Source organism: Mus caroli, unplaced genomic scaffold (assembly GCF_978045245.1).
Source record: "Mus caroli unplaced genomic scaffold, Mus_caroli_1 scaffold_15, whole genome shotgun sequence".
Taxonomy (NCBI): domain Eukaryota; kingdom Metazoa; phylum Chordata; class Mammalia; order Rodentia; family Muridae; genus Mus; species Mus caroli.
Window position 1 is genome coordinate 17,464,073 of NW_028227270.1, and position 144,179 is coordinate 17,608,251.

General features: G+C 38.7%; 1 protein-coding gene across 6 annotated transcripts; it reads left to right on the forward strand.

Annotated features, from left to right (window-relative positions):
• Positions 1–16,335: 16,335 nt before the first annotated feature.
• Erbin (erbb2 interacting protein) lies at positions 16,336–119,005 on the forward strand. 6 transcript variants are annotated; one of them, XM_029468538.2, is made up of 28 exons: positions 16,336–16,804; positions 33,443–33,592; positions 42,167–42,214; positions 45,190–45,387; positions 47,104–47,221; positions 60,880–60,958; positions 62,799–62,888; positions 64,232–64,288; positions 69,136–69,199; positions 71,343–71,417; positions 71,971–72,115; positions 73,413–73,485; positions 73,797–73,926; positions 74,227–74,342; positions 76,449–76,518; positions 81,826–81,925; positions 89,706–89,827; positions 90,476–90,649; positions 91,798–91,974; positions 94,160–94,274; positions 95,974–96,157; positions 101,130–102,660; positions 105,856–105,999; positions 108,213–108,329; positions 111,329–111,535; positions 112,837–112,929; positions 113,365–113,439; positions 116,716–119,005. In XM_029468538.2, the coding sequence occupies exons 4-28, from the start codon at positions 45,199–45,201 to the stop codon at positions 116,821–116,823; spliced, it is 4,353 nt and encodes a 1,450-aa protein (XP_029324398.1). In that variant the 5' UTR covers positions 16,336–16,804; positions 33,443–33,592; positions 42,167–42,214; positions 45,190–45,198; the 3' UTR covers positions 116,824–119,005. The 6 variants fall into 6 exon arrangements, with proteins under 6 accessions (XP_029324398.1, XP_029324399.1, XP_021035534.1 ...); XM_029468539.2 differs by having other exon boundaries at positions 33,443–33,544; XM_021179875.3 differs by lacking the exon at positions 33,443–33,592.
• Positions 119,006–144,179: the final 25,174 nt, after the last annotated feature.

Sequence of the window (144,179 nt, forward strand, 5' to 3'; positions counted from 1 at the left end):
GGTGGAACAACATTATGAACTAACCAGTACCCCGGAGCTCTTGACTCTAGCTGCATATGTATCAAAAGATGGCCTAGTCGGCCATCACTGGAAAGAGAGGCCCATTGGACATGCAAACTTTATATGCCCCAGTACAGAGGAATGCCAGGGCCAAAAAAATTGGGAATGGGTGGGTAGGGAAGTGGGGGGTAGGATATGGGGGACTTTTGGGATAGCATTGGAAATGTAATTGAGGAAAAGATGTAATAAAAAAAAATTTAAAAAAAAGAACCTAAGCAATTAGCATCAATATCTTAGTATATAGTTGTGACTAACTATCCCCTTATAAATGCATATGTACATATAATGATAAATCTAGTAAAAATGTATGTTCTCCATGTACATGTGCGTCGTTATTAATTTTCTTTACTAACCATTAAAAGTTCTCTATTGGGTGAGCACACTTCAGTAAAGTTGATAAAAGGCCATGGAGAACAATCAGAAAACAGCTGCTCGGGTTTAAGATGGCTTTGCCTGGGAAGCCCTGAGGAGAGAAAAAACATCAACACTGGTTTTTACTTAGACCATCTTATCTGAATGCTCATTCTTCCTCCACCTGCAACTGTCAAGCGCCCAGCCCCACCCATTGCCTGAAGTGTCTCCCTAGCTCCTAGGCTGCTGTTTTAAAAGCTACAGCATTCCCTTATATAAAGTGCGAATAAATCATGCCAAAGCTTTTTCGAGAAAACTAATGAAGCTTGAAATCCAATCTGTTTAAAAATATTTCTGAAGATTAAGCAAAACACACCAGATTTTTTTGAGTCTGGAGTGTGTTCTTGGCCTCAAAGAAACTTTGGATGTTCTTTTGAAATCTTAAAGATCCTTAAACACGTTGTTTGACACTGTAATTCCTTTGTAGTAAAAATTATGTGTACTTCCTCCTCTTCATAAAGTGAATTAGATAACACCTATACCTATTCAAAGAAATAAAGTCTATATATCAAACTACAGGTCTATGTACCGGTGAGAAAGCTCAGCGGGTAAAGACGCTAACCACTGACAGTCACTACCTACCTTCTGTCCCAGAACTCTCATGGTGGAAGGAGAGAAAGGACTGATCCAGTGAGTGCACATGTGCCCTGCTCATAAATAAAAAACATTTAAAAAATTAAAACATGTCACATAAACAGGGAGTTCAATATAGATTATAATTACCTTATTAAATAATTAATTTTCCTTGGCGTTATGATATAACTTAACTACAAAGCTACATTATAGCATTTTAGGCCCTTCCAGAACTTAGATTCAGTGCTTTTGCTTTTTCTATGGAGCAAACTTTAATTACCTAGAGATCTTTGTGGAACTGAAATTAAAAGCCAGATATTTTGGTTTAATTGGCTTAAGGATCCTATGTTACAAATTAGCCAATTGTGATATAGTTTAGGGCAAAACATTTAGAGGTTCAAAGGCTGCTGGCTAAATGCAATTGCACTTTTTATGTCACGGGTAAAATAATGAAAACTGGCTTCGTGTGGTGGTACAGTCCTTTAATCCCAGCTCCGGAGGCAGAGGCAGGTGGGTCTCTATGAGTTCAAGGCCAGCCTTGTCTACAGAGTGAGTTCCAGGGTGGCCAGAGTTGTTACACAAAGAAAACCCTATCTCAAAAAACCAAATCATAAATAAATAAATAAATAAATACCCTAAAAATTGCAAACAGATGAATCTGGCATGATACTAAAGCTTCCTTCCTCTTTACAGTTGCTACAACATGGCTTAGAAATCATGTCTGGTAAGAAAAACACTTTTCTGTAGATGGCATTTTGTGGAACTCAAGAATAGGCTGCTTCTTCTTCTTCTTCTCCTTCTCCTTTTCTCCTTCTCCTTCTCTTTCTCCTTCTCCTTCTTCTTCTTCTAGATGAATATTGCACCTGTTTTCTTTATTACTTTCTTTGTGGATACTCTTTGGCAAAATAGAAGTCCTTCCAGAAATTATGGAACCGAGTGAGAAATCCTGTTCTGCCCAGGAGTCCCATTGATGCCCCTGGGAATTCTGAGAATGGAACAAACGCTGGACTTGACCCTGTAGTGTTTAAACTGCAACTCTGACTGCTCTCAGCAGCACACGTGGAAAGGGTCCGTGGTCTGTGCAGGGATTAGGCTGCAGGATAACAGGCTAGTTTTTCCGCTTCTTTTTGAGCAACAGCTGAGACACTCAATGCCTTCTTTCAGGGCTATTTTGTATCTTTAAGCACACAGACCTTAAATGGAGTGATGCAAGAAAGTAAAAAGTAGAGGCAATGAGTGGAGGTTGACTTTAGTGATGATTTTCAACCATCTTCTCCTCCAGTGGCTGTGAACCAGCCTAAATATGCGGAAGGAAAGATGGCGGACAAAGACATCAGTTTTGAAAATAACTATCATCCGAGCCTCGCTCATGATACATTGCACGAGTGTGGGAAATGGTTGCTAGGGACATTCCAGCACAGTGATAGTGGGTTTAATAAGGTGAAATTATTAAATAAAGTTGAGATGAAAAAAAATCTTAAAAAAAAAAAAAAAAAGCTGGCTGGCATGGCTCAGTGGCTAAAGGAACCTGCTCCACAAGCCCAATGTCCCGTGTTTGCTCCATGGAATCCACGATAAAGGTGGATGAAGAGCACTGACTCCACAAAGCTGTCCTTTGACCGCCACATGTGCACTGTGGCCCCTGCATCTCTCCTCCTCTGTGTATCAGGCACACACAACATTAACAAGAGGAAACGCAAGTCTTTATTTCAAGATGAGCATGGCGGCTGAGCATGGCGTCTGTGTGTGCAATCCCATGACTTCCGAGACTGCGGTGGGAAGAGTGTCATGAATTTGAAACTAGACTTTTTCTGTCACAGTTCCAGGCTGGTCTGGGCTGTGTTGAGCCACTACCACAAAAGAACAAAAGCAAAACCAGACAAACACAATAAATAGGTAAACAACAGCAAAAGCAAGTTGGCATGAGAGTGTGTTGAGGGCGGAGGATCTAGTCTTAGCTATGAACTACTACACTTAGCAATTGCTACAGTTCAAGACAAACATTATGTTCAGAGGGAAGACCATGAATCACCGACTACACAGGTTCACTGGGATACTTGAATAACACTGTTATTAAGGTCGTAGCTTTAGCTGTTTTGGGTGGAATGTTTCTGTATACATCCTTTTGTATACTTCATAAACTGCCTATTTACTGCAATGCATAAATAAATATTGCCTTTATATGAGAAAGAGAGAAAGAAAGAAAGAAAGAAAGAAAGAAAGAAAGAAAGAAAGAAAGAAAGAAAGAGAGGAAGGAAGAAAGGAAGGAAGGAAGGAAGGAAGGAAGGAAGGAAGGAAGGAAGGAAGGAAGGAAGGGTGGACGGGGCCAGTTTTTGTTTTGAGGAGACATAAGAGAAAGATAAAGATATAGGATATATTTGAAAATAAAATTGAAACTCCTTTGCTTTAATTTAATAGATTATTAATTGTGCCAACAAACAAACAAACAAACAAACAAACAAAACAAAAACAAAAACACTAAAACCAATGCTTTAGAAGTGAGGTGCTTGCTTATTTGTGGTATAGAAAACATACTGGTACCAGAACTAAAAGTAGTTAAAAGGTTAAGTGTAGTTTAATAGCTGGAGCTTCAGGGCTGATCCCTGGTGGCTGGGTCTACATCCTTTTGTATACTTCATAAACTCTGTAGTTTCCTAGCTACAGAAGCATTTGCAGGCAAGTTATCTATTAACTGGCGTCATAACTTACTGCTCTAACAAGGATGAATTGAAGAGGAGAAGAGAGTAAAGGGCCTTGGAGGGCTGTGTAAAGGGCAGGATGTTCTGCTGTGTCAGCTGCAGACGTAGGTTAGACACTTCCTGAGAGTGCAGAGAACATCGGGAGCTATGAACCTGAGAGCCCAAGGACATGTCAAAAAGGTCTCCTGGTGAAACTAGACAACTTAGGGACTTAATGGTCTCTTTCAGGTTTCTTTCTTTCTAATGGATTCAGAACTGTATGAATGTGGGAATGTATTCTGCTGGGGATGGAACCCAGGGCTTGCTGCGTGCCGGTCAAGTGTTCAACCAGTGAACTAGGTCTGCAGCTTTGTTATGTTTTATATTATAGATGAAAAATTACCACGTTTAATGCCAAGCCAGTCATGTAAAATTTATTTTTGTTGTTTTGAGACAGGGTCTCATGTACTCCAGGGGTTACCTCACACAGCTACATAGCTAAAGACAACCTTGAATTTCTGACCTTCCTGCCTCCACCTCCTTTGTAATGCTGGAATTACAAGCTTGCATCACAAGGAGTGGGTTCCTTTTTTAAAGTTTTATATTCTTCTATACTTAGCAATTGTTACAGTTCAAGATGAGCATTCTGTTTAGAGAGAAGAGGGCCTTGAATCACTAAATCACTATCTATCTATCTATCTATCTATCTATCTATCTATCTATCTATCTATCTATATACACACACACACATACATACATATATATGTGTGTGTATGGGAAATATACATTATATGTATATTTGGGGAAAATATATCATATCTATGGGAAAATATGTATCATATATATGGTAGATATATATATCAGAAATAATTTTCTGATTTTTATGAGGGATATATTGCTAAATTTCTTCCCTTCTGCTTGATTTATTTAGCAAATTTTAACTGTCTCCTGCTTATACACTGTTCTTGACACACTTACTTCAGTTTTTCAAGAGATTTCATCCTGCTGGTCATGATGCTACAGGAAGATCTTTGGGTGTAGGGGTGTGAGCTCAGATCAGAAATTGAAGGCTAACCATGACTACATAGTGTGTCTGAGGGACTGGAGAGATCACTCGGTAGGTACAGAGTGTGTGCTGCCTTTCTAGAGGACTGGATTCACACCCAGACTGGGCAGCTTACAAGTGCCTATAACTCCAGGGCATCTGACATCCTCTTTTAGTCTCTGTGCACACTTGTATACCTGTGACATTCACAGAAACACAAACACACATATACACATAAATTAAATAATAAATCTTAAAACAAACAAATTAAAAAATAGTGATTTTGAGAAACCCCGGGGCTACGTGAGGTCCCATTTTTTAAAAAGAAGGAAAAAGGGATGGAGAGATGGCTCAGAGATTAAGAGCACTGACTGCTCTTCCAGAGGTCCTGAGTTCAATTCCCAGCAACTACATGGTGGCTCAGAACCATTTGTAATGGGGTCTGATGCCCTTTTCTGGTGTGTTTGAAGACAGCCACAGTGTATTCAAATACATAAAATAAATTAATAAATATTTTTTTAAAGAAAGAAGAATAAATTGATTTTAAATGCATGCTCTCATTTGGGTTTGCGTTAGCCTATTTTATTTTATTTTATTTTTTGGGTTTTTTGAGACAGGGTTTCTCTGTGTAGCCCTGGCTGTCCTGGAACTCACTTTGTAGACCAGGCTGGCCTCGAACTCAGAAATCCACCTGCCTCTGTCTCCCAAGTGCTGGGATTAAAGGCGTGCGCCACCACTGCCCGGTTGCTTTAGTCTATTTTAAAATTCGTGCTTTGTTCACATGTATGTATGGGTCTCACGTGTGTGCCTGGTGCCTGTAAGAGCTCAGAAGCAGGCATTAGATTCCCTGGAACTGGAGTTACAGACAGTTGTAAGCTGCCAAGTGGGTGCTGGGAATTGAACCTGGGTCCTCTAGAAGAGCAAACAGTGTGTTCCACAGCTGAGCCATCTCTCCAGCTCCTTTAGTTTATTATAAGGTATGTCAAGCCTCCCTTTGTTTTCTGTTCGGATCCATGTGCTTTCTCTCTTAGTTGTGTTGATGATGATTGGCAGGAAGCAAACCCTAGGGTGTGTGGAGAGTAGTGAAAGTCCGAGTTAACAAGAAGAGAGGTTCTCCTTCCGCCCCAGCCCCTCCCTGTCTCAGCTCCAGCACTTGCCTCCTCAGATCTTCCCACAGGATTCTCCGGGATTCACAGAAGTGTGCTCTACCAGCCTTGCAGGGAATTACAAAGTTATTTTCCCTAAAGGATCAACCACAGTTCATACCTCTCCCCTAGAAAGCCACTATGTGGTCACCTCTTGTGATTTGCTAGAACTATTTGCTACCATCTTATCCTGTTCAGCCCGTATTTGGTGTCACCTCATATGCTTGTCAGGGATGGGCTTCAGAAATCTCTGCAAATACCGAAGTCCCCAGGCACTCAAGTCCCCTCTACAATAGTTCAGTATTTGCAGGCAACCTTCACACATGCTCCCACATACTTTAAATCACCTCTAGGTGACTTATACTACATAATAAGATGTGCATTCTGTGTAAACGGTTGTATTGTATTATTTAGGGAAGGGAAGAAACCGTCTGTAAGTGTTCAAGATAGATGCTGTTTTTCTTCCAGATACTTCCAGTCTGTGATTGGTTAAATCTGTGTGAAACTCAGATACTGAGAGCCACTGTGTCTTAAAATCAGTGTTTTTCAACATACATAGCATTGCAATTTGGTCTATACTCAAGAAGCCAGATAGTTCACATTCTGGGGCCAGGGTTAAGCATTTTAACTCTGGTCTGCTTGTCATCAGGTTGGCTTACTTCCCTCTGTGTCCATGCCTTAGGAGGACCCTTTGATTGTAGGACAGTGCAGGTCTTTTTTGCCTGTCAAGACTGAAAAGCAATAGTTACCCCAATATCAGGCAGGGCAAAAGCCAGCAAGGGTTTCAGTTATGGTAGATTGGGGCAGTTCCAACTGGACTTCTGTTTCTATTACTAAAACTATTGTTAATATTATTTTAGTGAGACAGGGTCTCATGTATCCCAGGTGGCCTCAAACTCACTATGTAGCTGAAGATGACTTTGAACTTCTAATCCTCTTTTCTCTACCTCCTGAGTTCCTGAATACTAGGTTTACACTCCCCGTTTGTAGGGTGCTGGGATGGAAACCAGTGTTTCTGGCCTGCACCAAGTGAGCCACTCTCCTAGCCTCCAACTGGAGCCTTTATATGTTTTCAAATGTTCATTGCCTGCTGTGTGTTTGTGTGTATGTGTGTGTGTGTGTACACTATCAGTTTATGTCTTTTGTAAATAGTTCAGTTGGACTGTTATTCTCTCTTGACTTACAAGATTTTTAAATATATATTACTGATATTAACTTCTGTTTCTTATACCATTTTTTTTTGTTTTAGTCTGCCATTTATCTTCCAACTTTGTTTATGGTGTCTTTTGCTAAAATGAGTTTGAAATTTTTAAGTAGTTGTATCTGTCAGTCTTTGGTGCTTTCTGAGTTGTTCTATGCTTGGATTCCTATGTGATGGCCATGTGGTAGAAGGGTTAGGAACTGGGCAGACCTTCTTGTTCCCTATGCAGTACTAGGGATTGAACCCAGGGCCTTGTGCACACTAGACAAACACTCTACCCCTGAGATGTGTCCCCATGCCCAGAGAACTGGCTTTTAATTAAGTAGTAGTGTGACTCTGGGCCAATCTCACATTTCTGGGTTGTTTTGTTTTGTTTTGTTTTGTTTTTCACCTATAACATTGGTTAAGCTTGAAGTGAGACACCTTCTTCCTGATTATTGACAATTCACAGATTTTACTCCCCACCCTCCCTGTTGGATTATTTTCTAGACAGGGTTTCTCTGTCTAGCCCTGGCTGTCCTGGAACTCACTTTGTAGACCAGAACTCACAAAGATCTCTCTGCCTCTGCCTTATGAGTGCTGGAGAGCTTTTCTTTGATTTTTAAAAATATTTTATTATTTTTTAAAAGATGGTAGTGTTTATTTTTTCATTTTTTAACATAAAAAAAAACAAAATATAATAAGATAAAGTTAAAACCATTGTATTGAAGTTGGATCAGACAAGCCAACAGAAAAATCAGGGTATCTTTGTGATAGGGTATCTTTGTGTAGTCTTGGCTTTCCTGGAACTCATAGTGTACACTAGGCTGGCCTCAAACTCAAAAATCTGCCTGTTTCCTGAGTGCTGAGATTAAAGGTGTGCACCACTACTGCCTTGTTTAAGAGCAGACCAGACATTCTCTTTGAGTAGACTAGATAATCTCCACAAAGACAGATATTTATTGACCTATAAGCATTTTTAGAGTGTAATTCTTCCCGAATTATTAAGTCTACTAAATTTTAAATCTCTGAATTAAGAAAAATAAATTTTTATATAAAACATGATGAGTTAATACCTTCTCCCCTAAGTGATAGACTTTCTTTTCTTCTCTTTTCTTTTCATTCATTCTTTTTTTTTTTTTAAATGCTCTGCTTTTAATATAGAATTGAAAATGTCCATACTGTGTTAGTCCCTTTTAGTCACTGGGACCAATACTTGAGATAAACAACTTATTAGACATAAGAATTATTTTACCTCAGTAGTGTCAATCCACAGACAGTTGCCGCCATTGCTTTGGGCCTGAGGGCAGGCAGAACATTGTGGCAGAGACGTGTGATGCAGGAAATCTCCTTACCTCATGGCTGCTGGGAATCAGAGACCGGCAAGGAGAAGAGCCCAGGGACCAGATGTACTCCTTGAACACTCTCCCATGGCCTCATTACTTCAACTAGGCGCCACCCTTGGGGAGTTCACCACTGATAGAGTCCTCAAATCCATCACATGCCAGAAACCCATCATCTGGCAGACACACTTTTAACACACACGCCTTTACGAGTCAGATGCTAGTACAATCCTATGTAACTGTAAGCCAATGAATGTCTAATATGGCTTATGCTATTCTAAATACAATAATAGCGGTATTTTACTCATGTGGTGATTATAGTATGCTTTAATGGCCACTATTTAATTTGGCACTTGCAATACCTGTATAATGTTGATATAAACAAGGCCTGTTTTCCCATTTAAATTCCACACATGAGAAAATTAAGTGGCTTTTCTATGGCTCTCAACTAGTAAGTGTTGGGGACAATCTCTGAACTTTTATGCAAGATGACCATATTGATAAGAAAGATTTTATTGGTTATGTTACTTTACAACAGATGAGATAGAAACATCAACTGTCAAAAGGTAGTGGTGGTGCACAGCTTTAGCCTCAGGACTTGGGAGGCAGAGGCAGGTGTATCTCTGTGAGTTCAAAGCCAGCCAGCCTGGTCTACACAGCAAGTTCCAGGACAGCCAGGGCTACACAGAGAGACCCTGTCTCAAAAAAACAAACAGAAAAAAAAAAGTAAATGAAATAAGAGCCATACAGAAATGTACTTCTAGCTCTCAGGAGACTAAGGCAAAAGCATGGAAGGTTCGAAGCCAGCCTGTGCTACACGGGAGACACCCTCCCCATCTAAAAAGGAAAAATATGTATAAAAAAGAAACGTGATTATTTGTGTAAGAAAATACAAAACCTGCAAGAGAGTAACGGGAGGTGGGGAGAAAAGAAGCACCTGTCATGGAAGGAAACCGGAGGGAAAAATAAGAGTAATTGAGTAAAAGCTCAGAAAGCGAAAATATATGTACGGTTGATGGGATGGTTGACATTAATTTAAAATAGAAATAAAGAGATTGGATGGGGGAAACGGGAAAGAGATGAAACGTTTAAAATTATGCTGCTGTTTGGATCAGCTGTGTGGAAGGAAATGCGCAGGCTATTTCCAGAAAATAAATTTATCTGTCAGAGAAAGAAGTATGTTTGGTAAAGTACATTCAGAATGATTCCAGAAGACCCAATTGCGGGAGATCATTTTCCAGACACTGATTAAGCCAGATTTTGATGAGATTTATCCAGTGTTACAGTTATGGCATGTCGGCCTCTGCCAGTGTAGAGGATTTACCCTTTCAGAGATAGGCATGATATAAGGCTTAACTACAGAATAGCTTTCAAAATTTACCTGGTGTTTTAGAGCTGAAAATTTAGCCACTTACTACACCTCAAATTATTTTTATTGTCTAAGCATTTGCTATTTTTCTGGTATTTTAATGCTAAGCAGATTTTTTTTTTTTTAGAATGAAATGCTATAGGAAAACTTTTAATTCATGAAATGGAGACTTAAGTAGGAAAAAAGTAGTTTTGTTGCTTAAAGAAAGATTTATTATTATTTGTCGCCTTGCTTAGAATCGCAAGCCTACATGAATGGGCAATGCATGTCAGTGTTTAAGCTTTTGTTGCTTTAATATTGCTGAGATTTGCAAAGACATTTGTACAGTAATGTGATAGAAACAGACCATGATTCATACCAGGGAGAAGCGGGTTAGAAAGGAAGCAGAGAAAGGTGGAAATGATGAGGATGATCGCTCCAGCGCCGAGGACAGTTTGGGTTTCACATTTGTCACCCTATAGAATCACTTGTCTGCTCTCATTCTCAACGTGCCCTGCTTTGGAAAATAGACCATCGCGGTCTTAGCACTGGTGGGACCGCGGTGTATTACCAGTTTATTTTAAAGTCGCCATTAACTCTAGCTAACACTCCAGACTCTGCCATGTAGCATGCACTCCACTAGCTAGTCCACTTAGCACTGCTGATCCATCTATTGATTGATCGATTGTCAACCATGTAGTCGGTATCAGAGTCCCCACTCCAAAGGGAACACTCAAATTTATGCTGGCAGCTATTGAGGAACTTGGCCCCAACCACTCAATAGCCATGGCTCTGATTCAGTTCTGTTTCAGCAGCCACACAGACAGTCCCTAGGCCCTGATTGTCATCACCTCACATTAAAAATATTCATAGGTACCTGAAATTTAGACTTGTAGCTTACAAATAAATAGAATAGAAGAAAAAGGATTAACAAGTGTAACGGTTCCCCCTCCCTCCCCATCCACACATTCTCTTTCCCAGTTTCAGTTACCCGTCATAGTCAAATGTGGTCTGAAAATACTGAAGGGATTTCTAGAAGTGACCAGCTCTTACCTTTTCAGCCGTATGCTGGTCTGCTTTGTCCTGATGAAACTCACTCTTTTGCCCAGTGTATTCCCATAATATGCAGTATCCACCCATTAGCCACATTAGTGATTCCACTGATTTGTCATGGGTTCTCAGAGCCTGTGTCCAAGGAAAGCCTTACCGATAGGCCATCACTGTCATGTCGTTTATATTACTTTGTCTCATCATTTCAGCTGTATGTCTTGGGTGTTCTGTTTTGTTTTTTACATAGGGTCCTATTACATCACCGAGTAGCCTACATCCTGCTTTTGCCTTGTGAGTCTGGGGTTATGGGTGTGTCCTGCCACACTAAGCTATCTTGTAGGAATTTTACCATCCTCCATCATCACAAATGTAACAGAAGACAATTAGAAAGACTTCATTCACATAGCTTAAAAAAATAAAATTGCACTCTATTTGTGTGCCTCAGTATTGTGTGTGTGTGTGTGTGCAAAGGTCCGAGGACAACTTTTTTTAAAATTAGATATTTTCTTTATTTACATTTCAAATGTTATCCCCTCTCCTGGTTTCCCCTCTGGAAATCCTCTATCCCTTCCCCACTCCCCCTGCTCACCAACCCACCCACTCCAGTTTTCTGGCCCTGGCAGTCCCCTACACTGGGGCATAAAGCCTTCACAGGACCAAGGGCCTCTCCTCTCATTGATAATTGACTAGGCCATCCTCTGCTACATATGCAGTTGGAGCCATGAGTCTGGGGGTACCTGTTAGTTCATATTGTTGTTTCTCCTATGGGGCTGCAAACCCCTTCAGCTCCTTGGGTCCTTTCTCTAGCTCTTCCATTGGGGACCCTGTGCTCAGTCCAATGGTTGGTGTGAATATCCACCTCTGTATTGTCAGGTACTAGTAGAGCCTCTCAGGAGACAGCTATAACAGGCTTCTGTCAGCAAGCACTTGTTGGCATCTACCATAGTGTCTGGGTTTGGTGACTGTATATGGGATGGATCCCCAGGTAGGGCAGTCTCTGGATGGTCATCCCTTCAGTCTCTGCTCCACACTTTGTCTCTGTAACTCCTTCCATGGGTATTTTGTTCCCCCTTCTAAGAAGGATCAAAGTATCTACACCAAAGTGTTTGTGAATTGTATCTTGGGTATTCTGAACTTCTGGGCTAATATCCACTTATCAGCAAGTGCATGCCATGTGTGTTCTTTTGTGATTGTGTTACCTCACTCAGGATGATATTTTCTATTTCCATCCATTTGCCTAAGAACTTCATGAATTCATTGTTTTTAATAACTGAGTAGTACTCCATTGTGTAAATGTACCACATTTTCTGCATCCATTCCTCTGTTGAGGGACATCTGGGTTCTTTCCAGCTTTTGGCTATTATAAATGAGGCTGCTATGAACACAGTGGAGCGTGTGCCGAGGACAACTTTTGAGAGCTGTTTCACTCATGAGTCCCCGGGGGTTGGATCGGAGCCAACAATCAGGCTTGGGGACAGGCACTTTTACCCTCAGAGCCATCCCACAGGACCTTACATGATTTTCATTGTTATGTCTTGTCACGATTAACTTATTGCCCCTGATCTTTTAATGCCCTTAGTCTATAAAGCAGACTTTCTCATCAGTATGTATGTATATGAAAAGCAATACATTCAAGGCTGGTACTGTATGGTGCGTGTTTTAGGCATTGCTAAGATTTCGGGAATGTTTCTGTGCATGAGAGGCGACTGTTGTACTGGAAACTCCAAAAACTTTTATGGAAACCTTTTTACCGAGAGTCTTCCCCTGTAATTCATAAAATATTAACAAATCTTTTTTTGTTGTTATGGGAGGGGGAATTCTATTTCCAAAGTATCATTAACAAATCCTGGTATTGGTTCCTGCAGGTCCTGAGCTGCCCCCCTGACCTCCTGCCCTTGCTCTATCAAGGAGCCAAGAGGGAAGTGGAAAGAGGAAACTTGAATCTCTATTTTAAAAAAATGTCATGAGCCTAGACTTATTTTGACCTAGGCTTGTTTTTGATCTACCCCCCCCCCCCCCGGTAGTCAGAAGATTCGTTCTCCTAAACTCATGATACACACACACACACACACACACACACACAGGTATGTAATACAGAAAGCTTTGGCTTTAGATGACTAATTCTGTGTCAAAGGCTGAGAAAAGCAGTGCAAGGCTTCTCCTTGCACTCTGCCCATGTCGCTTCCCCAGTGCTTGAGCATTATAAATGCCTGGCTGCTGTGGCACCATGGCAGAAGGTCTTTTAACAAATCAAGCAAATGAACAGATACCAGTGCCAGTGCCCTCTCTCTGGTCCATTTTTCTGGTGGGCTGTATAAGCATTCTTTGGAATTCTAGAGACCTCACAAATGTTATTTTAATGAAGTGGCTTCTCTCCACTAGTGTTCTCCTCCTCAGCCCTGGGTGAGAAGGGGGATCACAAAGAATGTCTCCCTGTGTCTCTCTGAGAGTGACATTGGGGAAGCTGAACTGCTATCAACAGGTCACCCTTGAAGGTGGTCCTAGAGGCCAGTTTGCCACTATAGAGCCACAGCAAGGCACCCTTGCTAAGGGTGGTTTTAGTTTTCTGTTTAATCATAAATGAAAAGCTTAGCCAGCCCTTCTTTAGTTCAAGGTCCTGTGAGAGGATTTTCAATGAAAACTACGCTAAAGCACAGAACAAGAGCGTTTATGAGAAAGCCCAGATAGAAGACTTGGCTATTTCTGTGTGTCTGTTCATGTTAGAACTAAACAGTGCTGAGTAACAGAGACTGGTCATTTGTCATTACTGAATACCTGATCATAAATGGAGCAGCCATTTCATAGATACAGAACGTCTGGGAAACACTTCATAAGGGTTTATTAAAGAAACATTTGTCCAAATAGGCAAAGTGGATTCCGACTTCAAACACATGGACTAGTAGAGCATTTTCCTTAAAATTATGAGCAATATTATTATAGCTCTGTCTCAGCTGAACAGGACATAGTAAAACATGCACCACTCTTGGGGCTCATCCTACAGCAGAATCAGAACTTTGGTAACAGTTGAATGGGGACCGTTTGTTGCCTGTATTCCTGTTCTCTGTACTATCTAAGAAGCGAGGCTCATTCTCTATTCACTCAGCAGCGACATATGCTATCTTCGTTTTCTCCTTCCACTAAAAGCTGCTTTAGAGATCAATCTGATGAATTAGGTATAAATGACTACTGTTAAGGCTTAAAATATTACCTTTCCTGAGATTATGGCTTTGCTCTAGAGAAATAAACCCCGAGGGAATAAGTGCAACTGACAGAATTGCAGGTGAGTTATGGCGACTTTTAGTCAGAGTGGTAGTCACAATAGTCCCCAGCAGGAATTTACATTTAAAAAAGGCTAGGAGCAGGACAAGTTTTAACCTAGAGTTGGGGTTTCCTGTTATTTAGGCTGGGGTTAGGTTTGTTTCAATCTCTACTACCCCTTTCCTCACATGGTGCTGGAGATCAAACCCAGGGCATGGGTTCTACTAATAAACTACATAGGGAGTTAAATTTAGTAGGGTCTAAAGCTACAGGATGCAGTAGTACTGGAATCCCAGGAGTAAACAGAGTTCTCACTGGATGGAAGCTGCTTCATCCAGGACACTTTAGAATAGTGACCTTTTGATCATAGCCTTGCCATTGAGCTCTGATCAAACTCCAAACATTTTCCAAAGATGGTGTAAAACAAAACGTTCTCATGTCCGTTGAAACAGTCTGTACAAATACACTGTTTTTAAAATATACAATGGTTAAGATCCCTATTAGTATAAAATAGATTCCCAAGTTGAAATGACTAGTTCTGCCATTCCTGGGGCTGTCATTGAATGTTTTTCAGAGACTGCTCTGAAACCCTGGTACCACTGTTCTCTTACGGCTAAGAATCTAATGCTCGTGTTAGTCAATTCTAGCAGTTTTGGGTGTAGTTAAAATGCTTCCACTTCAATTCAAAATGATGTGAATATCTTTGGAATTATGCCAAGTATTTGTCTCTGGCATAGAACTCACTTTAGTAAATAATTCTTTGGTGGACTTCGTGAACTCTTTCCCTTGGATGCAAGCCAAAACTCATCTGTAAGGCATATAGCTTTTTATTCAAAGTTGGTGATGAATAATTATCTCTGGGCTACAGACGGAAGAACTGAACCAGTGGCTTGAAGGACCCAGAGGCTAATTACCATCCCTGTGCATAGTTAATACAGCAGAGTGGGGGTGGACGATGGTTTGCCCAGACTCTATTCCATTCCCTCGGGTAAAACAAGGATGTTCTGTCTGCTAACATACTTAAAGCAGTAACTGTAAAAACGGCAATGTTATGGTTGAAGCTTTCTAAGCCATATGTGTTGACAGAATGCTTAAGTCTCTCTCTGCAATAAACGCAAACCCTGCCAGGCAGAAAGAACTACCAGGGCCAGCGCGACTGACTGAACGACTGCACGCCCGAAAGCGTAGGGGCTGGAAGGCTTCGCAGCGCTCGGAGTGCATCCAATGTTTCCTCTAACAAAGGCACCGTCTTGAGGCAATTTCGCGGGCCACGCTCCCCCCTCCCAGCACCAGCTTTGTCTCCTCGGAGGGGCCCCCAGCCGCGTCGCCGCTTGCAGCCAGCTCGGAGGCCGGCCCGGCGTGGGAAGAAGCTGCACCGAGCAGCGGCGGTGGTTTCCTGCAACCTGAGCGTGCCATTAGAGGCGTCGGAGTGCTGCAGCTGAAAGAGATACCTGCTGCCTGGAAATCGGGGCTGCACTCGAACAACCTCTTTGCACCAATTACGGTCGTACAAAGAAACTCGATCGGCCGGGGCGGCGGAGGCCTCGCGGGGTCCTGGAGGGCGGAGGGGAGCCCGGCGGGCCGGGCCCCGGGAGGGTGGGTGGCGGGCCTCCCGCCGCGCGCCTCCCCGCCAGCCCGCGGCCCCCGGCCCGCGCCCCCCGCCGCCGACGTCGTCCGCGTAGACCCCGTGCGCGCTGACTGGCTCGCGCCGGCCTTCGCCCGGCTGTGGGCGGTTGGGGCGCCCCCGCGGGAGGCCGCCCCGCCCCCGTCGCCGCCGCCGCCGCCGCGCGCAGCCTCGGCCCCCTTAGCCGCCGGGGCGGTGGCGCTGTTGCCGCCGCGGCCTGTGAAGCAGAAACTCCCTCCACCCCGGCCCGGCCCGGGTCCGCCTCCTCCTTTCTCTCCTCCGCCTCGCCTCCCCTCTCCGTCTCCCGCTCGAGAGTGAAGGTGGCGCGGCGGCGCGCGACGCAGCCTGGGCCCCCGGCGCAGGCCCGCGAGCTCCCGAGGAGATCGCGCCGCCGCGGCCGCGACCGCGGGGAAGGAGGACGGAGGAGAGCGCAGGGACGGCGGCGGGAAGCCCGGAGGGTTCGAGCGCGAGCGGCAGAGACAGGGCCGGCCGGTCGGACCGCCCGACGGACGGTCGCCTTCCAGCCTGCGCGGCCGGTCGGCTCCGGCTCGGAGCGGCGGGGGCCGGGCGGGCGCAGGGCGCGGCCGGCGCACTCGAGACAATACCCGCGCGGCGCGGCTGTGGGGGCGGAGGCCTAGTGCGGCCCAGGCCGGCCGAGCTCCGCGTCCTCGCCCCCCGTGGGCCGCGCGAGGTTCCGCGGCTCGGGGCGGGCGCCGTCCCCTCCCCCTCGGCGGCGCGCCGCCCCGGGGTTCCGGGTTCCCGGGCCCCGAGCTGGAGCCTGCTTTTCACCCAGGCAGGAAGTGAGTTTCGCACGGCAATTCCGGGCGGTGTCACGAGTGAAAAGTTTTTTCCTTCGGCGGAGAAGCGAGCCGGGGCTGGGAAACTCCTGACACAAGTCGCGAGCAGGAAGCCAGCCCGCACCCCAGCCCCCACCGGAGCAGCCGCACTGCTGCGGCCGGCCGGGCGGGCGGCAGCTCCACATCCGCCTCGTCCTCACGGGAGCCTCGGCGGGGCCCGGAGCCACTGAGGAAGGGCAGGGAACCATGTCAAGCCGAGCCTCGGGACGGCTGCCCTGAGACACCCTGAGAGGTAATTTCTTTTCTTTTTTTTTTCTTTTACGGGAAGCGTCGGGCCAAGTTCGTGGGCCGGAAGCGATGGTACTTTAGTCCACCTCGCTCTGCCCGACTCGTCTCCCTTCTTTCTCCCGTGCCTTGGCATTTTAAGCCGCCGAATAGTAGAACTGATTTCTCCCCCTCGCCCCGTCTACCGTCTGGATTCCTTTCTTTTTAAGATGGGGATTGTAAGAATGCGGTGGGACGAAAAGTTTTTCAGCCATCGGAAGAAAGAGTTCCTTTGTTGAGCAGGAGGGCCAGAAGTTTTAGTGCTCCGGGACGTATACATTGTATATCAAGTTGCTGAGGCTGGCAACTTTTGTTTCCGAAGAAAGTTGAGTCTTCTGGCTGCGGGGAGAGATTGAGTCCCTCTCCCTGAGATGGCTGCCACATTTGTTTATGTTGGTGCCGATTGTTTTGGTTTTCGCGTGAATCCTACGCGGAGGTCGTTTCGGTAGAACACGTCTGGTTCTTTGGACTTCAGAAACCGGCTGCCTGCCATTCCCGGTTGCTTTTTCTGGACAGCGAAGGCGCCACTTGTAGTAAGTCGTGCGTTTTTTTTTTTTTCAGTCAGTAGCTTAACAGTGCTTGTTTGGTTACTTGATTGAAGACAAGTAACTGCTAGATTTTTCTTGAAACTGGCGTTCTAGGAAGCAGAATGTCGTAAAGATTAAGGATAAGGTCGGAGAAGGATATGGCTACAAATACAAAACAAAACAAAACGCTAAACACCTGCAAGTAGTTGATTGGTCAGGACTTGTATGCAGTTCCGAATAGGAACAACACTGGAAGAGAAGCGAAATAAAACCCTTAAGATTTTCAGGAGAGTCACACTGTGCGGAAAAAGCGGCGCTGTTTTGCAGTTGTATGTGTGTTGGCCCATCTGTTTTTGTTTGCTTCAGCCTAATAAGTGATAGGTACGGACTGTTCGGACAGGAATTCGTGAAGCATGGCAGACATTCCACCAGTCAGACCTAGGGACGCTTCTGAACCGATGGAGTTTTCTTTATGGGTAGAACTAATTTTGGTTGCAGTAAACCCTGCTGTCTTTTCCCTTAGTAGTGTTTCAATTGTGTGTGTCTTTTAAAGTTTAATTTGCTCCCCCTGCCTCCAAGTACTTCTGTGGTAAGGGAAGTGACAGATAATACTGTATTTTAAATAAATATTAACTATAGGTAGATGTAGCTTAAGCTTAAATTGATGTTTAATCAGATATTACCAGAATAATTACCAGAAACCTGAGGAAAAAGAGTTGACTTCCTTTAGTTCAAAAGAAGACAGGTAGGTTTTAAAGATCAGGATCAAGTGAGCTCACAACTTGTTCTTGGCTGTTTGGCTTTCATTAAGTACATTTCAAAAGGAGAGTCGTTCCAGTACTTATGTTGTTGTGTTATTAGGGCTTGGTCTCTGGAGTTTTTGTTTTCATTTTTATTTTATTGGTGAGATTTGTGAACCATCAAGCTATTCCTGTTAAAAGTCAGATTGCTTTATGAAGGAGTTTAAAGTGCATTACTGGTGGACTTTATGATTTGGGGACGTATAATTAGGCAGCAAAAGAGGTTAATCTTGAGCATATGAAAGAGGGAAACAAAATAAATGACATTGAACTTCGCTTTCCTTTTATGGCTTCTACTTGGCTTCAGCCTCAGAGCCTGAATAGAGCAAGTCTTTTAGAGAATGAACACTTGCAAAGATGTTTTTGTGTCATTCCATTTTGTATAAAGTATTGTCACTTGAAAATGCCTATTTAACACCCCCACCCCTTAAGGAAGTAGGTTATTTTTGAAAGAGTAGTGTGTTTATATTTTGACATGTTGAAAATGAGATGTTCCACCTTTGTGAACCTTTGATTCCCTTTTTCCTCAACAAGGCATTTATTTTGCAGTTAAGATTGGGTACATTTAGCATCAAATTAGCTTAATGAATTTTAGGTTTTATACTATTCTCAAGCCAAATATTTTTGGAGACTTATTTAAAATGAAGCAACGGATTGAAAAGAGATTTCTTCTTACTTACAAGACAGTGATTTGAAGTCTTTCTGAATGGCCTTAAAATCTATATATTTTCAGCATTGGGTGAGGGAAAGCCTCCCCTCCCCAGTTAAATTGTGAGATAAAACACTTGCAGAGTGTTTGCCTGCACTGCATAGAGAAGTCTGGTAATGAAGACAGTCACGAGCTTTCAAAGCGTCTCCTGGTTCAGTGTTACGATGATTCTTTGCCATTTAAGAACAAGCTATTTATTGTTGATGTCATGTATAAAATGCTTCAAGAGATTAAAGAATGCAAACAGTTTTTATTGTGCTATTTTTAACCAAGTAATAACTATAGAGATATTTTACACTTATTATTGGTAATAAACTTCTGAAATTTGGTTGTTTTAGGCATTTTATATATTTTTTTTTATTTTTGACTCTTTTCATTTCAAAAATACTTTGTAGTAAACACCATCTGCCAAGGACCATACTTTAAATCCTGAGAAAATTAGGTACTTATTTGGGCATTTATTTGAAATAATTGCTTATCAATAACATGATTTTAGAGTTTAAGTTCCTTTTTATTATAGGAAAAGAGTAGGGCAATATTTACAAACTATTTGGGATTATACAGAATTTAGTGAGTTGGATAGCAAATGCATTTCTTAATAAATGTTGATATTTAGAGTTTCTTTAAATACACCTACTTTGTTGCTTCCATTTTAATCTTGACTCTGTCTTATTCATCCATTTTTTTTTCTGTTTTGTTTGTTGTTGAACAATGACCCACAACACTGAATGGCTTTCTCACTTCCTTTCTTGACAGCAGTGTTACACTTTCTTAACTGTTCATAATAGATTAATTCTTGAATGCACATTATTTTTGTTGGAGTACAAAATGTATATATGCATTCTGTTCTGAGCTACTTACATTTGAATTAGGGGAATTTCATTTCCCCTTCACACGTATTCTCTCCTTCCTCAGCACTGGTCTGACCTACTCTCATTGTACTCCCAGTTTTCAGGTTTACAGTTTATCTTTCTCCTCTCTTGGGTTTCCTAATTTTAAAGCCTGCCATTACTCAACTCTCTCTTCTAATTCCTTTAATTTTATTTTAATTTTTCTTTTATTAATGTACTAGTTTATCCTATTTTTCCATGTTCATAAAAATTTAGTTATATTTTGCTTTGCCTCTTTTTTCCAAAGTTCCTTAGGCCATGCATTTCTCCTCAAAGTGTTTGAAATATGAGACAAAACAATCGATTTGATCATTCTGTTTAATTCTGATGATGTTTGCATTCCAGCTCAGTGTCCATGGCATGTTCATGTTTATTAGTGTACCACTTTGTTTTATGCTGTGTCATTGATTTTCTTTTCCTGCCTCAGTGTCTCTGCAGTCAGACTTTTCCAGTTGTGTGCATTCATCTGTCTCTATCCATAATTGCATTGCTACTCTACCACATTATTTTTGTCACTTCCAGTTTTGTTCCACTGCATAAAGTCCTTGTCATGCATTGTACATGATAGTGTGAAAGAGAACAGAAAATAAGAGCATCTGAAAGTAAACAGTGAAATAACGCCCCACTCAATGTGAACTGTATGCATCTATGAATTTAATTGTATAGCATGTTTTAAGAAACCCTAGGAAACAACAAAAATGCATTGTGTAATCAAAATAGGTGTAATAATGCCTGTGAAGTTTATTCATGGGGACACCCTTATTCAGATCTTTGTGCATAGTGAGCTATTCTAGGCTTCTTGGTGTGCTAGAAGGATTGAGAAAGGCACATTGACAGCACCATGAAATTATGACTGATGAGTATTACAGCGAGAGAATGGGAAAATGGAAAGAAGATTGAAGAACTTAGAAAGTACAGATGTTCTGAACTTATGATGGGAGGGCATTGCATGCTAACAAACTGATCACAGCTGGAACTAATCAAGAATGTACTCATTTTAGCACACCTACCAAGTGTGATGGCTTAGGTAAGACTGACTACCTTACCCATGCTCAGAACACTTTCTAATCCTGCAAAATCATCTCACACAAAGCTTAATTTATAGCAGGTATTCAGTATCTCCTGTATTGAGTACCTGTATCAAAACAACTTTGCCAACCCAGTTTACTATAGGGTATTATTGATTCTCCTGATATTTTTTTTTTTCTTCTGAGAAATACCATACCTTTACTGGTTGAAGAAGTGATCAAAATTAGCTGGGCACTGGTGGTGCACACCTTTAATCCCAGCACTTGGGAGTCAGAGGCAGACAGATTTCAGAGTTTGAGGCCAGCCTGGTCTGCAGAGTGAGTTCCAGGACAGCCAGGGCTACACAGAGAAACCCTGTCTGGAAAAACAAAAACAAACAAACAAACAAACAAACAAAAAAAGAAGTGATCACAGTTTTAAATAGCTTCTGCTGAGTGTGTATCAGTTTTATGCATTGTAAAGTGAAACAGCCATGAATTGAACCTTGTTATTTCAGACCAGTTGTAGTCTGAACTACTTGTTTTGGGACAGAATGCCGACTTTACATTCATTTGCAGGTTGGCGGAATCTCTCTGTTGTAATTAATGCATGATTGTGAGAAATAGTAGCAGTTTTAAGATTATTTGGTGTTTTGATCTTAGAATTCCCAGTACTTCTACAAATTGAGATCCTCTGCAAGTTTGGGTTTGTGTCAGCTATTGATTACTAATCTTGTTATAAATTAAAATTTAAAAACCATTGCCTGCTAACATTGTTCTAGCAAAAAAAAAAAAATTTCCAAAACAAATACAGTTGTGACATGTGGATTGTAAATTCCCTTCATGGATATTTAGGTCCCTTATATTGTATATATTCTAATTGTATAACTCAAAGCCCATTTACTAGAAATACTTTAAGACAATGTTAGATGACTTGTAATACTAAATCCAGCATAAATACTAAGTAAATGATGCATTGTTTAAGAAATAATGACAAGAAAGAAAAGTCTGGGGGCTGGTGAGATGGCTCAGTGGGTAAGAGCACCCGACTGCTCTTCCGAAGGTCCAGAGTTCAAATCCCAGCAACCACATGGTGGCTCACAACCACCCGAAATGAGATCTGATGCCCTCTTCTGGTGTGTCTGAGGACAGCTACAGTGTACTTACATATAATAAATAAATAAATAAAATCTAAAAAAAAAAGAAGCCAAAAAAAAAAAAGAAAAGTCTGTATGTATTCAATACAGATGCAATTTCCCTCTGAGTATTTTCACCGTGGTTGAACTTAGGGATTTGGAGAACTGACTATAATAAAGGAAAAATAGGATGGCTTTGTGTTTTTGCAAGTGATTTATGTTGGGCTTAGTGTAAAGCATCTCACATCTCATATCAGATTTTTCCATCTGTTGCAGTATGTTGTTTTGATTGAAATACATGAAGAAAATCTAGCCCATCCAGTTACATTGTAGATACTTATGGGTTTTCTGAGTTATGGCAGAATCTTAAGACTTAATCTTCCAGCTCACTCCTTGTTTTTCAGCTCTTAATAATTTGTTTTTTTAAAATACAGTTCCTAAGAACTTTTTTTTCAAAGAGGTTGGTTTCTATTGTTCAGCAGTATTTTGGTCTACATATAACCTAGACACTCTGAGTTATTAATTTTTTTAATATTTTCTTCCATTTTCTACTTGAAATTTGATCTTGTGCTTGGTAGGTCTGTTGTGGTTTTGGGCTTGCTTCAAATATTATGTTTCTTTTTTTTTCTAGTGGATAAAGTTTTTATTAATAGCCTACTCTGTACCTTATTGATCTCTCTGTCTTCCCAGCACATGAATACTTGCTGTTCTTGCCTTGGTACTTGTTAGAGGAGGAGGGCTGTATTAGTGTGTTCAGCTTCAGGACATGTGGGTCGCTTGGCTTCTTGGTACAGGTGTTTCCTGTTCTTCAGGAGATGCCTTCCTCTGTCCAGCATCCTGCTGGCTTGTCAGCTTTCCCACAGGACAAATAGCTACATCCGAGCTTCAGCACATCCTACTGTAATTTTGTCTACAATCTGACTGACTGCTCAGATACAATTCTCCTAATCCTTGCTTAAGAAACTCCATATCTTTGGAGGTACATTTCATGCTTGTTTTCAGCACCTGCCCCAGTGAGTGGATGCCTGTAACCACAGATAGTACCAAGCCCGGTAATTGTATGCCTTTTCCGTCTTAACTAAGCACTTGCCACATAGTGTGGTTGTAACTTTTTTTTAATTTTAATTTTTTTAGTGGTAAATACCGGCTTTGAGGGCCTGTACTGCCAGGCAGGTAGTCTACTAGGTGACTAGCCCTAGCTCCAGTGGCTGTAACCTTTGCTGTTTAGGGTGGGATAACAAAACTAGTGTAAATATCTTCACAATTTCATAGATAGAAGGAACATTCCTTGTTGCTGACTTGTGTAAATATCTTCACAATTTCATAGATAGAAGGAACATTCCTTGTTGCTGACTTGGAGGCAGGGTGTTCTATAGCCTAGGCTAACTGTGAATTCACTGTGATAGCTGAGGTTGGCCCTGGACTTCTTATTCCTCCGCTTCTGTTTTCACAGTGCTTGGGATTACAGGTGTGTACTACTAACCCTGGCCATGAGATGGATTTTTTTTTTTCCGAGACAGGGTTTCTCTGTGTAGCCCCCTCCAGAGTCCTGGAACTCACTCTGTAGACCAGGCTGGCCTCGAACTCAGAACTCTGCCTGCCTCTGCCTCCTGAGTGCTGGGATTAAAGGTGTCTGCCACCACGCCCGGCATAAGATGGATTCTTAATGTGAAGTTTAGTATATTTATTACTGAGAACTTGTACCTTTTTCCTGAAAAGGAAATGTGTGTGTGTGTGTGTGTGTGTGTGTGTGTCTTACTAGCCTATTTACATTTTGAGCCCATTAAATAAAATAGCACTGAAATACCTCTGCCATGTATTTGATGCCTTAGATGGCTATGACGTGACTGATAGGTAGGGTGTGTACACAGTGTAGATGCACTACACAAAGGGATAGTGTGCCATTTTACTTGAGAATTGTTCATTTCTGGAACTGCCTATCAAATAGTTTTAGAATGGCTGACTTTAGGTGACTGATTGTAGGCTGTGGGACTGGATAACCAGGACTGTTTGATTTTATTTGATGTCACCTTCCCTCCCCAATCCTTGGCAGTCTGATTACTCTATAGATACATACTCTTCCCAGGTTTTTAAAATGGCTGCAGACGTTTTGAACATTTTTCTCTTGTTTGAGGTTTTTCTTGAGTGTGTGTGAGAGACTGACCTTAAACTCACTTGGTAGCAAACATGACTTGATCTTCCCATCTCCATCCCCTGAGTGCTGTCCTTACAGGCACATGTCATTATTGTTCCCAGGACTGGTTTTATATGGTACTGGGAATCAAATCCAGAGTTTTGAGGAAGCTCAACAAATAGTCTTTGCCTGAATTATATCCCTAGTCTTTGTCTTAAGTTTTGAGGCAATACATACAAATTGAATCTATTTGTTCTTTAACCTGTTTGGCAATAAATAGCCTATCTGATGCCTTATCACTCTGAAATACTCCCATGTTTCTTTCTTATAAAGAAGGCTCTTTGACAATCGCATCAAGACTGTCAGAGGTCGAATTTAACACTACCTGCTAAACCCCATTTGTTGTCTTTATGTGTTATAGCGGCTTGTCATTCTGCTCCTGCACTCTGGAACAGTGTCTGCCTTTCAAGGCACTGATATGTTTAAAAACTGCAAGCTTCATTGTTTTGTTGACTATTCCATCATTTTCAGTGTCTTATGTTTTCGCATTAATTTCTTACAGATTTCATAATTAGAGTTTTAGGATTAACTCTCAGAATCTTTATCAGGCATCGTACCAGGTAATTGTAGCTTGTCCACTACTCACACTGTTTAAGTGACAAAGGTTGTGACTGCCAAACTTCTTTCAAGTTTGTTTGTTTGTTTGTTTTGGCTTTTTGAGATAGAGATTCTCTGTGTTAACACCCCTGGCTGTCCTGGAACTCACTTTGTAGACCAGGTTGGCCTTGAATTTAGAGGTTCTCCTGCCTCTTCATCCCAAGTGCTGGGAATAAAGGCATGTGCCACCACTGCCTACCTTTTTCAAGGTATTTTTTTTTTCTATTTGTAATTAGTATTTTGAAGATAGGTGTTTTGAAACGTAAAATTTTTTCCTCATTATATTTTAAATTTACTTATATTTATTTAGAGTCAAAGTTTCCTATTCATAGTGTTAAAATTCAGTTTCATTAATTTTTATGCTCATTATTTTGTGTAGGGCTGGTGATCCAGCATGGTAGGCTAGTCCACTCCCACAGAGCTGTGCTCCCAGCCCTCTTGTTTCTGTTTAGCTAGTGAGGACTTCTTCCACTTGGCTTTTTCAAATATTAATTTTAGAATGTAACTATGCTTTTTAAATGCTCCAAACAAATCTGCTACTATCTTGTTATTATTGTAAAGATCTATGTGTGTGTGGGAGTTCTTACTTGTGCAGGTGCAGAGACCAGAAGGTATTCTTGTTTGGTATCCTACTCTCTGAACGGGAAGCTCTTGTTTGTTTGTTTGTTTGTTTCTCTTTTTTTTTCTAGGCTGGAATCCAGCAAGCTTCAGTAATCCTATTTCCACCTACTAGGACGGGCTTACAGGTTTCAGGCTTGTGTAGGATACCTGACTTGTTATGTGGGTACTGGGATCTGAACTCCAGCCCTCATGATTTGTGTAGCAAGGACTTTTAATTGTTGAAACATCTCTCTAGCCCCTCTTTGGTTATTTTAAGAGGAAAATGGTAGTTAGGAAGCAGTGCCTGGGCACTTGTATTTACTTCTCTAGGGGTACTACCCTAGGCTTTCCAGGGAGTCTTTCTATGAACACATATTTGTATTTATATCTGTGGACAAAACTATGAGTTTACAATAACACTAATTCTAATAGACACAAACAGGGTTTTAAGTTATTTAAAAATTTTTGTTTTCGTTTTTTGAGAATAGCACCTTACTGTATAGTCCTGACTGTCCTGGAACCTGCTCTGTTGACCAGGCTGGCCTCAAACTCAAGAGATCCACCGGCCTCTCCCTCTTGAGTGCTGGGATTAAAGGTGTGCACCAACACTGCCTGGCTTTTAAATTTATTTATTTATTTATTTATTTTTTCTTTTTATGTTTATGTTTTTGGTTTTTTTTTTAAAGATTTATTTATTTACTTATTATATATAAGTACACTGTAGCTGTCCTCAGACACTCCAGAAGAGGGAGTCAGATTTTGTTACAGATGGTTGTAAGCCACCATGTGGTTGCTGGGATTTGAACTCCTGACCTTCGGAAGAGCAGTCAGGTGCTCTTACCCACTGAGCCATCTCACCAGCCCCTATTTTTTTTTTTTTTAATTTTTTAATTTTTTTTTTTTTTTGCTTTACTGGGAAGAGGACTTGGGTCTCTACTATTAACATGTATCTTTAGTTTTGGTTTTAGTTGCCCAGGCTAGTCTTGAACTCACTCTGTAGCTCAGTCTTGAACATTCACTATTCCTGCTTCAGCTTTCTCAAAGACCCCTTACCCTCCAGCAGCTGGAATTACAGACTTCTGTATCCTTACTTAGGTCTTGATCATTTTTGTTTCTTTATCTGTTGGGTTTTGTCCAGTATTTGTAACTCATCTCTGACAATGAAAAGTAGCCCCCCTCCCCCGTTTTGTGTGTGTGTGTGTGTGTGTGTGTGTGTGTGTAATTAATGGGAGCATGTGAATGTGTTGGGGAAGCCAGAGATGGGTTCTCTAACTTAACTGGAAACTTACCTTCTTGGCTAGGCTGGCTGGCTCTAACCCCCAATTCTGAAGATACGAACAGGATTGCAGAGCAAGTACTCGCACTCATGGAGCCTCTCCCTAGGTCCTGTTCGCTGTGTTGAAATTCTGTTGTTTATATCATTTCAAAGTTCAGAGCTTTACATCTACCTGATAAGGATACCCTTGGTTTTCAAACCAGAGGTCAGTTTTAAACCCTGGAGTAGAGGTTTTGCACTGGGACTTGTGTGAGAAACCTGTAATCTAAAAATGAATTCCCCCTCACTGTAGAATTAATGGGTTGGCCTTTACTATCCTTAGAGATTTTGGACATTATTTAAGGGACATACCAAGATAATCTTACGTGATTAGATCTACTTTTAAACTTGAAAGAAAGGCCAAGCAAGTTTCTTGCAAGTATTTCATGGGTTAGGTTTCCTGTGAATTTTGGGGTCTCCATAAAGTGTAGTTTATTGTTTTGGTACTGTGTGCTAGGAGGGGTTCATAGATAGCAGATACTCTTTGATATGTCTGAGGTAAGAGAAAGCCATTTCTAAACCAAAGACCATTGTAGTCACCTTTTTTTTCCCCAAGGAAAAGAACAAGCAAGCAAACTGTTCTTTATCTTTACATATAAATTTTACTATTGTTATTTTGTGTGTGGGGGCGAGGGGGTGAGAGGGTATGTGTCTGAGAGAGGCAGAGATACATAGAGACAGAGAGGGAAGGAGAGAGAGAGAGAGAGAGAGAGAGAGAGAGAGAGAGAGAGAGAGAGAGAGAGAGAGAATATGTGCACTGCATGTGCATGAGTGTGTCAGTCTGCCTGCCTGCCTGCCTGCCTGCCTGTGTCTGTCTGTCAGCATATAAGTACCATAGTGAGCATATGAAGGTCAGAGGACAACTTATGGGTGTCAATTCCTTTCATTTACTGTGTGGGCTCTGGTTTTGAAGCAAGTGCTGCCTGCCAAACCACCTCACCCATCCCTTAATAGTCACCTGTAGTCATATTTTTAATCATTCTTATCTTAGTTATTGAAATTGTTTCTAGTATTATCAGTTTTGTCTTTCTTGCTTGCTTTTTTTTTTCTTTTTTTTCAGTCCTGGGGATTGAACCCAGGGCCCTTGTATGTTAGATAAGCATTTATTTGATCCCTGAAATGAAGGGAAATGATACACTTTCATGCTTATTATTCATAGAAACACAGTGAAGACTTTAAAAGATTCATAATAGAGAAATGGGGCTATAGGTCAGTGCTAGATTGCTTGCTTAGAATGTAAGAAACCTTGGGTTTATGTCCCTGTATTGTATAAATAAAAAAACTTTCAAATAGAATTTTAGTTGATATGCTTTTACTTTCAAGGTATATTCTTACAACATTTAGTAATAATCTTTCTATTTTTGACTCATAAGTTAAACTATATCCTAATATTTTATAATTTAATTTAATACACATGTTAACAAAACAGTTGTTATCTTTTTGTTTGTTTGTTTGTTTGTTTGTTTGTTTTCGAGACAGGGTTTCTCTGTGTAGCCCTGGCTGTTCTGGAACTCACTCTGTAGACCAGGCTGGCCTCGAACTCAGAAATCCACCTGCCTCTGCCTCCCGAGTGCTGGGATTAAAGGCATGCACCACCATGCCCAGCTGATTCTTACTCTCTTCAAAACAAAACAAAACAAAACAAAACAAAACAAAACAAAACAAAACCACATCAATTGTCTATAAACATTTATTTCAACTCTTTAGTAATTTAGTAAATCATCAAATGGCAGTTATTTCAGTCCTTTATTTGATCTTTATATAAATGCCACTTCTTAATGTAGTTTACGTAGTGTTTCACAAAGTGCCTTGGTTTTTTAGTTACACTTTAGAATTAATTTTTGTCAATTACATGTTTCCTTGATCATGATGTTAACTTTCTCCTAATGTATTTCTTAGATAATTTGTAAACAGAAGGCATGCTTCTTAGGATGTCATATTTTCCTGTCTCATCATTACTGACTTGGAACTAGTTTAGGTTGAATAAGCCTTTTCTTTTCTCTTTTGATTAACAAAAAGAAACTGTGAGCTCCGTGCCATGCTGAAGGACTTTTAGTTTCTCAGTGACATTGAGTGAGATTAGAAATATAAATCCAGCTTTCCCAAATCTGCTGCTTTCACTCTTACATTAGTGTTTTTTAAAAGTATGTTCGACATATCTGATTTCTTTAGAGTAGTGCTAATCTCTAAAGATTTAAATAAGCATTAGAGAAAAAATGTTTGGGTTCACATAAGTCAGGAAATTATGGACAAATAAATCTTTTTTTTTTTTTCCTTTTTGGTGAATGCCAGTTTATCATATGGCTTTTAAATTTTTGAAATAACTTGAATACAGTTCAATTTACAAGAAATATTAGTATTAATATTTGAGCCAGTAAATTCCATAGAGCAGTTTATCTTAAAGCAGTATTCAGTTCTGCAACATGGTTTCAGATTTTTGTTTTTCCAAGTATACCTAAGCTCTTTGTGTAGTATCAGGCTTGCAAAAAAAAAAATTGCTATTAGTTTAATATCTATCTTTTTGCTATTAGTTTCAGATTTTTGTTTTTCCAAGTATACCTAAGCTCTTTGTGTAGTATCAGGCTTGCAAAAAAAATTGCTATTAGTTTAAATGCTATCTTTTTATTTCCTATGTATCAGCTTGTATTCATGTGACACATTCCTTGCAATTAAGCTAATACTGATACATTGTTACTAACCAACGCCACCTTTGCTCTTTATGTTGTTCTGTGGGTTTTGACAAATGTATAATGACTTTGATCTATCATTATTGCTAAAAGTATCAATAATAGATGCAGTGATGTGTATTAAATGACAGGAATGGCAGCATTGATATTAGAGATGGGAGTGAGGAATGATAATACTCTTGTTATAAGACAGTTAATTTGCCAGAGAATTTTACTGACTCTTACATGTGAAAGTTACTTGTAGTTTTTATTTATTTATTTTTTATTTTATTTATTTATTTATTTATTTTGTTTTTTCGAGACTGGGTTTCTCTGAGTAGCCCTGGCTGTCCTGGAACTCACTCTGTAGACCAGGCTGGCCTCAAACTCAGAAATCCGCCTGCCTCTGCCTCCCAAGTGCTGGGGCCACTACTGCCCGGCTTTTTTTTTTTTTTTTACTTGTAGTTTTTAAAAATTGTTTTATTTATTTACATTCAAAATGTTGCCCCCTCTTCTTGGTTCCCCCTCCAGGAGTTCTTCACCCCTCCCTGTCCCCCACATTACCCTTCCCCCTGTAGTTTTGGAAGAAAGAAAGTAATAGACATTTGGCAATTTGTATCTGGAAAATTGAAATTTTGTTCCTTTGGTCTGTTGTCAGTTTTTATGTCCGTACCATACTATTGTTATTACTATGGCTTTCATATAACTTGAAATCTGGAATGGTAATTTGTCCAACAGTAGTCATTTTGCTCAGGCCGCTTTGGCTATCTAGGGTCTAATTCCATATGAATTTCAGATAGTCTTTTGTGTATTTCTGTGAAGAATGAGATGGAGATCTTGATTGGGATTGTATTGAATGTGCAAATAGCTTTTGGTAGATGGAAGATGAGTTGGCCTTAGCAGGCAGGGCCTGGAGTTTAGATGTGGTGTGGGGAAGGATGAAGTTATGGTGGCGGGCATGTTCTCTGTTTATAAAAATGCTTTGTTTCAGGTTTTCAATTAAGTTTTTTATTTTGAAATACTTATATATTCACATAGAGTTTTTCAGTGAGGTTCTGTGTACTTTTTATCCAGTTTACCTTAGTGATATTGTGTATTAGTGTATTGAAGAATTACAATTGCCAGTTCCATCGCAGCATTTAGTTTTTAATGTCTTAGAAGTATCCTCCAGATTGTGACAACTCATACTTCCATTGTTTTTACCTTTTTTTTTAAAAAAGGTATTTTTGTAGTGATCCTAAATAAAGGTATTAATTTATTAGTAGGTATTATGCTTAGGTATTTTTGTAGTGATCCTAAGTAAATTAAAGTTCTCGATCCTCCAACCCCCCTAGAATGGTGTAGAACTCCTACCATGTTAGGAAAGATACATAATCTTGCCATGACGTAACTTTGATCACTTGGTTAGGGTAGTATCTGTCAATTGTATCCATTGTAATCTTTTGTTAGACGTCCAGCCCATCTTCAGGGAAATTGGAACCATTTAAGTTCGACTTTGGGGAGAGAGTTAGGTATCAAGTTAGTATAAATATCAGGCATCATACATATTATGAAAAATGTTTGGATACTTTGTAGATACTTCTTCATAAAGGTTTGCCCATCATGTTACCATACTTTTGTAATCCCCCCAACCCGCCCAACTTATGTAAAAGACACTATGACATAGCAAGGAAGGCTTATGTCATTAATCTAAAAATGTAAGTATCTTGGCCAAAAGAGACAATTAAATGTCAGTTTAAACTTTTAAAATTTGTTTGATCCAAATAATGTTACAGGATCCAAATTTTTTCTTTTGAAACAAGATATCCATGTAGCCCAAGCTGCCCTCCATTTTGCAGAGACAAGGTCTCCTGCGGGGACCTGTGGCTCTTTGCTATGGCTAAACTGGCTAAGCTCCAGGGAGCCTCCTGTCTACTTTCCCATTGCTAGGAGCATGTGCTGCCACGTCTGGTTTTTATGTGGGTTCTGAGGATCTAATTCAGAACCTTATGCTGAAGGGGTTGCACTTTACTGACTGAACTGTCTCCTCAGCTTTTATGGTTAAGTATTTTTATTACATTTTTTTCATATATGTGTGTGGTTACAAATTCCACTGAGTGTTTGTGATGGTCAAAGGATCCTTGTTGGTTCTCTACTTTGACCCTGTGGGTCCAGGGGCTTGAACTCAGTTCATCAGGCTTGTTCTCAAGTGCTTTTACCTGCTGAGGCATTTTGCCAACCCAGTAAGTGGAGATTTCATCATGGCTGTGTGACTTATGTATGCTTTATACCTTGTAATGATTCTCCTATGCTATCAATTTTGGATAATACATTTCCATAGATGTAATTTGTAGTTGCAAGTCTTCATTTATATCTTTTCTACTTAAGTATATTCTGTTACTTGAATTTCAACATTCAAAATTGTGAGGTGAGCCTTAAGTGGTAGTACATTCCTATAATCTCAACATTCCAGAGCCTGAGACTGGAGTATTACAAATTTGAGATTATCTGAACTACATAGTGAACTTCCTTGTCTCTGCTTCTGAGTTACATGGTGGGTTTTTGTCTCTCTCTGCCTCTGTCCGTCCATCTGTCTGTCTCTTTTACACACACACACACACACACACACACACACACACATACACACACAAACACACAGAACACATCCAAGACAATTCTACCTTTGAGCTAACTAAGCCACTTTTCATTAAAAAGTACCAATCTTATTTGATAGCAGTGGAAAATTGATTAATATACTTTATTTGAAATTAAAATCATAGATACTTTAATTTTCCAAACCACAGACAAGGTTTGAAAAGGGAGGGGGTGACCTATTTTCCTACTAACTAGAACAAAGAATAGATGTGGTACTATTGTTATAACCATATAGTTTGCCATGATCTTGTTAGAAAATGTCATTAAGTGTGGGGTTTTTTGTGGGGGGTGGGGTGGGGGAGTGTTTTAAGATAGGATTTCTCTATGTAGCCTTGGCTGTCTTGGAACTCACTCTATATGGACCAGGCTGACCTTGAACCCACAGAGATCTGCCTGCCTCTGCCTCCTTGAGTGCTGGGATTAAGGTGCATACCACCACCACCACCACCAGGCTGTCATTAAGAATTTTAAAGGTGCATATTAGGTTCTTTTGTGGAGAATTTGGAAAAAATTGAAGCTCACTCCTTCTAAAATGAAATATATACCTATTGCAGTTACACTCCCATCTGCCCAAGAGAACTAAAAACTTGCCCTCAAAATGTGTTGGGATCAGCTGTATAGTCCCTCAATGATGCCAATTCAAATGTTGATTAAAGGAATGGATTAATTAAAGGAGTTGAGATGCCACTCTGCACTTAGAAAGATTGAATTATTGATGAAACACAGATGAATCTCGTAAACATTGTTTAATGAAAGAAGCCTGACACAAAAGAGTATATATTGTATGATTCTATTTATTACGAAGTGTAAAACCCAGCTCTAATATTAGATGTGAATAGATTGCCTCTGGATAGTAGGGGCATTAAAGGAATTAAGGGGTATAAGAGAATTTTCTGGGTAATGAAAATGTCCTGAAACCTCAACATATACTCTAAGAAGTGTTCATGTCATTGTATAGAAACTTTGTCAAAAACAAACAAAAACCAACAAGAGAACAGAGCAGGTGACATGACTCAGAAGGTAAAGGCTTTGCCACCAATCCTAAGAACATGGGTTTTATTCCTGCAACGTTTTCTCTGACCTCTGTGGGATGGGATGTGTTCATCTACCAATACATGAATATAGTAAGACTTTTTAATAACAGACAAAACCTGCACATTTAGATGCTGCATGCCAGAGATTGTGACTTAATTTGTCTAGCGTGATGGCTGTGCATAGATTCTGATGCACTGTCATCACTAAGAACTTGGAGGGCAGTAGGAAGAGTCATTGGTTACACATAGCTTGTCTTTGGATATAATTCCATTCTGCGTGCACTTGTTACACGTGTACATTGATACAGGTATATTATATTGCCAAATAAACTACAATTAGAAGAGACATTGCAGTTTGTGCTAAGATTTGATGACAAAAATATTTGATACATTTTAAAACAAAATCTTGATATTCCATAATTTACTGGATTTTAAAGTCTGCTTTGAAAAAAAAAACAATCTAGCCATTCCAAATATACACATTTATGTTTTCCCAGATTCATGACTAAAGGAAGTTGAAAGTTGTGTGGGACCGACTCCTGGATTAGAAGATTATCACTCATCCCTGGCTGCTGACTAATCCTTTTACTACTACATCTGTGAGAACTACTCAGATGTAGCGTTTTACCGTGTCAGGTCCTTATTCTGTAAGGAATGGTACTTCTCCATTTGAGTTAGATAATATGTGAAAATGAGTTTTAGGTATCTTTGCTGGGGAGAGTAATTTCAAACTTTTGAAAATTGTGTGTGTTGGGGTTGGGGGTCTGTGTCTGTGGGTCTCTGTAGAGCAGTGGTTCTCAACCTTCCTAATGCTGTGACCCTTTATTACAGTTCCTCATGTTGTGGTGACCCCTAACCATAAAAAATTACTTTTGTTGCTACTTAATAACTAATTATAATTATAATGTAGTATCTGTGCTTCCATATGGTCTTAGGTGACCCCTGTGAAAGGGTTGTTCTACCCCAAAGCGGTTGTGCTATCCACAGGTTGAGAGCTGCTGATGTAGGAGTATGCATACAGAATCTAGAAGAGGGTGTCTGATTCCTTGGAACTGGACTTGTAAGCAACCAGATGACAGTCCTGGGAACTGAACTCTGGTCCTATGAAGAGCAGCAAGTGCTCTTTAACCAAGGGGTATTTGTTGGTATTGAGAGCAACCAGCCAATTTGGTACTCTTGAATTTGCTGGTATCAGGAGAGGCAATGCAGATCAGTGGTGAGGTCTCTTTGGGTGTCAATTTTTTTATTGTGTTGCAGAAAACTAATGATCTAGCATTTGACCAGTGTCTTAGTTAGGGTTTCCATTGCTGTGAAGAGACACCATGACCAAGGCAACTCTTTTTTTTTTAATTTTTTTATTAGATATTTTCTTCATTTACATTTCAAATGCTATCCCAAAAGTCCCCTATAGCCCCCCCCCCTGCTCCCCACCCACCCACTCCCACTTCTTGGCCCTGGTGTTCCCCTGTACTGGGACATATAAAGTTTGTAAGACCAAGGGACCTCTCTTCCCAATGATGGCCGACTAGGCCATCTTCTGCTACATATGCAGCTAGAGCTCTGAGGGTACTGGTTAATTCATATTGTTGTTCCACCTATAGGGTTGCAGACCCCTTCAGCACCTTGGCTACTTTCTCTAGCTCCTCCTTTGGGGGCCCTGTGTTCCAGCCTATAGATGACTGTGAACATCCACTTCTGTATTTGCCAGGCACTGGCATAGTCTCACAAGAGACAGCTATATCAGGGTCCTTTCAGCAAAATCTTGCTGGCATATGCAATAGTGTCTGCGTTTGGTGGCTGATTATGGGATGGACCCCTGGGTAGGGTAGTCTCTGAATGGTCCATCCTTTCATTTTAGCTCCGAACTTTGTCTCTGTAACTCCTTCCATGGGTATTTTATTCCCTATTCTAGGGAGGAATGAAGTATCCACACGTTGGTCTTTCTTCGATTTTCTTGTGTTTTGCAAATTGTATCTTGGGTATTCTAGGTTTCTGGGCTAATAACCACTTATCAGTGAGTGCATATCAAGTGACTTCTTTCGTGATTGAGTTCCCTCAGGATGATATCCTCCAGATACATCTATTTGCCTAAGAATTTCATGAATTCATTGTTTTTAATAGCTGAGTAGTACTCCATTGTGTAAATGTACCACATTTTCTGTATCCATTCCTCTGTTGAGGGACATCTGGGTTCTTTCCAGCTGCTATGAACATAGTGGAGCATGTGTCCTTATTACAAGTTGGAATATCTTCTAAGTATATGCCCAGGAGAGGTATTGCTGGATCTTCCGGTAGTACTATGTCCAATTTTCTAAGGAAATGCCAGAATGACTTCCAGAGAGGTTGTAACAGCTTGCAATCCCACCAGCAATGGAGGAGTGTCCCTCTTTCTCCACATCCTTGCCAGCATCTGCTGTCACCTGAATTTTTGATCCTAGCCATTCTGACTGGTGTGAGGTGGAATCTCAGGGTTGTTTTGATTTGCATTTCCCAAGGCAACTCTTATAAGGACAACATTTAATTGGGGCTCGCTAAGTTTCAGAGGTTCAGTCCAGTATCATCAAGGTGGGAGCATGGCAGCATCCAGGCAGGCATGGTGCAGGAGGAGCTGAGAGTTCTGTATCTTCATCTGAGGGCTTCTGGGAGAAGACTGGCTCTTATATGATTAGGAGTGGGGTCTCATTGCCAACCCCCATAGTAATCCACTTCCTCCAACAAGGTCACAGCTACTCTGACAAGGCCACACCTCCTAATAGTGCCACTCCCTGGGCTAAGTATATTCAAACCACCACAACCAGAGAAGAGTTTTAAAACCAGGAAAGACAGTTTACAAGTTACACATATTTAAACTAATACCTTAATGAAATGCTGAGACATGCCACTTTTATTTTTAAAGTCATGTGAATGGAAGAACAGTTAATTTGTAAATTATAGTATATCAAAAATGATATTGAAGAAACTCAACTGTCTATTTGAATGAGAAATCAGTGACTTCCTCACTTGTCTTTATTTGTATGAAATTTGATTAGAGTATAAATCCTGTTTTCCTAATTACTACTTGTAGAGTCTTACTGGGAGAATGAAGAATTTAAGCTACTAAGAAAAATGTCGTGCCCATCTATGAAGCTTTAAACTTTAAAATACAGTGTATAGATGACCTGTGTACTCTAGATGTGTTTCTGTTGTAGGTAGTTTGTATGTGGACAACTTAAAGCTGATACTAGTATTTAAGCAGTATGACAGAGGGAGCAATGCGCTTGTCTACTTGATCTGCTTGAGCTTTCATAGCTTTAGAATAGCATAGCACATGAAGGTATGTCTGTATGTAAGCATGGTATAAACAAAGGCCTTTCATAATCATAGTTTTAGATTTAATTCTTTTTTTTTTAAAGATTTATTTTATTAATATATGTAAGTACACTGTAGCTGTCTTCAGACATTCCAGAAGAGGAAGTCAGATCTTGTTGCGGATGGTTGTGAGCCACCATGTGGTTGCTGGGATTTGAACTCTGAACCTTCGGAAGAGCAGTCGGGTGCTCTTACCCACTGAGCCATCTCACCAGCCCCTAGATTTAATTCTTTATTTCCCCCTATTTTAATAATCTGTATGAACTGATTTAACAGGCGGCACATGTATTCTAGGTAAGCAGTTTACTCCTGAGCTATACTCTTAATCTCTATTTTAAAAATTTTCATCCAAGTCTACAATTTTCTTCAAAAACAATCCATACTGAGCTTAGGAAGATAAACAATACTGAATTGGTAAAATTGTTACTACTTGACTTGAATAATAAGAGATTTCTTATTTGCTACATAACTATTTAACCTCTTTTTAAAAGAGTTCCACCCAAAATGCAAATCATTCATAAATCAAATCAAATATACCCACTTCAAAATTTTGTTACTAAACACAGTTTTACATAAACATTTACTTTTAAAGTAGCATAATATTTTTTGTTTGTATATACACATGGGGTGCTATCAGAGAGGGGAAAGAAAATATGTAAGATTTAAAAAAATTTAGAAGAATGTAAAACTATAATTTATTGGGATGGATCAATATTAAAATTACTATGATTCAATAAAGGGCAACATAAAACAGTTGTTTTTATGTTTGTGAACACACGGGTGGTATAAGTGTGTGTCCAGGAGTGTACTCTTCCATGCACAGAGAAGGCAGAGGTTGGCTTAGATAGCTTCCTCTATTGTTCTCCACCTTATTTTTAAAAAGTCACTATTACTCTCTGCCTGTTCCTTTAGAGCACAGTCTTTCCCTGAACCTAGGGCGCATGTTTTCTAGACTAAAATGGAAGCCAAAAAGCCACAGTAATTGTCATGTTTTTGTTTTTCACCCCAGAGCTGGAGTAACAGGTTATCAGGGAATACCCTGCTTGATAAGTAGGTGATAGAATCTAAGCTCTGGTTCTCCTGCTTACACAGCAAGCACTCTTTTACTGCTGTGCCTACTCCCTAACTCCTTTACTGATTTTTTCTGCATGTTTGTGTGGAATGTGTGTATGTACACACATGAAGAATGTGTGTGTGGGTGCACATAGGTACATACGATGTACAGTTCCAAGGTTGACATCTTTAGTTTTAGCTTGATCATTTCCCACCTTAGTCATTGAGCTTTATAGTAAAGCTTGTCTATGTATCCAGCTTTCTCCAGGCTGTCTGTACTTTATGGGCACTGAAGTTGAAAATAGGCTACTATACCCATTTGGTGTTTACCTAGGTCTTGGTACAAAATTTATGATGTTGACTCCCTTAGTGTGGATAGAAGGATAGAGACAGTGATTTACAAAGTAACTGAGAATATTTATATTCGATTTTTTTATGTGTTCGAATTTTTTATAAATTTTGAGTTCAGAATCTTTGGTATAAAACTGTCAACATGACAGAATTGAAAACTAGAAAAATGAGATTATATGAAGGATATAATTGGTCTTGTGGGCACTCAAGGCCTAAATTGTTAGTTTCAGAAATGAATTAGAACAAATAATTAGAAAGTTATTAGGAATTTATTTTTCATTAATGAGAGCTTTTTGATTCTGAGCTTCTCATCCCACGAATCCTGTCTTCTAGTCTTGCGTATTTTGAAGAGAGATGATTGATTAACTTCTTGGCGTGCAGCAGTGCTCCTGTTAAGTGGATATATGGGAAGCACCCCTTCAGATGGGAGGACAGTGCTGAGAGCAGGTCTGCTTGTCATACATACCTACCAGCCAAGCCATATTCTGCCTTAGGGTTTGCATAGAGGCATGCTATGGGTTAGAGAAGTCACTGTGAAGGAGGAAGCTATTCTAAAGAGGCATGGTATGTTTTTGTGAACATAGCATAATGTCTCCAGGGTTTATCCCTGCTGTAGCATATACCAGTACGTTATAAATTTTTAAAAAATAGCTAAGTGATACTCCATTGTATGGATGGGGCATTCGATTTATCTTTTGGTTATTCATAAGTCTTTGGGCTGCTTGAACACTTTTTGCTCTCTGTATAATGCTGTTACACTACTGTTGTTTTGTTTTGTTTTTTGAGACTATTTGTTTAGTGTGGTTATATAGTAACTGTGTTTTTGGTTTTTTGAGACAGGGTTTCTCTGTAGCCCTTGGCTGTCTTAGAACTCAATATTTTACTGGGAATAAAGGTGTGTGCAACCATGCCCAGCAGTAACTGTGTTTAATTTTTTAAATCTGTTTCCCAAACTGGCTGTACCATTTTATACTTCTATGAGTAATGTACAAGAATTCTAGTTTCTCCACATCTTCTGTAACATTAATTTCTGTCTTGATAATTCCTCTCCTGGCATAGTGTTGAGTTGCTGGGGGTTTTGATTTGTATTTTTCCTAATGACTAAAGATGCTAGCATTTTTATGTGCTCTGTTTTTTTTGTTTACTTTTAGAGAAAAAAACCTGTTCAAATTCTCTGTCTTTTTGCTTCTTTGTCTGTCTCTGTCTGTCTGTCTTTGAGACTACTGGTCAATATCCTTATATAGCCAAAGATTAATTTGAATTTATAATATACCACAAGGATGTACTACCATGCTTAGTTTATGTTGTGTTGAGGATTAAACCCAGGGCCTCATGCTAGACAAATACTTTATTAATAGAGATGTATCTCTGCTCATCTTGTGATTTCAATTTGTTGAATTTTAAGAGTTCTTTATAATATAGACACAAATTCATTATCATATAGATGATTTAAAGGTATATCTCCAGTTCTGTGGGGGTGTCTTTGCAACTTTCTTGTAATAATAGTATTCTTTTAAATTATCAAGAGTGTCTCTAGTGTTTGTTTTATTCTTGGAGGTGATATTTGATGGTTAAATTAGTTTCTTAACTGCCAAGACAGTTCTGTCTATCATATTGTAAACATTTTTTCAAGAATGAATGTTCATTTTTGTTTATGTTATTTGATACTTAGGGAGAAAGTTCATTTTCCTTTTTTATCTGGTTTTGAGATCTATAGGTAATACTTCTTCATTCATCTTGGCGCTCCTTAGTTACTTTATTGTTGTTGTCCTGTGATGTAGGATTTAAAACAAAACACAAGGAATGACAAATACAAGGTCTTCTGTGTTGCTTAGGTGGCTTTTAACATCTGAACTCAGATGATACTTTCAGTTGTTCCTCTTGAAAGTTGGGATATGTACTACACCAGGCTGTAATTTAGGATTTTCTGATTTTTTTTTTTTTTAAATACGAAGTCTCCTTGAATAATCCTGATTGGCCTTGAACTTGTCATCGTCAGACTCTGTTGAAGCATTCTTGAGTCTGCATGTTAAAGTAGTAGTTTATGCTAACTTTGATAGATATTCGTATCAGAGTTATATTGATACTTGATATTGAATTTATAATAATGAACTAGAAAATGAGATTTAATGTTACAACATTTTTATAAAAAGCTATGCATATTTTCCAACTACTATTTGAATCTAGCAATTTAATTTTTTCCTCTATATTGATAAATGCCCATTCTCATTTCTTCTGGTGTGTTTTGTGTTTGTTGAGTCTTCTGAGAAATTGTCTATCTTTTGAGCTTGCAAGGGATCCTAAGCTGGCTCAACTCAAATTTTTCCTGCTTTGGCCTCCCTGGGATTACAAGTCCATAAGGTACATGCTACCACTTCTTGCGCACACACCCCCTTAAAAGTATTTGTGTGTGTGTGTGTGTGTGTGTGTGTGTGTGTGTGTGTGTGTGTATGTGTGTGTATGTGTATGTATGTTGGCAGTGCTAGAGTAAGTATTCTACTCCTTAGTTACATTCCTGGCCCTTCTCTCTGTCCTTCTCTATTTTTGTGAGCATAGTGTGTGTCCTTGTGTGGGTGAGTGGAGGATGGTGAAGTGTTTATGAGACCAGTGGAAGATGTTGTGTTTTCTGCTCTTTCTATCATTCTCTGCCTTATTTGATCCCATGAGACAGGCCTTCAACTGAGCTTGGACACAGGTGGTGGCCAGCAAGCCTCAGTTTCCACCTCCCCCAGCACTAAGGTCAAGGTGTGTGTGGCCACCTGGCTTTTAACATGGATGCTGGAGTCTCAGTTCTGTCCTCATGCTTTTGCAGCAAGTGCTTTACCTGCTGAACAAATCTCTCAGAATCTCCACGTCCAGTCTTAATGTTTACAGTCTCCTGTCTTAACCAGAGCCATTCATTGCTTTTATTCTTTCCTCCTTTCATTCCCCTTCCCCTCCCTTCTTTCTTTCCAACAGCACTGGCAATTGAGTGTAGGGCTTTACACGTTCTCGTCAAGTGCTCTGAGCTATGTTCTTCGATCTTTAAAAAATATATCTATATATATTTTTAACTTTAGACTGTGCTGTTAACTTACACCCTGACACCATACTTGTTTTGTAGCCCAGACAGCTCTTGAGCCTGAGTTCTTCTGCCTCTATCTCCTTAACATCTAAGCCTGTTCTCAGTACTTTCTCTCCTAATTGTTTTAGTCCCTTTATTAAATGGAAGTATTTGGTAGAGAGTTAGATATATGCAAGTTTGAGTTTAGTAAATGACTCACTTCAGTGTAGTTGGCATGGCTTGTGGACTGCAGTCTATTCTCTGAGCTCACCTTTGAATTTTTAGCTTCAGTTATAGTAATTGGTACTATGAGAATTGAGGCTTGCCTGAGACTGGACTTATAGTCACAAGCAGTCTTCCTTTCTTTTTTTCTTTTCTTTTTTTTTTTTGCCCTCGATGACTTCTTAGCTATGGGAGGCCTTCTAGACAGAAAGCAAGGAGGTGGTAGTGAGGAATACTTACTGCCCATAGCAGCAGCTCTGCTCCTGTCTCCCACTGAGAAGAGCAGTGGGTCAAAGCTCTTCATTCATCTTCTAGGAGGAGCTTCAGAGCAGCCTTTGTGTTCTTCTCAAACTCGTGTCACTTACATCCCACGGGAGACTTTGATAATATAGCATTCCTATTATTGGGATTTGCTCTATCCCTATATTCTTCTTGCTCTCCCAGCTGATTTCTCAAAACACCTATCTTTAAACATGTCCTGCCTTCAGTCAATTTGGGGGACAAGTTGGAACCCAAACTAAGAATGCATCTGCTTATCATACTTAATACTGTATCTGTTTAGTTTGGAAAAATTTCAATTACATTTGACTGGTACCTAAAAACATACAATTGTACATGTTCATGGAATAACAATTTTTTGATATGGATATACTGTAAAATCTTTAGTCAGGTTAAACATATCTGTCTCCAAACATTTATAATTTCATTATGTATAGTAAAAACTTTAAAAATTCTTTGTTCTGGCTGACTTTGGCAGTCACTGGGCTAGGTTTAGATGTGTAAAAGAGGATTAAGGTCTATGTTGAGAGGGCTGGACAGAGCATCAACAAGCGAAGGGGACTAGCATGCCCCGTGTAATGACAGATCTGGGATGTGTGTATTGCCAAGGGAAATGGCATGGGGGATGGATGACAGAGATGGCTCAGTGGCAGAGTTCTTAGTGTTGTGCTACAGGATGTGAGTTCAGTTCCCAGTGCCCACATTGGGTGGCTCACAATGGGCTGTAATCCAGCTCCTGGGATCTGACATCCTCTGGACCTCTACAGGCATGTATACACACATAAATTAAAATAATAATGATAAATAAATTTAAAAAACACAACAGGAAGAATAAATGAAGACAGTAAACACGTGTGTTGTAAATTAGGAGTTAGGAGAGATGTTAGGAAGATATATTTATTGTTTTTTTCTCTTTGTTTCATAGAATGTTGGCTCAATTAAGAAACATCAGGGAGATAAATTCAACTCAGTGGTAAGTAGATTTAATATATTTTTTTGTTTGTTTGATTTGTTTGTTTTGTTTTATTTCACTTATCCAGCCATTTGCTTGCCTGAAACTCACTATGGAGACCAGGCTGACATCAAAGAGAGTGGCCTGGTTCTACCCCCTAAGTGCTGGGATGAAAGGCTGTCCCACCATGCTTTGCTAGATTTAATTTTTGTTAGAAAGCTGTCAGTTTATTGTGTTCCTTTCCTGGGTTGGCTATTTTTCTTCCATTATGATTAAACAATTCTTAACTCTAATGTCACCTCTGGCTTATATAGTAGCTTTTCTTAAAATTCTACTTAGCAGTCCACAATTTGAGTGTTTTGTATTATTATGTTTGGAAAGACCTTGCTTTGGGTAATTTTACTTTTTAACTTTGTCTTTGTAGTATGTGTGTTCCCTCCTCTCAAGGGTTAAGGTTCTTTTAATTCTTTTAAATCAATTAGCAGCTTTCATTCCATACTGTTTTATCTGCAGAGCTATGTAGCATTCAGGTCTATTTTTGTATTGACTCTGTGCCCGCTTAGTTTAATTTGAGGACTAAGAATCTGGAATGATGGATCAGGCTTGTAGTCGTAACTTCCGAGGCTGAGGCAGGAGGCTCACTTGCCTTCAGGAGCCCAGCCGAGGCTGCACGAGACCTTGTCTCAAACAAACAAACAGAGGAAGTAAAGAAAAATCGGAATTTAGTCTGACATTTGAATTACTCTTTTTGTAGCCTTCGTCCACAAAAGTTTCGAGTGTGCATGCTATGTGGCTTCCTAGAAAAAAGCACATATTTAATACTCCTTTCCTCTATTAATTGTCCTGTTATAATTTTGTATCCATTTGCTCTGTGAAGACAAATTATTAGAAACTTTCAATTTTTCAATATCATATCCAAAATACAGTGTCTTTCAGATTACATACGTTAGGTAATAACATCCCATACCATTCATTCATTATATTTCTAAATCTAGAATGGTTTCTAGGAAATGCATTCTTTAAAAAGCCATATCATCCAGGTTCTTATACACTGTCACTGAACACTTATTTGTTCAGACATGTTCGTTAATGTATGGTATGTGAGAATCGTAGTTTGAATCACTGAAGTAATTCTATGCAATTGAACTTTTTATAATGATGGGAATATTATGTAATGTTTGAGCCACTTTGGTATCCCTAGTAGGGAATAAGGAAATGACATTTTAAATTTTATTTGATTTAACCTTAATATTAATCATGTATATCTACTGGCTACCATACCGGACATCAGGTAGCAGGCTTTTAAATGGCTATCAATTTAAATGAGAGATTTTTATATCTATTTTGGGGATTTTAAAATGTATCTTATTAGTATACAACGATAAGCTTACTCCCTTTTTATCAGTTACATTCCTTATTGAATGAATTGTTTATTCCTGGTGGTAAAATGTGCATTTTTATAAACATTAAGTTTTTATAAACACAAAGTTTCCCTCTAAAAATCTTTATCTAGAAATAAGCATACAAAAAAAAGAGAATAGATTTCTTACTGTGTGTGTGTGATGGGATTCTAACCCAGGACAAGCCATACATGGTCATGTTGTCATTGCCTCAGATGAAAACATCGGGTGTTTCACTTACTAGATTTTTAAAAATCTTTAAATAGTGTATAAATAGACCCATTGATACTAGGTTTTGAGGATCTAGTTAAAATGTATATTATATGCTTTTTCAAAAATCTGTTTTATGAGTCTGTGTAGTTCTAAAAAGCAACTCCTAAGTACCACGTTAAAGATCTTTATTTTTCACTGTTGTTTGTGGTTAAGAATCTCTGCTTCTCTATGGAGGCAGTAGGACATTCTCTAAAAACGTGTAATGAAGATAAAGAAAATATTTATAAACATTATCCAAAGAATTAGAGCATAGTGCCTGATGATTGAGTAAAGTCAGTGTAGAAACAGTTGTACCTGCGGAGCACTTAACCTGTCCAGGCTCACAGGTTGAAGTATGGTTAAATGGGAAGCAGAGCCTTTAGTGCCACATTGTATCCTGAGGTAAGGAAAAAACAATGTTGATTATATACACTTTACTTAAACATTGGCATTTTGTTCATAAATGATTATTTTTTTAAGTAATTAGAGTATTTAAAGTATTTGCCTTGCTGAGTTTTTGTTACTTTCTTATATTTTATGCCTGAGGTCTTACTGATTTTAACTCTGGCTTAATGCTGTTTAAAAGTATTGTTTCTGTCCCTAAGGCAAGAATTGTATTCATGGACAAAGAATTACTGACCAATTGGTGATCATTCTCATTTTCTTAAGTAATTTCTCTGCTAGTTTACTCTTAGCCTAGTTAGAATTTATACACAAGTTCTTAATAAAACTGGCCTTGTGAATTTTTATTAATTCAAAGTTGGCTTTCTCTCCCTGTTAACTGAGAGACTGTATTTTGAGTGAGTTTACGCATATATAATCTTAAACAACTTAGAACCTATAAGCTAGTATTGGATTAAAACAAAACTATACTCGGAGTAGATGGGACTTTTCATGTAGGAGAATCCTAAGAAAGTTAAGTGTGGTTGATCTCTGAGGAACGGTTGAGAAGACCTGAAAATGTCTGCACAGTCATTTCCTATTCCGAAACGCAGAGTTGGGTTCTTGGCTAAGAGACAGAACTCTTAGCTGGAAATTAGAGGAAAATCTTTTACTGTTTTTAACACTAAGCTTCACAAAGCATGGTTTTATAAAAACGTAGGAGTGTTTTGTTTTGTGTTGTGTTCTTGGATTGTTTTGTAAAGTACCAGAGAGCCTGAGTTTAATTTGAAGTCCAGTAGACTGACAACTGTTGATATTAATAGGCTCCGTTGGGTGTATGTGGTGGTGGGAGGTATTGTTTGTCTGTGGCATGTGGAATTGTGCTGTATGGACGGTCATTTGTTGGAAAAGTTGTTTGTTATATTACATGCATTCTGATTTATTTTTATTTTCATGCTGCAGCATTTAAAAATGACTACAAAACGAAGTTTGTTTGTGCGGTTGGTACCATGTCGCTGTCTACGAGGGGAAGAGGAGACAGTCACTACTCTAGATTATTCTCATTGCAGCTTGGAACAAGTTCCCAAAGAGATTTTCACCTTTGAGAAAACTTTAGAGGAGCTCTATTTAGATGCTAATCAGATTGAAGAGCTTCCAAAGGTATGTTCATACTATCAAGAATTAGGTAATGCCTATGCATAGCAGTTTATAGTCTTATATTGTTGTATATATGTGTTCCCGTTTATAGGTTTAGTCTTACTGTAAGCACAATTCAAAATGATGTAGATTTTAAAACTTTGTTCAAGTTGTTTAAGTACTTGTGTGGATAACTGAATTTTATTTTTACTTATAACAATTAAAACAGATAATCAGTATATATGACTTCTGGAGCCATTAGATTTAACTAGACTAAGAAAAGTGAACTCTTACTATAATTTCTATAAGCACTTTATATGCATTGTTAACATTGTTACTTCCATTACCACAGCATGGTTTTATGGCTCTATAACTTCTTAGAGGTGGGATTCTGCTTTTTTCCATTTGTATGGAATAGATTTGGAGACAGTGAGTGCATCTCTGAAGTCTAGTAACAACTGGTAGGGGACAGATTGCTGCTGTGAAGTTCCTTCTCAGATTGCCACTGTGTTTATTATTGTTATTTTAGTAAGCTCTTTTTTCTCTTATCTGTGTTTGTTTTCCTGTGTATGAAAAGGTTGCAGTAGCTTTAAATTGTTTATTAAAGTCTGTATCCCTCTGAATGGCAGACAGGGTCTTACCTTGTAGACTAGACTGTCCTCAACTCTCAGAGATCTGCCTGCCCTTGCTTTCCAAGGCTGTGATTGAAGGTGTACACCACCTTGCCCTTTGAAGCTATAAATGGAGACTTGAAATTGATGGCTTAAAAAGCAAGTTAGACTTTGGCATGGTGGTACCTAAATGAGAAAGATTTCTAGTTCAAGGCCAGTCTTACCTACACAGTAGGTTCTGTCATGGCCTGGATCATATGTATAATGAAACCTTGGTTTCAAAACCAGCTGACCATGGTCACCAACAAGCAATTTAATATGCATTATCAGAATTCTGAAAAATAAACTGTAATTTGGACTATGAGACTTAGAAAACAAAATTATAGAATACTTAGAATTTCTGATGAAAAAGAAATAGTGTAAATGGGCAGTGTTGGATAAACTAAAAAATTGTTTATCTGAAATTCACATTTAATTGGGTGTCTTGTAATTAATCCAGCAACCCTAACTGAAATGTAACAGATAATATATCTTGTTGCATATAGACTTTATTTAATGAAATAGTTGTTTTCAATATTTATGTTTGTAAACATTCTGAATGACAGTATTCAAAAGCATTTGAAAGCCACTGCTGTCCTAGGTAATGAAGTTTTACAAAACTTTATTGAGACAGGATCTCACTTTGTGACCTAGACAAACTTCAAACTTCATTGCAATCCTCCTGCCTCAGCTTCCCAGATCTGGGGATTATAGGCTGAGCCACTATGCCTGGTTTATTCTTAATAATGTGGCGAAGTCAGTAAGGTCTCAGTCTGGAGGCCTGTAAAAGAGAGATGCTGACTGTAACAGTGCAAATAACCTAACATGAACCTAACTGAGACCTGACAATTATACATTTTTCAAGGGATGCTCTTCAATATGGCTTTCTTTTGGGAATAAGCTTGATTGAAAGACAAGATCCCGAGCTTACAATATGTAACAGCCACTTACCCTTTGACAGCTTCAACTGAGAACATAGTTGTATATATTTAATATGGACAGTATTTATTGGATTAAAAAGTAGTCAGTCCATGGAATACCCAAAGAAATTCGAAAGATAATCAGAACCCCTTTTCTCTTTTTTCCCTAGCAACTTTTTAATTGTCAGTCTCTACATAAACTAAGTTTGCCAGACAATGATTTAACAACATTACCAGCCTCCATTGCAAATCTTATTAATCTCAGGGAACTGGATGTCAGCAAAAATGGTAAGTCCTCGAAATTCTTGTCCTTGGAGATACATTTCATTGGTAGGATTTTGTTTTCCAAATGTTTAATAGTCAGATTGCAATATATTAGTGTCATAGAATCTTATCTACATAAATATAAAAACTTTCCCATTTCAAAAGTTTTATAATACAATAAAATTGAGCATCATATCCTCAGCTTAGAATTTATTTATAAATATAAAGTTTATGATACCTCAAAACACCTGGGGAAAAAAAGTAGATTTTTAAATATATTATTACAGTCCACATTGGGCATTGGGCCTCTCAGATTTATCTCTCCCAACTGAAAGTTTGTACCTGGATCAACATCTTAATTGTCCTGCTTCCCTCACCCTGCCTTGCTTCTGCTAACTACTATTTTACATTCTGTTTCTGAGTTTGCCTTTTAATATTCAGTGTTGGGGATCATGGGATGTTTATTCTCTTGTTCCTGATTTATTTTACTTAACATGATGTCCTTTAGGTTCTTCCATCCTATTATAAAGGACTAGGTCTCCGTTTTTAAAATGAAGAGTATTTCACTGTACATGTATACTGTGTATCCTTTATTGACTCATTTATTCATGGAGGTTTAGGTTAACCCCACACCTTAGCCTTTGTAAACAGCACTGCCCTGAGTACAGGAGTGCAGACCTTTCTTTTCTTTCCCTTGGAAGCCCCATGGCTTGCAAACATTTCTCCCACTCCCACTTCACTCCATCCATTGCTTGTTTGGTTGTGCACAGCTTTCTAGTTTTAAATAACTGGTTTATTTTTGTATTTGTTGTCTATCTTTTTGGTATATATTTTTAGAAAATCATTGTCTGGGCTTCCTCTCCTTCTTAATAAGTAGGTTCCCAGCTATCCGGTCTCGTCCTTTGAATCCTTTGGTCTCTCCAGGAACATCTGCTTTCTCCAGTCCCATTGAATAGACCCTCCTCTCCGTGGCATTTGTTTTTTATACCAGCACCAGATTCTTTCATTGGTCGAGCAAACTTTATCTGCCTCAGTACAGGGGAACGCCAGGGCCAAGAAGTGGGAGTGGGTGGGGGACTTTTGGAATAGCATTAGAAATGTAAGTGAAATAAATACCTAATTAAAAAAAAAACAAAAAACCAGATTTTTTCATTAGTAGAGCTTTCAAGTAGATTTTGAAGTCAAATGATATGAGGTCCATAACTTTGTTCTTTTTAGTTAAGATTGCTGTTGCTTCATAGTCTTTTTGTGATTTTCTGTTAGGATTATTTTCTTCTATTTTTGTGTCGTTAGAAATGACATTAAATATGTCATTAGAATTTTGTTAGTACATTGGATCAACAGGATACTAGATGGCTAGGACATTTTAACAGTTCTGCTTCTTATCTGGAAATACAGGGTGTCGTTCTTTCTATTTATTTATAGTTCTAGTTTGTTTCATCAGAGCTGTGTTGTTTTCAGTGTACTTAGGATTTTTTGTTAATTATCTCAAATGGGATTGCTTTAAAAGAAAAAAATTGAATATTTTTAGCATAAATACATGTAACTGAGTTCTATATGTTCCATTTTAATATGGATACTTTTCTTTTTGTTGCCTGATTATCCTAGTTAGGACTTAGTACAGCTATTATAAGTAGCTTAATGATCATATATTTACTTACAACTTCCTCTGAAAAATAAATCACAGCTAATTTTGTTGTAATGAGCATTATAGAATGTGGTCTTTTTTAAATAATTTTTTATTTTTTGAAATTATAATTATAATTTTTTCCTTCTAGCCCCACCCCTATATCTCTTCCCTCTCAAGTTCATGGCCTCTTTTTCTTTTTTTCTTTTTTTTTTTTTTTTGGGGGTTTTTTGTTTGTTTGTTTTTTTTGCTTTTTTTTTTTCAAGACAGGGTTTCTCTGTATAGCCCTGGCTGTCCTGGAACTCACTTTGTAGACGAGGCTGGCCTTGAACTCAGAAATCTGCCTGCCTCTGCCTCTCTGCCTCTCTGCCTCTCTGCCTCTCTGCCTCTCTGCCTCTCTGCCTCTCTGCCTCTCTGCCTCTCTGCCTCTCTGCCTCTCTGCCTCTCTGCCTCTCTGCCTCTCTGCCTCTCTGCCTCTCTGCCTCTCTGCCTCTCTGCCTCTCTGCCTCTGCCTCTCGAGTGCTGGGATTAAAGGCGTGCGCTATGGCCGCTATGGCCTCTTTTTCTTAATTGTTCTTACATTAAATACATGACTTCAGGGCTGACCGTTTAGTATTGGGTAATCAATTTGGGTGTTCTTCCTTGAGAATACTATTTCTCCCACTCTCCATATTTCTTAATTGTAATGTGCGTGCATGTGTGCATGTGTATTTGTGTGTGTGTGTGTCTTAGGGGATTGTGACAAGGTCTCTTTACATAGTCTTTACATAGTCTTGGCTGTCCTGGCATTGACTGTGTAGACAGATTGGCCTCAAACTCACAGAAATCCACATGCCTTTGTCTCCCAAGTGCTAGGATCAAAGGCCTGTGCCATCATACTCAACCCCTGTAGTTCTTTGTGTAGGGTTGAGGTCTCACTTTTTGTTTGTTTGTTTGTTTGTTTTTCCCTTTTGTGTTAGCATGTTTATTGGTGATGGTGGTGGTCAGATCTTGTCTGGGCAGCCACATTGAGACTTTATGGGTATAATTTCTTTTACATGTCTAGGAACAGAATCTTTTTTTTTTTTTTTTTTTTTTTTTTGGTTTTTTGAGACAGGGTTTCTCTGTATAGCTCTGGCTGTTCTGGAACTCACTGTGTAGACCAGGCTGGCCTCGAACTCAGAAATCCGCCTGCCTCTGCCTCCCAAGTGCTGGGATTAAAGGCGTGTGCCACCACGCCCGGCTAGGAACAGAATCTTGTGTTAGGTAACTCTGTTAGCCCTCTGGCTCTTACAGTCATTCTGCCCCCTCTTCTGCAATGGATGATCCCTGAACTTTCCGTGCAGGAGTTGTGTTGTAGGTGGATACATTGGAACCGAGCACCACACGATGGCCTTTTCTTTACATTTTCATCAGTTGTGGTTTTTCTATAATGGTCTCTTGTAAAGAGAAACTTGTTTTGATGAGGAGTGAGGACTGTACTAACCTGTAGGCATAGAGACAAATATTTAGAGTGTAGTTAGAAATCATGCTGGTTTATTAAAGTGGCAGGTGTTGATTCTCCTTCACGAGCCATGACTTAACTAGCCATGAGTAGTTGGTTGGCTTTCCTTTATCTTGATGAGCAGGTCCAAGGAGAGAGTCCGTATCACTGAGGTCTAAGTGCCACTAGGTTATCTGCCTTGGTGGTTGATCTAATCAAGCAGTGGTAAATGTGGAGTGTATGGGTTGCTACTTGGATTATAACACAGTAAATGCCTTCTTCATAAGTAGGAGGAAGTTCTGGGCTAAGTTTTTACTACAGTCACAAGATAGCTGAGGAAATACTGTCGTAAGGATCAGATTTACACGATGCAGCTCTACTGTTAAGGATATATATATACATGGTTTCTTGCCTCATTACTTTTGGATGGTGGTGGCATAGTGTAGCAGGAACATGTGTTGGGAATCCCAACATCCCTTGGCAGCCAGCAAGCAAACAGAGAAAGGAAGACTGGTGTTATAATATTTCTTTCAACTGTGCCCTAACCACCTGGCTTTTTGTCACCAGGCTCTACCTATCTAAAGGTTCTACTAACAACCATAGGGGCTGTCAATAAAACTTTTAATATATGGGTCTGTGGGAATATTTAAGGCCCAAATAACAAGCTTTCTTTAAAATTATTACAGAAAGTAACAGTAGATATCTAAACCATTAACACTGATCTGGAATTATATGTTATTTGTAATTGTCAGGCTAGAGTTTTCTCTGATTGGCAGCATAGGTTAGGTTATAGCACTATCTCCACATATACACATATTATACTCAGACACTAAAGCCTACTAGAACATTGAGAGCAGAGATTTCTCAGCGCCTTGGTAATTTGATTACTATTGCTTGTGTGGTTGACGTTGATGGAAACACCTTGTGATGCATGACTGTGCTCTGCTGAGTAGACACAGTGGCAGGAGGATCGTTGTCTTGATTTTGATTGTAGGAGGAAAGCTTTGAACTTTCCATTGTTGAATGTGCTGTTGTGATTTTATGGGTCTTCTTTATGTTGAAAAATAGAACTTCTATCCATAATTTGTGTGACTTTTTTTTTTAAGTCACAAAAAGATGCTAATTGTTACTGCCTTTGAAAGATTTTTCCTTCCACATACTACTGAGGCATAGATTCCTGAATGACGAATTATTAATAGATAAGGAAATTTTGTTTAGCTTTCTGTACCTATCACATAAGGCAGTATTTTAAATTTTTAAAAATTTCAGAGAGATGGGGGAGAAGAAAAAGTGAGCTCTTAAAAATTTTAAATGAGCATATATTTTACAATTACAAAAAAGAATGAATCACATGAGAATAACTTTTTAATGTCCTACCCCAAAGTACAGCATTCAGTAAGCACTAAATAAGAAATAGTTTTAAAGTATTTCTTTTCAACACTTGGAAAAATATCTTTAGAAACAAATTTTACCAAATGAGTACAGCAGTACCCAGAGACAGTACACAGTAATTATATTTCATTGCCTTACTTCCAAGATCACTCTTTGTTCTGATAGGAGGATGCAGATGTACACATTCTTTGTACTGGCTCTCAGAAATTTTAGGACTTACTGGACTTTATTTTAGGATGACTTAGAATCGCCATTTATCTTGTATTCACATTTAACAGTTAATTTTGACAAGTCAGTAATTAAGTATTTACCTACACACACAAAAAGAAAGTAAAAGAAAAGAAAAAAGAAAAACAACTCTGAAGTAAAAATATATTTTTACTTTATGTAAATATCCATTTACTTACTAAATTCAAGCTATATAAATCATTCTACATGTAGTCCATATGGATAGTCCACATAAAGCACTTAGGTTCTGACATAGCAAAAGTGATTGTTATTACATTGTTTTCAGTAATAAATCTATTTTAAAGCTTTGACTTTTTCATTCACCTTAGGTTTCGGTGAAGTTTCTAGTGGTTAAATGTCCTGCAGTATAGCCAGTAAATTTAAGCTGTATCTTACTTACTGTTGTAGAACTTTGAGGAAAACCATGACCAAGGCACCTTATGAAAGGAAGCATTTAATTGGAGGTATGGTCATGGTGGGGAACTTGGAAGCATGTAAGCAGTCAGGACTCTAGAATAGTAGCTGAGAGCTTTACATCTTGGTTCTCAGACAGCAGGCAGATAGAGTAACACTGGGCCCTCAGTGAGCTTTTAAAACCTCAAAGCCCACCCCAGTAACATATCTCCTCCAAGAAGACCTTACCTTTACAAATCCTTCCACTAACCGGGAACCAGACATTCAAACATTTGATTTACCTCTTAGAGCCGTTCTCATTCAAGCCATCATAAGCTGTAAAGAAAATATTTGTCTGTGTTGAGGACTAGATCAGCCAGTAAACTGCTTGCTTCACAAGCATAGAGACCTGAGTTCCATCCCCTTTGTAAAAAAGCCTGGTCCTGTGGTGTAAGTCCCAACACTGGGGAGGTACAGACAGGTGGGTCGCTGGTTAGCAAACTTAGTGGCAAGCTTTAGGTCCCAGAGGAAGACTTTGTCTAAACAAAACAAAACAGGCAACACACACTCATGCCTACACCCAGAGTGGGCACAAAACCATACCCACACACACGGTGGACACACACCTACACCTACATCCAGAGTGGAGTGCTGTTACTGTTTGCTATAGAATCATTTAACTTTATGGCCCAAACTTTAATGTTCCTTCTTTTTTAAAAAATGTGGTTTTTTTATTACTTCCTTTTCTTTTTTCTTTTTTAAAATTATTATTACTCTTTTTTTACAGTCCAGTCGTTATCTCCCTCCCGATCCACCCTCCCAACAGTTCCTCATCCCATTTCTCCTCCCCTTCCCTCCCCCACCCCTGCCCCCCTCCCCCACCACCTGTCTCCAAGAGGACCCTCTCTCCTCCAATCCCACCAGACTTCTCCACTCCCTGGGGCCTCAAGTCTCTTCTCTCACTGAAGCCAGACTAGGCAGTCCTCTGCTGTATATGTGTCAAGGGCCTCATATTAGCTAGTGGCTCAGTGTTTGAGACAACTCATGGGTCCAGGTTAGTTGAGACTGCTCATCTTCCTATGGGGTCACCCTCCTCCTTAGATTCTTCTAGCCTTTAACTAATTCAACCACGGGGTCCCCGGTTTCTGTCCATTGGTTGGGTGTAAGTATCTGCATGTGGGCCTCTTGGAGGGCAGCCATGCTAGGCTCCTGTCTGCAAGCACACCATCCATAGCATCAGTAACAGTGTCAGGCCTTGGAGCCTCCCCTTGAGTTGAATCCCAGTTTTGGCTGGTCACTGGATCTCCTTTCCCTCAGTCTCTTCTCCATTTTTATCCCTGCAGTTCTTGTAGACAGGAGCAATTCTGGGTCAGTTTCCCCGGCCCTGCAGGGACAATCAGGGGGGACCCAGAGCAGGAGAGAGAGAGAGGGAGAGGGAGAGGGAGAAGGAGAAGGAGGGAGAGAGGGAGAGGGAGGGAGAGAGAGAGAGAGAGAGAGAGAGAGAGATTACTGATCAAGCTCTGAAAACTTTATTCAGGAGTGGCAATATAAGCATAAGCAAGAGAAGGCTCCAAGGGAGGGGGGAAGAGCACGGGGGCTCTCTGAAGGTCAAGTGGCAGTCTTCAGCTCCTGGAACCAACGGTCACAGTGTCCTCTTTTCCCATAAACATTCTTACTGTTATGACCACTAATGTTCTCTCAGGATTGTTTATGTAAGCTAGAAAATATCCACAAGGCTATGGCTGAGGCCAGAGTTTTTGACTGTGGAATGGCAACCCATCCCTCCATTTGATGCCCTGTTCTACTGGAGGTGGATTCTACAAGTTACAAGTTTGCTCTCCCCACTCTTGGGCATTTCATCTAAGGACTTCAAGCATGTGGCAAGTCCTACATCTTCCTCTTGAGGTTAGGGTCACAGGTGTCTGGCTCTGTTCCATGCCCTCTCCTTTTCATCTTTAACTGATGCCTGAATGAAGCTACTGTTTATTGTTGGTGAATAAAGTTGAGGAAGAGATGAGACTGTGAAAATGTTAGAGCTTTTTCCTTGCTTAATAAATTCTAGTCATTCTGATTCCTTATGCTTATCATTGTAAGTGATGTAATTATGAATTTTGTATATGGGAGCTAAGGTGATTTTTTTTTTTTGATAAGCCTGTAGTATTTAACCCTAATGTGTTGGTTAGGGTTATTTACAAGTCCATTTTATTAAGGAGACAACATGTATTTTGGGGTAAACCAGTGTGGCTGTTTGTGAAGAATTTGAATTTTGTTAGTTGGACTTTTGATTACATGATATTTTATATAAATGAAAGGTTAGTATGTATCCTAATTTGCTTTCTATTACTTTGATAATTACTGTGACCAAAAGGAAATTTTCAGTTTAACCCATCATCAGAGGAACTTGGAGACAGGAACTGAAGCAGAGGCTATGGAGGGTGGCTGCTATCTGACTTGCTCAGCCTTCTTTTTTATATACCCCAGGACTACCTGTGCAAGGGCAGCACTGCCCACAGTGGGCTAGGCCCTATCATGTCAATCATTAAGAAAATGCCCACAGACACACCAGTAGGCCAATCTGGTGGAGACAGTTTCTTAATTGTGAAGTTACCTCTTTCCAGATGAGACTCTGGTTTGTGTAAAGTTGATAAACACTAACCAGCACATTATAGTAAGTAACTATGGTGTTTATTAAATCTTAAAGCTATTAAAATTTTATTTAGGGCTTACTTGATCACCAAGATAGATATAGATATATTTTATATTTTGATAAGTTTTTTCCTGTTTTAAAATACTAAATCTTGGATAAGAAGTTCTAAACTTTTATATGTAAGATACAGTGTACTTTTAACTTTTCTATCAGTTAACTTTAATATTTGATGTATATCTTAACTTACCAGGTACCACTTTGAGCTCCTTAGCTCTTATTCCCTGTTTTGAAGGATTCAGAAAATATTTGCTGGGACTTTATTACTAATAACTTCAGCAAGTAGTATGTATTTATTTTAAAAACAAAAGATCTTAGACATTTATCATCACAATTGTTGGTCTTTTACATAGTTTTTTTCTGTTTCAGTTGGCCAAGTAGTATGGTTCATGATTAAAGTATTCGGGAGTGTGTTTGGGGAGATGGCTTAGTTAGATAATGTGCTTGCTCTGCAAGCATGAGGACTATCAGTTTGTACAGGACACATTTAAACTAGAACGGGGACTCCCGTAATTAAAGAATTTGAGCTTTTAGAGAGCAAAATCCTATACATGACAGTTTAATTGAATCTCATAGTATATTAAGACTTAAAGGATCTGGGCTTGAGATTTCCATTTCCTTGGTAACTTAGGGAGGGTCTAAGAACAAGATTGTTTTCTTAGTGAAATGCTACCAGGAATAATGCTGTGATAGGCTAATTCGTCTTAAACTTTACTGTAGGACAAACTACGATAAGGATAAAGCTATCATTGGTTAAGATACAGTAATCATGTCTTCACTGAAGTATGGGATGGTTGATACTTCTTAGTTTGGACTGCAGTCGTGCTTTGTCCTTGTTTGGAATTGATTGCAGATTTGTTTCTGTCTTGCTGTGTCAGGGTTAAAGAGTAGCCTAGTCTGATAATGATGTCCTGTGAAGTAGTTTAACAGAACATTAATTTCTCCTTCTGAATACCTGGCTAGTTTTAATATGACCAACAATCTGTTGATGGTTGTAACTATAAGAGAATTAAGTAGGTTGTGACAAAATTCCGATTATTTTGTACTTATAAGAGCAAAATGAGCTGACTGTCTGTCGTTGGCAGTGGGTATCCCTATAGCAGCTTGGCAATTCTATGTAAGACTCACGTGAAGCCCCTTGGTTCTTCATTGTATCCCACAGTGGGATTTCATTCAGAACAACTTAGTATGAAGAGAAAAGTTAGAGTTTATTAAGAAGAACTTGGTAGCCCTGTGATTGTGGTGCATACCTTTAATCCCGCACTTGGAAGGAAGAGGCATTCAGATCTCTTGAGTTTCAGACCATGGAGGACTTCACAGAGAAACCCTGGGGGCAGGGTGGTTAAACCTAGATTCAAGCACACTGATTAATAGAGAGAAGCACTCAGAAAAGATGGGAGTATACCCAAGTATGGATATAGCTTTCCCCAGAACCTTTAATTCCATTAGCAATTGCCAAATACATAAAATGTCAGTGACTTCTGAAGTTTTACTTCACAAGGTTTCAGAGGGACAACCCCCCCCCTTATTTTATTGTGCATGTGTGTATATATGTTCATGTGCATGTATATATGGAGATCAGTGTCAGATTGGCTTCTAATCTTATTTTATAAAGACAGGGTCTTTTCTGTAGCCTTGGCTTCCTTGGAACTAGCTAGCTTGGAACTCAGAAATCTGTCTGCCTCTGCCTCCTTGAGTTCTGGGAATAAGGGTGTGTGTCAACACACTTGACTCTGTCTTTTATTTTTTGAGACACCTTCTCCAACTGAACTGATGTGGCTAGACTGGCTGGCCAACAAACTCCCAGGGGTCTTCTTAGCTCCTGCTCTTCAGCAAAGGATTATAGGTGTGCATACAGGGTTTTGGTTTGTTTGTTTGTTTGTTTTACTGTTTATTTGGGAAATCTGAACTCCAGTCTTCGTGCTTCGTGTGGTATACAGATATACAAGCAGGCGAAAAGAAACATGCATTCACCCAAAAGTAAAAAGCACACTTAAAAGAAAGCTGGTAGTTGATTATGAGAGAGGTTTCTAGTTCTTCCCATTTCCTGCAGATTTCATAACTTCATTTTGTTTTGTGGCTGAATAAAATACCTTTGTGTCTATGTCCCACATTGTTATCATCCATTTGCTGATGGGCATCTGAGCTGATTTTGTTTGTTTTCTGCTGTTAAAAGATGAGTGATAAGTAAAGAGCCCTGTGGGTATGTGCCCTAGGTTGTGTAGCAGAGTTGGATGATAATTTTGTTTTCAGTGTTTTGAGAAGCCTCTATACTGATTACTATAGTGATTATATCAGTGAATGCATTTATTATTCCTTTCCCCCATACCCTCGCCTGTATTTATTTTCTTGATGGTAGGTCATTCTGACTAGGGTGAGTTAGATCTCAAAGTAATTGTAATGTATGTTTCTCTGATGGGCATCTGCATTTTCTTTTAAAATTGTTTGTAAGTTCATTGACCTACTTACTGATTGCAGGTTTGTGGGTTATATATGTATGTGTGTTTAATTTTCACAATTCTTTATATATTCTATTCATTAACTCCTTGGCTGAAGTATAGCTGACGAAGATTTCCATTTTCTAGGCTATTTAGGAACTCAGGCTTTTTATTTGCTTGCTTGCTTTCTTGTTTGAGATACCAGTTTCTCATCAGTTATTTTTAAGTATGGAGTTAAGTTATAAAAATCAGTTCTAGATGTATGCATTTGAGAATTGTGACCATATAGATACTATGTAATGGCAAAGGCTAGGCAGATTCACTAAGGTCAAAAGCATGGGAGATAAGCCCAAAGAATGAGGCCTGCTCATCTTATACCTTACAACCTTAGGAGATCTGAAAGAGTAGGAAAATGAACAAAAGATGATGAGAATGAACCCCAGTGAAGTATGGTAGAATCATTTTCTTTTCTGCGTGCGTGTGTGTGTGTGTGGGGGGGGAGGCTATTTGTCTGACTGTATTTATACACATACTTGTGTAGAGGCCATAGAAGTCAGATAGTGTTCTCAGTTTCTGTCTACTTATTTCTTTGAAATAAGGTGATTAACTGAGCCTGGAACTGACTGATTTGGCTAAAATAGCTAGGTAGGAAGCCTTTAGCTTCTTCCTATCTCTACCTCCCCAGAGCTGGGGTTAGAGGCATGTAGTTCCATGCCCAGCTATTTTACATGAATGCTGGAGATCAAAATTCAGGCCCTCATTCTTAAGCTGTAAGCACTTTATTGACTGAGCCATCTCCTCAGACCACTCATTACATTTTAACTGTTGATAATGTCCAGGTATTTGTAGTTCATAACTTGTCTTCCAATTTGTGTTTGGTATGTTTTTGCTGAATAATAAAATAAAGCTGTGTTTGAATTTGAGGTACCTGAACAAAACCTAGTATTTAAAAAGTATTAATGTGAAGTTTAGAAAAGAGAAGGAATAATAGAGTTTTGAAAACTAAAAAGAGCTCTTACTTTGTGTATTTTTGTAGAATTTAGCATAGTTCTAATTTTATTACAGCATTATCTATCAGTACTTACATAGAATGTTTTTACCGTTCTCTAGAGAATTCTGTCCCCTTGTCTAGTAGCTCCTAGGCTCTGGTGTAACTTTCTTCTGTGGAGATGTGGACAACTTTTGTTGTTGTTGTTTGTTTGTTTGTTTTTCCACGTAGATAGAGCATCAAGGACAGATCAAAGAAATTATTCCAAGGTCTAGTGTTCTGAGGCAGTGCATTTATTGGGGTTGCTTATAGAATTATAGATACTAGGGCAACTGCATCATCAAGAAGCTGGTGACAGCTCATGAAAGGTTCATCACCTGGCCTCCTGCCCAGCTTGTAGAGAAACTGCACTGGAGTCTCTGCTTCCCCAGCGATTGTTTACTATTCTCACACAATCTTGTGGAGAAACAATGAGACTCTTCAAAGTTTGGTGAGGCTTCTAAGTCTATGAGCTTCAGTTGACAGTTTCAATTAGAGGGAATAGCTACACAACACCAGGCAACCTCATATTTGCTTTGCTTTGTTTCTGCAGATAACAAAAATGTTTATTGTGGATTGTTCAAATCAATGAAACCATATACTATATGACCTTTTGTCTGGCTACTTTCTCTTAGCATAATATTTTCAGGACTCATTCACGGTATACCATATATTGATATTCCATAGTGTGACTATACTATATTCTGTTTAATATGCTTATATATTAAGTTGTTATTGATGGACATTGGGCTATTATAAATAACATGAGTGTTCATGTACAGCATTTTACTTGAACATATGTTTTACGTGCTCTTATATACATACCTAATAGTAGAGAGTTGCCGGGCCATTTGTAATTCTGTATACATAACGTTTTGAGGAACCATCAGATTATTTTCCACTGTGGCTATATGCTCTTACCAACAATATTTATTCTCACCATCCATACCTGAATTTGTTACTTTCATATGCTATATTTAGTCAGGTCTCTTAAGACAGATTTCTCCACCTAGTTTCTCAGTCTTCCCCTTCTTGATAATTAACTTTTACCATCCTGGCCATTTCTTTATCAGTACTTTTAATATGAGTTTATTTGATACTTCCCATCATTTAAATTCAAGTTGTATGCTTTTGCCCTATGATGAGGCTAACTGGTAACTAACTCCTACTGACTCTAAAGCAGTGTTTTTTAACCTGGGGGTGCAAATCAGATATTTGTGTTGCAGTTCATTACAGTAGCAGGTTTACAACTGTGAAGTAGTAATGAAATAATCTTATGATTGGGGGTCACCACAACATGAGGAACTGGTGTTAAAGGGTCGCAGTATTAGGAAGGCTGAGAACCATTGCCCTACAGCATTTTATTTAGGTGGTAACTCATCAGGTTCAGTTATTCTTTGTTTTTCTAGAAGTAGCTTGCAGGAGCAATTTCTCTGACAATATTACTGTCATACTTTTTAATCTCCCAATTTTTGGAATTTGTGGGTGATTTGTTTTCTTTAATGGTGCTGGGGATTAAACCCATTAGTGCTCATGTTAAGTACACGCTCTGCCACACACGCTTTATTAGTGAGATTTGACCAAAGTCATTTGCTAGATGTAGATTTGACATCATTCATTTTATCACATAGAACTCTGTGCTTAGTGTTACGGTAAGTGTCTTATTTTTAATGTAGAATCTTTTTGTGATGAAACTGATATTATCTTAAATAACCCTATAGTGACAACTTTATTGGATAATGATTTTGTGTTAATGATTGAAACTATATAAAATTCATTTAGGGGGGATCTTTTCAAAAGTTTCCTAATTAGTGTGCATCCGAGTAGAGTGATGCTAGTACTTAAAATTGCTCTGTGGTTTGCTTCCATTTCACAGGTCGTTCCTATATTTTTGGTGTGATTAAGCTAAGGAAATGATTGTGTGCTTAGAATTCTTTAACAAAATTTGATAATAATTTAAAGGTCTATTTCAAATGCCCAGGTGTATAGCAGATTGAGAATTAAAAAGAAATTCTTTACCTTACTTGGTCTGAAGAACATGCAGAAAAAAATAAAATAAAAGCAATTTTCTTTTTACCTAAGGGAAAAAACAGAATGTTAAATGTTCTGCATTTTGTGTCTTTATCATTCACCAGTTCATAAAAAAAAGGTACTAATTTCCAGAAGTGCTAAGAAAGGGAAGGAAAACTAATTAAAGTAGCTAGCAGTTATAAAGAGGCAAAAGAAAGGAAGTTAAAAGGGAGCCGATTGCTGAGGAAGTGGCCTGATTCACATTGGTGTGTCAGTTTCCTGAGTTTGTATTTACTTTCTGAATCTCCACAATGACTATTATTATTATGGCCTTTGTAATACACCTCTTTATCAAGACTGATGTATCTCTAATATATTTTATTAATTTGGTTGTTTTCTAGGAATACAAGAATTTCCAGAAAATATTAAAAATTGTAAAGTTTTGACAATTGTGGAGGCTAGTGTGAACCCTATTTCTAAGTAAGTCTCTCAGCTGACATACAGCTGCCTTTTACTATGACAATAGTCTTTCAGTCTAGAGAATAGTTCTTTAAAGTTATACAGAGATTCATATTTGTTTTGTGTGTGAATGTGTGTGTGAATGAATGTATTTGAATGAGTGTTAAGGTCTACATGTATGTCTGTATACCACATGTGTGTACTCTTATACACAGTGTGTGTGTGTGTGTGTGTGTGTGTGTGTGTGTGTGTGTGTGTGTGTGTGTGTGCATGAGAGAAGTGTGGGTGTTGCTTGCATGTATGTCTCTGTACCATGTGTGTGCATGATACCTGAAGAGGTGAGAAGACGACTTTGCATCCCTGGAACTGAAGCAATAGACACTTGAGAGCCACCTGTCAGCTTTGGGAATCAAACCTGGATTCTCTGGAGGAGCAGCAGTAGTCCTGTCCTCCAAGTAGTCCTGTCCTCCAAGCCTTCTCTTCAGCCAGTAGTCCTGTCCTCCAAGCCTTCTCTTCAGCCAGTAGTCCTGTACTCCAAGCCTTCTCTTCAGCCCCACAGAGATTCTATTGTAGATACCTTCTAATAGTCTTTCTGACTCCTATACCTCAGATATAAATTTGAGATCTAAAGAGGGAATATGAGTGCTTTAGATCTTGCAGTCAGTGTAAAAGTGAGACTAAAATTTGAACATGTCATCAGATGGGGCACTTTCAAAACAAAGAAAGAAAACTAAAGAAAAAGACAGATAATTGGTTACAACATATACCTGAGGGTATGTGTTCTATAATATAGTAATGTCAATCTAAACAAAGGCTTTCTTGCATGAAAGCTGTTAAATGTTACAAAATTGAAATAATGCTAGTGGTAAATAGAATGAAGCACAGCTTAGTACAACCACGTTGAAAGAATATCTAGAATACTTACTCCATGAGAAGTTTTACCAAAACTTGACTTTGGTTAGCTTACTTGGTTTTGAAGATGGTGGACCGTTGTGAGGTAAAGGAAAACTAACCGAGTCAAAGCCTGACATATCTGACTATGTGGGAATGTATGCCTGTAGTAATCAAGGACAAATATCTAAAGATGAAATAGGTACACATTTGGATTTTTTTTCTGGCATCAAGTTTGACATCTGTAACTTGCTTTATGAGCAGATGTGAATAGAAGTATAAAGTAAGAACAGGTTCTCACCTGGCTTTAATCTGTCGTTCACTTGTTCAACTTCTCCTTTGCTCATTATGAAGCTCTACAGCCTTAATCATTTACAGACCCAAAAGTTGAAACTGAAAATAACATAAACTCAGTGATTTTTAACTATTGGCTGTTTAATCCTTGGGGACATTGAACATTTTTGGAGATTTTGCTTTTCACAGTGAGCATGTGAGTGTGTGTGTGTGTGTTTACTGATGCTACTGGTATCTAAGTTTATACACTCTAAGTTTATAGCTTAACATTCTACAGGACCAGTTTTTACAACAAAGAACTGTTTGTCTTACTGCATTATTAAGTGTTTAGAAATTCCTTATATAATCCTTTTAATTTATGTTGGATAAGATAACCTACTCTTTCATAGTTATATCCTACATACAACCCTGTGTCGCTCATTTTAAATGTAATATTTTGTGCAGATTTATGATACTAAGACATTTTATCTTCCTTTTTACAAAGACATGCTGTTGCCATTTTTACAAGTAAGTTGTAAGGAAAAGGCAGCGTAATTTAAAGATAACTAATAGTAAAAACATAGATGTTATTTGTTGAGAAGCTATCTTTATTATACAGACTCTGAGAGACAGTTTTGGCCAGAGACTGACTGATATCTTAAATGTACTTAATTTAATTCTTTTATATTTTACATAGGCTCCCTGATGGGTTTTCTCAGCTGCTAAACCTAACCCAGTTATATCTGAATGATGCTTTCCTTGAATTCTTACCAGCTAATTTTGGCAGGTAAATTATAGATTATTTTAAAGACATTTATATTGTTAGCTTCTTTAATAATGTTCACACAACTTTAAAATAGTAACACTTAACTAATTACATCCATAGGAATTTCTTTTGTAAATTTTCCAAGCCTATCAATTCTTACAGTTTCTTTGACTTATTTCCACTCAGATTTACAACTTCAAATAAATAGTAAATGCTAGTTGAATAAAACACCTTTTAAGCTGGCCAGATCAGATACTTCAATGTGAGCAGTGCATCTGTGTTTGAGACACTGAATGCTATGTTAGCATTTACAGTATTCTAAAGTGACGTGACAACTAGCTGTTTTCCTTTTGAGAATTAAAGTTCTTAAGAGAGGTTCTCTTTCTGAGGTCTCTTTCATGTGCCCACCCGCAAGTGTCAGAATACTTTTTCTTTATGATTTTTAATGCTTTCTTAATTTATTTCTTCTTAGACATTTGTATTATTGTCCTATAATACTAGAGTGGTAAGCAGTTTTGTAGGTATTTTTTAATAAAAGGCATACAATTTATTCTAGAATTGAAAATTAGGAAGAAACACTTTGTCCCTTTGAAAATGTATTAAAGTGATCTGCCTGTGGCCAGTGAAAAGGCCCTGCCAATAAAAGCCTTGTATCCTGAGCTGGACCTTTGAACCCTAAAAAGGGTGGAAAGAAAGAACAGACTGCATAAAGTTGTCCTTTGACCTCTACATTTGTGCTATGGCACATGAGCACCCACACACACACATAATGCACATATAATAATTTTAAAATGTTTTTAAAATAATGCTCAATAGTTGTGGTGGTGCACACCTTTAATCCGAGCACTTCACAGGCAGAGGCAGGTGGGTCTCTGTGAGTTTGAGGCCAGCCTGATCTACAAATCAAGTTCTAGGACACCCAGTGCTGTTACACTAAGAAACTCTGTCTCGGAAAAATATAAAACAAATCAAAAACAAAAACAAAAACAAAACAAAAAAAAAGAGAAGGACAGAAAAAAAGAAAAGTAAAAGCAAAAGAAATTGTGCTCAGTTTTTTCTCTCTCACTTTAATTTTGAGGAACACAATGTTACTTGTTGTTTGTTTTTGTTTTGATCAAGATCTTACTATGTAACCCCTGTTGGTGTTGGACTCTTTATGTAAATCAGATTGGCTTTGAACTCACAGATCCATCTACCCGTCTCTGCCTCCAGAGTGCTGGGATTGAAGGCTGCTTAGCTCTATTAAATTCTTTCCCCATTCAACATTACTTTAATTTTACAGTGCATGCTTTACTTTAAAATGTGACACTTGCTTATGCAATTCCTTTTATTTCCTTTATCTTGATGTGTTCTTTATTTTACAGATTAACTAAACTCCAGATACTAGAACTTAGAGAAAACCAGTTGAAAATGTTGCCTAAGTAAGTCAGAGTGTTTCTTTTCCAAATCCAGTTTAGAGTTTTTTATTCTTAAGCCCTAACGTAGTTTTATTTAAAATACAAGTATATGTTATTTTGGAATACATGTTTTTATATTTTATATAATTCTTTCTATTAAATATAAAAATGTATGGGCCTGTTGGTGTTGAGTATGGTAGCATGATAACACTGATTTTATACCTCTTTGAACCATGGTCTTATATGTGACACAGAAAATCTTATATTAAGAAAATCTGAGTCTCAAAATCTATGCTAGAGCTCAGTATACAGTATTCAGAGTGATTCATGAAGGGTTCATGTAAAGTTTTATAACTACATGCCTCTTCAGGGTTCTATTGCTGTGAAGAGACACCACGCCAAGGCAACTCTCATACATAAAACATTAGTTAGGGCTGGCTTACAGTTTCTGAGGTTCAATCCATCATCCTCATTGTGGGAAGCATGGTAGTGTCCAGGCAGAAATGGTACTGAAAGAGCCAATAATTCTGCATCTTGTTTCAAAGGCAGCCATGAGGAGGCTCATTCCACACTTGGCAGAGCCTGAGCATAGCAAACCTCAAAGCCCACCTCCATCTTGACATACTTCCTCCAACAAGGCCACACCTCCTCACAGTGCCACTAGCTGTGAGCAAAGCAAACACCTGAGTCTGGGGGCCAAACGTATACAAACACCATACCATAGAACTCGTTATATGGCTTTACAGTCTTGTAAACTAGAAATGAGTGATTGGTTCTGTAATACAAGCTAACATCAAGAACATATGGATTCTTTTTTTTTAATTAGGTATTTTCCTCATTTACATTTCCAATGCTATCCCAAAAGTCCCCCATACCCTCCCCCACCCACTCCCCTACCCACCCACTCCCACTTTTTGGCCCTGGCGTTCCCCTGTACTGGGGCATATAAAGTTTGCAAGTCCAATGGGCCTCTCTTTCCAGTGATGGCTGACTAGGCCATCTTTTGATACATATGCAGCTAGAGTCAAGAGCTCCGGGGTACTGGTTAGTTCATAATGTTGTTCCACCTATAGGGTTGCAGATCCCTTTAGCTCCCTTTCTCTAGCTCCTCCATTGGGAGCCCTGTGATCCATCCAATAGCTGACTGTGAACATCCACTTCTGTGTTTGCTAGGCACCGGCATAGCCTCATTAGAGACAGCTATATCTGGGACCTTTCAGCAAAATCTTGCTAGTGTATGCAATGGTGTCAGCAGTTGGAAGCTGATTATGGGGTGGATCCCTGGATATGGCAGTCTCTAGATGGTCCATCATTTCGTCACAGCTCCAAACTTTGTCTCTGTAACTCCTTCCATGGGTGTTTTGAAGAACATATGGATTCTTAAGAACAAATAGTAATATTAAAGCATTTAAAAAACAGAATTTCTAATTCAAAGTAGACTGTAGTCTTTGGCCATTTACTAAATAAATAATAGAATTTTGAATGCATCACTATAAAGTTTAATAGTTAGTCTATGGTTAAATAAAATTTACCATATATATTTACAAATAATTTTTTAGGAGAACATATCCATAGTTGTTAAGTTTTCTCTGGCTGTTCTTGCTTTAAAATAGATATTAAATAATTGTAATGTATCTTTTCTCTGTTATACCTTTCTTCTCTGACTAACATGTACACATCATGTATGTTTGTCCCCTACATGATTATGTGTCTTTGAGAGCAGAGACCGTACTTGATTTTAGTGACTATGTTGAGTCTAGTGGTTTGCTTTATTATTTTGGATGAAGTTTGTAGTTGTGATGATAAGTATAAGTTAGAAAATTATATTATGATTTTATGAGGTATATACTACTGATTTGGTACTAGCTTAGTTCCAAGCTTTCCTGGGTATGAAGAGATTTGAAAAAGCTTTAAAAAAATGTTCATCGTAATTGCTAATGACAGAAAGGTAGCTTTCTTTCACTGTGACAAAATGCCTGATTAAAAGATTTTTTTTGCTTTATTCAAGTATTTTATCATAGCAATGAGAAACACAACTAATACAGACACTTTAAACTCAAAAACTTTGATAGAAAATAGAAGTGCAATTTCCATTTATTGCTCTCTTGCTCGCTCGCTCTCTTTCTCTCCCTTTCTCTCTCTCTCTCTCTCTCTCTGTGTTTGTGTGTGTGTGTGTGTGTGTGTGTGTGTATTTGTTCATGCCATGATTTCATTGTTTAAGTCAGAAGATGACTTACCAGACTCTCTTGTCTTCTTTCATCGTGTGGGTTCTGGGAGTCAATCTCGAGTCATGTGTGGTGCTGAGTGTCTCCCTGCTGACATCTTGTTGCTCTGATACAGACTTTGAGGAAAGGTTTATGATAGCTCATAATGTCCTGTGTTTCTTGTAGTTGGCTGAGTCCTGGCCTTTGGCCTTGTAAAAAACAGCACGCTCTGGTGAGGAAGAAAAAAGTCACCACTGTGTGACATTTTGGAAGGAAAGAAAAAAGCAGGAGTCAAGGGGTTGAGTTCCTATGGTCCCTTCTTCACCTTCCCCTGGCCTATCTTTCAAACACTGGACCCCTCTTCTACAGGTTCCACCACTTCTGAGTATACTACAGGCTAGGGACCAAGTTACAACGTATGTCCCCATAGGGATGTAGAAAATGCAAGCTGTAGCCTATAGACCTTCTGATTCCATAGGCACTTCAGTGAATTTTAACTCTTCTGAGGTACATGCGGTTATATAAATGAATTTGTAAATACATTTTTCCCCTTTAAAAAAAAAACTGTGTAATTAAAATCTTTGTAACTTTTTAAGGTATAAATATAGAGGCCATGTTTTTAAATATTAGATATATATGTGCATTTAGATTGTGTGACCAGATTGACATTTTAGAAAGCAAGCATGCATGCACACATGTGTATGTGGATAGAGCGAGAGGGAGTCAGTTCTCTCCTGGGAATAGAACTAAGACTGTTTGACTTAGCAGCAAGTGTCTTTATCCACTGAGCCATCGTGCAGACTCTAGATTTCTGTGTGTAATTAAAACAGTGGCAAAACTTGTTTTACATATACAGTTAATTGAAACTTGATCCTTCCTGAAGGAGTCTGCAGGGCACTGATGGTAAGTTTGAGGAGCAGTCTAAGGTCTCCTTGGTTAGGCAGCGTGTTCTTATTCTAGGATGCAGTTTTTCCTCTGAGGTTTCTAAAGTGTACAAATAGAGCCACAGTTGCTCAGGTGAGCAGAGTTCAATGCTCAGTACTTGTAGTAGATTTGCTCTTTTTGTCACTACCTATATTACTCTCCATTTCTAAATTTGCTTTAAACTGTCCAAGATACTATCTGTGATTGAGCTTTTCCAATACTTTGCTTTTCATTTTGTACCCTGTCCCAAAAGTAGTAGGTTACGTATCTTCAAACTGCCCAACTGTTTATTATGTATTCAATTGCTACAAGTAAATTTCTGCCATCTTGTCAGTTTGACAATGTCAAAACAAGAATGTGTGTCTGTGTTCTTCAGTTATTTCTCCTCACACCCCGCTCCACTCTTCTCATAAGCCCCATCTAGGTTTAGAATAGCTTGAAGATATCAAGGTGATAGCACAGCGTGTGACTTTATACATTTGAAAAAGACCCCGGATAGTCTTTGTAGTATTTTAGGAAGGAAATTAGAACTAATAGGCTTTATAGATAAGGATAGACATAAATAAGGGAAATAGAATTATAGCTCCAGAGGTTAAGAACTCTTATGTAATCTTTAACAAAGTCACTTTTATGTAAAAGTCATTTTTATCAAGTTGTGAAATGAATTAAAGAGGTTGTGATTGAATGTCATGTTTAAAATATACAGAATGGAGAAAAGTGGTTTTATTCAGTTTGGGCCCATGACATAATTCCATTACATTTGCTATGTGTGTTGTTACATTCTTTCTTTAAGGTTTTATTTCCAATACAATAACATTTGAATGTATACTACTGATGGTAGCTCAATGAACTTGTCATATTATTTTATCTTACGCTGCAAAGTCTTAGTGTATAAAGAACACAGTCTTTCTTATCTGAAAGGTGATAGTGCCTCAGAGTATATAAAGAGATGTTTTTCTAATTAAGCAATTGAAGACATCAATACACATTTGAATTAATTTGTGTTTAATTTTGTTTGAAACACATTTTGTAGAAGAAATAAAATTATGGCATAATTTCTTTAATTTCAGAATCTGCAATTTTAATTTATTTTTAATTTGTTTTTAGATGTATTTATTTTATTTAATGCTTATGAATGTTTTGCCTGAATGTGCCTGATGTCTGCAGAGGTCAGAAAATGGCAGCAGATCTCTTGAGACTGGAGTTAGGTATGATTGTGAGCCATCATGTAGGTGCTAGGAACTGACTGTAGATTCTGTAAACCAACTCCCCTGGTGTTTTAATTTTATTTTTTTACAAAGAAGTATTGACATCTTGGGGGAATGTTGAACATGATATATTATTGCTTTAACTTACATTCTTTTCTTATCAGATGTACCCATTTCATGTGTGAGTGTTTGTGCTTGAGTGTATGTATGTGCACCATATGTATGTTTGGTGCCTGTGGAGCTTAGAAGAGGGCATTGGATCCCCTGGAATTACAGTTGTGAATGGTTGTGAACTACCATGTATGTGCTGAGAATTGAACCGCAAGTCATCTGGGGGAAGAACAAGTACTTGTAAGGACTTTACTGTCTATAATCCCTGCTTTAGTTTAAACTTAATATCTAATTCTGCTTGTATTTTTCACAAAACCTCTGAAAGGTTTCTACATTATATGGCTATATTTTAAACCATGAGATTTGAAAGTTTCTGTGTAATTGATATTTTTGTGTGGTTAATTCTTTGTTACTTTGTCCATAGAACCATGAATAGACTGACCCAGCTGGAAAGACTGGATTTGGGAAGTAATGAATTCACAGAAGTGGTAAGTCCTCGAGTTTCACAGGCCATGAGTCCAGCATTTGATCAGGAATACAATGTGGAAGTGGAAACATTTCTGTTAAAAATTAGGTGAAACCGCACGGGTGGTTTTTTTAATATTAACCTGAACTCTCCAACCCAGTAAAAAAAAATTAACCAAAGGATAATCTGACAAATGGTTAGACAAAATAGGAAATTGATGAGAAATCTGTGGAAGAGATACCAAAAATATTTTAGTGTACGTAGAAAATCTGACAGCTTACACTTGGGTGGGAGGGACCATCAAATGTGCCTTATGTGACATAGTTCCAAGTTTTACTTACTAGTTAAAAGGAAGATTATGAGGGGAAAACTATTATTTTTGAGTTCGCTTTGAGATCTGTCAGTTGAATTTGTTCCTGTATTCTAAGTGAACTGTATTACTGAGTCTGTAAGGAACCTTGGAAGTATGCAGTTTTTGTATTTAAGTAAGTTTTTTAAAATAGCTCAGAAAATAAGCCAGGTATCTTTTTTTAAAAATAAATAAATAAATAAAAGGTATTCAACAACTGAAAATCATATGTAAAATTTGTGTTTACAATTTAGTTCAAAATTATGGCAGTTTTCAAATAATAGTGTTGAGAACAAAAATCTCTCTTGTGCGTTTTGTGCATTTCAACTATAGTCAGTAAAGTATCGTGATATTTGGAATACCTTATACTTTCTCTAAGGTACTTTTGCATAACGTATTTTAATTTTATATGTATGGGTGCTTTGCCTTTATGTGTGTCTGTACACCACTTGTATGCTTGGCACCTGAAGAGGCTAAAAGAGAATGCTGGGTCCCCTGGGGCTAGAGTTATGGATATTTGTGAGCCAGCATGTTCTGGAAATGAAACTCAGGTCCTCTGAAAGAGCAGTAGTTCTCCTAACCATTGAACCATCCACTTTTACCACTTTTCCTACTTAACCACTGGTCCAGCCTACTTTTTTATATTCTATTTGAAGATGATTTCTGAATGATTTCCCTATATTTACAAAGTTGCACTTATGAAAAGTGCATGCTTTGCTGCCTGAGTTATCCTTTTTGTCCTTATTTTGTGAATCCTTTTAGCTTTCAGAATTATCCTTTTAAAATAAAAAATCTGTTTTTGTGTCACATTCAGAATAGAAAACAAAGCAACCTTAATCTTGGGAGGCTAGGCCAGGTGATGCTCACTGGTAATCCCGCCACGTGGGAGGGCAGCTAAACAAAAATAAAGGCCATTAGACTTACTACTGCACTCTGAAGACTTACCTAGATCTGTTAACAATAAATAAGAACTATATGAATTTAAATTATGACTCTTGCTGTTCTGGTTGAATATGATAGTACCCCTTGCCAGTGCATATTTATATGTGGGTCTTTGGGCTAAAAGACAATTTCAAGGAGACATTCAAACCTTGAGCTTAAATGGGGAGTGCCCAAGAACAAGTTTACAGCAACTTAAAGGGGTTAGTGAGTTTAGCTCTTCAGTGCTATATATAATTTCCCTTTACATAATCTGATTTTCTGCTAGGAGTTTACATAAAGTATTGTTGTCATGTTCCTCTTTCAGTCAAAGGACATGTTTAGTTCCTAGCATCCACATTGGCTCACAAATGTAACTGTGCTTCTGGGGATTTGAATCACTCTTCTAGCCTCCTGTATACACATATGCACTCACATACCTGCACACGTGCGCGCGCACACACACACACACACAGAGAGAGAGAGAGAGAGAGAGAGAGAGAGAGAGAGAGAGAGAGAGAAAATGTCATGTTTTGACTTTTTCTCTTACGACTTTTTTCCTAAAGTTTTCTAAAAGGCTATGTCTCTTGGTAATAAATAATATTTAATTACACAGTTTTAAACAATGGGTCCCATTTAATTATTAATTATATCAGTACATGACCCAATTTGGTAATTCAGAGCCTAAACAAATGTTACCTAATCTATTTTTGAAAACGTTGGGTTTCCCATGGAATGATCACAGTAGTTGCGTACACATGCGTACACCTTGGCAGGGCTTCCCTCTCTCCTCTCCTTTACTGTGCTGATTTAAGGTTACCTTGGAAATTCCAGGGGCATCTTTAGGCAGATACAATGTCATGAAATTAATTTACTTCTCCCCCTCCTGTGTAAACAGCCTGAAGTACTTGAACAACTAAGTGGATTGAGAGAGTTTTGGATGGATGGCAATAGACTGACTTTTATTCCAGGGGTATGTATATGAAAATCTCAGTGGTTCTTCATTTATTACCGTCTCTCTTTTTCAGTATTTGAATCGCACATTTAAAAGTTATTTTTGATCATTTAGTAATTTTTTTGTTTAATTTGTTGTTAAGCAGTTTGAAACAAATTACAATTTTTAAAAAACATGCACACATTCTTGATTAAAATCTAAAAACTTCCTTAACAAATTTTGTTTAAAATGGCCTTTACTACTAAAAAAAAAATGCATTTCTATTAGTACCAATTCAGTCTTTCTAGAAATAGTTAAACTAAAATAATTTTTGCTTTATCAACTGAGAAATTTACATGCTCTCATATCTAAAGAAGGCATAACAGCATCTCCATTCCATAGGAGGTGATGAATATTTCCCCAAGAGAACCATAATTACTTGACTAAAATTAATCCTTATCTGTATTATTAAATAGTTCTGGTTACATTTAGAAAACATTCACATTTAATTATTAACTGAAAATTGATATTCTTATCTAAATTTTAAAAATCATTTGATGTAATAATGGTATTTTGTGTCTTTTACTTATAGTTTATTGGTAGTTTGAGACAGCTCACGTACTTGGATGTTTCTAAAAATAATATTGAAATGGTTGAAGAAGGAATTTCAACCTGTGAAAACCTCCAGGACTTTCTCTTATCAAGTAATTCTCTTCAGCAGCTGCCGGAGACTATTGGTCTGTATTGCTTTCAAACAGATTTTTTTTAAAAATTATTAAAGACTTTTTTTACTCAAGACGTGCATAGACTCTCAGTATTACTGTCAATGTTTGCCTGTACTGTCACATATGAGTATTACTTGGAATACTCCGTTGTGCTCCGTTGCACAACTTACCACTGTTGTTGCTATTTTTATTTATCCTAAGCAAGTTCCATTTTTACAACTTTAGTATATTGTTCACAGTTAAGCTAGCCTCCTCAGTTCACAATTGCTCACAATTAAGCTAGCCTCCTCAGTTTTCTTGGATTCCTAGCCCTTATTTAGAAACTGTAATTACTTCACTATTGACTGACAGATAAGAAGATGAAGAAAGACTTAAAAATTTGCAACAGGTCCACAATTTGTGTTAAATCTATTTTGAAATTGTTTGATGAAGAATTAGGAAGATAGATCACTTTGATGAACAGTCTAAAAATTTAAATCTTCAAGGTGATGTGATAGAAAAACTCTTCTCACTTGAAGTGTACCAGTTGTTTTAAAGTCAAGTATATTTATGTTTTAGAATTATATTCTCATTTAATCAGTACTTTCAATGTTCGAATTGAAACATTTACTTACGTATATTATTTTTTATTTAGTGATAAACATCCTTCATACCACTGTATATTAATTCAGAAAATTGGAGTTAATTCTTCTACATGCCATGACATTGTCTTTAAGAATGTGAATGATGCAGACAAAGTGAACAATGGAGACAAAATGTCTTCTTGTATAGCTTGTATTTTAGTTTGTGGGTGGGTAGTAAACTAGTTATTATTCAGGTTAAGTTAAACAATGCAGTGGGGCCTGGAGAGATAATCAGTAAAGGGCAAGCATAAGGACTCCAGTTTGATTTTATGCACTAACATTAAAAGCCAGCCTGGTGGCATGCACTTCCGTTCTCAGCACTGAGAAGACATATCCCTGGGCTCTTTAGCCTACCAGTGTAACCTAATATGAGCTCTAGGTCCCAGTACAAGACCCTGGCTCAAAAAACAACCAGAACGGTTCCTGTGGAAGGATACCCAGGGTTTACCTCTTCCCTCTACAAGTACACACATACAGCTCACGCAAGTACACACACACACACACACACACACGCAGGTGAGGTGCATGAAGTTAGAAAGTATTGGGCAAGAGACTAAGTGGATGATGTTGAGTTAGTATCTCCTGTAAGTAGATTTATTGATAATGTTAAATGTAAAGTGCTTCACATTGACTACTGATGGACTTGCTTTCGATCTAAGCTGAACATTATTATTTTTTCTCAATAGGTTCATTGAAAAATGTCACAACTCTTAAAATTGATGAAAACCAATTAATGTATCTACCAGACTCAATAGGAGGGTGAGTTGTGTGTGAACATGTAGACCCTGGAAAATGTTACTGTTAACTCAGCAAGCATCTCAGCATGCATTTCAGATACTTAAGGTTCACATAAGGAACATCTATAGCAGATTTTCACAAACATTTGAAATAAATAATTGGCATATAGTTTAGTTATTTTTATAATAAGATAGGCTTATTTATTATTGATAACATTTAGCACTTTATTAAATTTTCTTATGTTTATTTGCTAAGGTTCATGTTAATAATGTTCTTAAATTTCGAGTATAGTATATATTTTAAAATCCATGTGTTTCCATTTATAATTAAAGGTTAAGGTCAATAGAAGAACTGGATTGCAGTTTCAATGAAATTGAAGCTTTGCCCTCATCAATTGGCCAGCTCACAAACATGAGAACATTTGCTGCAGATCACAATTACTTACAACAGCTACCCCCAGAGGTACAGCATTTTACATTCATTGTAGATTTTTATCTGCTTTTTAAACATCTTCAGTATGTTGGTGTTTTATTTCTTTTTAAGATAGCTTATTAATCATGTTATGTATTATCTGAATAATAAGGTGCTATGTAACTTTGAAGATGTTCCTAAACACTTTCCTTTTAATTTAAAAAGAATAGTTACCACAAAAGTATTATTTTTGTAAATGTAAAGAATATTTTTCACAACTTTTACATATATTAATATTCCTTTATCAGTTTATATCCCAGGTTTGTGATCTGCAGTTTGTTTCTCTTTCAGATTGGAAACTGGAAAAATATAACTGTGCTGTTTCTCCATTCTAATAAACTAGAGACGCTTCCAGAGGAAATGGGTGATATGCAAAAATTAAAAGTCATCAATTTAAGTGATAATAGGTTTGTAATCTTTAGTTGGCTTATAGAATACTTTGAATGAAGTTAAAGTTTCATATGAAATACTACACTAGTTTATGTTTATTTCTCTTTATGTATATTTAAATTTTTAATTAAAAGAATGATTAAAATTTATGATATTACTTAACATGGTTCATTTTGAGCCAACATAACTACACAATTTCTATCCTCTTGTTATTATATAACCTTTTAATTCATAAAGTCCCAAATTCATCTTAATACTGCTGCTGAACAAAACAACTTTTAATCTAATCTTGGCTTATGTTTTTCTGGGCTGAGATTGACTCACACAGCTTGAGCCATAAATAACCAAAGTGCAGAGCAGACTGAGCACTGAGATTGCTAGACTGGAGCAGAGATTGCTGAACTTGAGACTCTGTCTTAGTGAGGGTTTCATTGCTGTGAAGAGACACCATGACCACAGCATCTCTTATAAGGGAAAACGTTTAGTTGGGGCTGGCCTACAGTTTCAGAGGCTCAGTACATTATCATCATGGTGGAAAGCATGGCAGCCTGCAGGCAGCCATGGTGCTGGAGGAGGAGCTGAGAGTTCTCCATCTTGGTCTGAAGGCAGTGAGGAAGAGGGTCTGGATCACACTGGCCCAGACTGGAGCATGTATAGGAGACCTCAAAGCCTTCAGAGTGATACACTTCCTCTAACACCTTCCAATCGTGCCACTTCCCATGGGCCAAGCATGTTTAAACCACCACAGAGATTGAAACTAATTAAAGAACAGTTGTGGGATGCTTTATATTTTATTTTGTAGTACTTTACAAACTATGAAGGCCATCCCTTTGGAATAGTATAGTAGGTCCCCTTACATAAAAGGGGAACTTTGAAGCTCGGGTAAAAAATTCTAAAGTAGAACATTTAGTATAATATTCTGACTTATCAGTATACTAATAGCTACATTTATTTAAAAAGAATCTATGCCTCTGTAAAAAGTTTTTCATGTTATCATTTTCCTTTCCAAACTAGAGCACTAGGTGCTCAAACACTGTCTTCAGAGGTGTGCACAGAGACTGGCTAGGCCTGAGAGAGCAACAATGAGTAAACACTTTATTTTAAATAGGATCCTTGTCTTAGGGTTTTATTGCTGTAAAAAGACACTGTGACCTTGGCAAGTCCTATAAAGGAAAGCATTTAATTGGGCTGGTTTGTAGTTAAGAGGTTTAGTCCATTTCATCATAGCAGCAAGCATGTAGTCAGCATGGTGCTGGAGAGCTGAGTGTTCTACATACTGACCCATAAGCAATGGGAAGTGACATAGCCATTAGGCCTAGCTTGAGGTTCTGAGACCTCAGAGCCCAAGCCCAGCAACCGACTTCTTCCAACAAAGTCACATCTACTTCAGCAAGGCCACAATAGTGGCCTAATAGCGCCACTTCCTATGAGCCTATGGAGGCTATTTTCTTTCAAGCCCCTACACTAATAAGCACTTACGTTACTTTGTTTTTACATATTATCATCGTAAAATAATAATGGACCCCTAAAATACAGAACTGTGCAGTGTTTTTAAAAACAAGCTCTCCAGGACTTCTTACTACAGCTTTGGTTTTTTTCAATACAAAACACAAGCAGTTTTGTGAGTACTCAATGTGGCCTTGCCTTTCTTTATGGAATGAACAGTTTTTATTTTTTTTTAAACAGATTTGATTTTTCAGTTCATTAAAAAAGTAGAGAAGCTACTATTAAACAAGCTAATGTTTCTGTCCTGGAACAAAGTTGTCAGACATAGCTAGAATGGTTTTGTACTAATGTTGGAGGTTGCTTTTCATGTCTGCTGGTGCCAGGGGCACTGCTCACCCACAGGAAGTACACCTCCCCGGGGCTGGTGCATATGGTGGTTAAGACTGGAGAATGTTCTTGCCCTTTCTCCTATATAAAAGTATGCTTTGGGCTTTATGAATATACATTCTACAGCATTGTTGAGATGATTGGTATTTTCATTTTCATTATTTTTGATGCTAGGAGGTAGGAAGATACGGTCCATGCTAGGTAAGTGCTCTATACCACTGTTTCTGATGTAATCTCTTATCATTTAAATATTTTCATTTTTAAGTTTAATTTTTGTTTTTTCCATTCAGGTTAAAGAATTTGCCTTTTAGCTTTACAAAGCTACAACAGTTGACTGCTATGTGGCTGTCAGATAATCAGGTAGGCATTCTGACCTGTTAAATTTGGCTGGAATTCCAATTGTATATATTTTTTCAATATATATAGTATGTATTTTTCATATATATATAACAATATATATTGTATTCCAAGAATATATAATGATACTCTTTAGTTTATGTAGAGCAACTTAACAGTTATACCTTGTTCACATATAAACATATATTTATCTTACTGTATTTAGAAACACATAGATCTTTTCACACATAGATGTATAAGTAATAAATTTTATTGTATTTTAGCAAGTTTCTAAACCCACAAAACTACAAAGATGAGGAAGTCCTACTCCACTCTACCCAACTTTGTGACATGACTTCCTGCCATTGTCACTTCATTTTAAGTGCACATAAAATCGATTTTCAGCAATTTTGAGTGATAAAGTATTCTGACTCCAATTATCATAGCCTACAGTAGAGCTCTTGAAGTTATTCTATCAGTTTTGTGTGCTTGAACCAGCATGTCCCTGTACACTCCCATCCCAAGTCCCTGTTAGGATGTTTGATTCTCTCTGGGAGTTTTTCTCTCAATGACATCACATGATAGTTATCTTTCTGTGTTACAAGATACCTTTTCCTTTAAAGACTTACTTGTATTTCATTATGTGTATGTGTTTAGCTGGTCATTCATTAGTGGACACTTAGGGTGATTCTAGCTTCTTAAAGATTTTTTATTTTGTTTTAAGTGTTTGGCATGAATGTATGTATGTGTGAGTGGTACTGAGAAGGTCAGAAGAGGACATAGGATTACCTAGAACTGGAGTTGTCATTTGGGAGCTGGGAACCAAACTCAGGTTCATCGTAAAAGCTGTTAACCTCTGAGCCATCTTTACAGCCCCATTAGACTAGTTTCTTATCTTGACTATTAAAATAATATTACAGATTTGTAGTGATGTAATTAAGGAAATGATAGTTTGATGACTAATTTTGAGGCCGTCCTAAAGGTCAGAGCTGGAATGACACTAGTTTGCTTAGTTTATTTTATTTGATGTTTTGAAACAGAGATTGGGGGTATCTCTGTCCATCTTTGACTTGCCTGCCACTTGCTTATGTAGACTAGGCTAGTCATGAACTCGTAGAGATCCTCCTGCCTCTGCCCCTGCCCCTGCCTTTGCCTTTGCCTTTGACCCTGCCCCTGCCCCTGCCCCTTGGCTCCTTTGCCTATGCCTATGCCTCCTGCATGCTGGGATTAAAGTGTATGCCATCGTGGCTGGTCTGTGAATAGAACTGCCAACCTAGGTGTAAAAGAACGACATCACAGGAAGGAGATCTTGTTATTGAGAAGACAGTGCTTGAAATGAAATGTTACCACATAAGTAAAGAAAGGAGCAAGTGAAAGAGAATTGAAAGACGCTAACTGAGCAGCTTTGGTAATCTGGTGACTAGCAAGCAAGGTGAGAATGATGGGTTTGGAGAGGTGCCTCTTGTCCTCACCTGCCTCTGCTGCTACTCGATGACTCTGCAGTCTGCTTTTCAAGCCTGGTTCTTGTCTGAGTGGCTCACAGAAGGACATCCCTCTGCTTTATTTCTTGTAGACTATCCTTCAAATTACTTTCTACATCATCACTATTTCTAGCAATATCTTTAGCCTAGTACCCTTGTCTGAATCATACATATACCCAGTATCTGTCCAGCATTGATACCTAGATTAGTCAGATTCACTCCCCCTAGAACAGGATACCAGTTTCTACCCCAAATGTTTCCTGGGATCGGTAGCTCACTGAGAAATGTTTTATGGAGTCAGACACGGGAGTGCAGTCTTTACTACCATTACTGTACAACAGTCCAGTTCATCACCAAGTTCTCAGGAGTATTGAATAATACTTCATGTGTGTCATTTCATGTAGGCCTTTCCTGTTCAGTGCAGAACGCAGGAGTATCATGTGTGATTAATCCAAAGTCAGATGCTATATATTTAACTATATTCTAAATTTTTGCCCTGGGTTGATCAGAGAAATGTGAAATTTGCATTTATAATTTTTATTTTGGATTCTATGCTGAAAATGATAATGTTTTAAGTAAGGTTAAATTATGTGCATTATTAAAATTATTTTTATTTCTTTTGAGCTCTCCCTGCCCCCACTTTTTCTCTTGAACTTGCTATATAGCCCATGCTGGCCTTGAACTCAAAAATCCTCTTGTCTTGGTGTGTGGAATGCTCAGATGATAGTCTTGCCCAGCTTCCCCCCTGCTCCCAATAGGACTCAAGCCCAGAGCCTCCTCTACACTGGCCAAGCACTATATCATCTTTTTGACTTAAAAAAAAAAAAGTACAGCTACTGGATAGTTACAAAATGGACAGCGCTGACTCAGACAATTGGCACAACCTTGTACCGGGTCTCTGCCTCCTGTGGGACTGCTTTCCCCTTCTAGCCCCATATCACCCTAGTACTGTAACTCACATGATCTCTCAGCTTATCCCTGCACTAACCTCTGTGAATTATGTTGGTGGTTTTCTGCATATCATAGGCCTCGAGGTCTCGTTCATGCTGGAGCTATTTCTTTACCCCTTACATATTCATTCTTTCCACCAAATGAGTTCTCTTGGAGAATATTCTCTGTACCTACCTACCTTATTCTCTCTCCTCACTGTAAACCTCTTAGGAATGGTGCCTGTTTGTCACAGTAGGAAGTGAATGCTCTCTAGCACCTTACACCTTGTTAGCCTGTGACTGCATCTTTTGTAGTAGCCAGCTTTGTTGGTGTATCATCCCTCTTGTGTACTGCAAACTCAAGAAATAAGTGTAGCTATTTGCTGCCTTCTGTGTCTAGTGCTTTGTGCTTTAAAATAAAATGCTGCTAGTACGTATTTGGTGAATGAGTGAGTTTTAGATTTAGGGCAAAATTACTGACATACTAAGTGTTAGTGCAAGGGAACTGAGTATTTGAAATTTTAGATCAGTAGTTAAGCAGTGGAAGAACTAGAAAAGCTTGATTAAATTTTCTCGGTCTATGTGCTCCATAAGTAGTAATAGTGATAAATTTTATGAGGTTTAATTCATATGCCATTCAGTTCACCCATTTTTAAATGTTTTAGTTTGGTATATACAGTGGGCCATGGAATAAAGGATAATAATAGCAAATACTATAGCAAATAAAGGATAAAAAAATAGCAAAATACTTTCAGGGGAATTTGTTTTTTAAAGTGCACTAGATAATTTTGATAATGCCATTTACTGGGGTCTTCTTTTCTTTGCACACTAAGAAACTACTGGGCTAAAAGTATGTCTGTGTTATTTATACTTTGTATCAGCTAAACTATTACCTGTGACTGTAGAAATTATTGGTGTAAGAAAGGTGGGAATGCAGACTGACTGAGTAACATGCTTAAGATGATATATTTTGGAGATTTTAAATTTTCTTTTAATAATCACAATTAATGAGATAAGAATCAAAGTCTAAATATAAACTTTAATTGTGTTTCCTGCATTGCTTACGTACATATCCTGAAATAATTTTACATAACATTAAAAATTAATTTTCTGTGTTTTTATCATACTGTCTTTTGAGGTGAAATGTGTTCTTTTCTACTTGTGACAACCATGTCTGTGCTCAGTGTTTTCAAATGTTGGGACTACTTTAAATTTTTAATTAAGCATGCTTCTGGATGATAAGTCTTAGGGGATGGAGGGGATTGGTGGTACTAAGAAAGAGATTGAATTTAGAAAGCAGATGATCATGGTAGTGCAGTTTATATGAGTGTGAGTTTATATGGGGTATAGACCAGGATGCACCCAAAGCACGGTACATATTGTCACCACTGTTGGGTGACGATAGGTAGAAGAATTGACCTAGGTTTGAGATTTCAAGAAAGCAAGCCTTTAGGAAAGAGTAAGGCTACTAGTTCCATTATTTGAGGAAATCAAGTAAAATGATCAGAATTTGAAAATATAGAACCTATTTTTTAACAAGATGGAGGCCACGAAATTTTAAAATATTTGGGAGTAAGAGTTGGGGATGAAATCATGTTTTCACAAGTGCTTGTCCAAAGAGTGGCTGATAGGGAAGTAGAAGAGAAGACTGGGTGGTTCCTATCTACATGGAATCACTTAAGCCGTTACTGGTAAAATTTTAGGTGTGCATATTTAAAATAGGAATTGTTACTATTTGTTAACCATAAGAAGAAAGATACTAAGAAAAGAATGAAGTCTAAAATACCTGGCACCTCCAACAAGTGTCGTGTTGGTACTGTTGATGGAGAGTAAGAGAGAAGCAGTTTTGAACTTGCTGTCTGTTTAGCCACTGACTGGAATACATATTTAGATAACTAGTTGTTTGGGTTTTTTTAAACATTTTTTATTAGATATTTTCTTCATTTACAATTCAAATGCTATACCAAAACTCCCTTATACCCTCCTCCCACCCTGCTCTTCAACCCACCCACCCCACTTCCTGGCCCTGGTATTCCCCTGTATTGGGACATATAATCTTTGCAAGACCAAGGGCCTCTCCTAGTTTAAGCCTTGTAAATATTTTTTTCCCTTAAAAGTATTTTTGCAAAAGGAAATACTGGAGACAGAAAGTAATATAAGATGGAAAATGTGTTTTATAACTCTATTAGTAAAATTACTGTATAATAAAGAATTCATAGGTCATAGATAGTCTTGGTTTATTGATATCTGTTGCAGTAAATCTCCACCCAAATATTCCCTGGCAATGAAAACAGAACTCAATTAATATGATTACACGCTGTGCGCCTAGATTGGGCAGACCTACAACTACACTACCATCTTCCACATCTATGAGACCCCTTAGAACTTGCAGTTTCTCCAGGCCATGTGCTCTGCTCTGCTTTTCTTCTTCTTCCTCCTCCTCCTCCTCTATGTCCTCTTCCTCTAACATTTTCTCCACCTTCTCTCTCCCCACCTTCCTCTCCACCTTCCCTCTCTCTGCCCAATCATCAGCTCTCCTTTATTTTACAAATTAAGGTGGGAAGCAGGTTTACAGGAAATCACCCAAGTGCTGACTCATTCCTTGTTCACAACCACACACAGGAGAATGGAATTAATATCAAATATAGTTAACCCCTAGGCTATCTACAGCAGATATCTTCTAAAATTTTTTCAGTGATAATTAGGATATATTGAATTTGTCTTTTACTAATATTTAAGTTCCATTTTTAGATTTCTCTGTGGTTTCAAATGAGAGTTCATAGTGCTATTGAATATATACACAAATTTGTTTTTCTAGCTTGCAACTTGACATTTTATAAAATTGGCGGTGGTTAGTTATAAGGATTTTTAGATACGTATTTTTGTAGGTTTAAAAAGAATTAACCTTTTTTTTTTCCTAGTCCAAACCTCTGATACCTCTTCAAAAAGAAACGGATGCAGAGACTCAGAAAACGGTGCTCACTAATTACATGTTCCCTCAGCAGCCAAGGACTGAAGACGGTAGGAGTCGAAGATGCCTTGCTCTCCTTCTCCTTCACTAAGTACCAAGAGAGCTCTTAGCTCCAAAACTTTGCATTATTTTATTGAGGGCTTGGAAAATTGATTAGAAAGTTTTCAGTAATAGTTGGATGATAAGTAACATCTCTGAGTTGAACTTACAAGTGTGTTTCCTTTAAGTTACATTGAAAATGTTATTATTTCTAGCTTTATTTCAAATAGTATTTAAATGTTAGGAATGCTTGTTAACATAGTGTGATTAAAAATTTGTACCAAAGTATAGAATGCCCTTGAAATCTACACACTAGATAAAGATCATCTGTGAATCTATAGTCTTTGACTATATGTTACTGCTAAGTTACTTCCTGAGTTTTGCCCAGCAAGAGAGAGTATATTATTTCATATTGGCCACAAGTGTGTACTTGTGGATTAGTGTGTGAAGATAGAGGACCAAGTTATTTTTAGTATATCTAATCTATATCAGAAATCATTAAATCCCATTATAGATTTTTATGAGACAGGACCTCTAGAAGAGCATCTTGTCCTCTTAACCACTGAACAGTCTCTCCAGCCTCATATACTCATGTTGTTCTGTGTGTGTGCATAACATTGTTAAAATTATACTGGAAATGTCTTGTATGTCTGTATCTATCTATCTTTAAGACAGTGAAAATGGCTATGCTCTGAAGTTACTAGAAATTAACTCAATATATAATGTTGAAGAAAAGTGTAATTCCTTTGTTAGTCTTAGCACATATTCCGTGAGGGGGCTGGAAAAATGGCTCAGTAGTTAAGAGCATTTTCTATTCTTCCAGTGGACCCAGATTCTGTCCTCAGCATCCACTTGGCAGCTTACAGCTGTTGATAACTCCAATTCGAGGAGATGAATCCATCTTCTGGGCAGCCAGTTACTTCCATGCTGTCTATGACTACCTCTAGCCTATTCTTGAGTGCTAGCCACAGAAATATTTTATTATATGGCTCTTTACTAAAATAGTATGTCAGTTTGTGAATAGAACATTAAAATGTTCCCAATTCTAAGAAGGGACACAGTGTCCACACTTTGGTCTTTATTCTTCTTGAGTTTCATGCGTTTAGCAAATTGTATCTTATATCTTGGGTATCCTAAGTTTTGGGCTAATATCCACTTATCAGTGAGTACATATTGTGTGAGTTCCTTTGTGATTGTGTTACCTCACTCAGGATGATGCCCTCCAGGTCCATCCATTTGCCTAGGAATTTCATAAATTCATTCTTTTTAATAGCTGAGTAGTACTCCATTGTGTAAATGTACCACATTTTCTGTATCCATTCCTCTGTTGAGGGGCATCTGGGTTCTTTCCAGCTTCTGGCTATTATAAATAAGGCTGCTATGAACATGGTGGAGCATGTGTCCTTCTTACCGGTTGGGACATCTTCTGGATATATGCCCAGGAGAGGTATTGCGGGATCCTCCGGTAGTACTATGTCCAATTTTCTGAGGAACTGCCAGACTGATTTCCAGAGTGGTTGTATAAGCTTGCAATCCCACCAACAATGGAGGAGTGTTCCTCTTTCTCCACATCCTCGCCAGCATCTGCTGTCACCTGAATTTTTGATCTTAGCCATTCTGACTGGTGTGGGGTGGAATCTCAGGGTTGTTTTGATTTGCATTTCCCTGATGATTAAGGATGTTGAACATTTTTTCAGGTGCTTCTCTGCCATTCGGTATTCCTCAGGTGAGAATTCTTTGTTCAGTTCTGAGCCCCATTTTTTAATGGGGTTATTTGATTTTCTGGAGTCCACCTTCTTGAGTTCTTTATATATATTGGATATTAGTCCCCTATCTGATTTAGGATAGGAAAGATCCTTTCCCAATCTGTTGGTGGTCTTTTTGTCTTATTGACGGTGTCTTTTGCCTTGCAGAATCTTTGCAGTTTCATGAGGTCCCATTTGTCAATTCTCGATCTTACAGCGCAAGCCATTACTGTTCTATTCAAGAATTTTTCCCCTGTGCCCATATCTTCAAGGCTTTTCCCCACTTTCTCCTCTATAAGTTTCAGTGTCTCTGGTTTTATGTGAAGTTCCTTGATCCACTTAGATTTGACCTTAGTACAAGGAGATAGGAATGGATCGATTCGCATTCTTCTACATGATAACAACCAGTTGTGCCAGCACCATTTGTTGAAAATGCTGTCTTTCTTCCACTGGATGGTTTTAGCTCCCTTGTCGAAGATCAAGTGACCATAGGTGTGGGTTCATTTCTGGGTCTTCAATTCTATTCCATTGGTCTACTTGTCTGTCACTATACCAGTACCATGCAGTTTTTATCACAATTGCTCTGTAGTAAAGCTTTAGGTCAGGCATGGTGATTCCACCAGAGGTTCTTTTATCCTTGAGAAGAGTTTTTTGCTATCCTAGGTTTTTTGTTATTCCAGATGAATTTGCAGATTGCTCTTTCTAATTCATTGAAGAATTGAGTTGGAATTTTGATGGGGATTACATTGAATCTGTAGATTGCTTTTGGCAAGATAGCCATTTTTACAATGTTGATCTTGCCAATCCATGAGCATGGGAAATCTTTCCATCTTCTGAGATCTTCTTTAATTTCTTTCTTCAGAGACTTGAAGTTTTTATCATACAGATCTTTCACTTCCTTAGTTAGAGTCACGCCAAGATATTTTATATTATTTGTGACTATTGAGAAGGGTGTTGTTTCCCTAATTTCTTTCTCAGCCTGTTTATTCTTTGTGTAGAGAAAGGCCATTGACTTGTTTGAGTTAATTTTATATCCAGCTACTTCACTGAAGCTGTTTATCAGGTTTAGGAGATCTCTGGTGGAATTTTTAGGGTCACTTATATATACTATCATATCATCTGCAAAAAGGAAGGAGTTACAGAGACAAAGTTTGGAGCTGTGACGAAAGGACGGACCATCTAGAGACTGCCATATCCAGGGATCCACCCCATAATCAGCTTCCAAACGCTGACACCATTGCATACACTAGCAAGATTTTGCTAAAAGGACCCAGATATAGCTGTCTCTTGTGAGACTATGCCGGGGCCTAGCAAACACAGAAGTGGATGCTCACAGTCAGCTATTGGATGGATCACAGGGCTCCCAATGGAGATGCTAGAGAAAGTACCCAAGGAGCTAAAGGGATCTGCAACCCTATAGTTGGAACAACATGATGAACTAACCAGTACCCCGGAGCTCTTGTCTCTAGCTGCATATGTATCAAAAGATGGCCTAGTCGGCCATCACTGGAAAGAGAGGCCCATTGGACACACAAACTTTATATGCCCCAGTACAGGGTAACGCCAGGACCAAAAAAATGGGAATGGGTGGATAGGGAAGTGGGCAGGAGGGTGTGGGGGACTTTTGGGATAGCATTGGAAATGTAATTGAGGAAAATGCATAATAAAAAATATTAAAAATTAGAAAAAAAAAGAACATTAAAATGGCAGGACGTGGTGGCGCATGCCTTTGATCCCAGCACTCGAGAGGCAGAGGCAGAGGCAGGCGGATTTCTGAGTTCGAGGCCAGCCTGGTCTACAAAGTGAGTTCCAGGACAGCCAGGGCTGCACAGAGAAACCCTGTCTCGAAAAAAACAAACAAACAAACAAAAAAAACAAAACAAAACAAAAAAAAAGAACATTAAAATGTTATCTTCTGTGAACTAGGAAATCATTTCATTTCTTACAAATATTTTAAGTACTAACATTCTTTACTACCAAAAGGACAATTATTTGATCATATTATGTATTAATATTATTTATAAGACTCTCCCTAGTTCTTACTGAATCAGCCAGGGTTTTGCATTGTTATGGCTAAAGAATCAGGAGAAACAAAGAAAGAAAGATCTGTCTTAGTTCATAGTTTTCAGAGGACTCATGTCATCTTAATGAGGCAGACAGAAGTAGATCCAGAGAAGCACATGTCAGGCATCACAGGAGCAGAGGTGCTGGCTGGGGACATGAGGCATGCTTTTCCTGCACAGCTCAGCTCTAAACATTTCAGACTCCAAAGTAGTACCGCTTAGGAACCCAGAATTCACATGTGAGCCTCTGGGAAACGGCAATGTTGTCAAGAGGATGACAAAGAGTTTCCTTTGAATGTCAGAGACATAGTTTTCTTTGTTACTTCTAAGAAACCAGTGAATCAGATAGTGAATGATACTGTTCAGTTGTAGTTTTATACCAACTCGAGAGAAACACACTTTGTTTACATTGAGCGTACTCTGGTTTTGCCAACCTATGTGACAGGTGCTAATAGAGCTAAGTAAAACCCCTTCCATTTTATACTCCAAAAGTAGATAATGGTGAGGAAATTTGAAAGACTAGGAATGAGAGTTTCAGTCTAGGTGGAGGGTTTCACTTTGTAGCCCTGGCTGACCTGGAGTCCCTCAAACTCACAGTGAATCAAGTGCATCTGTTTCCTGAGTGCTGGGGTTAAAGCTGTGCTACCACTCCTGTCCTGGTGGAGTTCATTTACCCAGGGACAAGGAAATGGCTAATTATTTTCTAAGACACCTATTTTACAGAGGTGCATGTTACATATGTAGTATAGGCCATATGGAAAACAGGATGGTGGGGGAATATTAGTGTGCAATGCCTCGCTGGGAATTGTTACTACAGTCTCCCTCCATAGTGACATGAAGGTAAAGCAGGGATATGGAAGAAATTTGCTGCTGGTATTGGAGGAAGGGCATTTGAAGGACGTGGTAATGACTACTGTATCGTGAAATGGAAGCTTCATTAAAGAAGGAAGTAAAACCTAGAGTGGCTTTGCAGGTTGAAAAAGAAAGATGGCTAAAACCCTGAGCATTTATCAACAGTCAGGGATGTGGCTTAATATTTAGAAGGAGGATTCAGTGGCAAAGAGGTGGGAAAGTTTTGAGTGTGACCATAGTTATGAATCCCTTAGGTGATATGAACATTAACATTAGAATTAAAGATGTCTAGGAACTGTAAAATTATACAGTCGAGTGGCATCACACATTTGAATCATCCAGGATATGAGCAGGTCTTTAAAGAGAAGCCCTGTAGTTAGATACTAGAGTGTTAAATGAATGTGTCTCAGCATTCAGATTTGTACAGTAACGGTAGAAATCATACAACCTGGTACCCTGAACCTTCAGTGTTACAGAATTTATTCAAAATAATAAGACATGTAATTAACCAGAAACTATTGAGAATGAGGTTAATGATCAGAGTTACTAAACATAACTTTAGGAATCTGAGTATATTCTTGTGTAAAATCCCTTAACTCTTAAGCATTTGGAGGCTGCCTGGTGATTGCAAATGCTAACCAAGAGCTATCAACATGACTCAGTGAGTGAGTAAAAAATGTTTGCCACCAAACAATGGTAATCAGAGTTTGATTCTCAGAATCCACAAACCTAAGTGAGTTACTGCCTGGCTCTAGTTACCTCTTTTTTATCTTCTGGGCCAGGGTTTTCTGTAGGCCTAGGAACTCATTGGGTATGTAAGATGGACTTGAACATCTGACGTCACACCTTGGACTCCACATTCCTGTGATTGCAGGCATAGTGCTCCCTGCCTGGCTTACGGGTTCATTAGTGCTAGCAAGTGAAGTCAGAGAGACACTCTCTCTCTCTCTCTCTCTCTCTCTCTCTCTCTCTCTCTCTCTCTCTTCTCTCTCTCTCTCTCTCTCTCTCTCTCTCTCTCTAGATTGATTGATTGATTTACTGTGAGTACACTGTCACTCTTCTCAGTCACACCAGAAGAGGTCATCAGATCCCATTACATGTCGTTGTGAGCCACCATGTGGTTGCTGGGAATTGAACTCAGAACCTCGGGAAGAGCAGCCAGTGCTCTTAGCTACTGAGCCATTCTCTCCAGCCTCCATCTCTTACCTTTCTAATGATACCACAAAGAAATATCAACAATGAACCATAGTCCACATTTGTTTGAACAAAAATAACTCATTAAGTAAATACTAAGTAACTCAAAAAATAATTTAATCATGAAAACAAATATATTTTTATAGTCCCAACATTCAGAAAAAAATCAAGCAGAGTATTGCACGTTAGAGAGGCATCGTGAGCTATATCATGAGACCCTGTTTTGAAAACTAGTGCATTGTGCTGGAGAGATGGCTAAGCATAATAACCCTCTTTTGGAGGTCCTGAGTTCAATTTCCAGCAACCACATGGTGGCTTAAAACCACATATAATGGCTTCTGATGCCCTTTTCTGGCATGCAGGTGTATATGCAGATAGAGCACTCATAATGTAAAATATATAAACAAACAAATCTTGAAAAACAGAAAAAACTAAAAACCAAAACAAAGAAACAAACCAAACCAACAACTAGTACACAGTGGTCTGGGGTTGCAATTCAGTTGTAGAGTGTCTAACATTCAGGAAACCCCGTATTACGTTCTCAGCACTTAGAAGTGAAAGTAAGAGGATCAGAAATGTAAGGTGATCTTTAGCTTCATAAAGAACTGGATGCCTTGTCTTTAAACAAAACACATAAAAAAAGCCAGTCCTGTTGTTCCTTCTTGTTTTGTGGCATTTTTAGTCTGGACATAGCAATATACAAAGGAAAAGAAAAGCCAAACAAGGGTCTGATATAAATCATATTTGCACACATACTCACATCTTCCATGTTTGTATGTTTTTGGAACTTAAGTGTGTGTGTGTTGCGTGTGACATGTGCATGTATGTGTGTGTGTGAGAGAGAGAGAGAGAGAGAGAGAGAGAGAGAGAGTGTATGTGAGAGAGTATGTGTATGTGTGAGAGTGTGTGTGTGTGTGTGTGTGTGTGTGAGAGAGAGAGAGAGAGAGTGTATGTGAGAGAGTATGTGTATGTGTGAGAGTGTGTGTGTGTGTGTGTGTGTGTGTGTGAGAGAGAGAGAGAGAGAGAGAGTGTATGTGAGAGAGTATGTGTATGTGTGAGAGAGTGTGTGTGTGTGTGTGTGAGAGAGAGAGAGAGATACATGTAAAAACATTTTCCCTCACTTTTCCACTCTGTCAGTTTTTCATATTTTGTATTATATAACTTTCATAGAGTGGTAAAGAGTAGTTGAATGAATTAGTTTAAGCCATTCCAGAAAACCTGTAGAAGGCTTTGGAGTTTAACATCATACATCTGATTGGATAAAGAAGGACTGAGTTTCCATTAAATATAAAGTTTCCTTACAGTTTTATGTGGAATATGTATTTTGTGTACTTAGTGTAATCTATAGTATGTATAATCGACACCAAAGTAATTCATTTTATTTTATAACAAAATAGCTCATTATACCATTGAACCCTTTTGTCCCTCCATTATGTTGAGCTATTAATGCTAAACAGAATTCTAAAATAGAATAAATTAATGATAACTCGAATTCTAAAATTGGAAGATCTGGAAGCTAGCCTTATTGTCCTAAATTTTTAGGGTCCTACTCAAAACCTATGTATTTGCAGTGTTAAATTTACAACTTCATGAATCCTTCTAAGAAAAAAACCAAATCAGCTTCTAAGAAATAAAAGTTACACTGGTCATGATGAACAAATCTTAAAGCTAAAATACACTTGTTTTCATTTGTTTCTGGGTTTTGTTTTTTTCTAAGACAGAGTTTCTCTGTGTAACCCTGGCTGTCCTGGAACTTGCTGTGTAGACCAGGCTGGCCTCAAACTCACAGAGATCAACCTGCCTCTGCCTTCTGAGTGCTGGAATTAAAGTCATGCATTATCACCTCCCCTTAGAATTAATTTTATAATGAAGATGATGAGTAATAGTTTTCTGTGATTATTGTAAAATATAGTAGCTTTTCTTTTACTTTCCTCTAGTTATGTTCATATCAGATAATGAAAGTTTTAATCCTGCATTGTGGGAAGAACAGAGAAAACAGCGGGCTCAAGTGGCGTTTGAATGTGATGAAGACAAAGATGAAAGAGAGGCACCCCCCAGGGTGAGTCTGTTAGCTTTTCTTTCAGGTGTGCTGACTAAACGTGGTACTGTATACCTGTATTATACTACCTGCGCTTACAGAGAAGTATTGGCTCCATTGCTTACCCGAAAAGCACTTACTAATCCAGATTATTTCACTACAAAAAAATTGAGATCAATATAAATCTGCCATTACAAGGTATATTTCAGGGAGAGATAGCGCTCACCTTGGAGCTCTTGTCTGTCATGTAAAGGCCCAGAGTTTGATCTCTAGCACTGAAAGGAGAAAGAGAGAGAGAGAGAGAGAGAGAGAGAAAGGAAGGAAGGAAGGAAGGAAGGAAGGAAGGAAGGAAGGAAGGAAGGAAGGAAGGAAGGAAGGCAGGCAGGCAGGCAGGCAGGCAGGCAAGGAAGGAAAGCAAAGCAAAGCAAAGCAAGCAAAGCAAAAGAAACAAAACAGCCTAATTTGAAGTGAGTGAGTGTGTGTGTGTGTGTGTGTGTGTGTGTGTGTGTGTGTGAGAGAGAGAGAGAGAGAGAGAGAGAGAGAGAGAGAAAGAGAAACAGAATTTTTTTTAAAACCCATCATCTGTCTTCACAGTTCAGATGGATTATACGTTAAGTGCTGAAATTGATGTTAGAATACTAATATTTCATGTTTTTCTTATTTCTCTAGGAGGGAAACTTAAAGAGATATCCAACACCATACCCAGATGAGCTTAAGAATATGGTCAAGACTGTTCAAACCATTGTCCATAGATTAAAAGACGAAGAGACTAATGAAGAGCCTGGGAGAGAGTTGAAGCAGCATGGAGATCAGCCAGTTGTAAATAAGGATAAGGGTGTGAAGGTTAGAAAACTCAGTTCCAACTAATGATCTAAAGTGTTTGCAGTTTCCTGACTTTTTGTGACATAATTGATATGATCTTAATTATATACTACTTAATTTGTAGTTTTGTTTTCAGATGCCTAAATTGTGAACTTTCTGAATTCCCCATTGCTCATCTTTTATCAGGATAATGTCAAGATCGCTGCTAACAAAAATCATTGCCTGCTGAGCATTTGAGAGGCAGAGGCAGGTAGATCTTTGAATTTGAGGCCTGATCTACAGAGCATGTTCTCAAAAAACCAAACCAAACCAAACCAAAAATACTCCCAAGGCTTTGAACTATAATATTTTCTAGGTGATGGCACATGCCTTTAATCCTAGCACTCAGGAGGCAGAGGCTGTCAAGGCCAGCCTGGTCACTCTGACAGCCAGAACTATACAGAGAAACCTTGTCTTTAAAAAAATGGGGGGGGGGGGTCGCATGGTTTAGCGGTTAGGAGCACTGACTGCTCTTCCAAAGGTCCTGAGTTCAAATCCCAGCAACCACATGGTGGCTCACAACCACCTGTAATGAGATCTGACACTCCCTCTTCTGGAGTGTTTCAAGACAGCTACAGTGTACTTATGTATAATAAATAAATTTAAAGAAAAAAAGCAAAACTGAACTAATAGATGATTATCAGAGAGTTATTCTGCAAATATTCTTCCCCACTTAATGATATGGATCTATTTTATTTCAACTTTTAATTAATTGATATTATAGACATTTGATACTTCCTTGGAATGTTTCAGAAGCATTCACAAATTTCTTAAGCTATGCATTTCTTTAGTGAACTTTTCTTAGTGCTACCTACCCCCAAACAAAAGTTCTGTCCTGCCATTAGAATCACTGTACATTCCACACCAGGCAGAAATGGTTCATGATCCTTCCTTTGTCATTGCGAACTAATTGACTCTCTCGACACCAGCCTTCCAGTCTTCTCATAGAAAAGCAACTTTTGCTAAATGATGTAATCGTGTCCCTCTCTCCACCTGTGAGTCTAATTTACATGTTCATGGTTTCTGCAATATTTATTGAGAACTGGAAGTCGATATATTGCTTAATTTTATGTAATATTTAATAAAAGAATAGACATAAAACTTAAATGAGCTCTTTATCTTTTATGTAGACTTCAGAAAGTACTACAACAAAAAGCAAACTTGATGAAAGAGAAAAGTATATGAATTCTGTACAGAAAATGAGTGAGCCTGAAGCTGAGACCAATGGTGGAAATTTACCAGTAACTGCAAATATGAAGTTGTCTGGAAACCTGAAGCATATTGTTAACCATGATGATGTTTTTGAGGTATAACTTCATTCTGACATAATCATGAGAGTTTTCTATGTAGAATTGCATTGCTGTAAGCAACAGAAGCCTGATAGTATGACTGCAGAAAATACTAACATGTATTTATATTGAGGTGTCCTTGAGGAATTTCAGACTGCCAAAATATCACTCATCACTTGAAATTTAATTTTTTTAACTCTTTGTAAGTAAATGACTAGTAGATAAATTAGATAATGATGTGTCATGTAAAGTGAATAATCACAGTTGCTTTTATGTCTTTATTTTTTGCAGTAATGGAAATCAAGTTCAGTTAATTGCACATAAGAGAGGCTCATGATCTGTCTTTTGCATCCTCAGTCCTTGGTTTTATTTCTGTAACATCAAAATGAAAATTGAAGATGTAGATCAGTGGTAGAGTAGTGTCCCAGCTGGCATAGACCCTGGATTCTGTCCTCAGCACTGTGAAAAAGGGGGGTGGGACAAGAGAAAGTATCTATTATGGGTATACCCAATCATTTAACTTATATAAGCATTCATCATTGAATGTTACCCTTGCTCAGTGTTTAAGAACCTAAATATAATCTCTACTATTAAAAGTTGTAGGTTTTGTTTTGTTTGTTTGTTTGTTTGTTTGTTTGTTTGTTTTAAGGCAAGAGGGCTTTTTAAAAAGAAATAACTCAAACTTCTACAGTGTGCTGATTGAAAGCATATAATTTAGTGGCCTAAACAATTTACAAAGTTGTAAAACCATCACCACAGTTACTTGCAGAATATTTTTATAGCCACAGAAAGAAAAAGAAGTGTCATCCTTTTTGTCCCTTTAAGGCTTTGCACCCCCTCAGCTCTAAGCAACTAGTAAGTACTTTGCCTGTATAGATTTGCCTATTACTGTTCAGTAAGTGGTCTTTTATCATTTCCTTCCCTTGGCATACTCTCTTGAAGTTCATACTGTGGTAACTCTCAGAACTGCATCTTATTTCTATGGTGTTTGAATAGTATTCTATTGAATGTATGTCTCAGGTATAAGTGAGACTGTTAAACATAGAACTCTCAGTTTTCTGAGACTAAATCTCTATAGCCCAGATAGTCTCACTGTGCGGCCCAAGCTGGTGTAACTGGTCATATTCCTCCTGTCTTAGCCTCTTGCATGCTAGGTGTATAGCTGTGAGCTATTGTGCCTAGCTGTACTCCACAGTGGCTCTGGTTCTCTCTTAACTCCAGTTCCAGAGGCTCAACACCCTCTTTTAACCTCCATAGTTATCACACTCACACACACACAGTCATGCATTCAAGCAAAACATTCATACACAAGAAATAAAAATAAATCTATAATGATATGAATAGATTGAAAACTATTTCATTAAAATAGTATCTTTGTACACCAAGAAATGGAGCTACCATGTGGGTGCTGGGAAATAAACCTTTGTCCTCTGCAAGACAGCAAGTGCTCTTAATTGCTGAGTGATCTCTCCACTGTCCATATCTTTACTGTGGCACTTACAAACACATAAAAGTCCTTAGTGCTGTTTGTTTCTTTTTCAGAGGAACAAGTTTTGTAAAGCATTTGCTTTAGTTTCATCTTAGTATGTAGGAATGATTTAACTGGCAAGAGAGCTCATTTCCTGCATGACATATGATATTAAAATTTCTATTAATAGTTGATGACTAACAAGTCATTTTCTTTTCTGACACTACTCAGTAGTAGGTAATCTGCAACAACTGTGGCATATTACAGGAAATAAACATGGAAAATAACAATTCTGTTTTAAAAATAGGTGAAATGTTTATAGTTCACATTAATAGTAGTCCATTGTAGAAGCCAAATATAGTTATGAAACTACTCAACACTTAGGCAAAGGCTCTGTTGAGGGACTCTATAAGTTGAATTTTTGAAAAACAGGATTGTGCTGTGGTCATTTTTGTTTGCCAGTAACTTCACACTCTGGCACCTGACAACTACTGATACAGTGATAAGGCTTAGAGCCAGAAATGATCCATGAGAAGTTTTAATCTGTGGTTACAGTACTACTGTAGGTTTATTGCTGCACTTGAAAAAGTTGAGTCAACCATTACTATTAACAGGCACTTTTATCCATGGTCTGAGCAGTTGCTTTTTTTCCCTGTGATGTTTTTATGATATATTCACTCATTTAAAGAGTCCAAAGTTTAATTCTTGTATTTATCCCTTTTTTCTTTAAACTAGGAATCTGAAGAACTTTCTTCTGATGAAGAAATGAAAATGGCAGAGATGCGACCTCCATTAATTGAATCCTCGATTAATCAGCCCAAAGTTGTAGCACTTAGTAATAATAAAAAGGGTTAGTAATAATAAAAAAGGTTAGATGTTAAGAGGGGGAGGCATTAAGACTAGAAATCACCTAAGTGAGATGTATTAACTTTGTGGAAATACGTTTCATTGAATGTCACATTATTGAAACATTCTGAAAACAAAATTTATAGCTACCTTTCTAAAATGTTCTCCTTATTTCCCATTTTTAAAGAAAGAGATTGGTAGGTCCTCTCCACTCCCATGCAGAGTTTGTTTGTAAGGGCATGAACATTAAAGGGATATAATTCTAGATTCTAATTCCATTTCTATTTAGTATCTCCTAGATACATTTCCCTTGTGTGCTTAATTTTATCCATTTATATAGAGAGACAAATTTGAATTGTAGTGAGGCCAATGAAGGGTTTTGCATATAATACATTGCATAGTGCCTGATAAATACGATTTATATATACATTATTTTATTCCTATCTATTCCAGAATGATAAATATTAAGTGCTTTCCCCCAACTCTCGCCAGCTAATTGTCATGTAACAAAGCATTAGACCCTTAGACATAGAGTAAGTTGTAAAGAACACCTGTGTCATCACCCAACTCTTGCAACTTGTGTCTGCTCAGCTTGGTTACCTCTGCCAAATGCTTAGCCAGACGGTTGCTTTCATAGAGCTAATGATACTACCAAGGTGGCACTTGGCTAGCTTGGGTTTATAAGGATACTTAAAAACGATTGAGTACTTTATTTAACTGTTGCTTAGGTACTAGGCAGTTGTTACTTAGCTGTTTAACAGTTGGTTGTCGTAATAGCCCCATAAAAAGTACTTCAAAGGCTGTCTAACAGTATTTTTTACACATTAAGGAACTAAGACTCAAGTACCTTGAGGTTGGAGTTCCTAAACCATTTGAGCCCTATTTCTAAAAACAATAAACTATCTTTAATCGATATGTGGGTATGTCTGAGTACATTAGATCCTTGAGTTGGCTAGAATTGACTTCTTTATAAAGAGCTTTTTTACAACTATTTTCAAATTCCTTTTAAAGTTGTGCTTTAGTGGATATGAACAGTTTCCTTTTCATTGTTCTAAACAACCACCTCACATATAGAGAGATTACCACTTTATAAGCAGGTCTTTGAGGTGGAGAGATACAGAGGACCCACACTTGGTTCCCAGCACCCACATTGGGCAGCTCACTCTGACTTCAGCTGCAGGGGATATGATACCTTTGACTTCTGAGCACCTTCAATCAAATGCACATACACAGAGACATACGTGTAAAAGTAAATCTTTACATTTGAAATAAAGGAACCGACCCTTGAAATTTTGATTTTGTTTATATATTGATTACATTGCTCAATTTTATTATCAAGATAGGCTGAAAAATGTTTCACATTCATATGAAATAATTTATTGACCAGATGAACTATAGGAGATTGTAAATATATATTTTTATTATGAGTTCTTAAAATCAAAAGGACGTTCATTCACCAAAATGAGTTGGTAGCCTTTGAAAATTGTGCAGAAAGCTAAGTCAAATTTTGGGTACCCTACATTACATTAAAAATGCGATTACAACTTTTGAATTTTTGTATATTTTAGGATTTAATTTTCAGAGGTACCACTGATTATCTTACCTACTTAATTTATCACCTCAGACATACAATCAGTGCAAAAGCTTTCCGTAAATTCTTAGTGAATTTATCATTGCACTTCAATACTTTCTTCTTTTTTCAGATGACGCAAAGGATGCAGATTCTTTATCAGATGAAGTCACACACAACAGTAATCAGAATAACAGCAACTGTTCTTCTCCGTCTCGAATGTCTGATTCAGTGTCTCTTAATACTGACAGCAGTCAAGACACTTCACTCTGTTCTCCAGTGAAACAGACTCCTATGGATGGTAACTCCAAAGTCAGGTCTGTGTACATTTGAACAAATGCATTTACTTATACAATAAATAGAAATAATAATACAAACAATAAATATAGGGCTAAAGATAAATGGTTTCACAGACATATAAGTGGCTCACGCAGTAAATTTCTTTACTCCATTTTTAAGGTAATTGAGTAGTGATTGTTAGTGTTTCTGCTTAGTTGGGAAAATGTCCTGGAAATCAGAAGCCCATGAACCACACAGCTCAGAGGTGTGATGTGGGAGCCCAGGATCCCTGAAGCTCTGAGGGGAAGTCTCCTCAGCAGAGGTGTTGCAGCTCCCCAGGAGGGCATCCCGGGATCCTCAGCAGCCTCAGCTCTGCTCCATTTCTTCCCTTCTTCCCTCCTTTTCTCCATTGCTCCCAGGCTTCTTCTGATGAGTCACACCAGGCAGTAAATCCCATAAGAGATTCACTGGGAGGGTCCAGGGTGTGGGTGGAGGAATGAATCCAGACAGCATTGGCTGCCTCAGTTCCCAGGAGTGCACAGCAAGGAATTGAACAAAGGGCGGGGCTTATATAGGGGGCGGAGCTTTTCAGGGCTGATTTCCAGAGTGAGGATTTTAAGCCCTGACTTGGAGAGCTCACGGATTAGTGAAGTTTTGTGGGTCAGGGATTGATGGGTCTTCCTGCTCGGGGACTGGTGGGGTTTTGTGGGAAGCTCAGGAATTGGTGGGTTCAGGGATTGGTGGCTTTTCCCCACACCTTTCCCTAAATCAGTCAAGGGGTTGGGATGGAAAGACTGCAGTTGGCTTTGGCTAAGGTGCCTTGGTTGAGCTGCTTGGGGAGGCTGGAGAGGAGGTGGCCAGCTCCTGTGATGGTGCCTCAGCTGGCAGCAAGCTGAGGAGGTGTCACTGTTTTCACAAATGTCGCTCGCTCGCCATTTTGACTGTTCCTGTGGCAGTACTTTACAGTGAAGGTAGCCACAGGCTAGGAAGGGAGCCATAGCTTTGACAGAGCTTGTAGTAATGTGGCTCAGGGTCTACAGTGATTATAAAGTTGCTTTAAATCCATATTTTTTTTTTGGTTGAGAAAGAAACAACAAAATACAATAAATTCTTAATCTATAGGTAAAATGAAAGAAAATACAAATATTTCTAGGTGTCAAAACATATAAACAGCTGATTTGAGGAAGTTCAGATTAAAATAGTTATTTTTATCCTTAGAAACCATGTTAAACCGGGCATGGTGGCGCACGCCTTTAATCCCAGCACTCGGGAGGCAGAGGCAGGCGGATTTCTGAGTTCGAGGTCAGCCTGGTCTACAAAGTGAGTTCCAGGACAGCCAGGGCTAAAGAGAAACCCTGTCTCAGAAAAAAAAAAAAAAAAAAAAAAAAAGAAACCATGTTAATTACTTCTCATTACAGTGATAATACACCCTGGCCAAAAACAACATATGGAAGAAATAGGGCTCTTTTGGCTTATGATTCTAGAGGTACAGTGCATAATGGTAAAGGAGGCCTAGCGACAGGAAGCTGAGAGACCACACCTCTATAGCTTTGCTTTATCCTTTTTTATTTATTTATTTTTTATTTTTTCTTTCAGCTGCTTTGTGTGGATTCTTCTCCTAAATGTCTCTTAACAATATCATCTCTGACTTGGCTCAGCTTCTCCTGTCTTAACGGTCTTCTCTAGCCCTACTCTCTGACCCTGCTCTTCTGTCACCTGGAACCTACTAAATCCAAAGACTGACTCTCTTAGCCTCTGCTGGGTTTTTTATATCCTTTCCTATTCCCAGAATTCCAAGAGGCAGCCGATACTGAAGGGCATAGGGTCCTTTAAAGGGCCAGGCACATGAAGTAAATTATGCTACACACCCCCAATCACGTGCAGAAAGCAAGGAAGACAAACTGGAAGTGGGGTGAGACTATAAATTTGCAAGCCCCTTCCTCGTGTAATGCTCTGTTCCCTGTCCTCATTGGCTCATGGCCATGTCATAATGTAAAATGCTCTTGGGTTAGAAGTACTCATGATCTTTAACAGTCTTAAACTATTCAAAAGTCAGAAGTCTCTTCTCAAACTCAATACAGTCTCAACTGACTTCCCAGCCCATAAGATGTTTTAAAAATGTATGCTTTCAGGATATTATGGTGTGGCATATACATTACCATTCCAAAAGGGAAGAATGAGGACATAGTGAGAAAATACTGAACCAAAACCCATCAGAGCAAACTCCAAATCCTATAGCTCCATGTCCAGTGCCAAATGCTGAGGTGGTTCTGTCCATTTAGCTTTGAGGCCTGTGCATACATCTCTCAGTCTGTCTGGTTCCACTCTGTAATCAGTTCTTAGCAGATATCTCATGGCTCTGGTATCTAACAGTTTAGGTTTTCTGCTGCAACCCAGGCTTTGCTTTTAAGGTTTCGCGTACTTTACTTTCATAGCATCTCAGCTTTGCCAGACATTGCCTGCCCTCAGGGGCTCTCTAAAACCATATAGGAGGTTCCATGGCCACAGTCACGGCCAAATTCTTTGCCAACATATCAACGAATGGCATGTACAATAGTTGCTAAGACCGTTTTTTTCTTCCCTCAGAAACTTCTTGATCAGGACCTCTCCTAGCCTCTTTACTCGCAGTGCTGCTGTCTTCCAGTTTCCTACTGGAGTGGCCTGGAAGCTCTGCTTAACATTTTCAGTATAGCCTTCAAAGGTTCTCCAAAAGTGAACCTGGTCAGCAATGACCCCACTCTCTGGTGCCAGTTTCTGTCTTACCTTCTTTTTGTTGCTGTGATAATATACCGTAAACAAATGTGACTTTTAGGGAAAGTTTATTTTGGCTTATGGTTGCAAAGGGTGAGTTTTTATGGTGGGAGAGTCGTGGCTCTAGGCAGTTGAAAGATCACATCTCCAACTACAGCTAGAAAGTAGCGAACAAATTGGAAATGAGGCAAGGCTATAAACTTTTAAAGCTGGCCTCTAGGAATATTCTTTCTGCAGCAAGATCCCCATGCTCAAAAAGTTCCCCAAGATAGCACTGTTGACTAGAGACCAAGTGTTCCCATACATGAGCCTCTGTGGGACATTTCTCATTCAGAGCACTCTAGAAATGCTGGGTCATTCACAGGAGATGCATTAAAGGGTTCATTCACATGCTCTTATTTGGTGCTATATATCTGGCCTTAATTTTGTAGGAAAAAATCTTTTGAGAGAAAACTATGCAAACTTAAACCTTTTACTCTGGGTTTAGTAGAAGTTTAAAGTAGTTTTATTACTAACCTTCAAAGATACTTGGTCACCAGAATAAGGTCAAAACAAGGCCATGCCGTGCGTGCCGTCTGTCGACTAGGAGTCTGAGGGAAGGTTTAGGCTGCCTCTGAACCACATACTGGTTTTACAGATATTTTAAACCCTAACTAGAGTAAATTGATCTTAAGTTGCAGACTTATTTAAGTAAAAGCTGTTACTTGTCTTACTATAAAAAGAATACTAATTTTCTGTCTGAATATGAATTCAGATATTACACTGTACGTTCTCTTAATTTTATGCTATAGACTTGGTACAGTGCTGATTTTATAATTACATGTTAAAGAAAATGCTTATTAATTTGTTGAATTACAAAACTTTCTTAATATTATTGTTGAAAACCAATATGGTACAAATCATTCTTTCGTATAACAAAGTCAAGGTGTTAAGCAAGGAGTATAGCAGAAGCTTTTATGTGTTGTTTTAATAATGAACTATAACTTTTGTATAGTTGCAAGATCTAGATACGCTTATTTTGTACCACCAAATAGAAATAAAATAGTTTCTGTAGTTTTTTTTTTCTTTTTTTTTTTTTTTTTTTTGATTTTTAATATTTTTTTTTTTTTTTTTTTTTTTTTTTAGGTTTTTCGAGACAGGGTTTCTCTGTATAGCCCTGGCTGTCCTGGCACTCACTTTGTAGACCAGGCTGGCCTCGAACTCAGAAATCCGCCTGCCTCTGCCTCCCGAGTGCTGGGATTAAAGGCGTGCGCCACCATGCCCGGCGATTTTTAATATTTTTATTACATATTTTCCTCAATTACATTTCCAATGCTATCCCAAAAGTCCCCCATAGCGCCCCCCACTTCCCTACCCACCCATTCCCATTCTTTTGGCCCTGGCATTCCCCTATATTGGGGCATATAAAGTTTGCAAGTCCAATGGGCCTCTCTTTCCATTGATGGCCGACTAGGCCATCTTTCAATATATATGCAGCTAGAGACAAGAGCTCCGGGGTTCTGGTTAGTACATCATGTTGTTCCAACAAAGGGGTTGCAGATCCCTTTAGCTCCTTGGGTACTTTCTCTAGCTTGTTTCTGTAGTTTTATAATGACAAATTTATAAAAATTTGCCAGATTGTGCCAGAGAGTCATGTTCAGGCATAGTTTCTCTTCTGATCCTTTGTAAACTTAGGTGTTTATGCAGTTTTGTTTTAGTTTAACTTAATTATATACATATTTGTGAGTAACAAGCACTTGTTAAGAGTAGTAGCTTGTGGTTAGTACAGCTAATGTAAAGCTTCAGAACTACTTGTAACTGGCCCTGTGCCATTGACTTCCTCACTGAAGTTACTGTCTGACGCTCGGTGGATTTTCCCACCTTGAAGCATTGAAGGTACATCATTCTACGCATAGTGTTCTTAGCATAGGCCTAGTAACCTGTTCTGTAGCAAACTGTATTGCGTATGTTGATGTTAAATTAGTCTTGGTGTTATAGATGACTTTTAGCTGTTTTACTTGTTTCTCTAACAATAAAAATCTCTGCTTGACAAAAGCTTTTGATTAACTTTAACTGATATTTAATACAAAATGTGTGCATATCAATGGGGTATTGTATTGATACTTGGATATGGTAATAAAGGTCTTGTTCCGGAGCTCCCGCAATTCTTTTACCTGTGTTAGCTATGTAACCAATAGTTACTAAAAACTTGCTGAGTTTTGCTTTTTGTTTTGTTTTGTTTTGTTTTTTACTTTCTCATAAAATTCTCTTTTATTTTAGACAAGAAGATGAAAATTTTAACAGCCTTTTACAAAATGGAGTTAATTTAAACAATTCGCCAGAGGAAAAATTCAAAATTAATGATAAAAAGGATTTTAAGTTACCTGAGTATGATTTGAATATTGAAGAACAGTTAGTTCTGATTGAAAAAGATGTTGATTCAAAAGCCACATCTGATGACTCTCGCCAATTAGACCATATCAACATGAATATTCATAAACTTGTGACCAATAATATTTTTCAACCAGAAATAATAGAAAGATCAAAGATGCAGGATATAGTACTTGGAACAGGCTTTTTAAGTATTCATCCTAAAAATGAGGCTGAGCACATAGAAAATGGAAATAAGTTTCCGAATTTGGAGTCCATAAATAAGGTAAATGGTCTTTCTGAGGACACTCCACAGTCTCCTGGCAGGGTTGAAGCACAGAATACCAGTTCTTCTGCTGACGTGGGTATTTCTAAAAGCACGGAAGATCTATCTCCTCAGAGAAGTGGTCCAACTGGATCTGTTGTGAAATCTCATAGTATAACTAACATGGAGACTGGAGGCTTAAAAATCTATGACATTCTTGGTGATGATGGCCCTCAGGCGCCAAGTGCAGCAGTTAAAATCGCACCTGCTGTGGATGGGAAGAGCATAGTCAGAAGCAAGTCTGCCACGCTGCTGTGTGATCAGCCCCTGCAGGTGTTCACTGCTGCCTCCTCATCTTCTGAGTTACTCTCAGGCACAAAGGCAATTTTCCAGTTTGATTCCAATCATAACCCTGAAGAGCCAGCTATAATAAGAGCCCCCACAGTACCTGGCCCACAGTCTACACCTCACCTGTATGGTCCTCCACAATATAATGTCCAGTACAGTGGCAGTGCTACACTGAAAGACACTCTGTGGCACCCTAAACAGAATCCACAAATAGATCCTGTCAGTTTTCCACCTCAGCGCCTTCCAAGATCTGAGAGTGCAGAAAATCACAGTTATGCAAAGCATTCTGCCAACATGAATTTCTCTAACCATAACAATGTTAGAGCCAATACTGGATACCACTTACAACAGAGACTTGCCCCAGCCAGGCATGGAGAAATGTGGGCTATCTCCCCGAATGACCGACTCGTGCCAGCAGTAACCCGGACTACTATTCAGAGACAGAGTAGCGTGTCTTCAACAGCTTCTGTAAACCTTGGTGAGCCCACCAGGCGGACTGAAGGAGATTATTTATCATACAGAGAGTTACATTCAATGGGAAGAACTCCAGTCGTGGCAGGATCACAGAGACCTCTTTCTGCACGAGCATACAGCATTGATGGCCCAAATACATCAAGGCCTCAGAGTGCCCGTCCCTCTATTAATGAAATACCAGAGAGAACTATGTCAGTTAGTGATTTCAATTACTCACGGACTAGTCCTTCAAAAAGACCAAATACAAGGGTCGGGTCTGAACATTCTCTATTAGATCCTCCAGGAAAAAGCAAAGTTCCTCATGACTGGCGGGAACAAGTACTACGACACATTGAGGCCAAAAAGTTAGAAAAGGTAATTGAACGTGAGTTTTTCATTCTCTTTATTAATTTTTTCCTTAGAAATGGTTCATCCTTTGTTTTTATTTAGTAAAATAAGACACTCTGAGTTATTATCTACTTATAGTCTGTTTTCCCCTGTTGTTGGGAACATAGTTCTATATTTAACTGAAGCCGGGTCAGGTGAGCTGGTATGTAAGCTGCTTTAGAACTCTCAAAGTCTTCCATGGACATGCTTGTATGTCTCTCGTAACTAGTACACACATACTAGTCACAGTATGTATACCGTCTATGTTCATTGCTTTCTGCTCACTACCATTGATTATGTAAATATTGTAAGAAATAGCAGTTTAGTGTATAATTACTAAAATAACAGAAAATGTATTTTCAAGTGTAAATATTTCATCAAAACAACTTTTTTCTCTCCAGTTTGTATTAAATGAACTAACATCATCACTGACACAGATGACTCTGGCATGGCATTGTTCTTGACATTGCTAGATTGCATTTCTGGTGTACTTGAACAAGTCAGTTGAGTGTTTTGTGGCTGTACTACAAATGGGACATGTTGGTAAAATAACTAATGCTTGTGTTCTTTATAACATTATTGGTAAATTGTGTCTTTTGAAAGTAATTAACAAACAAAATCCTGTAAAGTTGATGTTACTACATTGCCACGTGGCCCAAATGTATAAAAAACACTCTTTCAGCCAGGCATGGCACCATGACACCTGTAACTGCAGCACGTGGGAGGCTGCAGGAGCACTACCAGTTTGAAGCCAGCCTGTGCTACACAGTGAGACCTTGTTGCCCTGCCCACCCCCTCCCAAATACTTTTTTATTAAGACTCAACACATATATATATGCATATATATGGCTTTTGTTTTAAAATTATAATTTCTTTACTTATTAATTATATGATAAAATTTAAATGCAGCTGAACATATCTAGTCTATTATTTTTAAATTCCTTAAATATTTTTGCGAAAAAATGCATAAAATGTGATTATTACCTTCTATCCAGTAACTGACATTGTTACATTTTAGCTAATATCTGTGAGCTGTAGCTACTTCATCTTTTCTCTTTGCTGTAACCCTATAGCACACTGTTGAGGCTATGTTCATTTTGTTGGGAATTTTAAATTTTCTTAAGCTGAGAGTAGGAGCATGGCTCTAATTTACAATAAACATGTATTGCACATGTAGAAATGGGTTTTAGAAGGAAAAAGGTATTGTCAAAGGGGCTGTTTCGGAGACATGAGTAAGAATGAATGAAGTATTTATCAGTTTATTGAGATACAGGATGAATTCAAGAGACTTTGGAAGTAGAGTAGACATCCTTAGCATTTGTTTCTGGCTGAATATTCTTATAGTCACTGTGACTAAGGGGTTTGTGTAAGTGGCTGTTAGGAATTCCACTATTATCAGAGATATAAAGGAGGGGTTTCTTCTATAGAGAAAGGTTTTATTTGGTGTAGTTTATAGTGTAAGTAGCTGTTCTCTCACTGTTCTGTTTGACATGAGTGTGTCTGGACTTCAGGAAATAGGAAGCAAGTAACACCTAGCTCATTATTGAGTGAGCTTTTTAGCATTTCTATTTCCTATTGCATAAAATATAAATTTAGAAATTTGATACACAGTTTTCCTAGAAAATACGACAGTAGTTTTGTAGTTGTGTCTTATAATTCAAAAACTAATTCAGTGAATTAATGAAATAGAAAACTGGTGAGAACAGAAACGGGAACACTGGACACAAATCCATAGCTGACAAGATAGCTCTCTTTCCTAAGATACATACTGCTTATTTTGTTAAGTGGAGCTGTCCTTGCTGTGTTAACATTTGCCATACCCCTGCCTCACAGAGTACTAAATGACTAATGAGTATGCTGGAGTATTAGGCCAGCTCACTGGTTAGGAAATATTTCTAGCAAATACCAAAATAGCATTACTGTTACTGTAGGTCTTCTGTGTTCTTTCTAGACTGTATTCTTCAGATTTTGGGTTTTTTTTTTTCTCTTCCCCTCCATTCTATAGTTGACCTAGAACCAACCCCTGTTTCCACACCCAACTGCTAGTCTTTAAATGTTTATAAAGTACATTTAGTGGTGTGTGTGTGTGTGTGTGTACATATACAGTGGTCAGAGAAAAACTTAACAGGGATCATCACAACATGAGGAACGTATTAAAGGGTGTCAGCATTAGAAGGTTGAGAACCACTGATCTAGAACCTTGCTAACAGTAAAGTATGTACTGAGCCCTGTCTTTGTGCTATCAGATAACCATCAGCAGCATTGAACAACAACCCTAGGACATTATGCTTAGTGTTTAATCAAGTTAACATGTTAAAATCAATACCTTAAAATCACAAAACAAGGAGTAACAATTTTATAGGTTTTTTCCTTTTACAATTCCTTATCTTTTCTTGATATTATCAACTTCAAATCTAAAGAAGCTGTATGTTTCCCAATTGTATTAACAGCCCATTCCTTAAATGTGGTTTACCTAGTTTAGCCATCAAGCCCACATCTCCAGCTTCAGGGGAACTGACTCTTCCTCCTGGTCTCTGTGGGCACCTACATACATAGCTATACATACATATGTGCACAGACACATGTACAAATAAAAAAAATTGAAAGTCTTTTTTTAAAGTTGCATCTTAAAATTTAAAAATTTTTTTAAATGTGGAAAATAAATTTCGAAAGAATCACAAATATCTTTGGCTGAAGCATGTATGCTTAAATGTTGACATTATTCAACAAGAGAATTTCTGTAGAGTAAAATAGAGCCTTCAGAAACTTGACTCAGAACTACTAATTGCTGGTAAATTAATCTAATAATAAAAAGTTGCTTATATACTACTGTATATACATATGTATAAATACATATCTGGGTATGTGTCCAGTTTCTATTTCTGACATATATTAGGCATAAAAGAAATGACAGTATTTAATAAATAAAAGCAACTATATATTTGCACTTCCTTTATTCGTGAACATCTGAATGGTTGTGATTATACATGTTCTTCATGTATATGCTCGTTGTTATGTAGCCGTATGTACCAATTTCTCTCGGGTTCTGAATTCCAGTGTTGCATGATGATATTTGTTCGTGATGTGGGTGGGGTTACTTGTAAATAAATCTGTGTATATAACCTGTCTTGTGGATTTTGCATGCTATACTAATCTCTGTAAATCTACCCTCTCTTTATTTAGAGTATGCTGTCAAGGTCCTTTAATTCCAATCTTACTGCTGTAAGCAGTTCTCACTATGGCAGCTCTAGGGATCTGCATGGCAGCCAGGGCAGCCTTGCCCTGAGTGTTGCAGACGGAAGAGGTTCTGGTGGGCACATTTTTCGAGTGAGTACCTGCAGTAGGCCAGTACTTTAGCACATAGACAAGAGAATTCAGATCGCCTTTTAACATTTCTAAGGGAAAAATTTCTGTGACTTAGAAATCTTTGTATTTTCTGAGTTCTTTATGACTTAGTTCTACAACTTCTGTCCCTGTTTCTTTGGTCATATGTTAATGATCTAGCCAGCTAGATTTATGAGTCTAGTAATAAGCACTATATGCACCGGGGTTCAATCATATTTCACAGAATATGATTAAATACGAGACTGGGGAAGTTACAAAAGTAACAGTGTAAAGGAAAAATCCAAATACTTAGTTGAACACATTTCATCATGGTCCTTAGTGGTGAAAGATTTATCATTCTAGTGAAAGCTTAAGAGTAAATACAAGTCTGTCATGGCTTAGTTAAGGACATAAAGAGGTAGCACAGCCCTAAATAAATCCTCTCTCATGCTCTGAAAGCTCTTTATTCTCTACAAACTTACTTTATTCTTTCTTGTAGGTAACTTTCACCTGGACCCTTTTGATCTAGGCTCTTTACTTTTTTGTTAGTCCCCCTCTGCCTTCATCCCTGGCTGTGCCCTGTTATGTCCCAGAGCAGGAACTGTGTCCCAGATTCAGTTTGTTGTGGCTGCTCTGAGCTGATCTTGGTCTGTGTCCTGCCATTAGCATGACTTGATCTCTTTGCTATTTAGCAACAGCAATCATTGGAGCATCTTAGGTTAAAAGGAGAAGAAAAGGCTCAGCCAGCCTCTGATTTCAGCAGATCATGAATGGCATTCATAGTCACCTAGAACAATTGTTCTTCCAAATTTGTTTTATGTAAACATTTTGCCTTTTATTTTTAAATAAATTTAAAGCCTATATGGCTTGAAGTTTAGCTTTTCACTCATGATCTGCATGCTGTTTTTCAACAGTATATAAGCATAGCTGTCTATTTAGGCAGGAGTTTAAGTTTCAAGCATTGAACTCTGTTGATCATTATGTATTCTAGAAATATGTTACAATAAGAGAAGAAAAATGAAATACTGGTAGTAGACAAAATTATATCAAATCACACACAAAAAAGTGCTTCGCCAAATATTGAACTAGCAACTAGCTGGATATGATATAGGTCTGTTTCTTTTTTTTTTTTTAAGATTAAATTCCAAATCCTTAAAATTGTACATGTTCCATGGTATATTATAATGGAGTGTATTTTGAGTTATTTTTCAATTTAAAATTGACATTTCTTTGCTGCTAGGAATATGCTATTTTGAAAGTTTAAAAAAGTAAAACATAGTGTGTTTTATTTTCTAAATTAGGTATGCTTAGTACTAGCTTAATGTAAATATTAATATTTTATTCACATATTTATAGTAATAAATATTCAGAGAGATTAACATTGAGCCTTTTTTTTCCTTTAAGGTTATCATTAAGTTAAACTATAATGAGTAAATATTTAGCATATGAAGATATGAATTAATTTTTTAAGGAAAAATATATATGTGTATGTATGTGTGTGTGTGTGTATATGTATACACACACACACACACACATACACATATATACACTGTTGCCATCTTAAGACATACCAGAAGAGGACATTGGATCCCATTATAGATAGTTGTGAGCCACCATATGGTTGCTGGGAATTGAACTCAGGATCTCTGCAAGGTCAGTGTGCTCTTAATTACTGAGCCATCTCTCCAGCCCCCATGAATTAATTTTTAAAGCATATCTATAAAACAGTGCATTTAAAATATTGAGCCAATGTTAATGTGGCAGAATTACAACACACCAAGTTTTATACAGTTAGCTTACTGGGATTGCACCTCATTGGAATTGAGGGGACTTTCTGTGTAGAACCATGAGGTCAAAACAAAAGCGGTTCGTTTTCTTTTAATCAAAGACACTTTCCTTAGTGCTTAAAATTTGAGACAATTTAACCACTGACTATGTTTATTGATTAGAGATATTAACTTAGGAGTATAAATAAAAAGAACAAAATATGGTGTATATATTATGGTATAATTTTTCACATTACAGGAACAAATGTCTTGCTGTGTACCTTTGAAGAAAGTTAAAGGTGCAGCAGGGAGTGATGACAACAGCATCTGATCTGAGTCTTTCTCATTCTAGTCGAGCAGTATCTATCTCCTCCTCTCATGTGTCATCATTGTTTTGTTTCACATCTTAAAGTATATTATTTGTTTACTTTTTTCCTTCCTCATTTGAAGCATCCCCAGACATCCAGTCCAGGAGAGTGTTGCCAAGATGATAGATTCATGTCAGGAGAGCAGAACCACCCATCAGGTGCACTTAGTCACAGAGATCTTCCAGACAGCCTGATGAAAGTAGGTGCTCACGCCAGAGAAATGAGCTTGCTATGGTTTGCAGTGTTGGAATGTGAAATCTCATGTACTTCGACTAAAAATATTTTATGAGGCTTTCTTGCATTCATTATGTAGAATTTTAAATGATTCATAAATACAAGATGGAATTTGACTCTGCTGTTTCCCAGTTTGGTTTTTTTTGTGGTTTATTTCACACTAGAGAATCATTGTATAGTTACATTGGTTTCTGTAGTTCCACCTGCTTATTTTAGTATTTATTTGATCAAGAAATTTTTAGTGTTCTTGATAATAAACCTACTTGGGAAGTTAGAAGATGATTTTATCTTAAATTCTGCATTCTAGAATCTTTTATTGTTAACTAAAAACATTTGAAAATCTTTAGATATGATTAGAAATCTTTGTCTTGAGACACACTTTTTCTATAGTAGAGCAGGTGATCATTGTGGTTTTTAGTATTTGTAGATAAAAACTTACAGATAAATTCTTTTAACAATGTCAGAGGTAATTTTCATTCTCTCTCAGCCATTCTTTCTTGTTTTAACCAGTTATATACCTCTAGTGTAATGAGATACAAGTATGACTCATATTTATTATCTAAAACTCTTAATTTGCTCTTGAACGTAGGCATTTAGCCATACCATATACATGCTAATACATGCTTATTTATTTTATCCCTTTTCTTTTTAATTCAGAGTTATCATTCAGTTCCTTTTTCTTTTCAACATGCATCTCTATAACTTAGTTCTTAACTTTTTTTAATTTCATGAGACATTGGCTAAACATAGCCTAATGCATTTCTTATATTTAATGTTGATTAGACAAAACCAAATAGCCAGGTGTCAGCAGTTTCTAAGAATATGATAGGCTTAGTGTAGTAAAAGCACATGTGTCTTAGCACTTGAAACCCAAGACTGGTGGAAGATCAAGAGTTTGAGGCCAGCATGAGTTTAAAGTCAGGGAGCAAGCAAGAAAGACAACTTAGTGGATGGGGCAGTTGTCCTCAAGTCAGACAGAATGAGTTCAATCTCTAGAACCTACATGGTGGAAAGAGAGAACAGACTCATGAAAGTTGTTGCCTGACCTTACACATATCACGGCCATGCGTGCACCTACACATATTCATATATACACACATAAATAAGTCTTATTTAACAGCAGCAGCAACGCCAGGCTGTGATGGCACACACCTTTGATCCCAGCACTTGGGAAGCAGAGGCAGGTAGATTTCTGAGTTTGAGGCCAGCCTGGTCTACAGAGTGAGTTCCAGGACACCCAGGGCTACACAGAGAAACCCTGCCTTGAAAAAAACAAAAACACCAAACCAAAACCAAAACCAAAAAAAAAAAAAAAAAAAAAAAAAACAACAGCAGCACAAAAAGATCTGTTCAGTTGTCTAGGGTGTGGAGTTGTAACTGGTACAGAGTATTTGCCTGGCATGAAGAAGGCCTTATCTTGGTTTTGTCAAAGGAAGATAATGAAATCTGCATATGGAATAAATGATATAAACAGAGAAAAAAGTAGGGGCCCTGTAGATTTTTCTGTAAATAGTAAAACCGTAGCACAGCCAGGTAGAGCACCTTTTGATAGATTTGTAGCTTTAAATCTACAGTTATCCAGTAACAGATAACTATAGTAGATCTTTCTCTAGACATAGAAGCATAACGTAGTACTTAACCCAATATAAGATTTTACACAGAGTATTTTCATTTTTGTCCACTGTTATGAACTACTCATGTATTGTCCTAGACTTGAGAATTAACTAAAATTTTAGTGTGACAGTGACAAAAAGTGGTCCTTTTATAATAAGTCTTCTTACTAAACAACAAACTTTTTTGTATTTTTAGCAAGATAAATTTCACAACATATAGTTCTGAAACTTTTGCCAAACTTTTAATTCTGGATAATTTTAAGGAAATTTGTTTTCTGTTACTTTCTTCTCAAAAATACTTTCCTGTTAGCCAGCAAGGAAATTCTAAGTGACTAAATAATTAAAGCATTTATTTTCTCTCCTGTGTAAAAGTCTTTTTACATATGAACATTTATAATGTAGGCTTAATTTTTAGCTACATTCTTCATAGAATAGAATAAGCTATTTGCTACAAATCTAATCCTAAGTCTAAATCCAGGGTCACTTTCTTAACACATGGGTGGTATAAAAGATGGTTTCAATCTGGTGATGGGTTTTTATCCTCTTGTGGGAAATAAAGTGAAACATCAGTACTGAAGCCTTGAGTTTTTAATATTCCACAAAGCTAATATTTAGAGAGCTTGAAAATTCCTGATACATGGCATGTATACATAAACAATAAATCACTTAATTCCTATGTAGATAGCTGAATTGACATGTTACTTCTGAAAAGGAAGAAATAAAGGTAGCAAATATATTCAAATTAAGAAAAAGCTGCACTCCTGAATTTTTTCCAGAGGAAAAACATTAAAAAAAAAAAAATCTACCTTTTTAGGTGAGCAGTGATGCTTAATCCCAGCATTAAGGAGGCAGAGGCAGGCGGCTCTCTAGAGAGCGTTTGAGGCCTGCCTGGTCTACTGAGTGAGTTCCAGGACAGCCAGGGAGAGAAACCTTATCTCGAAAGACAAACAAAATACACCTTTTGTGCATGTGTGTTATAGGCTAACAATTTGTTTAAAAAAAAAAAAACTTGTTTTATGTGTATCAGTAGTTAAGGTTTTTCAATATATTTGTTTCCTATTTTAACATTTGATCTAAGTAACAATAGATTTATATCTAACAGAAAAGCATTTAAAATATAGATGAGGCCTTCGTTTAAAAGTTTGTTGTTAGATTCAATCATTAAACATTCAAAAGACAGTAATAATTTTTCTTTTGGAAAAATGGTTTAAAAAATACAATGGTTTACAAGAATAAAGTGGTTTAATGGTTTAGAAGACTATAGTGAGTATTGAATGATGTAGAATGTTAAAACGCTAGTGCTTTTGTATTAATCTAAGGAGAATATTAAGATAATTCATGTTTTTCTTAGATGCCTTTGAGTAATGGACAAATGGGCCAGCCTCTCAGGCCTCAGGCACATTATAGTCAAACCCATCATCCCCCTCAGGCATCTGTGGCAAGGCATCCCTCTAGAGAACAACTAATTGATTATTTGATGCTGAAAGTGGCCCACCAGCCTCCATATACACATCCCCATTGTTCTCCTAGACAAGGCCATGAACTGGCAAAGCAAGAGGTAAGACTCATCAAGACTGTTTGAAGTATGAAATTAAAGTTTTCATATATCCTTATAGGTGAATAGCAGTAACTCCATGTAGAATTTTAACAGTAGTTTTTACCATTTTGTTTTATTTATAAAGTTTAGTTTTCTAAAGTATTAAACTTTGTAGTTTTTAACTTGGCTGTACAATCATGTAAAATAAGATTTAGTGTTGGTGTGGTTTTTTTTTTTTTAATTCTAAGGCTATTCCTTGTACAAAATAGATTGATGTTGCTCCTATAGATTTTCTTCTAAGACTGTAAATAGTAGACCAATTAGTTTCCATTCTACACCAGAGTCTTGGCTCTTATAGTCGGAAATTCAGCTATAGTCTGCAGACTGGGTTGAAGGTTTGTTCTTGAAGATGTATAGGTCATAATTTCATATGCCTTAGTGGTTTATTTATGAGATGATGGTGATGATGATAGCATTGAAACCTTCGATAGTGATCACATTTTGTTTTGACTGAGTCTTTGTAAACAGGAGCATCCTATAACAGAAATTTAGCTTCTGTCACCCACAGTGTACAGCACCCTGAAGGCTGAAGCTAGAGAGTAGTATATCAAGGCCAGAGTGGATCATCAGACAATCCAGACTAGCTTAGGCTGTTTAGTGAGACCCTGTGTCAAAATATAAGCCAGCACTAAAGGGCAAGAGGCAGGAGGATCTCTGTGAATTTAAGCCAACCTGGTCTACACAGCAGATTCTAGGTCATCCAGGACTGCATTGTGAGAGCCTATCTCAAGAAAATGTTTCTGGATTCTCATTTTACAGTCGTTTATAAAAACTGCTATCAGTTGATCTGACCTTAAAATCCTAACTCCCCTGAAGCATACAAACAGAGGGAATGAGGAGTTGATTTCTTAAATCCAGTTCTGAACATAATAAGTACCTTATTATGACATATCTTATGGCAGTGACGGTATAGAATTTAGATGGTCTGTAAGTGAAAACTGATGAGAGGGAATATGTCTGTGTGTTCTGTAGGTATGCACCATGCCATTGAAATTCATGCTGGCTAAAAGTTAAAATAGGGCCAACATTAGTTGATTGACTAAGCTCATATAAGTAGTAAAGTTAGGAGCTACACTTTGTAATCCCACTGTGCCTTTAACTCACTAACTCATTAACATTAGTGCTGTTCTGTGTTGTCATGTCACCTCATCTGCCCAAATGTTTATTTTTCATGAATCCTTGAATATTCTGCTTGAATTTAATTCACCAGAATACAAATAGATAAATATAGTAATACTTCCTTTATGTTCATATTAAATCAGATTCGAGTAAGAGTAGAAAAGGATCCAGAACTTGGATTTAGCATATCAGGAGGTGTCGGGGGTAGAGGAAACCCTTTCAGACCTGATGATGATGTAAGTTGCTTTTTAATATGTCTTTGAACATTCATAAGGTGTCATTTATTAATTCCATAGTTAAGTGAAAATGTAAATCTATATGGTTCTCATTCTTTTTCTTTATTTCCTTTGGTTTTTGAAATTTGATGATTCCATGTTGTCTGAAGCATAGAATTTAACCAAAAATGTGAATATTGATGATATTACCAAGTTCTTTCTAGTTTTGTTGTTGCGCTCCAAAAAGCCATAGAAGTGACACTGCTACATTGATAAAGTCAGAAGCAGAAATTATTTTGACCTGTCAGAGAGTTACTCTGAAAAGTCAAGGAGACAGTTTCCACGATATTCACATATTAGCATGTGTTGAAGAAAAGATTTTCCTTGTTACTGATTCATGATTTCAGTTTGTATTTGGACAATAAATAATTATTTTTTTGTTATTGTTCATTAAAGGGTATATTTGTAACAAGGGTACAGCCTGAAGGACCAGCATCAAAATTACTACAGCCAGGAGATAAAATTATTCAGGTAATTAAGTCAACCACCATTTTATTATGTTTTCATTTTATTTTACAATACTTACTAGTGTTTATATACTTTTTATTTTTAAATAGTCCTACCTTATACATTGAAAATCATGATTATATGTTTGCTATGTCATTTTAAGTTTAGAAATGATAATGTTTACTAATGTAGAGGATCTGCTTGGACGTGAGCTAATCAGTATATCAAAGAGTAAAATTTCAAAATTTGAGAAACTTTTTTTCTTTTTTTTTTTTTCTTTTTTTTTTTTTGGTTTTTCGAGACAGGGTTTCTCTGTTTAGCCCTGGCTGTCCTGGAACTCACTTTGTAGACCAGGCTGGCCTTGAACTCAGAAATCCGCCTGCCTCTGCCTCCCGAGTGCTGGGATTAAAGGCGTGCGCCAACACGCCCGGCTGAGAAACTTTTTTTCATTTGCACTTTTTTCCTTTGTTCCTTCAGTCATTCGTTTTACATGAGCTAAAGCTACTTCCTCCCTCCCACTCTACCTTTGTTAGTTCAGATAACAACAGGAAGTAACCTTCAAACCAAAAATGATGGAAACATTAGAGTTTAATAACTGAAAAGTAGAGATTTCAGAATGAATTCTGCTCAACCCTTCTTAAATGTTAACTTAGTGCCTGTGTCAGCAGTACATGGAATAAAATTGAAGTGATTCAAACAATGACATGCAAATTCATGTTACTATAATTTTTTAATTTTTAAATAATTTTCTAACTCCAAAAACTCACAAGAACCATGTAACAAAGTGATTGTGGCCAGGCAGTGGGTGCGCACACCTTTAATCCCAGCACTTGGGAGGCAGAGGCAGGCGGATTTCTGAGTTCGAGGCCAGCCTAGTCTACAGAGTGAGTTCCAGGACAGCCAGGGCTACACAGAGAAACCCTGTCTTGGGGGGTGGGAGGGGAGTTGCCACGCACTCTGGTCGAGTCAGCTTAAGCTGAGAGGCTTAAAAGTCACTCGTGAGGCAAAGAGCTTCAAGGAAGCTCTCTTTTTGGAGTCTGGCGTTCTCTCTAACCCATACATTAATTTTCCATTCTCGAGTTAGTCTAGTGTATAGACCCACGTGCTCTCTTTTTAGTATTATCCTATTTTAAGTGTCTTTTAAGATTGAATTCTGACATAGCTAAAGCCTTCCACCAGTGTTCCAACAGTCCTAGAACGTCCTTGAGCAAGACCATGGGCTTGAAATTTAGTAAGAATGTAAAAGCTAAGTTACTTTCTTACACAGGAATTTACCATCACTAAGGAAGAAGGAAGTTTCAGACCAAAGGAGAAACCAGAATAGATACTTAGAACTATAGCTAAGTTACACCCATACACACGTATTTACAATGGCCTAAGGGGAAGGTGGACTATACAATAGACTAAAATAGGAACTATGGCAAGGGCACGAAGCCCTTGACCCTGGCTTCTAAGATTAGTGAATCTTAGGTGGAGCCCTTGTTTTTTTTTTTTTTTGGTTTTTCGAGACAGGGTTTCTCTGTGTAGTTGTGGCTGTCCTGGGACTCACTCTGTAGCCAAGGCTGGCCTCGAACTCAGAAATCCGCCTGCCTCTGCCTCCCAAGTGCTGGGATTAAAGGCGTGCGCCACCACACCCGGCTGGTGGAGCCCTTGTTGATCCCAGTTGTTATCAATGAATTCTATCCCAGGTGGTTCCCGTTAGACCTTTTGTGTTTGCATTCCTCTGTTTTATGTAAGATTCCGGTTACCTCATTTGTACCTTGCGAATATGTCACCCAATTTCCTTATTGTCTTTTGCATAAAAAGTCTGATGCTCGATTTAAAAAATACATTCAGATTCCACACAACCTCTCCTGTGTGCGTCTGTCTGTCAATTCATCCTACGCTTTGTCCACCCGTGACTAGAGACCCGTTCCACACAGACAAAAGGGGCCCAGATCGTCTGTGACAGGGAGTGATTGTGTTTTGTTTGCCATACTCATCTGTAGTATCCACAATTATTTTCTCTACACACACACACACACACACACACACACACAAACACAGGAGGTGGGGAGAGAGGAGAAATTATTCTTATGCAATTCTGTGGTTGTCGAATAAGAGCTCAATAAATAACAGCTAGCTTTTATATAACCTGTTTGCTGGTCTTAAACCAGTGGTTCCCGTAAATGAGAAGTCTAGACATTTGTCTCCTCCTATTCCGATCAGCAGAAAAGAGCAACAACACTACGTTCTTCTCAAAGCAGTTTATTCAGGAACCTTTCAACATCCTGCATGAATCTCTCTCACCAGAAATCAATCTCTCCAGAAAAAAACAACAACCACCCCGCCCCCAATCGCAATCCCTTATAGATCCTCTCAACCACGCCCCATCGGCCCAGTCTACATAACAGCAGTCCATTGGCCAGAATCATCACTCGTCATATGGTCCGATCTTGCATCATGGTGCACCTGCGCAGTTCTCACAATGGATGCGGCTTATTTTCAGGTGTATGAGGAAGTCAGGTGCAAGTCATAAGACTTGGCTGCAGTCCCGGGCGCCATCTTGGGACTGCTACACACCTGCTCCTCACAGACATTGCCTTCAGGTACCCTTGAAGTTTGGTAAGGCTGGGTGTACCTTAACACATACACACAGTACCTTGTCTGATCCTGTCTTAGACAAGTACTTCCCAACATCTGATCACAGTACTAGGATTACCTAAGGGGCTGAGTAGGAGGCTCATTGGCTAAGAGTACTGACTGTTCTTCCAGAGGATCCAGGGTGGGTTCCCAGAAACAGCCATCAGTGTCAGGGCATCTGACACCCTCTTCTGGCCTCGTTGGGTACCAGAAACCTAGACATTGCCTTTAGTTACCCTCGCAGTTTGGTAAGCCTGACACATTTGAAGGCACAATCCCCATACACATATAAAATACAAGCTCCTGGGTTAGTTCTTCAGAGATTCTATTTTCATATGTATACACTATATAGACCATTAGTCTATTTGTGTTTTTTTTTTTTTACATATGTATGTGTACAGATATGTGCTGCACTTCATGAGTGTAGAGGTCAAATAACAACTTGAAGGAGTCAGTTTTCTCCTTCTTTGATGGTGGTCCCCAGAATGAAACTCAAAGCTTTCCACGTGCAGTTAAGTGGCCTTACTCTGAGCCACTTCATCACCAGTGTGTTCTTTTAAAATTGCTAGAATAGTTCTTTTTTTCTGACAGGTTTGTGAACTATCAGAAAATGACATCTAGAATTACAAATACATTTCTAAAATTTTTCTTAAAAGTTTTTTTTCCTCTTTCTTCTAGGCTAATGGCTACAGTTTTATCAACATTGAACATGGGCAAGCGGTGTCCTTGTTAAAAACTTTCCATAATGCAGTAGAACTCATCATTGTACGAGAAGTTTCTTCATAAGCACTATAGACAAAAACAATGGGGGAAGATAGCAAGATTTATGGAAGACACTTGCAAGGGAAATGACTATTTTGCTTATTTTTATATATAAAGAAGAACTCAAACTATTGGTTTGGAACTTGTACATTACTGAAATAATGGACCTTGTGGTTAGAGGGAAGAACCACTGTACAGAAGATGAAAGAGACTGTTGGATTCAAATCAGATAAAATTTGTTGTTAGGTTTTTAAACTTAGCAAATCAAGGCTACAAAAACAAAATTAAGTTGTTTTTGTATAGATTGTAGGTTTATTTTTGGATTTCATACACATGACTGACTGTATGCAAGGCAATAGTTAGCCTTGATGTAGCCCCGAGACAGATGGCAGAGCTGTCTATCTCATAGCTTTTGTGTCCTTACTTTTATCCAACTGGTATTCATGTTTTTTCTGCTGAACTACTTTTTCCTTGTGGGTAAGAGATTTGAAGTGTTGGCTTTTGCTATGTGCACACTGAGGAGTGGGTAGATGGAGTTTGCTGTGTGCACACTGAGGAGTGGGCAGATGGAGTTTGCTGTGTGCACACTGAGGAGTGGGTAGATGGAGTTGGCTGGTGCACACTGAGGAGTGGGTAGATGGAGTTTGCTGTGTGCACACTGAGGAGTGGGTAGATGGAGTTTGCTGTGTGCACACTGAGGAGTGGGTAGATGGAGTTTGCTGTGTGCACACTGAGGAGTGGGTAGATGGAGTTTGCTGTGTGCACACTGAGGAGTGGGCAGATGGAGTTAGTGCTGGTGGATTCACTTTTCAAGGCCAGATTAAAGCATTATTTCCTATAAAAATCTGAGGCAAAAGGTGAAAAAAAGTTATCTGATAATGTATTTTTATTAATAGAATAATGCAATAAAGTATGTAACGTCTTTTTAAAAGACAATAATTGCATTTTATGAGCTCTACAAGATCAATTCTTGTCATAGCTGTTGACTATACATTTGCTACTGGTGATTCAATTTTTAATATTTTTAGTTACTGAAGTTTTTAACTCTAATGTAGATGCATGTCCACGCGTTTCTCATACTATGAAGTCCCGTTACTTTTTTCTTTGATAAATGGTGGTACTTGCAACCTAATTTTTATAATTAGCACTCCATCATAATCTAATTTATAATTTTTGTTTTAAGAAGCAAATGAAACTAAAAAGCCAGTTTTAAGTTTTGTGTGTCACCCATAATACAAAATGTCAGAAGGTTTTAGAAAGCCTCTTGGTTTTGTTGGCCTGGCGTTGCCTTGGTAAAGTGAGAGGAAATGTGAGTGTGCATGGAGCTAGGAAACCAAAGCAAGTCTGTGAGACTGGCACAGCGATGGAGCAGTGCTGCAGAGAGTGCAGAGCCTAGGGGGGTCCCCGAGGCCTGCCAGTGTGTAAAGTGTTCAGATAAAGGGCTGTTCTACAGATAACATTCAATGTGGACTCCACACTTCAGAGTCTTTAAAGGGTTTCTAAATGGACTGGTGTGATAGCGTTTTACCACCAATTGCCTTTGTTCCTTGTTACTGTAACAAGTATTGATGATAGAAGTTTATTAATTTTGTTTATCCAAACCATTAATTTTATTTGCTTTTGTTCTGTATAATGAAATTTGGGTAACATGCAGTGGTAAGAAGTAATGCATGGCTATTTGGACTGAGAAAAGTGCCATAGGAGACCAGCAACTGTTTTTAGTTGAGGCTAGTCAGAAAACTTATTAAAGCAATACTCAGTTCTTTAATTCATTTTTTTTTATTTCCAAGAAGCATAATTTGGGTATTTTTAATGTTTTATGCTCTTTTCTTCAACCTTGATTAGTTGAGATTCCTATAGGACTAGCTAAAGCACCACCTACATTATTTTTACACAATGAGTTGAACTCATTTCCATTTCTAGTCAAAATAGTCAGCACTTTTAAAAATATTTGAACTTAAATATTGCACTTCTTTCAAGCTGTTATCAATTGGGTATTGTACTGTATAGTTTTAATAATTTTGATTGAAACCCTTTAACAACTCTTTGTAAATTTTAACTCATTTTTAGTTGATTTTCAGTACTATTTACATAGGAATTGATTTTTATGAATATAGTAGAAGAGATGTGCTGTATTTTGATAAAATTCACTTGTATGTGTTGTAATCTCTTAAACAAAGAATGACAAACAGCTTCTTTAATGCGAGTCTTGGTGTTCGTTCCCTTTGTTCTGACTTCATGTTGGTGCTGCAAGGCAGTCACATTCTCCCTTTATTGGCTTCACATTTTCACAGTCACTTTAATTAGGAATAATTAAGACTTGGATCGCTGATTATAATTTTATAGAAGGAATTAGGCTTCACAGAGTCGGCTTTGGTGATCCCCTCTGCATAGTCCATTGAAATAACCACGCGTGCAGCAAATGGTATATGTACTAGCATTCTGTCCCACTGTAGTTCAGTTTACGGTTTGGAGTATTCTTTTTTTTTTTTTTTTTTGGTTTTTTGAGACAGGGTTCTTCTGTGTAGCCCTGGCTGTCCTGGAGCTCACTTTGTAGACCAGGCTGGCCTCGAACTCAGAAATTCCCCTGCCTCTGCCTCCCGAGTGCTGGGATTAAAGGCGTGCACCACCACGCCTGGCGGTTTGGAGTATTCTTGAAAGTCAGGTAAGAAACTTTGTTGTCCACATTTGGAATAACATAGAATAAAAGTAAATTTTAAATAGTAAAATGCTGTACTTAACACCCCAAGTTTTCTTACAGAATATTAGAGGGTGGAGATTAAAATTTCTTTGTGAGAATTTTGCTAACAATATTATAGTTTGAATGGCAATCTGTACCTTTTGATGAAATGCAGACGCCATTTTTAACTTATATTGTTTGCTAAATTGTAATAACGACCATCCTCAAAACTGACTTTAGCACCCACTGTGTAGCAGGTTTTCAAAACCAGCTCCATCTTGTTTGTAGTAACTGTTTAAATGTCACTGAGGGGCTCAGGAGATGCTCAGTCTGTAAGGGTGCCAGATCCCCTGGAAGTGGTATTACAGATGGTTATGTGTCGTAATAGAAATTAAAATCCCTGCCCAAAGCTTCTACCCCACCTTTGGTTATTGAGTTCCGGATGAAAGACACACTGGCAGCCTTTATCTTTTCAATAAGCCTTAAGCCGCACAATAGCTGGGCAGCTGCCTGCCCTCCATGCTGTTAGGATCTACTTCCCTATTGATAGCCCCGAGTTGTTACTCACTGTGTACTATCTGTTCCACCTGGGCTGCTCTTACCTCCAGTAGGGCAGCCCTCAGGACCACACTCTTCTGGCTGAACTGACCCATGGCAGCTTCTCCTTCCTCCTCTCCTGCATGTTCCTCTCTGTCCTCTCAAGCCCACAACATCTACACGTGGACTCTGTAAAGTTGTAAAGATGAAGTTGCAAGACTTTCCTATAGGTTTAAATACTGATTTATCTTCCGGGATAGGAGGACTTGAGACAAGCTTTTGCTGTGTAACACAGGAAGTATTCAGACTCACTGTGTCGCTAGAACTCTGGATCCCCCTGCCTCAGCTGCCCTAGTTTCATTACAGGCTTGTTGCTCAGTGCCTGGATTTTTTTTTTTACTTAAGACATTACAAACATTTCCCAGTCCACAGTTGTTTATAGTATCTTGTATGTTTTTGGTTTTTTTTTAAAAAAAGATTTAATGTGTATATGATCAAATCTCATTCATGCTTCATTATTCTTAGTAAAGTCTTCTTCTTCCATGTTTACCTCTGTTAGCCATGTAGATTTGATTTTCTTTGCGGTTTAGCTCCTTAGTCCATCTCACTTGAGTTTATCACTGACTGTTGTGTCAGGTGGAGATCCACCTACATGGTCTCCCTGGTAAAAGCCCACTTTTTAAAATTTTAATTTTATGTGTGTGGGTGTTTACCTGCACACTTGCCAGTGTACTACATGTATGCAGTGCCCATAAAGACAGAGTGGGGCATTGATCTCCTGTCACTATAGTTACAGATGGCTGGTTGTAAGCCTCCATGTAAATACTGTGAATTGAGCCCAAACCTTGTGGAAGAACAAGAGCAGTTAGTGCTCTTGACCAATGAGCCATCTCTCCAGCCCCAGCCCACCTTCTTACTATGTACAATGTAAACTCCTGTCACATCCCACCTACCTGTATGTACAGGACTCTATGAGCATATGCCTTATATTGGCCCAGCAAAGTTGTTACGTTTATAATGAATCCCTATGGTCTGTATTCCATTCCTAACTGACTTTAGTGCTTGCTTTTATGTCTGACGTAAAACCTGCATGTATCTTAATATTTTATACTAGCATTTCTCCTCAAGCCTCAGCATCCGTCAGTCTCCTGCAAGGTGCGCAAGGATTTACATTCATAGCAAGTTCTCAGGCGCTACTGATGCCTACAGTCTGGGGATACCAAACTTCACTGCCTTAAGGATAATTTATCTTTGCTCCTGTTTTTTGCTCCCCCCACCTCTTGCAAATTTCATGGTAAGTTTTTGACATTTCATTTTCTAATTATGACCAGTAATGGCTAAAATCAGGCGGACTATGAAACGATGACTTTGGTAGCAGTGAGCATAGGATGGTGAAGACAAGCGATGCTGAGGGTGAGGAGGAGAGGGATGAACTACAACCATCCCAGGTTACGCCCTTGAAGTGCCGTGAGCTGTGGAGCAGAAAGGAGACCTAGGCAGAAACTTCAAAAGTGACATTTGTTAAGAATTTTAGCTGCCTTATATCTTAGAAATGGTTTGGCATACCTTCACTTCTTGGTTGTCCTATAAAAGTCCCTTAAGTTATACCCCTATAAAATGTTGACACTGCAGTTGCATCACTAAAAACCATTTATAGAGAAGAAACACTAGCTCTTTATTCTGGTGATTTTAAACCGTCTTTCTGTGTAGCCATCGCTGGCACTGACTCACTGCTGCTCTGCTTCAGCCTCCTGACTACTGAGATTACAGGCGTGTACTGCTGCACCCAGCACTGCCGTGCCCAGCTGTTTGCATTTTAAGTTTTATGTGTTCAGGAAAGAACAGAAATGACTAGATATAAATAGCTTTTGTTTTTGAGAGGACTCTCTTTAACCCAGGTTGTCTGGAACCTTAGTATCTTTATTATTATTATTATTATTATTATTATTATTATTAGATATTTTCTTTATTTACATTTCAAATGCTATCTATCCCCTTTCCTAGTTTTCCCTCTGAAAATCCCCTACCCTCTCCCTCCTCCCCCTGCTCCCCAACCCACCCACTCCTGTTTCCTGATTCTGGCATTCCCCTATACTGGGGCATAGAACCTTCACAGGACCAAGGGCCTCTCCTCCCATTGGTGACCGACTAGGCCATCCTCTGCTATATATATATATAGCTAGAGCCACAAGTTCCACCATGTGTTATCTTTGATTGGTGGTATAGTTCCAAAGAGCTCTGGGGCACGGCACTGCTTAGTTCATATCGATGGAACCTCAGTGTCTTGTCCAGACTGACTTTGAGCTCACAGCAGTTCTCCTGTTTCAGGATCTTCCAATAAACCTGATGGGGAGTGTCAGTTAGATAAGATAAAAGTCAGAAGCGGTCAGGATTCATAACCATCACAGCATGTAACTGGTTTTTCTTAAACAGGTAAACCAGTGTTGACTATTTTTTTCTCCCTGAGATTATTTTTAATTTTTGCATTATTTTTTTTGTTCATGTAGATGACGTGGCAAGGTTATACAGATCAAAATACGCCTGGCAGGAGTCCATTCTCCTTCCACATGTTAGTTCTGTGTATTGAATTCATGTTATCTAGGCAACAAGTGCCTTTACTCACTGAGCCATCTTGGCAACCCAATAATTACTTCTAAATATATTTTTAAATATAATTAACTTAATAGGAAATGAAGTAGGGAAGAATACAGGCTCATGGAACTCACTAGTTGGAATTTATTCCATCTTCCAGAAGAATTAAGAGGGAAGCAGAGATCCTATTTGAAGGAAAAAACGAAACTCCACATAATCTTAGGGCAAGAATGTATACCTGAGTGTAGAAAGTTCAAATTATACCAACTAAAAAAGTCTAGAGTGGCCAGTGCTGAGGTATACCATAATAAGGAATTACAGAGAGATGAAGTCTGCTGGCATAACACTTGCTAGGAGGCACAGAGGCTGAGTTCAATCTCTAGCCCCTCAAACAGTATGGTGGCACATGAGGATCAGGAATTCAAAATTATTAGGTATTAACTTAGCAAATTGGAAGTTCAGCCTGGATTACATAAGAGTCTGTCACCAAAATGATGGTGATGAGAAAACTAAGCCACTATTGCTAGGCATGGTGGTACCCAGCCTTAATCTCAGCACTTGGGGAGGCAACAGCAGGCGAATTTCTGAACTTGAGGCCTGCCTACTCTACGGAATTCCAGAAGCCAAGGAATTTCATTTTGAAACCCTGTTTCAAAAATGAAAAGGGAAAAATGAATCATTACCTACAAAGCACCTGCTATTATATTATCAGATGTCTCAGTGGAAACCTAGGCTAGAAGAGAGAGAGAGCGCGCGCTAATATATCCCTATCAGCCAGGAAGACGGTATCTAGAAAACTTCCTCGAAAATGAAGTTGAAATTAAAGTTTCCCCAGATAACTGAAAGGTCAAGTATTTTATTCCTAAACCTATCCTCCAAGGAATGCTAAACAGAGTTCTGAAGAGTTCTTCAAATTAAAGCAAAAGCGTCCTAAACAGCAACACAGAACCCGATTAAACTGCTGAACTCAGGATAGGTAAGTGTACAGGTAAACACAGAGTCTTGTGTAGTAATATAGGCATGTGACACATTCTTAAATGAGGCAAAGGATTTTAAAACAAAGTAATTATAAGGCTATCTTAAATGTATATGTAATGCAGTTAATTTCTAACAAAACATTTAAGTGGCAAAGATTAACAGGAATAAGCTTATTTGTGGTTGAAGTTAATACAAAGTAGATTGCAATAACTTTAAGATGTTTATGTAAATGTAGTGATAACTCTAAAGATGACGACAGTACAGATGGGAAATGATTAGGGAGTCCACACATTTCACACACACAAAAGGCAGCCAAGAGCAAAGCTGCAACTCGAAAATGCCAAATTGATGCACCCTTCCCTGCTGCAGTGACTCCACTGTAACTCAATCAGATACCAAGAAGAATGGATAATTGCTGAATTTATATTTTTAAACAAGATAAAACTACATGTTGTCTGCAAGAGGCTTGAGACCTTCGTGTATACATGGACTAAAAATGAAATAGAAAGAGACAAACCATATAAGCCGAAGCCTCAGTACAAAGTAAAGCCAGCCATAGTGGTCTGGTCCTACAGCCCCAGGATGCCCAGAACACTGAGACAGGAGAGTTAGGGCAGCAAAGCAGTATTTTAGGAAGCAAGAGAAGGAGAAAGGATGAGAATGAACAGTAGAGGAGCAGGAAGAATAGATTAAGATAACTGTTGTGAGAAACAGGTGTAATGATAAAGGTGTTAGTCACTGGAAAAGTGCATCAGCTATGAGTGTGTACACGCACACACATACTAGAGCTTCCAGGTAGAAAACAAGCATGCACAGAACGGTAAGAAATAGCAAAACAGTAGGAGCATGCAGGTTTCATTGCCACTGAGGAAACATGATGAGTGAGGAAAAAGAACTTGAACATGTGTACCGCTTGAACTTAAATTACATATATAAAGCAATCCACTTCAGAATAGTTGAGAATATATTATTCTTAAGAAGTTGAGTACTTGATGTAGCTACTTTTCTATTGCTGTGAAGAAACAAAAGAAAGCATTTAATTGGGGGTGTGCTTACAGCTTGAAAGAGTCAGCCCATGACCGTGGCAGGGAGCATGGCACTGGCGCAGTTGCTGAGAGCACACATGTTGACATAGCAGCCATGAGGCAGAGAGTACTAACTGGAAATGATGTGGGCAGTGAGTGACACACCTCCAACAAGGCCCACCATACTCATCCTTACCAAACAGCTCCACCAGCTGGGAACCAGGCATTCCTGTGGCCATCCTCGATCAAACCGTAACAAAACCAGTTCAGTAAGATGGGTACCATTGCACATACCTTCAGTGACTACAATAAGATGAAGTGAAAAATAACTGAAGTAAACTGGAAAAAAAATCTACAAACACATAAAATGCACAGAAATGCACAAGAATGCACGTACTTGTACATCAATCTTAAGGGATGCAACAAAACCGGACTTCAGGAAAATTTATAGCATTCAGTGTTTGTGCTTAGGCAGAAATAACTATAATTTAGAGATCTAAAAACCCAATATTAGGAAGTGCTAAAGATTAGAGAAAATATAAATAAAAAGTTAAAATTTCCAAAGCATTTACTTACTTGAATGTCAAAACTGACAAACTTTCAAATGTAGTAAGTAAAAATTAACAAAAGAGACATTGCAACAGATCACATAAAGGGAAAGAAATATATATGTGAAACACTTCAGTAAATAAAAATGTCTTTCTAGGTTTTCTCAGTGTTGCCCTGTGAACTCTTGCCTCTGCCTCCTGAGTGCTGGGTCTGAAGGTGTGGGCCACTATTTAGACTTGGCTGAAATAAAAAAAATCTCAATAGACTTGTTATTAGTAAAGAGATTGAATCAATAATCAAAAACCTAACAACAAAAGGTCTAGAAATCCACATTGTATCTATCCCTGAAATCTTTAAACATTAAAAGGACAATTAACATCAGTCCTTCTAAAACTGTTCTAAAAATTAGAGAAGAGAAAGCCTGAGAGATGGCTTAGTCTGAAAAGGCGTCTGACACCAAGCCTGACGGCCTGAGTTCACTCCCTGGGAATCACACAGTGGAAGAAGAGAGCTAATTCCTACAAGTTGTCCTCAGATCTTCATGTAAGCACCATGACACATTTTAGTATGTGTGTATGGGTGCACGCACAGCCTCATTTAAGAATTAAAACTGGGATCACCATGTATAATTCCAGCACTCTAGAGGCAGAGGCCAGCCTAGTCTACATAGCAGGTTCCAGTCTAGCCAGGGCTACAGAAAGAGCTTGTCTACAAAGAAAACTAAGAAGACAGAATACTTTCAAACACAATGAGGCTAGATTACTCTTATATCAAAACTAGGCAAAGATAGCATAGAGCCATAGACCAATATCCTTGATACAAAAAATCCTAATTAAAAGATGGAGCAGAACAAATGTCAGGGCAAGAGCAAGGAAGTAGAGTGCTGTCCTATTCTGACTTCTGGGCATTCCATGGCCATTCCACTTTTGAGTCTCAGCATCTTTAATTACTTCTATCCACAATTCTGCAAATAACCCCTCTGTCATGCTCTTGTAGCCAGCTAATGAAACTCATTGGGTGACACACACAATCCCAAATATTCTAAACAAGCCAAATTCAACCTTATGCTAAAGAATTATTCACCCCAATGAATACCTGAAATTCAGCATACAAAATCAAAGAATAAAGAGACTGTACATTATTAAAAAAATTTAAAAACGTGGTCATTAAATCAACACAGGAACAAAATTTCATACCTTCATGTCATTAAAACAACAATAACACACACACAAATGTTGCTGGGTTCAGCAGCTAAGATCATCTGCTGTGCAAACATGACAACCACGTTAGAGTTCCCAGCATCTGTATAAGAAGCACCGGCATGGCCAGGCTTGTATAACCCCAGTACTAGGGATGGAGACGGGAGCTTACTGGCCAGCCATGCTAGCCAAAACTGAGCTCCAGGTTCCGTGAGCTCCTGTCTCAGGAGAGCAAGTCCGAGAACAATAGAGGTACCCTGGTACCCTCTTACCTACACACACATGTCCCTTCGAAACAAGGAAGAAAACTGTATATGAAAATTCCACCAAATATAGCTGTCTCTTGTGAGACGATGCCGGGGCCTAGCAAACACAGGAGTGGATGTTCACAGTCAGCTATTGGATGTATCACAGGGCTCCCAATGGAGAAGCTAGAGAAAGTACCCAAGGAGCTAAAGGGATCTGCAACCCTATTGTTGGAACAACATGATGTACTAACCAGAACCCCGGAGCTCTTGTCTCTAGCTGCATATGTATCGAAAGATGGTCTAGTCGGCCATCAATGGAAAGAAAGGCCCACTGGACTTGCAAACTTTATATGCCCCAATATAGGGGAATGCCAGGGCCAAAAGAATGGGAATGGGTGGGTAGGGAAGTGGGGGGCGCTATGGGGGACTTTTGGGATAACATTGGAAATGTAATTGAGGAAAATATGTAATAAAAATATTAAAAATTAAAAAAAAAGAAAATTCCACAGATAATACTGTGTTCAATGATGGAAGGCTGAGGGCTTTTTATCTAAGATTAGAGAAAAGGACACTCATTTTTGTCACTGATAAATAATACTGAAATTTCAAACCACAAGGAAAAAAAAAAGACATCCACGTTGGAACAGGGGAAGATATGATATCTGTTTACTCTGACGTTAGCACAAGCAACAAAATGAAAAAATAGGACCAGGGAGTCACATTCATTGTATAGACCAGACCATGTAAGAGAACTACCAGCAAAGAGAAAAGACAACAGCAGAGGTCAATATTCAGGATATATAAAGAATATCTACCACTGAACAAAATGACTTGGATAGACATTTCTCCAAAGGCTGTATAAATGTCCAGTAAGCACAGGAAAGATGTCAGCACCAGTAATTATCAAGGAAATGCAATAAATCTACAGTGAGTTAACTGTCCTGATAACCTGTCAGAAGAACAGAAAATAATGTAAGGATACAGAGAAGGTAGAATTCTGATATGCTGTTGGCAAAATGTCAAGTGATACGACCATTATGGAAAAGTGTGAAGACTTAAAAAACAAAAACAAAAAAAATATTCGTTGGGCAGTGGTGGCGCACGCCTTTAATCTCAGCACTTGGGAGGCAGAGGCAGGCGGATTTCTGAGTTCGAGGCCAGCCTGGTCTACAAAGTGAGTTCCAGGACAGCCAGGGCTACACAGAGAAACCCTGTCTCGAAAAAAACAAACAAACAAAAAAACAAAAAACAAAAAAAGAATCCCTGTCTCGAAAAACAAAAACAAAAAACAAACAAAAGGGTAAACTTTCCAGGCCCAATGGTTGTCTCAGTTGTCTTCTGTTGCTGTAACAAAACCTTGTGACTAAGGCCACTTACAAGAGAAAGTATTAGTTTGGGCCTCACAGTTTCTGTTAGAGTCCATGACCATCACTGGGGACATGGCAGCAGGCAGTCAGTCATAGTGCTGGAGCAGCAGTACCTGAGACCTCACATCCTCAAACAATCAGAGGTGGGGGTGCAGGAGCAAAAGAGAGCAATTTGGAATGGCATGGGTTTTTAAAACCTCAAAGCCCATGCATGCCGTAGCCATACACCTCCTCATCCTTCCGCAGCAGTTTCATCAGCTGGAACTCGGACATCCAAATATCTGAGCCTGTGGGGCCCATTCTCACTCTAACCCCAAATGATTTCCGTAGACTTGTAACTACAGTACAGTGTGATATGCAGTTAGTCCAACTTCATAAGTCCCCATAGTCTTTCCTTTTTGACTATTTTAAAGTCCAATTATAACACCACATAAAATAAAAAAGCTAATTATATACTTCCAACATACTGTGACACAATATATCTGTCACCTTTTCAAGTGAGGAGAGATGACACAGGAGGCTGAAACCTAGCAGGGCAACTTCCGAGTTCTGTAACGCCACGTCTGATGTCAAAGGGCATAGATGGCTCTTCCTTCAGCTTTGCTGACTGCTGCATCCTCCACTTGGGTTGGTTCTGCTCACTGTGTGCATACAGCTCTCCCTGGCAGACATCCCACATCTCTGGCACCTCCAACATTCTAGAGTTTTCAGTGAAATCCAGGGTTTGCTTTATACCTTTACACAATGGCCTGTCTGAACCTCTAGTCAAGGACTGCCCTGCCACAAACCTGGCCTCAGCAGCTTGGGTTTAAGAGTGTTTTGCTTGTTTGTGTTTTCTCTTGAGCAAATTAGTGAGCGACCTCAACTTCAGAAAGATTATTCTTCCGTTTAAAAATGGGAAGCCCAGAGGCTGGAGTGCCAGGCCTAGCTTTAGTGACGTAGACGGCTGCCACAGCAATTCAGCACAAGGGTGATCAGCACCAGCTAGGATATGGAGCTGGGAGTTTGGGAAAAGGAGATCTGTAGCCAGGACAGTCGTATAAGATGTACACAGTGATGAGGAGCGATCAGGAGTGGGGGGCGGCATTGTACATTGAAATCAGGAATAAGAAATTGCTATTGGGCTTACTTAGTTTGGAACATTTAGATGTGTTGACAAGGTGCCTAGGGATGAGAGGAAGGAAAGGGCAGAAATAAGAGTTCACCCGAGTTCAAAGGTCATGGTGTGACCTGGATACCAAAAGACAGTGCTCACCATGTCATGGGGTCTGCTTAGATCCAACATAACTCAAACACTGGGTCAGTGCAGATGACACAACCAATCAAGCCGCTATCTGAAGGGAAGTTGTTTAAAGGAGGAAACCATGAAGTGAGGGGGAGCTGTAGCATTGTCTAATCGCATTTTGACATAAGGGGTTGAAAAAGGGAGTGTGTGCCAGTCACGGTAGGAGTTGGTTCCTAGGCCTGGGAACATGAACTTAGGTTGACCCTGCCAGCAAGACAGAGAAGTTGTACATGAGATAGCTGGACTCAGACAACTGTCTCCTTGCAACTGAAGCTGTTTAGCTATTGGAAAGTCCCCAGCTTCCCTAGGGCCTGGGACCCTGCGATTAAATGGAGTCTGAAAACAAAATGGCAGAATTTAGAACAAGTTTCTTTTGCTTGTTCCCAACCACCATGCATTTTCTGAACTCAGAACTTCCCCATATCTTGAAATTTAAAATATATGCTGGGCAATGGTGGCACACACCTTTAATCCCTGTGCCCAGAGGCAGAGGCAAGCAGATCTTTGCAGATCTTTGCCAGTATGGTCTATAGGTCAAGTTCCAGACAGCCAGGGCTGTTACACAGAGAAGCTCTGGCTCAAAAAAAAAAAAAAAACAAAAAAAAAACAATAAATTTATACTGGCCAAGCTTAATACACTTAATAGGATTATATTTACAATCCTAGCATTTGAGAAATTGAGGCAGGAAGATCCAAGGCCAGTCTGGGCTACATAATGAGACTGCCTCAAAAAGCCAAATTTAAAACAAATTGCTCTTACTGTTACTCATATCCTGTTTAGTCTTGGAAAGAATGGTTTTGGAAACTCCTTCTGTGTGTACGTGGGTGCACTGGATATATATTAAGTTCTCAGTGCTCTCTGAAGGAATCTTTGCTCCCCTGTGATGGACTTTTACACCTGCCTCTGTAGGTAGACAAGGGGAAAAGGAGGGCCGGAGAGACCAAGGGAGAGAAAAGAGAAGAGAGGAGAGGTCATAGCAGACACACACCGAGGTTCTACTGTCCAGGCCATTGCAAGGATGGCTAGAATATAAAGGGGGAGTGATAATCAGGAGAGAGGCAGGACAAAGACCTGTGCACATTCACAAAGAGCCCCATGCTAACTTGCTTTCAAAACAAGATGTGTTACAGACGAACGCACGAAAGTACTCAGCTTCCACATTCAATGCAGTTTGTGAATGAATGAGCACATTTTGCCTGTGCTCTTCAGGCGGCAGCACACTATCCTAGGCAACTGCCATGTCTCACAACAGTCCTATGTCTAGGCAGGGACTTGTCAATTCACTGCCATCAGCAAATCAGAAGTGAATCCTAATCTGGCTGCATGGCCCACGGGTTATACAGGAGCTGTCCTTGGCTTCCGAAACAGTAGTTAAGATGTCCCCTGACTGGCAGACTCAGGGTGGCGCTTCTTTAATTGCCTGAGGTATTTTAAGCACCATATGCTAGAGCACTAGGTAGCCGCTGCTGCCAACAGTCAGGCTTGCCTACAGTCAGGCTGCCAGGACTCCCATCTGCTCCCATCCTCAGTTTCCTTGCATCTCAGTACCATGCTCATTATTTTTAGGAACAAAGACAACAAGATCTCTGCTTTAAATATACTTTTAACTTTTATTTTAAAATAAGTTGTAGTTGTGTGTTTCCTGTAAGTGATTATTGATCAATGAAACATAGAACTTTTTTTTGCCACCCCTGGATGTTTGTGACACCCCTGGTACTTTCCTGATAGATGTACGTAGCTATACACATTCTTCTCCTTTACTCTCATTACTTGTACTATGTGTTGGATGTGTTGCTAACGAGCTAAGGATTTCATTTACAAAGCATTTATTTGTATTATAAAATACACTGGCAGGAGCCAAGAAGATGGCTCAGTTGATAGTTTCGCCTTGTAAAAACAAGGACCTGAGTTTGATCCCCAGAAACCACATTGAGGGGTGGGGTATGGTGGTGCATGCTTGTAATTCCAGTACTGGGAAAAAACAAAAGCAAATAAATTAAAACAAGGACAATGAGAGACAGGCAGATGCCAGGGGCTCACTGGCTAGCCAGCCTAGCCTAGATGGTAAGCTGCAGACTATGAGAGACCCTGTCTCAAAAGCAAATCCCAAAAGATAGACTGTGCCTAAGGAATAGGACCTGGGTTGTCCTGGACTCCACATTCACATGCACACTGGGAAAGTCAGTTTCTGTTGAAACTCTTAAAAGAGGGAAGGGTTTCACTGAGTTAGTACACTAGGAAAATTGAGTACTAATTTATTATTGGACCTCAGTAATGACCGGACAGCTTTTAATTTTGCTCAGTATCAAAACTAATAAAAATTTCCTTCAATCAGAAAAACCTTAAAGAGGCTTCATAAAGTAGTTATATATTTTAAACTAGACAAATTTTAAACTCAGTGTTGTCTAGATTGTTTTAAGCTCTACTAAGTATAAAAGAGAAGGTGAGATGTATGCTAGAATTTTGGCTTATTTTCTTTTTAAATTTTATGGTTCTGGGAATTGAACCCAGGGCCTGGGTGTGGTCAATAAGCAATCTACCTTTGAATTATATAACTAGTCTAGAATATTAACTTTTGAATTGGTTATAACCAGAGAAAAACCAATAACAACAGATTTGTGTTGTCTCTAATCTTACAAAATTATTTTAGTTTTCAGTTCATGGTAGTATTGTATTTAAAACCTCCCAAACTGGTAACCTCACAACCAGATAATGATATGAGAATAATTAAGCCAGATCTTTGGTCTATTGCATGAAAATTCTAAATGAAAGTTAGGGAAGTAAAAAGGCAATATGGGACAATGTGAAAGAGAACAAGGTCAAGGGAAACATTCTGTCTGTTCAGTCTTTGTGTGTTACGCCGTGAAAAAGAACGTGGTCAGCACTCTGTGTTGCGCTGTGTTTGTGTTCACAAAGGGTGTGGAGGCACAGAATGCCTGTGGGAGCCAATGGACAGCCTTGGGTGTCAGCACTTCCCTCTACCTTGGGAAAGTCGACTCCCCTTTGCTGCTCAGTGCTGCATGCACAGAGCTAGCTGGCCCTGAGTGTCCCAGGACTCACTTGTTTCTGTGTCCCGTTTCACCAGAGGAGCCTCTAGAGTTGCAGATGCATGTATCTGAATCCAGCCTTCGGTGGGCTCTGGAGCGCCAAGCCTAGGGCCTTGGAAAAACAAGGACCTGAGTTTGATCCCCAGAAACCACGTTGAAAGCAAGCGCTTTACACACACAGGAACCTCAGCAGCCAGGAAACTGCATGCTATACAAGCATAGGTACACTGTGGTTCACTCACTCATTTTCTCTCTTCCTACTCCACAGGGTCCTCTCGTCTATCTGACTAGCTTCAAAGTCATTCCAAGTGCTGGCATTACAGGTGGGCACCATTATGCCAGGTTCCAAAACTTTTCTAAACACCATCCTTTCTAATTTTAAGAATAAGTAATCTTAAATCAGTCACTCTCTAAAATAATAGCAAATCTTTCCCTACCAGCAACTACCAGGGAAGTTGGTTTATTTTGTTTTGTTTTTTTGTTTTTTTAAGACACACACATTACACAGCATGCTTAAGAACAGAGAACTGTCTATCTTTCCAACCTTCTACCATCTGGGTTGCAGGTATTGAGTTTAGATTGTCGAACAAGGCAGCACGGACCTTTACCCACTGAGCTATCTTGCTGGCCTAGCAGAAAGGTTTAGATGCAGACACTGCATATAACCAAGTACGACTTTTAAAAACCTTGAAGTGTCCTTCCGATTAGCCCTCCTCCGAATTTGCCACACCTGAGAGCTATTTTCATACTAAATCATTTCACTTGATTTTTGCCAGGCTTCTCTTTTTACTTTGTTGCAGGCTAATCCAATATATCTATTTCAGCTCCAGTGTTTGCACAAACACCCTCTGATGTGTAAGGTGACCTTCAGTCTCTTACAGTCTAATTGGAAGCCTGAGGGGGCTTTGCCATATGTCACTGCAAAGCTGTTTCTCCCTTGTTTTCTACGAGATCCAGAGCCTAGATCTGATAGTTAAGAGTAAAAAAATGCGGTGGGGGGAATTTCTAAACAGAAAAAGGTAATTTAGTTTGATTTAATCATGTTTCCACAGGAATCTATAGCACAGCCAAACACTAAACTATGGGCTGAACTCTAAAAAGGCTTAAGTTAACAGCTTGTGTGTCAGGGTAAAATGTGGCACTCTTCTGTCTCTTGATAGTGGGATCAGCATGTGTGCACGATACTATGGCCTTCACAGGTACAGTGGGAACAAGGAGTCTGCTTTCATCTCACTTAATGTCAATAAGAGAGATAGTGCAACCACTTCCTGGAGAATAAATATGAAGACATATTGGGGAGTTTTCTTACCTTTCGGGATGGTAGGTGATTTTCAACTGTAACAAACATTTCTTTAACAAGATATTTTCCAACAGATGTCCTGAAATGGGTTAAGTTGTGATCATAAAGGGGGAAATTACTAAATGGTGAGCTTGGGATCAGATAGTTGACTTATTCCGCTCGTGTGTCCTGAAAGGGTTAATTAATTCTAAGCTGGAGTGTGTCTTTGAGAAGGTTAGCTCCTTGAGGACAGTGTTTCTGGGGCTGAGGAGATGGTGCAGGAGTTGAGAGAGCTTGCTGCTCTTGCTCAGGACCCAGGTTCGGTTCCTAGCACCTGCACAGTGGCCCACAACTGCTTGTTAAGTCCAGTTCTCGGTATGTAAATGATACTTTGGTTTAAGTATCCAAGTGGCACTCATTCACACATGTGTGAATCAACAAAAGCCTGGGAAGGATGCTGCTCTCTAGCCTGCCACCTTCTGTAGGTTGTCCATGCTGTACAGGATGGTAGCTGGCAGCCGCATGTGACAGCTGAACATTGGTGTGTGGCTAGTATGAGAAACCATATTGTAAAATTGCATTTGATAGGAGTTAATTTGAATAGTCACATGTGGCTAGTGGTACCTATATAATATGGTACAGATCTCCTGAACAGAAAGTTCTCCCAAAGGCTGAACCTGACTGGGTAAAATGCTGTATGATGATTCAGATGAGAATGGCTCTCAAAGGCTCAGTTATTTGAATGTTTAGTCCCTGTTGGTGGAACTATTTGGGAAGGACTCAGAGGTGTGGCTTTATTGGAGGAGGTAGAGGTGTTGCTGGAGGTGGGTTCTGAGGTTTCAAAAGCCCATTCTGGCCCCAGTTCTCTTTCTGCCTAGTGGTTAATGTCTCAAGATGTGAGCTCACAGCTACTGCTCTGGTGCCACGTCTGCCTGCCTTCTGCCATGCTCCCCACTATGATTGATGGTCATGGACTCACCCTCTGAAACGCTAAGCAAGCCTCAATGAAATGCTTCCTTCTGTAGGCCCCCTTGGTTATGGCATCTGTTCACCGCAATAGAAGAGGAGCTGAAACATGCTGTGTGTCTCTTTGAAACAGGGTTTAAGGATGTAGCTTGGTACTTTGTTATATTTAAATTGGCTTGTGGCCAACTCGACCATCCAACCTACAAATATTTAGCAGTAATTATACGGTTTTCACTGTGCTAGAAACTAGAGAGACAGAAAATGAACAGGTCTGTCTCCCAAGCAATTTACATTATAGTTGGTGAGGAAAGGCTAGTAAGTAAATGCCGTAGAGATGGAGGGGGGTGTTTCTCAGATGGCCGGAAAGAAAAAGATCCTGAGGAGTTTCTCAATGATGCATGGGTACCAGGGCTCAGCAACAATGAATAGGCTTTTCTACATAAAGAAATAATGGATTAAATTATACACTCCTCCTAATTTACATATCCAACTCCTAATCTCCATTATGTCACAGTGAGACCTTATCTGAAATAAAGTCATTGAACATGTAATTGGTTGAGGCTCATACATGGGAGAAATTTAGAAACATGCACAAACATATGCATGTACATACATACACACATATACACACACAAAAACATGCATGTGCACACACAAGTCAGAGAAGGAGTGAGGCTGTGGATGCTGGAACATTTCCTTCTGTGGTGTCTTTATAGGCATCGTGGTCTGACTGCACTTTGCTCTTATACTCCATACTCCAGAACTGTGAGACAGCAAAATTCTGTTGTTTAAACTGGTTGATTCATAGAGCTGTTTTACAAACCTAAGCAACCTAAGAAACCTGATAGAGCAGCCCAGGCCAGTGCTAGAAAAGTAAGGCAAAAATGCAAAGAAGAAGATGTTCAGGCCGGAGAGATGGCTCAGCGGTTAAGAGCACTGACAGCTCTTCGAAAGGTCCTGAGTTCAATTCCCAGCAACCACATGGTGGCTCACAACCATCCGTAATGAAATCTGGCGCCCTCTTCTGGAGTGTCTGAAGACAGCTACAGTGTATGTACATATAATAATAAATAAATCTTAAAAAAAAAAGTTCACTGAAGTTCCATTTTATAATTTCTACCTTGGGAAACTCCAAGAAGGAAAATGAAGTGAGCCTTAGCCTGAGTATGAAAAATTACAAATGGTTCTCTAGCCTTATACATCAAAAACTGAGGGGACTGGAGAGGTGGCTTAGTGGTTAAGATCATTGGCTGCTCTTCCAGAGGTCCTGAGTTCAATTCCCAACAACCACATGGTGGCTCACAACCATCTGTAATGGGATATAATGCCCTCTTCTGGCATGCAGATGTACATACAGATAGAGCACTCATACATAAAATAAATTTTTTTTAAATTAAAAATAAAATTTAAAAAGCTGTATTTTAAAGGTCAGACTGAAACACTTCTGTTTAAACGTCTTCATAGCCTACACTCCAGCATGCAGCAGCATACACAGACATAATTAATGACAAACATTTATTGATAGGCCGATAGATGAGTTAGGTACAGGCCAACTTAAACACAGAGGAAAATGCTCTGCTTTAAAATGTTCTGTTTAAATAAAAATTAATGCTGACTGGCTATCCCAAATCAATTAGATAAAACTTTTTTATTTACTAAACTTGTCTCCTAGAATGAAATATTTAAGGCAGGAATAGCTTCCCTAATTCCATGCACAGTCATAGGAGAAAATAGGAGAGGTGCATTATTTCTCAAGTGTCAGCTTTTGGGGAGAGAGTCCCTGAGCAGAAGCTGGTATAGGAGTCACACTTGGAACCGTGTTCCTCATGGTAGGATGGCAGGCCAACCTCATCCTCTAGTTATTACCATGGTGGAAGGGATTAGGGCCTGAGCAACCAAGTCAGAATCTAAGAAGCACCAATGATATGGTGATTCCTGAAAGACATATTCTTACCAAAAAAGACTTGCCAGCCCCAGGTAGCCTTCTCTATAGAAATGAGGAATATTAAACGTTTCCTTTGTTCCAGGTGCTAATTGACTCCTAGGAACAAGTTATGAGAAATGAGCTTTGGATAGTGTCAATTCTGACATGGGTTTAGGCAGGGTTCTTTAGAGGAACATGGATGTACATGTACTGAAGGGGTGTTTAGTACATTGCTGTATAGGATACAGTCTGGGTAGTCTAACAGTGGCTGTCTTCACACCGAGCATGTGGTAGCTACTCATCACCAGGGATGCCTCAGCAAACCCAGTCTGGCTCTGAAGGCCTAGCTAATTTCTGGGGAGACATGGGTCCTCAGAGCATTTAGAAGGTGAACAGCAACAGCAGTGGAGACAGCCACTGACACATGAGCAACAGGGATGAACTCAACAGCAAGATGCAAAGGTGAGAAGACCAGGAAAACAGAACAAAAGCAAAACCAAAAAACTTCTCCATTGAACTTCCTGTTATCTAGACTGCTAGAAGGTGCCACCCATGTTCAGGGTGAGTCTTCCCCTTCATCAAAAAAAAAAAAAAAAAAAAAAAAAAGAATCCCTCACAGCTATGCCCTGAGGTTTATCTAGTCTAGATAATCCCTCCCAGGTAAAGATTTGTGTATGGATCTGGTCTAATAGATCCTATCACAGTGACAATATTACCCATCACACTTATGTAGCAGACATCACTGGACAACAAATATGACAAATATCATGGCACACTGGAGTAGCTAGCAGCCTGACAGGCCTGCAGCTTAGCATGGCCTGCAGATAAGGGTTGAAGGAATGCATATAACTGGGGAACTGTCAAGGGCAAAAGCTGAAGCCTTCAGTGAGGATCAAGAAAGGATAATAGATTTCTTTGGGGGGTGCTTTGAATGTTAATAACTTGGGACATCTAGAGGAGGTGACTGGAGGTGAGTAGGTATTCAAATCCAGCTTAGGGTACAGGTCTGGGTCAAAAGCACTGATTGTTGGATGTTTGTATAAATGCCCAAATTAAAGACAAATAGGATCAGGTGAGAAGGAAAAGAAAAAGGGGCCAACACAAGGATAGAGATAGAAAGGAAATAAGGAAAAGAAGGGAGAGGAAAGGGCATGGAAGAAGGAGTGAAAGTGGCAAGAAGACTCGGAGAACAGAAACCTAGGGAAAGACAGTTAAAGTTGCCAGTCCTGCAGAATGAGCATGTCTGACAGGAGGAGGGGTACATTCCTTCTGTGACACAGTGGGTGCTAAAATACAATGTAAAGGAAGAATGAAAAGCAGGGTCCAAATACTGCAAATATTGGGAACTATGAAGAAATTAAAAGTGGTCTATTACAAGCACTGGAGAAGTCGAAGCACAACATCAAATATGATAAATGCTTATCTAAGACCCATCCCTCTGTCCTCTCTGTCCTAGGGAGAAACATGCACACACAGGAAATGGCAATTAACAACTTAAAAAAGCAGGAGCCATGAATCAGAGAGAAAATGGGGCTCATATTGCATTTGACTAAGTGCTTATCTCAAAGGCTGAGACTTCAGGACTAAGGCAATGGCTTCAATATCCACATTTAGGACATCAACAGCTCTGAGGGAGGAAAAGTAAGAAGAAATTCACAGATAAGTCATCATAGTGAAACTTCAAAACAACTGAAGCTAAAGATTAAAAAGTCTTAAAACTAGCATTTTAAAAAGTTGCCTTCAGCCGGCCGTGGTGGCGCACGCCTTTAATCCCAGCACTCGGGAGGCAGAGGCAGGCGGATTTCTGAGTTCAAGGCCAGCCTGGTCTACAAAGTGAGTTCCAGGACAGCCAGGGCTATACAGAGAAACCCTGTCTAAAAAAAAAACAAAAACAAAAACAAAACAAACAAAAAAGTTGCCTTCAGGGGATCAGAGGTGAGGAGGACACATCTGTCCCCAGCACTGGGAGTAACTGGGACGGGTGGGACCCAGGCATGCAGGAACTCTGCCAGACCAGTAGCACAGGTTCCTTCAAGTCTGTCTAGGCCAGCACCCTGAGCAGACCCTGGGCACAAACTCTGCAGCCAACCCCACAACACCCAGAGGCAGCTCCATGCCCAGGCACTCTAACTCGCCCAGGATCACAGGATCACAGGAGCTTGGTCACAACAAGATCTCAAGGTCCCAAAGGCAGCTTGACTCCCAGGAGCTCAGACATACCCAGGATCTCAGGATCCCAGGATCCCAGAATCACAGAGACAGCTTGACTTGGAGGAGTTCTGACACAACCAGGATCACAGGAAGGACAGGCTCCAGTCAGACATAGCCAGGACAGGTAGCAGATAACCAGATGTCAGGAAGCAAGCTTAAGAACAGAAGCAACAGAAACCAAAGTGAGTTCCAGGACAGTCAGGGCTACACAGAGAAACCCTGTCTCAAAAAAAAAAAAAAAAAAAAAAAAAGAAAAAAAAGAAAGAAAGAAAGAAAGGAAGAAAGAAAGAAAGGAAGAAAGAAAGAAAACATTGACACAACAGTCAAAGAAAATGCAAAAAGTGAAAAGCTCCTAACCCAAAACACCCAGAAAATCCAGGACACAATGAGAAAAACAAACCTAAGGATAATAGGTATAGAAGATAGCAAAGATTCCTAACTCAAAGGACCAGAAAACATCTTCAACAAAATTATAGAAGAAAACTTCCCTAATCTAAAGAAAGAGATGCCTAAAAACATACAATAAGCCTACAGAACTCCAAATAGACTCAACCAGAATAGAAATTCCTCCATCACATAATAATCAAAACACCAAATGCACTAAACAAAGAATTTTAAAAGCAGTAAGGGAAAAGGGTCAAGTAACATATAAAGGCAGACCTATTAGAATTACACCAGACTTCTCACCTCTGAGAGACTATGAAAGCTAGAAGATCCTGGGCAGATGTCATACAGACTCTAAGAGAATACAAATGCCAGCCCAGGCTACTATATCCAGCAAAACTCTCAATTACCATAGACAGAGAAAACAAGGTGTTCCATGACAAAACCAAATTTATACAATATCTTTCCACAAATCCAGCCCTACAAAGGATAGTAGATGGAAAACACCAACACAAGGAATGAAACTACACCCTAGAAGAAGCAAGAAAGTAATCTTTCAACAAACCCACACAAACATAATTCCACCTCTAACAAGAAAATTAACAGTAAATAACTCAATATCTCAGTATGAAAATTAATATTGCCAACATATCCTAATCAATTGAAATTCAAAAATATGAGAAATTAGAAATTTGTTGGCTGGAGCTGGTGAGATGGCTCAGTGGGTAAGAGCACCCGACTGCTCTTCCGAAGGTCCAAAGTTCAAATCCCAGCAACCACATGGTGGCTCACAACCATCCGTAATGAGATCTGACTCCCTCTTCTGGAGTGTCTGAAGACAGCTACAGTGTACTTATATATAATAATTAAAAAAAAAAATCTTAAACCCCCCCCCCAAAAAAAAGAAATTTGTTGGCTGTCATCCTGTTGTCTCTCTAATTTGGTAATGGGAGAGATAGGTCCAATATTGTACAATCCATATACACTTTCTGCTTGTTTGTAACATAACAGGGTCTTACTGTGTGTCACATAATGGTCTTGAAATCATACTTCTCCTTCCTCAGCCTCTGTATTAGTAGGATTGTTTATTTGATGTTTTCACACTATACTATGGTTTTCAGAACAGCTTACATATTTCAAAATTATACAGCCAAAAGAAATGTAGACAATTTGGGAGGTGGCTTGTAAGAGCAGAGCAAAGAGTGAGACTGAAGGCTTTGCTTGTTATTTATAATTATTGTATCAATTTTAAAGAAGAGGACTTTATAAGTTACTCTTATTCTGAGATGAATGCTTTTCAAAATCATCACAGCCAATGAATCGGAATCTTACCCTCACCTAACGTCTGTGCCTCCCTCCAAGCAGAACCATTGTTTATTGAAACAGTTGATGAGTGACTTCATGGATAGACCATCTTAATATACACAACATTTCTTTTTTTTTAAAAAAAGATTTATTTATTTATTATATGTAAGTACACTGTAGCTGTCCTCAGACACTCCAGAAGAGGGCGCCAGATCTCGTTATAGATGATTGTGAGCCACCATGTGGTTGCTGGGATTTGAACTCTGGACCTTGGGAAGAGCAGTCGGGTGCTCTTACCCACTGAGCCATCTCACCAGCCCCCTACACAACATTTCTTAAATGAATGTAACTTGTTCCCTGTGGGCTGAGAATGGCGACAATCACTCAAGTCAAATAGCTTTGACCGTAGCAGGAAATCTGTATCCAAAAATCGTGCCTACAGTTCATTCCTTGGCGCAGCAGAACTGTCAATTCTTAGCTTATCTACTATGGAGGTAAAATCCTTTGGTGATGTGAGGGACATTGAAGTACAGCCTTATTACAATGAACTCCAATGTCCAAACACTGTTCTTATTTTGTGTTTGTACCAAAGTAAGCCAAGATTTTAAGCTCTATTAAAAACAAAACAAACAAAAAGACTTTACCTATTTATGATCATTTAAAAAAAACTAATAGTGATATATTACTCTAAAATACATATATATATATAAAAAAGAGAAAAGTTACCTTCAAAAAGCCAGGCAGCAGTGGCGCACGCCTTTAATCCCAGCACTCGGGAGGCAGAGGCAAATGGATTTCTGAGTTTGAGGCCAGCCTGGTCTACAAAGTGAGTTCCAGGACAGCCAGGGCTACACAGAGAAACCCTGTCTCGAAAAACCAAAAAAAAAAAAAAAAGTTACCCTCAAATCCATAGTTTGATATACAACTGCCTTAAAAAAAAAAATCAACCCCATAGCAAGACTGACACAAAACAAACGAAAATAAAAACCTACAGAGCCACAAGAAACAAACTGCCACCATACACAATACAACAGGCAAGTCTCAAACACATCAGCCAGCGTAAGTGACCTCAACATGCTGTGTACTCCTTGGTTTCTGTGACATCTTAGAGAAGAGGGACCTGCAGTGACAGGGGACAGAGGAGACACAGGAGTGGGGTTTACTGTGGATGGGTGCAGGGTAGAAGGTTTTGGGTGAAGGGGACACTTTGCGTGTTGGTTAGAATAGTAGCTCCATGAAACTTTGCATTTGTCAAGACTCTTTGATGCCTATTCTAAAAAAACAAAGGCATTATAAGAAAACTACTGACCAATATCATTGTTAATACAGATGCAAAAAAAAAACAAAAACAAAAAAACAAAAAACAAAAAACCCTCTAGCAAAAATACTAGCAAATTGAATCCAGAAGCATAGTAAAAGGATAATTATGAACCAACCTTGTATTCCTAGAGAACTATTATGATTGATCTAGAAAAAAATCATTTGACAAAACCCAACACTATTGTATGGTTTCTGTGTATAATCTCTCTGTTATCCATCTGGCACTGTCTATGTAACAAGTTCTGACCAGCTGTGGCAATCAGGTACTTAGCTCCAGAAGTGAGACTGATTCCCTTAGGATTCAACTTCCTGCTTCATCTGGTCAGTGAAAACCATTTTTCCACTTGGACAAGATTCTGACTGGGGAGAACTCAGTTCCAGTTTCACAGATGGCAGCTTCACTCCATTGGCTCCCCAGCCATGCACATACACCAAATGTTTGGTCCTGCCGCTCTGAGCTCGATTGCCATGGTAACACCACACTATCAGATTGCCTCATTATGATTTAAATGAACTAAGGTCTGTATGACTAATTGATCTATCTCACCCATCCCTGCCTTGGGCCATACATGCCAACAACCCTTTATTGATTTCAGGAACAAAGATGTTTCCCATTCTAGCCTTTAGTCTGACTATTGGCTCACTGCCTTTCAACATTGGTGACCTTACAGAAGATACCTTCTGCATATAAAGAAGTCTAAGATTGGAAGTCTAAGAAGACTTTCCAATCTGGGGAGAGACCCATGGTAGGACCGCTTAGCAATAGGTTAAAACCACAACCAATACCAGTCCTTCCTTGCTGACCATCACAAGATATGTGCCAGTGTTTTTAAAGAAAAAGAGTAAAATAACCAACAAAAGGGGGGATGGATGGCATTGAAAACTCAAAGTTGTGTCTTCAAAGGTATTTAAAGCCTGTGTGTTCATAAAGAACAGAGCGGTGGAGCGCTGCTTGCTTCTTGCCCTGGATTCAGGCTTGATCCACGCAAAGACCTTGGCCTTTGCTTTCTGTCAGTGAGTTGTTGCTCTTAGCTGTCTGTACTTCTATTTTAGACTCGGTATAGGTTTATGAGATATCAGGAACTACTTGCCGTGGTTTGGATATGGGTGAAAGGTGTGCCTCAAAAGATCGAGTTCTAGAAGCTTGGTCTCCAGTGTGGCGATGTGGAGGTGGTAGAAGTCCTAATTAAGACTAATTAGTTAGGCTATGGGCATGCATGTCTCCAAAGGAGCTAGTGTTCGTCTTGAGAAGCGGGTGAAGTCACACAAGAGTGAGTTGGTGTAAGGTAAGCTGGCTGACGTGAGTTTCTCTCTTGATTTCCATCTTCTCTTTTGACACATGTTCCAGCGTTGAGCCCACTAGCGAGCGTGAGGCCTTGGTCAGAGCTGAGCTGGCACCATTCTAGCCACCTGGCAAAACCATGAGCTAAACAAATCTCTTTTCTCTATAAAGTATACCATGTTAGTATGTAAGTGATAGCAACATTAAACAGAGGCATCATTGACGTTGCTTTCAAAGAGAGAGGAATTCAACACGTGATGCTGGTGCTTATAAAATCAGTGGGAAAGGGTTGGCGAGATGGCTTAAAGGTTAAGAGCACTGGCTGCTTCTCCAGAGGGCCCAGGTTCAAGTCCCAGCAACTAATGACAGCTGTAGACTATCTGAAATTCCCATCTCAGGGAATCTGACATCCTCTTCTGGCTTCTGAGAGTACCAGGCCTACATTTGGTGCACAGACATACACACAAGGAAAACAACCCTACATGGAAAACAAAATTTTAAAAATACTCAAAAAACAGTGTAAGACTAGATAGTATCAGGTATCAAGGTACATCTATTGGAATGTCTCTCAAAACACTATTTTTTAAAAACACTAACCTATTTGAAGAAACTTTATTTCTGTCACTCACAGCTGGTTGTAAGCTGTTAGAATTGGAAATTGCTGCCGTAGGTTATGGCTCTGGCAATATATTGTCTTATCTGTGAGTCAGTATGGGATCTGCCACGAGCACTGTTACAAACTGGTTATTTGCATATTTATATGCTCCTATACACATACAGTCATAGATCTGCTTATATATACGTATGTGTACACTGCAATTATAATTAGGGATCGGAATCTGCGACAGAATATTTGCAGAGTCATTCTGTATCTGTCATATGGACACTAACTACAACGGGTGCTCTGTGCCCTATTTCCTGGCAACCTGGAAGCCTAGTGCTTGAGGTCGTTCATACAACTGCATACACAAACGGTCCTGCGGCTCCACAGTGTGCAGTTAAGAGCAGCAGTGGGAAGATACGGAAACTGGGGCATCTTCACTGCCACCTTCCATATCTGACGCAGCCCCTTCTCCAGGTCCTCTTCTCTCTCTTTTCTGTTTTCTCAGTGTTGGGATTTGAAGCAAAGGCCTGTGTTACACACCAGCTGACTATTCTACCTCTGATCTATATCCCTAGCTATAATAATCTTTTAATTAGT

Bases quoted from the DNA above. Each gene is read 5' to 3' on its own strand.
- Erbin (XM_029468538.2), top strand. From the start codon at position 45,199: ATGACTACAAAACGAAGTTTGTTTGTGCGGTTGGTACCATGTCGCTGT. The intron at 60,959-62,798 runs GTAAGTCTCTCA...TATTTTACATAG, and splicing joins AGTGTGAACCCTATTTCTAA to GCTCCCTGATGGGTTTTCTC. The intron at 74,343-76,448 runs GTTTGTAATCTT...TTTTCCATTCAG, and splicing joins ATCAATTTAAGTGATAATAG to GTTAAAGAATTTGCCTTTTA.